Here is a 127060-nt window from a genome sequence, read left to right on the forward strand (position 1 = left end):
TGACTTGCCGGTCATCCAATACCATATTGTGCACTTGATCAATGATTTCTGTTGTTGTTACACTTTTTGGACGTCCTTCACGTGGATCATCTTCAATGGTCACATTTCAACTTGGCACTTTTTATATTTTGCACCCTTCTGAAATATACCAGTATGTGAATGGATATAAACAATGAAACATATGATTATGTAGAGTTGATGCTGAGAAGTAAGTGAGATAAGTATATTTCATTTTTTAATTGTTTGTTCACAGCTATTTTTGGGGGGGGGGCAAAGTTTCTGAGATGAAAAACACACTGATGCCTCTGTATGTGACTGGTTAACTCAATTTGGTTAAAAACACCTTTTATAAAATTGTTCATATATTTGATAGGATTTGAACTGGGATTGCCTGACTGTTGTAAAGGTACTGATGATAACAAATTAGGTGATTTTTTTTAGTAATTTAAGCAAGGATATAATGTTTGTGGAAAAATCAGGAAAACTTGAGAGTTATAAATGCAAACTACTCCTAATAAGATGCATGATAGCATAGATTAAAAAACAAAAAATCACAGCAGAGATAGCAGTCGATTTTGTATACAAAGTGCACATAAGAATTGTTATTCAAACAATAGGTACAGCAATGGCCAAGACAAATTATTATGTAAACTGAGAGGAGAGAGACTTTTTCAGACCAAAGGAACAAACTTAGAGAAGTTAGCATAGATTGACAAACTTAGTGATGAATTACTTTCATGCTAACAGAAATGTGAAAAATATGAAAATTCATTCTTCCCTATATGAATGTTTAATGTTAATTTATGATCAAAAACTTTCACACTTAGCATATAAAAATGAATGGCCTATGTAGCCTATTGCTACATACTTTCTATGGCAGGAAAAAAAAAAAAGGCTAATTCTATTCACAGACTAGAAAAACCTTTTCATGCTTTTTCTCCACCTAATTTCAGAGTCAGTCAATCTTTAGTACAATAAATAGGGTTCTGCTCACTCATGGTAAAGCTTCACGTGTGTTATCCAGGTTACTGTGTGAAATTACGACCCCACAATTCCACAAAATCAAATCAACTAGAGAACACACACATGAGCACATACAAATAGATATTAGTTTGGATTAGGAAACACCACGTTATAGAAATCCAGCCAACTTTTGCAAAAGTGAGAGATGGACACTGGCTATCTACCGACTTCAAAAAAGTTAGACTCAACAAATACTACCTGCTCCTTCTGAAGAATGAAAAACATTAAAATATTAAAATAAAAAAAAAATAAAAAAACAACAACTTATGTTGCAATGAGCTAGATCAGGCATGGCCAACTTCATTCTATCCAAGGGCCAATATATGATGAGTGGTAGCGTCACGGCCCACACACTTTTAGACAGAACTTAAATAAAAATAAATTCTGCATTTTTCAAGACAATAGTTATTGGTATTGAATTACTATATTTGTTAAATCATTTTACTACTGGGAGAACAATATAAAATACTTGATTGATTTAAACATAAGTTGTTAAATTAAATTTAATTACATATTTCTATATCTATCTATATCTATTGTTGGATTCTGAATGAAGAGAAATTTAAATTATTAATACTCTCCTCAGAATCCAACATAATCCACCATGGCAAAGGCTACATTTGTAAATATTATTTAATGTAAATCACTTGTTTATAATTTAATATTCATATAACTACCTTTAATTTTATCTAATATTTAATTATTTAATCAAGAACGTATGTATTAATAGTAGAAAAACTCTGTGATAAAATATTATTAAGCTATTTTAATTATTACTATGTTAATATTATAAGAACTTGTATTTGATAATTTAACTGCGCATTATTTGAAATGTAAATATTCTCTATTTATTCCTGTTTGTGAAAGTTTAACGTTATGTAATAGCTCAATTTTATTTATGTTTTGTTTTGTCATGGAGACGCACGTAAGTAAGCAAGCGCGAGAATTGGAACAGAACATGAAGAGGAGGTTTATTGAAAATGCTGAAAGTTTACTGGAAGTTAAAGAGATCTCGAGAAGAATTTAGGCAGGAAAAATGGATATAAAAAGGAGGAACGCTGGAAAAAAAAACATTAGGAGATTAGAGCACTAGAGATTTATTAGAGAGAGGATTGGCATTAGGTTGGAATCGGGCATTCGGCAATCACAGTGCGATAATAGTGAGTCGGCAAGTCACTCAAGCAACTAAATAAAGTCTACAAGTTGAGAAGCAGTTAGCTAATAAGTTTCTGAATAACAAATAAAGCAACGGAAGAGAGCTGAGTGACTACTGAATGACTAGCGATATTATAGTTGAGATTTATTTTCAGGGCCGACCTTTCAAGGACACACTGAAACGTGAAGCATAGTAAGAAGTAACTAGAGAATAAATAGAGGCAACAGGGTTGTGTTTAATGATAGCGGTGTTTAGAATTATAGTGCCTAAAGAATTATTTGACTGCTGGAGGAATGAACATCTGTACATATAAAACCCCAAGTTAAAGAATTATTGTGTATTGCCCTAATTCAAGAGTAATCAGTAGTTCTTCATACAAGAACATCTGATTATATGTATTGTGCCTGTAAATTAATTCAGTTAATGCTAGAAGATTTATTTTAATGAGTGCTGTTTATTGTTAAAAGTGTTTGTGTGTATGTTGATGAAGGAAGAAGATTAACTGTAAGATTATTCCAACTTTAATATTTCTGTTCAGAGAAGTATGTGAGTTTCATCTTAGAATTCCCTGATGTTAACAGTAACTATCGCGGAGAATTAAAAGAAGCTTAAAATTAAAAGTGTCTGTTTATGAAGAGGTATTACTGCAATTTTTATTGTATTTGGAACTTAAGGAACTATGAAAAGACTGTGATATAGAGATAACGGATTTATCTTGTCAGAGTTTGATTGTACTTATTGGAGAAGCTTAAGTGATTGTGATATCTTAATTACTGATATGAAGTTAAGTGGGGTGCTTAAGGGTCAAAACTGTATAACTGAGAGGAGACCTCCACATAGCCTTTAAAGGAATGTGGAGAACCGACCAGGGCTTCTGACCTAATGTCCAATTCTCACCTTCTCGTGGTGCACCCTGTTGGGTATCTACTTTGATACTGAACGAACGAGGATGGGCTGGCAATTTGAGATTTAGCCGACCAAATTGTATTCTTATTGGTTAAACCAAAATAAAAAATGATGGTACAACATGACAAAATTTCATGCCGGCTGGGGCGTCGCCTGGTTAAACAAGGCCCCGTTGTTTTCATCAGGGAACCAGGGCGAACAGCGAAAAGTCAGCTACTGGAACAAATCTGAAAACAAACCCAAACTCAACATCACCAGAGTTAAAGATCGGTACTATCAACGTAAGAAGCCTGTATGGCAAAGAAATGGAGCTAGCTGAGGAATTAGATAAGTACCAGATCGACATAATAGGGGTGACTGAAACAAAAAAGACCAAAACTGGTGAGATCTTTCTGAGCAATAAATACAAAATGTTATATTCAGGCAATGACAATCAAGGAAAAGAAGGAGTAGCCATAGTATTCAACACAAAATACGAGGCTAATCTTCTTGAATGGCAGTCGGTCTCAAGTAGAGTAATGTGGGCAAATATGAGAATAGGGAACTGGATAATGAGATTTATTTGTGCCTATGTTCCCACAGAAGGTTCTACTAATGTAGAAGTGGAGGAATTTTTTGAGGCTTTAGAAAAAGCAACTGACACAATGAAAAAGGAAAAGTTGGTCCTTGTTAGGGATCTAAATAGCAGAGTAGGAAATGATTGTGAGACATACAGAAATATTTTGGGAAAATTTGGAGAAAAGAGCAAAGCCAATAATAATGGCAAATATCTGTTGAATTTCTGCTCAGGACATGGACTGGTTATTACTAACACCATGTTCCAACATAAAAATGTGCACAAATTCACATGGAGAGAAGAGGCTAGGAATAAGAAAAGTCTCATTGACTATGTTATTGTTGATAGTGATGTTTTCTCCCTGGTGCAGGACACCAGAGTGTACAGAGGATTTGAAATTGGAAGTGATCACTATTTAGTCTTGAGCAGGATAAAATTGAATTTCATATTGAAAAGAATAACATGTAAGAAAGTTTTAAAGCGAATAAAAGTTGAGCAGCTCTCAGATGTAAACTGTAGACTAAAATACAGAAATATTATTGAAAAGAAAATGAAAGAGTTTGAGAACAGGAATCAAACCTTGGAGATTCAGTGGCAAACTCTGAAGGAAACATTGATTGATTCTGCCAGAGAGGCATGTGGTGAGGTTGTGTGCAAGGATAAAAAAATCAGAACTCCCTGTTGGACACAGGAAGTTAAAGAGGCAGTGAAGGAAAAGAAGAAAGCATATCAAAAGTTCCTGACAAATAAGTCAGCTTTTACCCTTACAGAATACAGAGACAAATGTAAGAAAGCTAAAGGTGACATGAAAACAGGAGAAAAAGATATCCTTGAAGTATGGAGTAATTACTTTGAAAAACTGCTAAATGAAACAAGCAGTGATGACAGCACCGTGATAAAAAACACTGACCAGGCATGCAGTCAGGAATACATATCCATACTTGAAGTAGAAAAAGCCATCAAAGGCTTGAAATGTGGAAAGGCAGCAGGAGTAGATGATATTCGACCAGAAATGCTGAAGTATGGTGGTATAAGAGTCTTACAGTGGCTGCACTGCATAGTTCAGAAAGCCTGGACAGAGGGACGAATTCCCGATGATTGGAGTAGAGCTCTCATAGTACCCATATATAAAAAGGGAAATAAAACTGAATATGAGAATTACAGAGGTATTTCCCTACTGAGTGTTCCTGGCAAGATCTATGCAAGTATACTTGAGAAACGGTTGAGAAGAATTGTGGAAGAAAAGCTTGGTGAAGAACAAGCTGGATTCAGGCCAAATAGAGGCTGTCAGGATCAGATCTTCACTTTACGACAAATAGTCGAGAAAGCATGGGAATATAACAAAGATCTGTATTTAAGTTTTGTCGATTTGGAAAAGGCATATGACAAGGTGCCAAGAGAGAAGCTACTCAATACGCTGCAGTTATATGGTGTCAATGGGGCATTATATCAAGCGATACTTAGTCTTTATTTGAGTTGTAAGCGAGCAGTTAGAATTGAAGGAAGTACAGGAAGATGGTTTAATGTTAAATCTGGTGTGAGACAAGGATGTGCATTATCTCCTCTGTTATTCATTATCTATATGGATCACATTATGAAGGAAAGTGGTATTAAACCTGATATCAAAATTGGAGATGTTAATGTCAGCTCTTTGCTTTATGCGGATGATGTTATACTTCTAAATAAATCTGCTACAAGTCTGCAAGATTCTCTGACTAAATTGAATAGCTGTTGTAATAGATATGGTATGAAGGTCAGCAATAAAAAGACAAAGACAATGAAAATAGGCAGAATCATTGAAAATGTCAACTGTGTTGTGAATGGAGAACCTGTGGAACAAGTAAAACATTTCAGTTACTTAGGCACGATTTTTACTGAAGATGGTAAATTAAATATAGAAATAGACAACAGAATCAGCAGAGCTGGTATGGTGGGAAGTCAATTGAATAAATTCATATGGAATAAGAGAGAAATTAGTCGGAACACTAAATTAGCTGTATACAAGACAGTGTTCAAACCAGTTTTAACTTATGGATCTGAGAGCTGGGTCAGAAGTAAAACACTTGACCAAAGACTAGAGACCGCAGATATGAGAGTCCTGAGAAAGATTAGAGGCGTCAACAGATGGCATCAATGGCAATATCATATTAAAAATGAGGATATTAGGAAAGAACTTGACATTGTTAGCATCCAGGAATATGTTAGCAGAGCTAATCTCAGGTGGTATGGTCACTTAAATAGAATGGGAGAGGAAAGATTAGCAAAACAAGTGTTCTCTGCCAGGTTGGCAGGAAAACGACCCAGAGGAAGACCAAGATATAGGTGGATTGATACGGTACAAAGTGCGTTAGACGATAGAAATATAAGATCTGATAATGTTGGAGTCTTGACAAGTAACAGACTGATTTGGAGGAAAATTGTAGATAGGAAGTTAGTAATGATGTAAATTTTTCATGTAGTACTGTCATATCCTGTACACCCCTTGAGGGTACATGGCAGGAATTTGATGATGATGATGATGAAGTTAAGTGTAAAATTTATGATTTTAAAATTAAATGTTTGTTTTTGTTAATGAAAAATTGTATTTTGCCTGAATCTCTTTTACTGCACCATTCATAAAATATTCGAACCAAAGCAGGAAAATTAAGTAAGTTAAATATACTAGGCCAGTATATATAATAACATCATATAAAAGAGGATAGTTGTGAGTTGATTTTTCTTCAATTCTTGAACTAATTCAGATATAGAGTGGCGCAGTCTATAAATATAAATTTTCTCTATATTGAATTAGAAATCAACTAGCAACTTATAATTTTGTTTAAGAACATCATAGTGACTAACATGTCGGATCCAAGGTGTAGTTTGATAAGAAGTAGGATCCAACACTATATCTATATATATACATATAAAGCAATTTTGATTCCGTGTTGAGAATATAAATTGTTTCCATCATCAGAAATAATGAATATAACTAGTATATCAATCAGAAAATCTGTGGTCGAAACTAATAGCTAAACTGATAATACATATAATTTAATATAGTTTTTATTCTGCCATGGGCCACACAAAATCACGTTATGGGCCGCATGCTGCCTGCTGTTGGCCACCTATGAGCTAGATGACTGATTTTTAGCTGAACTTATCAATATGTGAACATTGTTATACAGAAAAATACTTTGATCTATGACTAAGAGAAGATCAGAGTTGATTTCTCCTGTTAATTTTTTGGTGGCTCTGCTTGTATGGATAAGTGCTATCAAATGGTGGCATCATCTTTCTTCTAAGAGAATAAAGCCTAGAAATAGGCTTTATTATCTTAGAAGAAAGATGATGCCACCATTTGATAGCACTTATCCATTAAATTAGCACTCTTCTGAGGAATGCAAGCCTCACGTACCAGTGATTTGCATGGCCTTGTCCAAACATTCTTGAAAGGAATCACTATTAACCTGAATGAAACAAAACTATCCCCTTGGTGAAAGTTTGTTGAATTCAAGTTTCTTCAGAAGTTAGCTATGAGATAATAGAAAATTTCTGCAGTTAACAGCTGTACAAAAACTGATTACCACATATTTATGCTAATTAAAATATAACCAGAATTGAGTTTTTTTCTTTTTTGCACTACTCACTCACATAATGGATCCCCAAGAAAACTTTAGTATTTATATTTGTGAATTTCAAACCAGCTATTCGAAGAATCATCTCAACATCTCTTAAAACTTGAAATATGCAAAACTTTGTATGCTGGTGCAAAAGTATAAAAAAAAAAAAAAAAAAAAAAAAAAAAAAAAAAAAAAAAAAAAGCTAAGCAAGAAACAACAAAAATAAATAAATAATATAAAAAAAATAATGATGTCAGTAGATAGCTTTACATTGCCTATTTCTCACATAATTTTTAGTTTTGTATTTTGCTAATTTTAAAATTTTTACTTCTGCTAATTTCAATTTGCTACAGTTGATCTCTGAATGATATCCCAGAGATGGAAAGAGAGCTACAAAGAGACCAAAGAAATGGTTGGAGAATGAGATTAAAGAAATGGCTGGAACTCATTGGCACAGAAAGGTTCAAGATAGGACTGAAAGGAGGGCTTTGGGAAAGAAAATGGCTGAAGAAGAAGACAGTATCTCTAGGTAGGTATCAAAGTGACCATTATTTATCTCAATAAATTATCATCATCAACATAAAATTACTAATGAATCACTGAATGTTTTTTTTCCTTTAGAAATGCCAAAATATGTATATAAAATATTTCATGTGTGAACTCTATTAAACAGAAAATTAGATGTTTAATAGCTTTGTTTAAGTCTGCCATAACCTTAAACAAATACCATTTTGTTTCAGAGACAACTGATAGAAACTATACGTATATCACAAAGGCATGCTTAACAGAATCTTTGTCCTCCAATTAATACTATTCTTTCTATAAATAATACAATTTACTAATGAATAATTTTCTGTTTATTAATATTTTTAGACTAAATGCTTAAGTTACTCTTCATTTTTTTTTTTTTTTTCCAGTTCATATATTAAGAAGAACCTTGTTCAGCTCCACCCATGATTGAAGTAGGCTGGGTTAGAGAAAACAATGGGGATAAAACTAAAGGCTGAGTAGTAGAAATAACAGGAACTGATTGTCTGCTTGATATTGGACCACTCGTTGGTTGCATAGTTACAGAAGTCAGTGATGGATAAATAATATTGCTAAATTGCATCTCTTGAGAGGCTACTGAGTTATCAACAGTGGAAGCAACCCCTTGTACAGTTCCCAAAACAACTTGAGGAAAGGAGTTTTGTTGATGTGCAATAGTCCCACTTAGAGTGCCATCAGACATCACCTGAACACCTAAATTATTCAGAACATGCTGCACTCCATCTGTAGAGTTGTTTCTTCCTAAAAGCAATGCAAGATCACTACCAAATGGAGAAGCTTCTACAATTCTAGTCTGTGGCATAGTTGAGGCTGCTGTCCCGGGAGTGCCAATTTCAGTACTATTTGTTATCAGAGTATTATTTCCTGATGCTAATGGCATTCCACCAGTTACTTCTAACTGGACGGTTGAAGTTTCCTGAGGAGCTACTGGTGGTTGAAGAATGTATTGTACACCAGATTGCAGACCTGAAAGCTGAACCAAAGCAGAAGGAGGTTGCGACTGGTTGACAAGAGTAGCTGGTTGTGCAAAAGACACGCTCTGGGTTTCAACAGTACAATCACTCTTTTTAGGATCACTATTGGGTGTATTATTAGTTTTGGAAGTATTAAAAGGCACTAAAGAAATAGTAATAATGGACGGCCTGGGTTGGAAAGAATATAAAACATGAGGTGTGGTTTCAATAGGATTTTGTTGAACTGTAGCAGTAGCACTAACACAGCAGGCAGGTTTTGCAGATTGTCCTGCTGTTGCAACTTGAACAGGAGGAACCCAAGGTATAGTCTGATTTTGAGTTGGATTACTAGCAGGTAAAAGAGATGATATTGGCATGGTAACTAAATCTGGTGGTAATATATTGTTAACTGTGGCAGCATTCTGGGAGTCATTTTCTTTACTAACACTCATATGGTTTTGAATTCGAGCTAAAAGGGCTGCTGCTTCAGTTCGAGAGATGGAAGCTTCACTGTGCTCTGAATTAGAGGAAGAAATATCACTGGAAGATATAGAAGGTTTGGAAGATGCAATAGGTGTTGATATATTGCACTGGTCTTCCATTACATTTGTTACAGGTTGATTAAAACTAGCTGACTGACAAGAGTTTTTTCTGGCTGAAGAATCAAAACGTAAATTAGAGAGTGGCTCTGAAACAGATCTATCCAGAGAAAGAGTTGGATTCTTCTGACTGGCACTGCTCTCAGAGAAATTTGGCACATCTGACACAGTACTCACAGAGTTGGTCAGTGATGAACTTCTAATGCACACATTGTTGGAATCATTACAAATGTCTGAAGAATAAGATACAGATGTATTCATTTCTGACACCAAGGCATTATCAGTAGAACTTGAACTGGTTATTTTAGAATTTTTAGTAAAGCAAGACTGAAGGTGTTGAGCATTACTGGAAGAGGGAAGTGATTCCGATAATATTCTGTTTTCAGATTCTAAAGCATGTGGTATGTTATTTTCAGAAGTAACATTACATTCTATGTGGCTGTCAGAAGAAGAAAGATTAGCAGAAGATGAAACAGTAGTACTTTGGGAAGTAGAAGGATGAATCTCAACTGGTTCCTGAAGCTGAAGCATAGCAAGAGCAGCTGGTTCACATGTCTGTTTTAGATGGTGACGTATATGACTTCTCAAAGAATCTTCACGTACAAAAGAGTCATCACAAAGTGCACACTTATATGTTTTTTGACAGGCAGGTCTAATAGCTTTATTATTCTTTCTCTTTCTCTTTTCGTAAGTTTCTTTCTTCTCACAAACAGGATCATCTAGATCTTCTCCATCGTCATCTTTCTCAGAATTTTTCGTAGTTCTTTTTGATGTTTTTCTTGCTTTTTCTGGATGTTTTCTCTTCATATGAGTATAGAGGTTGCCTTAAGTAATACAAATAAAGAATTAAAATAAATATTTAATTAATAAAGAATAAATTAATATAAAATAAAGAAATTATAAAGAAATTACATTTTGCAAACTCTGCCACTGTTTACATTGAAAGGAAATTTTATTTATTTTATTTAAGCATAACTGTTATAGTTGATTTCAGTATAAATTTAATATCAAAATGTTCTGTAGTGTTTTATAAGTCATTGATTTAGTCACTAATTTATTTATTTTTTATTTTTGCTCTTTTTGGGGGGAAGAGGGGTCGTCACAGCCCAAGTTTAGAAACACTGCAAACTTATTATATATCTATATGGAAAGAATATTTATAAAATAATAAGGAACTTTGACAGTTAACACAAAATTGTGTCATGTTAATCAACAGGTGGGAATTTCTGAAATTGTTATTATAATGAGATTATCCCATACTGCAGTATGGTTAGGCAACACATAAAAGCAAAAAGAATGAGAAGGGATCATACACAGATTACAGAGTAATTTTTAGTTCTATACTGAACATCAAAAACATGACCTGAAATTAGAAAAACTTGGATTGCAATGCAATGACTAAAGAAACTTTATTATCATACAGGCATTCCCATAGAATCCAAAGATTCATCACAGAAAGCAAGATCTAGACAATTATGCACATAATACCTATCATGCTTCTCCTCGAACAAAGTAATCATGACCACCGTCAACAACCCATTCTGCTCATTCACCACTTCCCAAGTAAAAAATCTAGTCATTACACCCTTTCTTACAGACATGTAAGAAAGGGTGTTCCTTCTCCCCTCATCACATATTTAAAAGCTTTGATATGAACACATGTTTCTTCGTCTCTTTTTCTTCCTGTCAACCATTTGTAACCCAAAATACTTAAAAATGCTTCAGAGCATTCAAAAATCCTGGCATCCAAAACTGTGCACAGTAATTTACATATGTTCATATCATCATCATCATCATCATCTTCTTCCTTATACCCTCTTTTACCTTGCGGTGTCGAGGGTCCATTGATCATCGGACTTCACTCCATTTACAGGATAAGGTGGTCAGCCTTATGCACCGATGTATCCTATGGCTTGTAGTGTTGAGTTCTCAAGGCCAGTTTGCCTGCATTGCGGGATGAAAAACCCCAGAATAAACTGGGGAAAAAACCCTGCTGTCCACGCCCAAGACTGGCTAACTTGGCTATGGCTGAGGAAGATCCTTCAGCTCCTCACGTCGTCGACGGGAATCGAACCTAGGACACTCCTTCCCCAGGCATATGGTTGCGAAGCGCATAGCCACTAGGCTAACTGCGCGGAAGTAATTGGGACTAATGAATAAAGAATTTAATTAATAGAGATGAAAAATGCACTCCGTCCGCGTCACCATCTCACAGTCCGTTTGTTCTGAAAAGTAACTCTATGAACATTCAAATCTGTTTCATTTTACCTATTGATCATAAAAATTTTAGTGGGTCATGAAGATGAAGCATTAAAATAATATCAAAGCTTTAAAAATAAACTTCCTTATTTATACTTGTTAATATGTTTTTCAGCACCCAAGTGATCTGAGCTATTTTATCCACTTTTCCAATATATATTTTCTGAACTTCAAATTCCTGTCCACCATCATACTCAAATCCTAGGTCTCATCAATTTTAAACAAAAAGCAATGAAACAGAAGAAATAAGCAAACAAACAGAAAAAATAAAAGGAGACATATAGTCCAAAGTAAAATATTACATGAAAAGACCACATATAATGTGATAAGAACCACAAAAATAAGCACATGAGGAAATGAATCACATAAATGATAAAAGATGTGTTTTGCAAGAACATTCATGCACACTGATACTATTCTTTATCACAGACTGAACTTAGAAGCAGTTTTTTTTGGGCTTAGATGTTGCTGATTTATTGTGCATGTTTTATATCATTGTGAAATGTTTAGTCATTAAATTTTAATAGATCCTTTACACAGAATTTCATTAAATTCAGTATGGTCAAAGTGGTGCATGTTTTCCATGAAAACATGCACCACTGGGTCTGATCCCCACTGATGAGACCTCAATAAAAGTCAAAACTAGTCTGGGTAGTGAACCTACCTTAATGCATAACATTATGTACTTCTGAAAGGAATTATATTATTATTATTACATGACACCTCCAGGGAGTCCAAAGACTCATCGAGGGAGGGTACAACTCTCTGTCTCCACCACTCAAGCCACCAACTGGGAGACTAAGGCAACTGATGTGAAGTCATCAGCCTCTATATACAAGTGGCCTAGTTGTGAAGATACTTCACATACAAACTTTGTTTGCTTACACTTGAATAAAGGACTAAACAAGAACATAATTTCTTGGCAAGTATAATTTAGAGGATAATCTAATAAATAATGATTTATGTGTATATGATTTTTGTTGTTTTCATTCAAGACAAGCTCTAATAAAAATAACAGGTTCAAGAAATGTGAATGTGATAATTTTAATCAGTGGTTTGAAAAATGCAGGGAATAAGCACAAGGAAGAGGGGGAAAAATACAGTATTTAAATATCTGCATTTTCAATAAGCAATAAGGATAAGATAATTCACTATAGAAGTATGCTACATGTAGGTCTGGATCATTAACATCTATGCTACGCTAACAATAAGCTGGATAAACAGCAATTACACAACAAATAAAATGTCTTCAAGTACCATTTCTTTTTATGTAACTCAATAATTATAGAAATATGCATACTTATATATATACAGTTAAAGCTAATAATAATGGCAAATATCTGTTGGATTTCTGCTCAGGACATGGACTGGTTATTACTAACACTATGTTCCAACATAAAAATGTGCACAAATTCACATGGAGAGAAGAGGCTAGGAATAAGAAAAGTCTCATTGACTATGTTATTGTTGATAGTGATATTTTCTCCCTGGTGCAGGACACCAGAGTGTACAGATGATTTGAAATTGGAAGTGATCACTATTTAGTCTTGAGCAGGATAAAATTGAATTTCATATTGAAAAGAATAACATGTAAGAAAGTTTTAAAGCGAATAAAAATTGAGCAGCTCTCAGATGTGAACTGTAGACTAAAATACAGAAAGATTATTGAAAAGAAAATGAAAGAGTTTGAGAACAGGAATCAAACCTTGGAGATTCAGTGGCAAACTCTGAAGAAAACATTGATTGATTCTGCCAGAGAGGCATGTGGTGAGGTTGTGTGCAAGGATAAAAAAATCAGAACTCCCTGATGGACACAGGAAGTTAAAGAGGCAGTGAAGGAAAAGAAGAAAGCATATTAAAAGTTCCTGGCAAATAAGTCAGCTTTTACTCTTACAGAATACAGAGACAAATGTAAGAAAGCTAAACAGTGTGTAAAACTAGCTAAACAAAAGTCATGGGAGGACTTTGGCAAGAATATAGAAAATAAATATCAAGAAGGTGGCAAAATATTCTGGAGGTTGTTGAAGAAGCTTAGGAATGGAGGAAAGAGTGCTGTAAAAGGAATTAGAGATGATAAAGGTGACATGAAAACAGGAGAAAAAGATATCCTTGAAGTATGGAGTAATTACTTTGAAAAACTGCTAAATGAAACAAGCAGTGATGACAGCACCGTGATAAAAAACACTGACCAGGCATGCAGTCAGGAATACATATCCATACTTGAAGTAGAAAAAGCCATCAAAGGCTTGAAATGTGGAAAGGCAGCAGGAGTAGATGATATTCGACCAGAAATGCTGAAGTATGGTGGTATAAGAGTCTTACAGTGGCTGCACTGCATAGTTCAGAAAGCCTGGACAGAGGGACGAATTCCCGATGATTGGAGTAGAGCTCTCATAGTACCCATATATAAAAAGGGAAATAAAACTGAATGTGAAAATTACAGAGGTATTTCCCTACTGAGTGTTCCTGGCAAGATCTATGCAAGTATACTTGAGAAACGGTTGAGAAGAATTGTGGAAGAAAAGCTTGGTGAAGAACAAGCTGGATTCAGGCCAAATAGAGGCTGTCAGGATCAGATCTTCACTTTACGACAAATAGTCGAGAAAGCATGGGAATATAACAAAGATCTGTATTTAAGTTTTGTCGATTTGGAAAAGGCATATGACAAGGTGCCAAGAGAGAAGCTATTCAATATGCTGCAGTTATATGGTGTCAATGGGGCATTATATCAAGCGATACTTAGTCTTTATTTGAGTTGTAAGTCAGCAGTTAGAATTGAAGGAAGTACAGGAAGATGGTTTAATGTTAAATCTGGTGTGAGACAAGGATGTACATTATCCCCTCTGTTATTCATTATCTATATGGATCACATTACGAAGGAATGTGGTATTAAACCTGATATCAAAATTGGAGATGTTAATGTCAGCTCTTTTCTTTATGCGGATGATGTTATACTTCTAAATAAATCCGCTACAAGTCTGCAAGATTCTCTGACTAAATTGAATAGCTGTTGTAATAGATATGGTATGAAGGTCAGCAATAAAAAGACAAAGACAATGAAAATAGGCAGAATCATTGAAAATGTCAACTGTGTTGTGAATGGAGAACCTGTGGAACAAGTAAAACATTTCAGCTACTTAGGCATGATTTTCACTGAAGATGGTAAATTAAATATAGAAATAGACAACAGAATCGACAAAGCTTGTATGGTGGGAAGTCAATTGAATAAATTCATATGGAATAAGAGAGAAATTAGCCATAACACTAAATTAGCTGTATACAAGACAGTGTTCAAACCAGTTTTAACTTATGGATCTGAGAGCTGGGTCAGAAGTAAAACACTTGACCAAAGACTAGAGACCACAGATAAGAGAGTCCTGAGAAAGATTAGAGGCATGAACAGATGGCATCAATGGCAATATTATATTAAAAACGAGGATATTAGGAAAGAACTTGACATTGTCAGCATCCAGGAATGTGTTAGCAGAGCTAATCTCAGGTGGTATGGTCACTTAAATAGAACGGGAGAGGAAAGATTAGCAAAACAAGTGTTCTCTGCCAGGTTGGCAGGAAAACGATCCAGAGGAAGACCAAGATATAGGTGGAGTGATATGGTACAAAATGCCTTAGACGATAGAAATATAAGATCTGATAATGTTGGAGTCTTGACAAGTAACAGACTGATTTGGAGGAAAATTGTAGATAGGAAGTTAGTAATGATGTAATTTTTTCATGTAGTACTGTCATATCCTGTACACCCCTTGAGGGTACATGGCAGGAATTTGATGATGATATATACAGTTTTTATACTGTTTCCAGGTATATTTACTAAACAGATGGATAAGCATGAATAAAATTTCCTCCTGAAAAGCTGTGTGATATCAAATCAAATTAACATCAAATTTGAGATGACTAGTCCATTTATTTGTACATAATATATATACAAAAAAAACTTTATTTACTCCAGAATATACTCCATACATCCAGAACATTTATTTTCAGGTTTTTTTTTTTTTTTTTTTTTTTTATATCACTTGTATAATTTCTGGTTCCTTCTGGGGTACTTTTCCCTCCAAAGGTTTCTTAGCAGTCTCCAAAAACACTTTGTCCTCATTATAATTTCTACACTCTTCCAAATCTTCCCATGGCTTTTGTTTGGCTACTTTTACAAAGAACTAAGCTATCTTATTTTTTGTGTATATTCTTTAAGAGTACATGCTGACTGACCAGCAGGAACTTTGTGATTTTGTGATTTTTTTATTTTTGATATTACCTTAATTTCTTGAGTGCAGCAAAAAGTTCTGATTTTGCTATTCTTCAGACAACTTCACCACATGCTTCCCTGGCTAAGTTATTACAGATATTGCACGCTCCATCTCTAAATTTGGTTCTTGTTGCTGAAGTCTTTCACTTTCTCCAGTATTATTTATAGATGAATTTAAAGTTCAAATTTGAGAGTTGTTTGATTTTTGGTTCTTATTAAAACTTCAGTACACATTTTAATTTCAACATGATATTCATTTTTTCCTACATTCCCTAATGTGGAGAATGATTTCACTTAGCATTTCAAATTACTGAGCATTCTTGTATCTTGAATCTGCCTGAAGAAATTGCAAATCCTCTGCCTCAATCTATGCAGACTTTTATGATGGAATGAGGTGCCAGATGACTAGTTCATGTCCTGAGTAGAAATCCAGCAGGTAATTATCATAATTAACAATGCTGATGTCCCCCATTTTATTATTTTTTTTAACCCAAACATTTCTTTAAGATTAATTTTCTACTCTACTATTTTAGGTCTCAAACAAGAACAAGCCTGTTTTCTTTTCTTGATGGCAGAAGTCTATATTCCATAAACTTGGAATTTTATCTGCATGCTAGCTTCTACAGTTATCAGCAGTCCTTCATAATGACTAGAAAAATTCCTCTTCTTCTTGTCTAAGAGATCTTCCCATGAGACCAAAGCACATTTAAGTTTCAATGTCTAATTTTATAAACAATGAAATCTATACACATTACTCTGCTTGAAACTGACTCACATTCAAGAAGTTTATCTTCATGTTTAGCATTGAATTCTCTACCCTACTCCCTCCTTTTTCTGATTTCTAGTGCATGAATAAATAACGTCATGTTTATTATTATGATCATTTTTATGCAAATCCCACTTGGTCGTGAACTTACAGTACATTAGTACGATGGATGATTAAGGGTTAGATAATCCAGAAAAATTGGCAAATTTATATCACTTGTTTCAGTCTTTCTAGTATTGGTTTGCTAGATAGTCAGAATCTTCATCTTCATATATATAAATAATTATATCCATTATTTAGACGAATTAGATATCAGACTGAACTGGCTTAGAAAAGTTCTATGTCTGACCTCTAGAACAGAGTTTCTGGATTACCTAATCCTTAGCACACTACTAAAATGTGCTATAGGTTTCCAACCTTTCGTGGATATGATATGCATGGGGAAACAAAAAGTAACATCAGTTATGTCAACATGGAATTTCTATAATTCTTCTGCTAACTCAACTCTTTTCCATTCGTATCACCTATTTTCAATTCTTCTGAGGTTATTCTAGTAGCTGACTTTTGGATGATGAAAACATCACTAACTTATATAACACCTGTGGCAAGATATCCAAGGTGACATAACCTCTACTATGTTGTACCATAATAATAGTTTCAGCCCATACAGAATAGAACACAATTTATTTGACTAAGTTACAAATTTCCAGGTCATTCTAATTCATTCAGCATCTAAGCAGATACCTGGAAACAAGATATACTATAGGAAATGAGAGCTGAACACTGGGTCAGAAGCTCCAGTCAGTTCAGTTGTGTGCATTCCTTATAGGCTATATGAAATTTTAACTTCAATGCATGAGTGATTTCTATAACAACCTTTATATCAACCTTAAGCTAGCCTAGTTGACTGAGTATTTAACATACTTGCTCTCTAATCAGCAGGTTGCAGATTTGAATCCTGCCATGGGCATGGATGTTAGTGATTTTTTTAAGTGGGGGATGAATTTCATCATTTTGCTTATTAGAGGCTTAAAGTAATCTGAAAAAGTTCCACATCTGGTCTCTAGAGAAGGATTTTGAAATAATCTAAAAATAAAAAAAATAAATTATTAGTCCATCCGTGGTACTACCGTACTATAGGTTTACAACTTTTCATGGTTGGGAGTCACATAAAAAACATAAAAAATCTGAAAAATAAAATATGAGTTATCCTTTTTACTGTTTGCAGACTTATGGTAAGTACAATGTCATGGTATAATGTCCTTCTACTGTGGAATTTAGAAAAAAACAAACAAATTCTATTGTTTTGTTACACCAATATTCTATTTTTGATAAGAATATTGCATGAAAATTAAATCTAAAGTTAATTATGGCCTGTGTTTTGTTTCTGATATTATTTATTATGAGAACATCTACTTTTAAAAAATATGTACACCAAAATTTTAAAATATCTAGAAATGATCTCTCTAAATTTTCTCAATTAAAGGACAAAAATAACCTTAAATGTAGACATTACTGACAATTACAGAATTACCAAATTATAATTCTCTGTTTTTATAGCGCATGGAAATGATGATTTTCATTGTTTCACTGGCCTGGTTGGTCAAGTGGTTAGCATACCCAATAACTAACCAGATGGTCATAGATTCGAATCCCATTGTGGGCGTGGATGTTTGTGTCTTTAGGTGGAAGATGAAATTCATTGCCTGATGTGAGACCACTGCCCTGCTTATCGGAAGCTTGAAATGACTTCGAAAAAGTTCAATGTTTGGTCTCTAGAGTAAGGTTTCCAGATTATATAAATATAAATAACAAACAAAAAAAAAAAAATTTAGAACAAGAAAATTAAGCTTTGCATAGGACTCTGCTGGAGTCCTATGCGAAGTGCTGGAGCAATTCTTCTAAAGAATAAAACAAGAGTTTTTTTGTTTGTTTGTTTACTTATTTGTTTTAATTGTGGTATGATATGACACCTAAAGTAAACTTTCAGCAAAGAGTCTTTTGACACAGTGGGGATCCTATAATAATCAGGGCTTGAAAAATGTGCTCAACCCACAGCAAGCAGATTTTTCCAGCAGGAGAGTTGCTTAAACTGGACAAAACAGAATATTTTTTATTTATTAAAAATAACTTTCTAAACAAAATGTTCTCAACTTTAAGAAAACACAGATACAGCACCACTAATCACTTTATGGAACTCCTGCTGACTTACTGAATCACAGAGGTACATCATTAAAAAAAAAAACATGGGGGAGCATTTTTTTGTGTGGCAAACAGATTTTTGCATTGTCAAGCCCTAATAATAATACAAAGATTATGGCAAATGTCTATAAATTTCATGTTTTATAGCAGTTCTATTTTTTAAGACAAATAAATGCAATAAATCTGAAGGGGAGCTTACAACTCACTGTGCAGTATAAAAGATGAAAGATTAATATAAAATGGAGAAGATAAGACATGAAACCCATAATAAGTTGAAACCCATTGCTGCTAGTAGCCAGCTTTCCAATTGCAAAGGCTGGCTACTAGCAACAATCAAAATACAACATAGTTAAGTCAATTTCTTGTTGTTGTTCTTTATGGTTAAATTTTGCATATAACTGCCAACAGAAAGTTTGTGTGTGTGTGACATTAATGGTTGTTATCAACAAATTCCACATATTTCAAAAAAAGAAATAAAGAACAAACTTTTCACTCTGTAATGACTGGATCTGAATACTCACATGCTTGCCTTGAACTGAAACTGCAATCTGAACACTTAAATGGTTTCTCAGTATTGTGGATGCGTTGATGTGTCTTCAGATTGCTCTTAGAAGTTGTAGTATAAGTACACTGAGGGCACCTGACTGGCTTATTGCTATGGCTACGCACATGCTCCCTTAATTCCTTTCTTGAAGGAGTTTGGAAATCACACTTGGAACACTCCCACTGCTTTTCAATGGAATGATTAAGTTTTGTATGAATGGCAAGATTCACTGAAAAAATTTAGCATTTATTTAATGAACCACCTCACAGTTAACATGAGTATATATATATGTAGAAAGTATTTTACCTTGGGTATAATAAATGTTAAAAATTGCTTGGTATTTTTAACATATACATATATATATAAATATATATATATATATATTCATGTATATATATATATACATGAATAAATGTACTACTTTTAAGAGGATTTCAACATTTATCCGAAAACTGAACATGAACTGGATGTATAAAAATAATAATGTCGTATGAGGAATTAGCTACTGTGTGCTACAACAAACAGTTTGAACTTAAGGTCAACAGTAACAAATATAGTGAAAAGATGAAAGAGGGAACAATGAATCCAATGAGGGATTTTTTCACCCTCCTCAGAGATGATGCTACAAATTAGAGTTCACAGTTTCAGATATCAACAGGGGCATTATCTATAACTGCATCTAATCTTCAAGTAACAAAGTCCTACTTCTCAAGGTAAAAATACAACTTACAAATCCAACATAACAACAGAAAATAATTGACTATGGTGTGCTTCAAGAACTGGTATAATGAAAAACAGTCCCTATAATGAGATGCACCAATGTTCAGGGCTTAGAGTTGAGTGTGAATTTGGATATCATCTGGAGAACTACTTAGAGACATCCAGACTTGTCCTCTTGTAGATCTACCTGAGGAGCAAACTTTGAGTAGCTATTACAATAACCAGTGTACAACTTGATTCCAAACTATACTTTGATTGATTCCCTTACCACAAGAATAGCACTTAGCTTTTGTGCAATAATCTGATATTCCTTGATAGAGTAGAACCCACTCCTTTGACCTTTGCTAACTTAAGGTTTCCTCTTCCCATTCTGCAACATACAGCTGTCTTTACCACTCTGCTAATTTTTAAAATCAACTTCTTTCCTCATCTTCAACTTCTTATCCCTGAAACTTGACTTTTTGTAGTTTAATTATCCAAAAGTGACACCACTTTCCATGACCTCAACATCAACAAATCCAACTGATTTCACTCTATCTCTTGTATTCTTATGAAGTATTCACAGAAGACTACAATCTCTAGAATATATCAATATTCAAAAAGAATGTGAACGGATTCATTATCTGTCAACCTTTGTACATGAACAGCACTAATGTGCTACAGATTCTGCAACGTCTTGTGGATGAGAATGATATATGATATTAAAGCACTACTGCTATTGTCTCAACAATGAAATTCAAAGGAAATACAGAGGAACATGAATCTGTTCTGGACTGAATCACTGGTTATAATGTCAAACATTTTTAATGCTGTGCCATATACTGAAAAATAACATGGTACACAACTTAGATTAAAACAATTAAATCCCAGAGTTATAATCTAAGGTGGAGAGCAGGACTAAGAAAATAGTAGGACTGAGAAAATAGTAAACTTAAAAAAATACAGTTATGAATAGCCAACATATAAGCCATATCACTAGCCCTATTAAACTGAGAATGATTAGCGTGAACTTCTAATATAGTAGCTTCATTGCGAACTGGACAGAAGCATTCCATGAAGGATCACTGTCATCATTCAGGCTAAAGATGAGTCCATTACATTGATTTTTTAATAATGAAACCAATTTTCTTAAAGTGTTTACAAAGCCTTGTAGCCTTGTATTCACTTGCATGATGAAAGGCATAAGTTCAATTCTAGTCACTAACTAGACTAGCTTTTTTAGACTACCTCTTTTTTCACCCAAGCCAGTTCCCAAATTTGGCTATCACTGGCATGGGTAAGTAGAATTTTTAATCCCAGGAACATGAGATAGCAGCAATTGTCTGTCAGAGTCTTGTCACCAAATCAGAAACACACTCATCTCCAGTGATGGTAAGGTGGATTGATGGCCAATTGACATCCAAAAAATTAGGATTGAATGACTGCTACCCATTATATTTCAGGAATCAAAGATGTTAGAAGATTTATTATTTTCTTCAAAGTGATTAATATTCAAATACTTCTGAAATTACAGTGTGTAATTTAGTAAATATATATACATTTACTAAAAATATGACCTGTGCCCATAATGACTTAATAAGTAATAATAGATGTGTTTTAAACATATTAAGACAATGAATATTATAAATAAAATTATATTCAGCCCACAATTATGATTTAAAACAGTAATCATCCCCAACATATGATTAATATAACGTGACGTATAGGAACATAAGACAAATTAATAAGCAATGTAAAACAGATTTACCTTATGTATATATTTTTATTAGTATAAAATTTTTGCCCTAGTATCAAGCGCATCTTCAGTATGATTTTCAAATTAAACAACAAGAACAGAAACCGGTATATTCAACAATGATATGCATGAACTGCATATACATGATGTAGAGCATCATGGTCTAATTATATTTAAGGCTCTAGTAAAAATAATTTTAACAAGATTAAAAATATATAGAGAGAGATAAATTGATTTTATTATTATTATTATTTAACTTGATAAAATATACATTGGAAAATAGGTAACAAAAAGACTATTTACATTATTATTATTATTTAACTTGATAAAATATACGTTGGAAGATAGGTAACAAAAAGACTTTACATATTATAATATATTATAATATGTAAATAATTTTAGATATACAATAAAAAGGAGACAAAAGATACATGAGTGGCAGAGAGTATTTGTCTTTTTAGTAAAAGGGTCACCATTATAGTTCAGTTATAAGACCTTGGCTATTAGCTATTTTTCAGTTGGAGTGTATCATCATTGGCAGTCCAGAACAGGGTACCAGCTGGATTCCACTCCTACAGGTGTTGTTTCTTTGTGATAATCATATTCCATCGAAATCCTGCTTTGAAGTTTCCTATGTAAGTTTGACATGAGGGTTTGTTACGATTCAGTGATTGATGAAGAGGAAGTTGCATGTTCTATGACTGTTCTCTTCTGTATGGACTAAATATCAGTAGTCTTCTTGACTGTGTGTGTTACAGGTGTTAGAGGCAGTATTCAGGGCATAGATGATCACTGCTTTGTTTGCAGGACAGGTCAGATATGTGTGTTCCAAGGTACCTGGAACTTTGAAGAAGAGACGTAGATCCAATTCTCTAAGCTGAAATTTGTGGAGCTTAGTAGGAGTTACCCTCCACTGAATGTTGGAATCTGGTTTGACACACTTTTTTTTCTGTAATGGGAGGTCCCACTGAAACCCAAGTGGCATGTGCAAGTTTGTAGATGAGAGGGATACGGATGAATATGCAAAAGGCGAAGTTAGAGGAACTGACATGAGGAAGTGATATACTGTAGTTGGAAGGAAGAATTGGAAGTGAGGCTTCAGATGATACAAGATGAAAGGTGGGTCTCCACAGTTTTTAGAAGGAATTCGGATTTCCTGAGGCATAGCGATATCAGAAAGGCTTTTATAATAGCAGCTTGCATCTGTTTATATTGCTTTTTGGGTTTTTCAGTGAAAGGCATGCAAATGTTTTCCACTTTAATTAAATTTAAGTTAATTCTGGAATTTTTGAAGAACTACTTTCTAAGAGAGATAATTTAAATCCATAATTTCTATTTAGATTTGATAAATGCAGCAAGGTCTTACAACTCTATTTGTATAAATGTTCCAAGAGATTATTACTTTTATGGAGAACCTTAATTTTCTTCCAAAGAATTCGGTCTGGTGGTGATAGCATGCTCTGTAAGTCCCAAATGCTCTAGCTCATGGAACTTAACGTAGTCTAAATGTTCATCACAACGCACAGCTGTAGATCTACTACCTGTTTGGCCAAAAAGGGGACAATTGGATTGCTTTTTTAGATCTTCTATTACTTTGTCAACCAGATGGTAGCTTCACTTCTCAATATTTAGAAAGAAAACACATACTGGACTTTATATTCATCCTCTTTCACACCATCATAATTGTCAAAAATCTGATTTGAGTACATCAAGCACACTCACTTTGCTCCACTGAGTTGCTGCTCTCACAAAAAATAAATCTTCCTTATTAATGGTTTCACCAAATCATGTGTCGACAAGATAATAAATAATTATAGAGTTTCATTATCATCTGCCTCTCATCAAAATAGTGATACAGAGGTGGTCTGTCGTGTTACCATTCCCAATGTTAAAGGCTTCTCATCATGTATAGCCAAACTAGTTAGATCCATTGGCCTACAAGTGTCCTTCTGTCTGATCAACAAGAAATCTACTTTTCTAGACTCAGCTAAAGATAAGTCTTCCTTTAGACCACATGGAGTGTATCAAATCCTTGCCAGTGTATCGTATTTTGGCCAAACACGTAGATCTGCAGCAGTATGTCGTGATGAACGTTTAGACTATGTTAAGTTCCATGAGCCAGGGCAATCGGGACTCGCAGAGTGTGCTATCACCATCATACATCGAGTTCTTTGGAAGAAAATTAAGGTTCTCCATAAAAGTAATAATCTCTTGGAACATTTATACAAAAAAGTTGTGAGGCCCTGTTGCATCAACCGAATCTAAATGAAAACAATGGACTTAAATTATCCCTCATATGGAAACAGTTCTTCACAAATTCCAGGATTAACTTAAATTTAATTATCTATATATCTATATATTGATTTATATATTTTTCTTAATCTTGTTAAAGTTATTTATACCAGAACCTTAATATAATTAGACCAAAATGCTCTACATCATGTATGTGCAGTTCCTGTGTGTCATTGTTGAATATATGTGAGATTCTGTTCTTGTTGTTTAATTTGAAAGTCATACTGAAGATGCCCTTAATACTATCAATCTATCTCAATGGCTTTAACAGTCCTTTAAGGACCATAACCCTCCAAGCATGCTTGGATTTCGTAACCGAAATACGAGGATAGAATGGTCACCCCCTATGCCTCGAAGTATTCCTGGCTGTATCCCTGTGTGTGTTTGCAGGGCCGATTTGCCTGCTTGCCTGGATGAAAAACGCCAGATAAACTGGTGGAAAAAACCCTGCTGTCCACGCCCACGACTGGCTAACTTGGCTATGGCTGAGGAAGATCCTTCAGCTCCTCACGCTGTCGACAGGAATCGAACCTGCCCTTAATACTAGGGCGATAATTTTATACTAATATATAATATATATATTATTATTATTATTTGTATGCAGATTGACTCGGTTTATGAACATGTTCAATAATTTTAATGACTTAAACCCTGAGATAATTCAGAATAAAAGTTTAATATGGACACAACTAGTTTCGTTGATAAGTCAACTTTGTCAGGTGTCAAAGTACAAAGATATATACAAAAAAGACCGACAGAAACATTACACACTAACAACAACAGAGCTATCAAAAACTACAGTTAAGTTCAAATTGGAGTCCATGCTTCAGTTCTAGCTACATTTATATGCGTGTGTGTGTGCGCGTGATCTCGCGAGAATGCCAGCACTGAACAGCAGAGCTATGTGAATCTGGCAAATTGTAGCTAAGATTGTTATTCGTGTGGGTAGAATCAAGGGTGATTTCTTTTGACTCCAGGATACATCTTTCAAATTCATCGTAACATCTGTGAATATGAGAAGTTTGATTCCAGTCTATTTGTGTTGGCGGCCTTCATCTTACACATATATATATGTGTGTAAGGTAAATCCATTTTTATGTTACTTATTAATATCATTAACAAAACAAGTTAATATATCAGGAATTACTTTGAAATGCAATATGAAATCTATCATTTATAGAAACTGACAAATACACTTATTCCTAATTTTATGAAATTAAAATTAATACTACATATTTCATATCAAGTCACATATGCATCTTCCTCAATTATGTTATCAGTGAAGGCTGAACTTACTGATGTTGACTGAGACACACTTTCAAAAGTTTTGGCTACATCTACCTATATAAACAAACTTGCCATATAAATAAATTAGAACCAAGGGATAAATAATAGATATGTTTGAAGAAAAAAAAAATGAGGAGAAGAGAAAGAGATAAAAATAAAATGAAAATACCATAAATATAAGAAATAGCAACAGAAAAGAACACATCATCATCATAATTGGTGTTAGTGAAACAGACAAAAACAGGTACAATTCTTCTGAATAACAACTACAAAATGCTATGTTCATGCAATATAATAATCGGAGGAAAAGAAGCAGTAGCTATAGTCTCAACATCAAACATGAAAACAATCTTCTTGAATGTTAGAAGTTATTTTTATTTTCCCCCACTTGGTTAGACTATAATAAATTTAGTTTAATCCTTTATCCAAGTGTAAGCAAACAAAGTTTGCACCTGAAGTATCTTCAGGACTGAGGCAACTCGTGGTAAAGGCGGACCAAGCTCTCATCCCTCCTTGTCTTAGTATCTCCCATAATGCAAAGCACATCTCCTTGCAGACCAATAAAGGTCGAAACCGGTCTGGGTAGTGGCCCTTCCCTTAATGCATAGCATTATACATGTTCGCAAGGAGATGTGCTTTGCATTATGGGAGATACTAAGACAAGGAGGGATGAGAGCTTGGTCCACCTTTACCACGAGTTGCCTCAGTCCTGAAGATACTTCAGGTGCAAACTTTTTTTGCTTACACTTGGATAAAGGATTAAACTAAATTTATTATAATCTTCTTGAATGGCAGACATCAAGCAGAATGATGACAAATTTCAAAACAGGGAACTGGAAAATGACATTTGTATCTAACCACAGAAGGTTCTACTAAGGAAGAAGTAAAGGAATGTTTTGAGTCATTAGACTCAAAGGATAAATAATATCCTTTAAATAAGGCCAAAGGATAATAAAGGCCAACCGACATAAAGAAAAAGGAAAACATTGGTCCTTGCTGAAGATTTAAACAGCAGAACAGAAAATGAATACAAGACATAGAAATGCATTGGAAAATTTGGAGAAAGGAACAAAACTAATAATAATGGTAAAAAGTACCTGCCAGATTTCTGTTCACAACATGAACTAGTCATTATGAACACCATGTTCCAACATAAAGATGTGCACAAATTCACATAAAAAGAAATAAAAAAACCTCTCATTGAATATATTATTGTGGATAATGATATCTTCAGGACACAAGTACATACACAAAGAATTTGAAGCAGGAGGTGATCATCATTTAGTTTTCAGCAGGATAAAAGTGAATGTCATATTGAAAAAAAAAAAAAATACATATAAGTAAGAAAGCTTTAAAAAGAATCAAAGCTGAGCAGCTTTCACGAATGAACTGTAGACCTAAGTATACAAAATATTGGAGGAAAAAATAGAGTTTGAAAGCAGTATGCAAATCTTGAAAACTTACTGGCATATTTTGAAGAAAACATTGAGAGATTGAGAGAGAGAGAGAGAGAGAGAGTAAGAGGTATGAGGTGAAGTAATCTGCAAGAATTGAAAATACTGTAGGGTGGACTCAGGAGGTTTTTAGAGGCACTCATGGAAAAGAATGTCAAAATTCCTAAATGTCAGCACATGCTCTGAGAGAATGCAGAGAAAAAAGGAAGAAAGTAATGTGGTGTGTAACAGTAGCTAAACAAAGACTTTTGTAAAAATATAGAAGAGAAATATTAGGAAGGTTACAAAATGTACTGGAGGCTGTTGTAAAAGCTTAGAAATGAAGGAAAATTGATAAAGGTGACATGAAAACTGAAGACACAGATATCCTAGATGTTTGAAGACTGTTATATGAAACCAGAAATGACAGAAGGGTGATAGAAAATATTCCAAAAAAAATAGAAAAATGAATGAGGAGTGCCTATCAATGCCTGAGGCAGAAAAAGCCATCAAAATTCTGAAATGTGAGAAGCCAGCTGGAGCAGATGATATTTTTTTTACCAGAAATGATCAATTCTGGAAGTATAAAAGTTTTACAGCTGATATTACTGAGTTTTGATATTACTGCATAATTCAGAAGTAATGGCCAGAGGGTCTAATTCCAGATGACTGGAGCAAAGATAATAATAGTACACATCTATAAACATGGAAATAAAAAATTGAATACAAGAATTAGAGGGATTTCACTGCTGATTGTTCCAGGTTAAATGTATGCAAGCATATCTGAGAAAAGGCTAAAAAAATCATGGAAGGAAAACTTGGAGAAGAACAAGCTGAATTCAGGCCAAACAGGGATTGTCAGGATCAGATTTTCACTTTAAGAAGAAAATTGAGAAATCACAGGAATATAGCAAGAATCTGCATTTAAGTTATGTAGGTCTGGTAACAGACTATCCTCAGTGGCTTGACAGGAACAGTTTTTACAAAGTGGAATACAAACAATTGATCATTCCAAAGTAGAACGAACCACGTGATGTTACGTTGCTAAGCATTAAAGAGAGGTAAATTTCATCAGAGTGATGAATAAATTATAGGTATTAATTCACAATTTCATATAACAATCTTAATTTATAAATTCAATTAAAGATAATATTAGACTAATGTAAGAATTAAAGGTCTCAATTTAAAAAAAAAAAAAAAAACTTTTAGTGTGTTATCCGGATTAAACTTTCCCATATACAGTCATTTCGATTCAAGTTAGGGCGTTGAAGTAAGGCCTCAGCACTATCTTTGAATAGGTGTTCGAATCTATAGCGACATCTGTGAAGAAGAGTCTTGAACCAGAGAATGCTGTGGTTCAAGACTCTTGTTTGTCCAAAGTACGACAGATTGCAGTTACAAGGAACTTGATATACACCAGGCAGAGACATAGTTGAGCATTTATCTTTAGAAGAGGGATATAAGTGGCTGTTAAATCATATTTCTTCAGAATTCTTGAAATTGGTTCTGAAATGCCGGAAATACAGTAGAACTCAGTTATAACAATCACAGTTACAGCGAATTCACGTTTATAACAAATAATTTTGAAGGTATATTTGAATTACATTTGATTTAATGCATGTATTTCATGTTTATTACGAATTTGTTTCACGGGAATAACAAACGAATAACACGTTAGTCGTTCCTTTACTGACATTTCGTACGTACGCATTTTCTGGTTGTGGAAAAATGTCGGGAGTCAAACGGAAAATTTTATCGGTTTCCGAAAAAGTAGAAATTATACGGAAAGTGGAAAGTGACCAATCAAATCTGACAGTAGCAAAGAAGTATGGTTTGTCCCCATCTACAATATCAACAATTTGGAAGAATCGCGAGTTGACTCTGAAAGCTTTTGAAAACAATTTATCGAAGTGTAAAAACCTGAAAAATTGTAATAAAAGTGACGTTGACGAGGCACTTCTTTCGTGGTTTAAAGTGCAAAGAACCGCTGGCTTACCTATTAGCAGACCAATTTTGAAAGTTCAAGCCGAAAAATTTGCTGTTCAACTTGGTTATAGCGATTTTAAATGTAACAATGGGTGGATTGATCGCTTTAAGAACAGAAACAATATTGTCTACGCAAAAGTAAGTGGCGAGGCGTTATCCATTGACAAAAATGTTGTTTCTGACTGGATCAAGATGTATGGCCGGACATCAAACGAAGGTATGGATACAACAACATTTATAATGCAGACGAAGCAGGGTTTTTTTATAATTTAACGCCCGCTAAAACGTTTCAATTTAAAAACAAAAAGTGCATTGGCGGAAAACTTATCAAAAATAGACTCACAGTTTTAGTTTGTGTGAACATGACCGGTAGCGATAAAAGAAAGCTTCTTGTAATTGGAAAATCGGCAAAGCCTAGATGCTTTGAAAACATAAAGAAACTTCCTATTGATTATACAGCAAATAAGAACGTCTGGATGACATCTTCAATTTTCAAAAATGAAATTCGCAAGTGGGATAAAAATCTTCACAGTGAAAACTGGAAAATTTTGTTACTGATAGACAACTGTCCTGCCCATCCTGTAGTGGCTAATTGAACAAACATAAAACTTGTTTTTTTGCCACCGAATGTGACATCTGTCTTGCAACCACTTGATCAAGGCATAATTTTAAATCCCATTTTCGTCGTCTGTTAGTCTTGGAACTGATAGAAGGCAGAGAAAAATCCGCGGAAAATGCTTATGACTCGAAGATCAGTGTACCTCACGCAATATGTTTAATGAGTGATGCTTGGAATTTGGTATCATCGTCTATGATACAAAACTGTTTTAAGAAAGCCGGTCTTGCAGAATACGAGTGTGAATCTGAAGAAGATGAAGAGGATAGCTTACCGTTATCAGCGTGGTTAAAAGCGCAAAACTTGAACAATTTTGAAACGTGCGCAGAGATTGATAATTTTATAGACATTGATAATGGCCTTGCAACTTCGGGTATACCGACAGACGCTGACATCTTAAAACAAATCTCTCATACACCAGAAGAAGAGAATAGTAGTAGTGACTCCGAGGAAGAAAATAGCAATGATGAGAAAATAGTTACCTGGTGTGAAGCAGAAAGTGCTTTACATATTTTAACAAGATTTATGGAATCGCGATCTGTAAGTTCAGATGACACATTCAAGCATCTTAATGGTATAAGGAACAATTTCAAACATATGAAATATGCGTCTTGTGTAAAGCAAAGAATGCTTGATGATTTTTTATGTAAAAATGTGAAGTTTTAAAAATAAATTTTTGTTCTTTATATGTATGTATGCACATATGTATTTATGTTACCCAATATATACCTATGCTGAGAAAAATCTGAAAACATTTTTAATTCGCACAAATTATGACCTTCTTGGATATAACGAATAACGGTTATTATGAACAAATATATGTGGTCCCGTGGAATTCGTTATAACCGAGTTCTACTGTATATGGAATTGGAATTCGACGTATTGATTCTTTGTTGTTCTGAATTGGATTGTAGGAATCGAACAGATGTTGTGTAGTTTTTTTGGAGAAGCCATTTAATTTCATGTGCTGTTTGATAGTTGAAAGTTCTTTCTGTAATTCATGTGGAGTTGAGGAATTAGTTCTAGCTCATCAAATTAAACATTTTATGATTCCTGTTATTTTGATAAGGATGATGGGCAGATTGTTTGAGAATGTAATGTCCAGTAAAAGTGGGTTTTCTGTAAAATGTTGTTGTCAGAATACTTGAAGGTGAGCAGATGAGGAGGATGTCTAAAAAGGATAACTTGTTTTTTTTCAATCTCCATGGTAAACTTAATACAAGGATGTAAGGAATTGATTTTGGCTAAAAAGGAAGGTAAAGACAACATCTTTTCAGTGTGGCCTCACAACAGAAATTCCTTACCTTCCATTTTAGCCAAAACCAATTCCTTACATCCTCATATTAAGTTTACCATGGAGATTGAAAAAAAACAAGTTATCCTTTTTAGACATCCTCCTCATCCGCTCACCTTCAGGTATTCTGACCAGAACAGTTTGCAGAAAACCCACTTTTACTGGACATTACATTCTCAAACAATCTGCCCTATCAAAAAACAGGAATCATAAAATGTTTAATTCGATGAACTAGAACTAATTGCTCAACTCCCCATGAATTACAGAAAGAACTTTCAACTATCAAACAGCACATGAAATTAAATAACTTCTCCGAAAAAACTACACATCTGTTTGATTCCTACAATCCAATCCAGAACAACAAAGAATCAATACGTCGAGTTCCAATTCCATATATTTCTGGAATTTCAGAACCAATTTCAAGAATTCTGAAGAAATATGACTTAACAGCCACTTCGTCTGCATGGTTAGCCTAGTGGCTGTGCACTTCGCAACGATATGCGTGGGGAAAGGAGTGTCCTGGGTTCGATTCCCATCGGTGACGTGAGGAGCTGAAGGATCTTCCTCAGCCATAGCCAAGTTAGTTGGTCTTGGGCGTGGACATTAGGGTTTTTTCCTCAGTTTATCCTGGGGTTTTTCATCCCACAAAGCAGGCAATCGGCCTTGAGAACTCGACACTACAGGACAATAGGGTACACCGGGGCGTAGGACTGACCACCTTATCCTGTGAATGGCTTGAGCTCCGATGATTAATAAATCCTCGACACCACAAGGTAAAAGAGGGTAAAAGGAAGATGAGATTATATCCCTATTAATAAAATATCCAACTATTTCTCCTCTTCTAAAGATAAACGCTCAACTATGTCTCTGCCTGGTGTATATCAAGTTCCTTGTAACTGCAATCTGTCATATTTTGGACAAACAGGATGCTCGATAGGAAAGCGAATACAAGAACACCAATCGTACATTCTTCACAACAAAATCCGATAAGTCTGGATTGGCACAGCATGGGATAGAGACAAGCAACAACATCCTCTGGTCCAAGACTCGCCTTCTACATAGATGTCACTATAAATTCGAACGCCTATTCAAAGAGAGTGCTGAGGCCTTACTTCAATGCTGTAACTTGAATCGAAATGATTGTATATCCTTGTCAAAAATATGTGAAAGTTTAATCCGGATAACACACTAAAAGTTTTTTTTTTTTTTTTTTTTTTTTAAATTGAGACCTTTAATTCTTACATTAGTCTAATATTATCTTTAATTGAATTTATAAATTAAGATTGTTATATGAAATTGTGAAATACCTATAATTTAGTCAATCACCAATGAAATTTACCTCTCTTTAATGCTTAGCAATGTAACATCACGTGGCTCATTCTACTTTGGAATGATCAATTGTTTGTATCCCACCTTGTAAAAACTGTTCCTATCAAGCCACTGAGAATAGTCTGTTAGTTTCAGACTGAAATATTTGGCAAACATTAAAATATTCTTGTGTTAATATGTTTATAATTCTTAATTTTATGTCACAAGTGTCTCTCAAGAATAGAAAACAAGAAGATGGTTTGATGTAAAATCAGTTGTGAGACAAGGGTGCACATTATCTAGCACTTTTATTCAGCATCTATATAAATCACATTAAGAAGGAAAATTACATTAAATCTAATATTAAAATTGGAGATGCTACTGCAGATGATGTCATACTCTTTATTTCATGCAGACATTATACTCTTAAATAAATCCAGTATTTGCAGGATTCCTAAATTATGCTGAACAACTGCTGTAACAAATCTGGCATTAAACAGCAATAAAAAGGTCCAAAATTATGAAAATAACAAGAGACATGGAAAAAACTTGAATTGCATTCTGAATGGATATTAGAACAATTTTTAGTGAAGATGGTAAACTAAACATGGAAAGAGATAATAGAATAACCAAATCTGGTATGGGGAGTCGACTGAATAAATTTATATAGAATATGAGAGAAATCAGTCAAAACACTAACCAAGTGACCTAGCAGTATACAAAACAATATTCAAACCGATTTTAACTTATTGATTTGCGAACCCGATGGCATCAATGGCAGAATCATATTAAAAATGAAGATACTGAGAAGGAATTGACATTGTTAGCATTCAGAAATGTTTGAGAAGAGCTAATGATGTATGGTCACGTAAACAGAATGGAAGAGGAAAGATTAGCAAAGCAGGAGTCTGATGCCTAGATGGTATGAAAAAAGGAATTCCAAGATCTAGGTGGACTGATGCAGTAAGAGCTTTAGATTTCAAATCTGTGATTTGACAATACTAAAGTCCCGGTTGACAGAGTAATCTGAAGGAAACTTGTTCATAAAAATCAGTAATAAGAAACTTTTTAAGTAATGTAGCACTATCATAATATCCTGTACATCCCCTTGAGAATACATGGGAATTGGATGATGATGATGAATGTTTTCTTTTCATATTACATTCTTCAGCATATATTTAGCAAGCTAAAACAGAACAAATGGATGTGAAATTAAACTTTTGAGGTGTTGCATTCATCACAAATTCAAAAAAAAAAAGCGTATATATATATATATATATATATATACGCTTGATATACAGATGATGTCATACTCTTTATTTCATGCAGACATTATACTCTTAAATAAATCCAGTATTTGCAGGATTCCTAAATTATGCTGAACAACTGCTGTAACAAATCTGGCATTAAACAGCAATAAAAAGGTCCAAAATTATGAAAATAACAAGAGACATGGAAAAAACTTGAATTGCATTCTGAATGGATATTAGAACAATTTTTAGTGAAGATGGTAAACTATATATATATATATATATATATATACGTATACACACACAGTATATTTTCTCTAATTACAGGAATATAAACACAATAATAATAATCCGTGTAAATTAATTTCTCCAATCCACACCTCGTGGTGCACCCTGTTAGGTATCTACCTGGATACTGAACAAATGAGAATGGACTGGCAATTTGGGATTTAGCCGACCAAATTGTATTCTTATTGGCTTAAACCAATATACAAAATGATGGTACAACATGACAAAATTTCATGCAGGCTGGGGCGTCGCCTGGTTAAACAAGGCCCATGTTGTTCTTGCCAGGGAACCAGAGCAAATACTGAAAAGTCAGCTACTGGAACAAATCCTAAAACACATCCCAACTCAACATCACCAGAGTTCAAGATCGGTACTATCAACATAAGAAGCCTGAATGGCAAAGAAATGGAGTTAGCTGAGGAACTGGTTAAGTACCAGATCGAAATAATAAGGGTGACTGAAACAAAAAAGGCAAAACTGGTGAGATCTTTCTGAGCAATAAATACAAAATGTTATTACTTAAATTAAGGGGATATTAAATCCCACATAGTTTTAAAACCGAATAAGAAACTCAAAGATTGGAATCAGAGAGTTTCTTGCCGAATATAATAAACTATAAAGTATCGGCGACACTAGCATTAGCCAATGCAAGTGATCCTAGTACGTAGTACAATACCGGACGCTCGTTGCAAAGGTTGGGGAAGTTCAGATTGCTATTCTTAGGTATTTTCCATAATGTAAAAACACATTTCCTAGAAAATGTATGCTGTTATTACATTATGGAGGGAGGTCACTACCCAGACCGGTTTCAGCCTTTTTTGAGGCTTCATCAGTGAGTAGCTAGACCTAATACCTACTCACTGATGAAGCCTCAAAAAAGGCTGAAACTGGTCCGGGTAGTGACCTCCCTGCATAATGTAATAACGGCATACATTTCCTAGGAAATGTGTTTTTACATTATGGAAAATACCTAAGAATAGCGATCTGAACTTCCCCCACCTTTGCAACGAGTCGTCCGGTATTGTACTACGTACTAGGATCACTTGCATTGGCTAACGCTAGTGTCGCCGATACTTTATAGTTTACTATATTCGGCAAGAAACTCTCTGATTCCAATCTTTGAGTTTCTTATTCGGTTTTAAAACTATGTGGGATTTAATATCCCCTTAATTTAAGTAATGTTTTCATTGCCGAAATGAAGCTTATTAGCTCTTTATACTTAAGTAACAAAATGTTATATTCAGGCAATGACAATCAAGGAAAAGAAGGAGTAGCCATAGCATTCAACACTAAATACGAGGCTAATCTTCTGGAATAGCAGGCAATATCAAGTAGAGTGATGTGGGCAAATATAAGAATGGGGAACTGGACAATGAGGCTTATTTGTGCCTATGGCCCCACAAAAGGTTCCACTAAGGTAGAAGTGGAGGACTTTTTTTTGAGCCTTTAGAGAAAGCAACTGACACAATGAAATATGAAAAGTTGGTCCTTGTTCAGGATCTAAATAGCAGAGTAGGGAAAATTTGGAGAACAGAGCAAATTAATAATAATAAAAATACCTGTTGGATTTCTGATCAGGACATTGTCTGGTTATTACTAACACAATGTTCCAACATAAAAATGTGCACGAATTCACATGGAAAGAACAGGCAAGGAATAAGAAAAGAGTTTTCTTATTCCTCGACTTATTCTCATTGATTGGTGCAGAACACTAAAGTGTACAGAGGATTCGAAATTGGAAGTGATCACCATTTAGTCTTGAGCAGGATAAAACTGAATGTCATATTGAAAAGAAGAACATGTAATAAAGTTTTAAAGCTAATAAAAGTTGAGTAGCTTTCAGATGTGAACTGTAGACTAAAATACACAAACATTATTCAAGAAAAAAATGAAAGAGTTTGTGAACAGGAACCAAACCTTGGAGATTCAGCAGCAAGCTCTGAAGAAAACACTGATTGATTCAGCCAGAGGCATGTGGTGAGGTTGTCTGTAAGGATAGAAATATCAGAACTCCGTATCAAAAGTTCCTGGCAAATAAGTCAGCTCATGCTCTTAGAGAATACAGAGACAAATGTAAGAAAGCTAAACCCTGTGTAAAACTAGCTAAACAAAAGTCATGGGAAGACTTGGGTAAGAACATAGAAAAGAAATATCAAGAAATTGGCAAGATATTCTGGAGATTGTTGAAGAAGCTCAGAAATGGAGGAAAGAGTGTGGTAAAAGGAATTAGAGATGATAAAGGTGACATGAAAACCAGAGAAAAATATATCGTTGATGTATGGAGTAATTACTTCAAAAAATTGCTAAATGAAACAATCAGTGATAGCACAGTGGTAAAAAAACATTGATCAGACATGCAATCAGGAATACATATCCATTCTTGAAGTAGAAAAAGCCATCAAAAGCCTGAAATGTGGAAAGGCAGCTGGAGTAGATGATATTTGACCGGAAATGCTCAAGTACGGAGGTATAAAAGTCTTACAGTGACTGCAATGCATAGTTCAGAGGGCCTGGACAGAGGGACAAATTCCAGATGATTGGAGTAGAGCTCTCATTGTACCCATATATAAAAAAAAGAAATGAAACTGATTGTGAGAATTACAGAGGCATTTCTCTACTGAGTGTTCCTGGTAAGATATATGCAAGTGTACTTGAGAAACGGTTGAGAAGTATTGTGGAAAGGAAGCTTGGTGAAGAACAAGCTGGATTCAGGTCAAATAGTGGCTGTCAGGGTCAGATTTTCACTTTAAGACAAATTATTGAGAAATCATGGCAGCATAACAAAGATCAGTATTTAAGTTGTGTAGACCTGGAAAATGCATATGACAAGGTGCCAAGAGAGAAGCTATTCAAAATACTACAGCTGTATGGTCAGTGGGGCATTATATCAAGCAATAGCATATTGAGAGGGATTCGTAGTGTGTAGTGTTCGTGAAAGTTCCGGATAAGATAAGTATTATTTTCAGTTATCGTTGATAAATTTATTTAATATTGCGTAGTTTTGTTTGCCTTGCATCTCTTAGTGCATCTTTTTGTGTGTTTCTGGTGGGTTATAATTTATAATTTGATAAAATACGTTGCAAGTAAGTATGGCTCCAGTACAAAGGAAAATGGTGGCCAGTAATGATGGTTCGCCATCTTTATCAAAGAACGGTAGTATAAAAGAGATGATTCAGTGTACTAGCTGCGAAATGTATGCTTTGCGGAGTGCAGTCGGAGTGTGGTTAGATGATAATAAAGGAGTGAATGTGTGTAGAAAATGTATGGAGAATGAGAAATTGAAGAGTATTTCGGATCGTGAGTGTGATATTTTTGTCAAACTTCAGAATGAAGAAAATAGGGATATGACAAGGAACAGCGAGGTTGTACCAGAGAATTGTGAGAGTGTGAATGTAGAAAGTGTGAATGATAGTATTAATGGTTTTACTGAGAATAAAAAAGATGAGATAGATGCAATGAGTGAGATCGCGTTGTTGAATGGTGCGATACAAAGGGCAAAATAGCAGCTAGAGCGTATGAGCAAAAGTCGACTGAATGAACCAGCCAATAATAAAAAGTATGACAGGAAAAATAGACTTATGAGTGTGATCATGAACAAAATGAAGGATAGAGTGCTGTATGGAGACTCATTAGTACGAGGTGTGTTAGTAGAGGATTTGACAAAATCGTACCAACCTGGTGCGACCATAAAGGATGTAACTGAGTCTATTAGAGAGCAAAAGGAAAGGGTGAAAGAAATGATTGTTGTGGCAGGTACGAATGATTTGAAAGGAGACAAAATGGAGATGATAGAAGACCTGAATGAATTGTTTGAGGTAGCAAAAGAAAAGAGTGAGAGAGTTAGAATGATTAGTCTTTGGCCACGGTATGACAGTGAAATGTTTAAAAGGAGGGCCATAATTGCAAATGACTTTATGCGTGGGTTATGTATGACGAGTGGTGTGGAATCTGTGGACGTGTGGAGTGAGTTCGATGGGCGAAAGGATCTATATAAGATGGATGACTTGCATTTGAATGGTTATGGTGTAAGAAGACTTGAGAAAGTGTTGCTGAATGTGGTGGATGTGCAAATTCAGGGAAACTAGATTTATTAAGGGGGGGGGGGGTAGATATACAGTCCTTAGGGAGGCAGATGAATGTAAGAATGAATATAATATGTCCGAGCAAATAAGGACAACAAAACAAATCAGAGTGGGATAGTTAATATAAGGCATCAAGGTAGGGTTGGGGCTAATGGGGGTCTTAAATTCATGTACACTAATGCTAGGAGTATTAAGAACAAGAAGGAAGAGTTTTTGGCCATGGTTGGCACTTCCAGACCACAGGTTATTGGTATTAGTGAAACATGGCTGACTGTAGATGATATAGCTAGTGGAATTGAATGTAATAGGTATAGTGTGTTCAGGAATGACAGGGAGAATAAAATGGGGGGAGGAGTATTGTTGATGATAGCTGATGAGCTGCAGCCAAGGAGAATAGACGTTGAATTGCAGGATAGAGAAAAGAGCACATTTGAGGCCATTTGGTGTGAGATTGTGGCTAGCAGAACTAAATATACAATTGGGTGCTGCTATAGACCAGGTGATGGAAAAGATGGTGGTGACAGTATGCACAAGCAAATAGAAGAAATGAGTGGAAGGAGCGTGATTATTATGGGAGATTTCAACTATGGTCGCATTGATTGGAGTGAGGAGAGGACACACGGGAGGAAGGAATTGGATTTTATGCAGTTATTAAGGGATAACTATCTGCGACAGCATGTAATGGAAAATACTAGGGGTCAGAGAGTGCTTGACCTAGTAATTACATCTGAGGATTTGGCTGTAACAAATATGACCACATTGCCACCAATCGGTGAGAGTGATCATAGGGTCTTGACTTGGGAGGTGGCTAAAGGTGTAGAATTTTCAATTAAGACAGGGTACATGTGGAATTATCGGGCTGGAAAGTATGACAAGCTTAGGAGTTTGATTGGTTCAGTGCCATGGCATGTACAACTGCAAGGACTAGAAGTCGATAGTGCATGGGAGGTAGTTAAGAAGTGTTTGCATGAAGCAATGGCTGACTGTATACCTAGAGTCCTAATAATAAATCAACTAGGGGTTAAAAGGATGAATAACATCATTAAGCTTGAGCTGCTAAAAAAGAAACAACTATGGAGGGAATTGAAGGAGAAAGGTGACCGGCAGGCACACGAACGGTATAAAGCGCAGGCCAGAAGAGTAACAAGTGTGGTAAGAAAAGCAAAAAAGGATTACGAAAGAACATTGGCCATGAGGCTAAAGTTTTTCAGATATGTAGCAAGTAAAAGGAAAAATGTACATGGCAGAATGATTTTAAAGAATGCCGATGGTAGGGAGGTAACTGAATCAGATGATATAGTTGAGTTACTGAGTGAGCACTTTGCAAGAATATATCATCCAGGTGGTGACATTGCAGAAACGAATGTACCAGTAGATTATACGGGAATTATGGTGAATGAAGTGGAGGTGAGTAGTCTATTGCATAACCTCAATGTCAATACATCTGTGGGATTGGATGGTATACCAGCTCGTGTTGTACGAGAAGCAGCTAAAGAATTGTCAGTACCCTTGACCATTTTGTTTAATTTGAGTCTCGGGTCTGGGTTAGTTCTGAGGGGGTGGAAAGAGGGGAAAATAGTTCCACTGCATAAAGGTGGTTCCAAGACTGCTGTTGTAAAATTACTGACCGATTAGCATATCAGGAATCTTAGAGAAATTAGTCAAGAAAAGAATACAGGATTGGATAGATGAAAATGGGATATTGTATGGGGGACAGCATGGTTTTGTGAAGGGTAGATCATGCCTCAGTAACTTGCTCACGTTTTATAACACAGTGACGGCTGAACTGGATAGGAGTAATGGGTTTACAGTAATACTACTGGACCTTGCCAAGGCTTTTGATAGGATACCACATAGAACCCTAATCAGTAAACTGGAGCAGATGGGGATAGATATAGGGTTGGTGAGATGGATAGGAGGGTGGTTGAAGGAGAGATACCAGAGAGTGGTTTATTCAGAAGTGGAGTCTAAAAGACAGCTTATGACTAGTGGAGTGCCACAGGGCTCTGTTCTTGGACCACTGCTTTTTAATTTGTTCATCAATGATATAGGAAAGGATTTGAGAGGAAGTGTTCACTTGTTTGCTGATGATGCAAAGTTGGGTAGAGCAATTATGAGTGCACAGGATGTCAAAATTTTGCAGGATGATTTGGATAGTTTGGAGGACTGGGCTAGGAAAAATGGATGTCAATTTAATGTGGCAAAGTGTAAGGTTATGCACTTTGGGGTGAAAAGAATAGCAGCAGTATATCGCATTGGTGGAACCATACTCCAGGAGATTGATGAGGCCATGGATTTGGGAGTGTTGGTGGATAGGGAATTGAAGTTTAGTGGGCACATTGCAAAAGTGACTAAAACAGCTCACCAAATCACTTGGCTTCTGAAAAATACTTTAACATGCATAGACAAACAAGTTGTTGTTCCTCTGTATCGAGCCTTGATAAGACCCCATCTGGACTACTGTGCCCAGTTATGGGCACCAGGGTTTCTTCGTGATGGGAAGGAAGTGGAGAGGATCCAGAGACGAGTGACCAAGATGATAGCAGGTCTGTGGAATGAACCTTATGAAAATAGGTTGAAGATTAGTGGGTTACAGAAATTGGTCGATAGGCGAAGGAGGGGTGATATGATTGAGACATTCAAATTACTGAAGGGTTTCTATAAGATTGATCCAGAAGATATTTTTGAAAATATGACTGGTGGTGGGAGGACTAGGGGCATGAATGGAAGCTGGGCAAGAGCGTGGTTGACAAGGGTGTTAGAGCTAGGTTTTTTACTTGGAGAGTATCGAATGAGTGGAATAAGCTTCCAGAGTCTGTTGTGGGTGCTACGACCGTGAATGAGTTCAAGGCAAGGTATGATAGATACTGTGTGAATGTCAAATAGTTGTTCTTGATATGATGTTAGGGCCTCCCTCGATGAGTCTGTCGACTCCTTGGAGTTTCCTGGAACAACAACAATAATAATACTTAGTCTTCATTTGAATTTTAAGTCAGCAATTAGAATTGAAGGAAGTACAGGAAGATGGTTTAATGTTAAATCTGGTGTCAGACAAGAATGAAGAATGTACATTATCCCCTCTGTTATTCATTATCTATATGGATCACATTATAAAGGAAAGTGGTATTAAACCTAATATCAAAATTGGAGATGTCAGCTCTTTGCTTTATGCAATGATGCTATACCTCTAAATAAATCCACTACAAGTCAGCAAGATTCTCTGACTAAATTCAATAACTGTTGTAATAGATATGGTATGAAGGTCAGCAATAACAAGGCAAAGACAAGAAAATAGGCAGAATCATTGAAAATATCAACTGCATCATGAGTGGAGAGCTACTTAGGCATGATTTTTAGTGAAGATGGTAAATTAAATATGGAAATAGACAACAGAATCAACAAAGCTGGTATGGTAGGAAGTGAATAAATTTATATGGAATAAGAGAGAAATCAGTCAAAACACTAAAGTAGTTATATACAACAGTGTTCAAACCAATTTTAACTTATGGATCTGAGAGCTGGGTTAGAAATAAAACACTTGACCAAAGACTAGAGACCGCTGATATGAAAATCCTGAGAAAGATTAGGGGTGTGAACAGATGGCATCAATGACAATATCATATTAAAAATTAGGATATTAGGAAAGAACTTTACATTGTTAGCATCCAGGAATGTGTCAACAGAGCTAATCTCAGGTGGTATTGTCATTTTAACAGAATGGGTGAGGAAAGATTTGCAAAACAAGTGTTCTCTGCCAGGTTGGCAGTAAAAAGACCCATAGGAAGACCAAGATATAGGTAGATTGATACAGTAAAAAGTGCCTTAGAAGATAGAAATATAAGATCTGATAATGTTATAGTCTTTACAGGTAACAGATTGATTTGGAGGAAAATTGTAGATAGGAAGTTAGTAATGATGTAAATTTTTCATTTTTCATGTAGCACTATCATATCCTGTACACCCCTTGAAGATATATGTCAGGAATTTGGTGATGTTGATGTAAATTAATAGTAAACAAAATTAAGAAAAATGAATAACCAACTGTTCATGGACCTCTGCTATGCACAAAGCAAAAGAAATAAGAGGTCAACTATTGGTTCATCTTTAGATTTCAAATTTGTGCATTTTTCACTAAAAAGTTTCCAAAATACTCATACTATTGCAAATATGAAATATCACAGTATCATACTTCTTTCCTCATGACATGATATTAGTAGTTTTGACATCTTCATTATGCAAGTCTACAAATTCCTGATATATATATATATATATATATATATAATAGAGAGGTAAGGGACCTACTACCTTATATTAGCTTTTCTCAAATTCTTGAATGCTAACATTAAGTTCCTTTCTAATATCCTCATTTTTAATACGATTATATCATCAATGACATCTACCGTATTTTTCAGACGATAAGACGCACCCCAAATTTATGAGACGATTTTTAGAAAAAAATATTTTATTATATAAAGATATTTACAAATTCTTACTTAATTTTTATTTATTGTTACAATCATTTGTATTAACAATATTCAGTTCATCTTCACTCTCGGTATTTTCACTGGTCTCGTTAATGTCACCATTCGTATTAGTTTTGTCTGAACTATTGTTGTCACTCCCTTCAAAAAATGCGTCATCTTCGGCACCATCCATCGCATTACTTATCCCACATTTCTTAAATGACTTTATAATCGTCTCTTTTTTCACAGCTTCCCATGAATTTTTCACCCAGGTACATACTTCAGAAATTGTTGGCTGTTTCATACGTCCTGTTGCTGTAACATCGTGATTTGGCTTTGCCATCCATTTGTTCCACTCTTCCTGCATAAAATTTTTGAATGGTTTATTAATAGATCCATCCAAGGGTTGTAATTCACTTGTAAGACCTCCTATAATCGTCTCTTTTTTTCACAGCTTCCCATGAATTTTTCACCCAGGTACATACTTCAGAAATTGTTGGCTGTTTCATATGTCCTGTTGCTGTAACATCGTGATTTGGCTTTGCCATCCATTTGTTCCACTCTTCCTGCATAAAATTTTTGAATGGTTTATTAATAGATCCATCCAAGGGTTGTAATTGACTTGTAAGACTTCCAGGAATGACAGCTAATTCTGTATTAATTTCTTTTAGAAGCTTCTTTGTTGATTCTGTTTTATGTGCTCTGAATTGATCCCACACTAACATCGCAGGCTTTTTAAACAAAGCACCTGGATATTTTGCCCATATCTTTTGTATCCATAATTTCATTCTAGTTTCGTCCATCCAGTCTTTATCTTGAACGTGGATAATAATGCCACAAGGAATCTCATCTCTCAGTAACATTTTTCTCTTGAAGATTAACATGGGGGATAGTTTTGTTCCGTCCGCAAAACAAGCTAAAACTACAGTGTAGTGAGTTTTTTCATGACCTGTTGTTTTGATCACTATTGATTTGGTGCCATTTGAATCTACTGTCCGATTTGAAGGAACATCAAAAGTTAGAGGCACTTCATCCATGTTCGCAATTTGATTAAGCTCAAAGTTAAATTTCCTTCTCGCTGATATGACAAATCTATGGAATTCTATCATTTTGGCTTCATAGTCAGTCGGCATTTTTTGGGCCAGAGTGGTTTTTGTATGCATGCATAACCCATGTCTTTTCATAAATCTAAAGCACCAAGACGGTAAAATCTAAAATTCCAAATGGTGATCTGGTAAAATCTAAAATTCCATTAGCAGTTGCCCATCATTTTGCTTCAAAAATTATCATTTTCGTAGAAACAGATATTCCCATGTTTTGATGATTTGTTACCCAATTTTTCATTTGTACATCAATTCTGGCCATTTTTCTAGGTGCGAACGGAATGTTTTCTTGTGTTTACATAGCAGTTTTAATTGTTCCTCTTGTTTTCTCCACTCACGAATCATTTTTTTCTGTTGGTGGTGGACCAAACTGTCTTTCTGCTGCTCTGTTTCCATATTGTTTTGCATAATTTATCACATTTAATTTATAACTCACGTTATATGAAAGTCTTTTTTGTTTTACACTCATTTTTTCTAATTTTAAGATAAAAATTTTAACAACTTTTTTTTTAAAAAAAAAAAAGCATATGTTTACACACTAACGACTACTGACGCTCTAAATCGGTGATTCACCTACATGCAGCAAGATAACGTAGGTACCTACCTCCAGTGGCATACTTACTAATTTTATTAACATATTGCGCCAGTAATTGAACTTTGCTAACAGCTTCGGTACAGTGTAAAGATTTGTATTTTAATGTTACCTTCGGCCCATAAGAAGCACCCCAATTTTCAGTCGATTTTTCTATGTAAAAAGGTGCGTCTTATGGTCTGAAAAATACGGTATTTGATCCCACAATCTTTCTCCAAATATCAAATCAGATCCGTAAGTTAAAGGTGGTTTTAACACTGTCTTGTACATGCTAGTTTATAATTTACTTTTCTCTGTTATTATTCCATATAAATTTTTAAGCACCTCTGTAGCACAAGAAGAACAATGGAATACTGAGTCCTATTGGAAAAGATCCAAGTTTGATTCTCGTTGTGACAAGTGAAATCTTTATATGGGCTTTATCAATTGAAGGTGAATTAGCTAATCTCATATGAAGGCAATAGGGTGTTTTTTTCTCCTAGAAATTCGGCCATGAGAACACTCACAATTCACAGACGAAAATGTATCCCCCCCTCCCATAACTTTTGAAGCTTTTGAAAATACTTAAGGGATATAAATGAGTAATAGCAATAATAATATATTATAACAATGGTATTTAGTTCTAAAAAATTTAGGTATGTCAAATACATAAATGGATGAATTGCAAAAAAGTTTTACTGCTGGATTACAAAGTAAATTATAATTGACTAGAAATTATATTCTTGTTTTATTATTATTTTTTTTTATATATTAATAATATTTTATTTCAGGTGGTATCTCTGATGAATTCTTGTTTTAATCCTTCAAAACTAGTTGGTAGTGTCTCCTCCCATAATGTATTTGCATTATGGGATACTTGAGACATTTGATGTGAGTCAACAGTCTCTATATACAAGTAGACTAGTCATGAAAATACTTCATGTGTAAACTTTTCTTACATTTGGACAAAAAATTAAAACAATATAGTTTCTTGTCAAATATAATAACTTCATCAAATTCCTGATAGGTACCCTCAGTGGGTGTACATGAGATAATCATGCTAGTAGTACATGAAAAGGTTACACCATTATTAACTTCCAATCAACAATTTTTCTCCAAATTAATTTGTTATCTGTCAAGATTCCAACATTATTAGATCTTATATTTCTGTCTTTTAAGGCACTTTTTAGTGTATCAATCCATCTACATTTTGGTCTTTTTCCTGCCAACCTGGCAAAGAATACTTGTTTTGGTAATCTTTCCTCTCCCATTTTGTTTAAGTGACCATACCACCTGAGATTAGCTCTACCAACCCATTCCTGAATGCTAACAATATCAAGTTCTTTCCGAACATCCTCATTTTTAATATGATATTGCCACTGATGCCATTCATCAGTGGATGAGAAAGATTCACCCACTGATGAATCTCTCTCATCCAGTCTTTGATCTAGTGTTTTATTTCTACTCCAGCTCTCGGATTCACAGTTAAAATTGGTTTGAACAGTCTTGTATATAGCTAATTTAGTGTTTTGACTAATTTTTTTCTTATTCACCATACCAGCTTTTAATTCTGTTGTCCATTTCCAATATTTGCCATCTTCACTAAAAATTGCCTACATAGCTGAAATATTTTACTCATTCTATAGGTTCTCCATTCAGGATGCAGTTGATGTTTTCAATGTTTCTGCTTATTTTCATTATATTTGTCTTTTTATTGTTACAGCAGTTATTCAGTTCAGTTAGGAATCCTGAAGACTTGTCTGGATTTGTTTAGAAGTATAATATCATCTGCATAAAGCAAAGAACTGAGATTAACACCTCCTATTATGATATCAGGTTTAATATCACTTTCCTTCATAATGTAATCCATATAGATAATGAATAACCATGGAGATAATGTGCACCCCTATTGCACACCATCTTCCTATAACCCCCTCCTTCAATTCTAACTGCTGACTTACAGCTTAAATAGAGACTATGTATTGCTTGATATAATTTCTTGGCATCTTGTTATATGCCTTTTCCAGATAAACAAAACTTAAATACAAATCCTTTTTATATTCCCAAGATTTCTCAACTATTTGTCTTAAAATGAAAATCTGATCCTGACAACCACTATTTAGCCTGAATCCAGCTTGTTCTTCACCAAGCTTCCCTTCCACAATTGTTCTTAGCCATATCTCAAGTACACTTGCATAAATCTTACCAGGAACACTCAGTAGAGAAATACCTCTGTAATTCTCACAATCAGTTTTATTTCTCTTTTTAAAGATGGGTACAATGGGAGCTCTGCTCCAATCATCCAGAATTTGATATTCTGACCAAGCCTTCTGAATTATCCAATGCAGCCACTGTAACACTTTTATATCTCCATATTTGAGAGTCTGGTCGAATTTCATCTACTCCAGCTGCCTTTCACACAGTTCAGGTTTTTGATGACTTTTTCTACTTCAAGTATGGATGCATATTTCTGACTGCATTCCTGTTGGGAGTTTTCTACCACCATGTAGACATTGCTTGTTTCATTTCACAGTCTTTCACCTCCATATTGGAATTTCTGGTCGATTTTCATCTACTCCAGCTGCCTTTCCATATTTCAGGTTTTTGAAGACTTTTTCTACTTCAAGTATGGATATGTATTTTGGACTGCATTCCTGTTGGGAGTTTTCTACCACCGTGCTGACACTGCTTGTTTCGTTTAGCAGTCTTTGAAAGTAATTACTCTAAATATCTAGAATATCTTTATCTTCAGTTTTCATGTCACCTTTATCATCTCTGATTCCTTTCACAGCACTTTTTCTTCCATTTCTGAGCTTTTTCAATAACCTCCAGAGTATTTTGACACCTCCCTGATATTTATTTTCTGTGTTCTTACCAAAGTCTTCCTATGACTTTTGTTTAGCGATTTTTACACAGTGATCCACTTTCTTACATTTTTCTCTGTATTCTCTAACTTGCCAGGAACTTTCCATGTGCTTTCTTATTTTCCTTGACTGCCTCTTAACTTCCTGAGTCCACCATGGAGTTTTGGTTTTTCTATTCTTACAGACAACCACACTGCATGCCTCTCTGGCCGAATCAACCAATGTTTTCTTCAGGGTATGTATGTCAATGAAAAGAAGAACCAAACTTTGAGATTCAAATTCTTTCATTTTTTTTTTTTTTTCCAATTATATTTGTGTATTTGAGTCTACAGTTCACCTCTGAAAGCTGCTCAACTTTAATTTATTTTAAAACTTTCTTACACACTCTTCTTTTCAATATAAAATTCAATTTTATCCTGCTCAAAACCAGATAATGATCACTTCCTATTTCAAATCCTCTGTATACTCTTGTGTCCTGAACCAGCAGGAAAACATCACTATCAATTATAACATAGTCAATGAGACTTTGCTTATTTCTTGCATCTTCTCTCCATGTGAATTTGTGCATATTTTTATGTTGGAATATTGGTGTTAATAATAACTAATCCATGTCCTGAACGGAAATCCAGCAGGCATTTACCATTATTATTAGCTTTGAAATTTTTCCCCAAACATTTGTATATATAATCATTTCCTACTCTGCTGTTTAGATCTCCAACAAGGATCAATTTTTCCTTTTTCAGTGTGCCAGCCACCTTCTCTATTGCCTCAAAAAATTCCTCCATTTCTTTCTTAGTGGCGCGTTCTGATATTCAAGAAGATTAGCATCATATTTAGTGTTGAATACTATAGAAAATCCCTCTTTCTCCTGATTGTTATTGCCTGAATATAACATTCTGTAACTGCTGCTTAGAAAGATGTCACCTGTTTTTGTCTTCTTTGTTTCAGTCATGCCCATTATGTCGATCTGGTATTTATCCATTTCTTCTGCTAGTTCCATTTCATTTTTCATTGATGCTTCTTATATTGATGGTACCAATCTTGAGCTCTGCAGATGTTAAATTGGGATGTATTCCAGGATTTGTTCTAGTTGCTGACTTACTCTGGTTTCCTGAAAACGACGAAAACAAAGGGGCCTTGCTTAACCAGGCGACGCCCAGCTGGCATGAAATTCTGTCATGTTGTGACATGACAGAATTTCATGCCAATTAAGCCAACAAGAATACAATTTGGTCGGTTAAATCCCAAACTGCCAGGCCATCCTCATTCGTTCAGTAGCTAACAGGGTACACCACAAGAAAGTGAGGATATTAGGTGTCCTCTAAACTTCAGTCTATTGTCAACCATCACTGTCAAATCTAAACCATTTTCTGCAGTACAGCATCATCAATACAGACTTATATTTCTGTACTCCAAAATGCAACACCTTGCACTTATTAAGGTGAGGATATTGGACATTAGGTCAGAAGCCCTGGTCAGTTCTATGCATTCCATAGAACTGACCAGGGTTTGATCCCTCCACAGGTTTGATCTTTAAGCACTCCAAGTATAATATAAAATATGAATTTTTGTGCAGCACCACTTGTTCATTGACTATGCATTTTTGTGCAACACCACTCACTGAATAGTAAAAGCATTCCATTAATTGGCGCTCAGGTGGAAAGATCTTTACAGCGTGCAATTGTATAGTATGCCTACAGTTTGTAGATCTCTGCTTGGCGACTTGCCAAGAATAGTCGATTCATGCTGAAGGGGAGAAAGAAATGAAGGACGTACTAATTGGTCGCCAACACACAAAATCACGTGCTTTATAGGTAAAATTTTCCAACTGTTATACAAGCAACATTGTTAACTACAATGATCATAAAAGAGAAGTTAATTTTCCGATGTGTAATAATAAACAACTCATCCCACAATATGGACTGATTACCCTATTATCTGAATGGATTCTCTTTCTATTGACATGTGCAGAAGTGTCGAAGGGTCTCGAATCTGTGGGCGTACTATAATCACCTCTCACAATGCACCTACATAGAAAAAATATTGCTTCTCTCAGTGAGTTAAAAGATACTGATGCTGATAACCAGCTTAATCAACTGGCAATAGTGGCTCTAAAACTTTTTTAACTGATGGGATTCGCAATAAAAATTTTCTTGTGACTTAACAATCTCCCTCCATGAAATCAACAGACTCATCATGGAAGGTTCATTCAATTGACAGCATATTTATGATATTGAATCTTAAAATCCTTAACACTACTTGTTAACAACATATTCTGGTAATGCATTCCATTCACTGACAATTCTCCATGTAAAAAATCTACTCCTCACATCCCCCTCTTCACCACACTATTACATAACTTCCAGGGATGACCTCTGATTCTTCCCCCTCTAGCCCTCTACTTTTTTTATAATCTCATCCGGATTAATCCAATAAAATCCTCTCATTAAATTAAACATCTCTATCATATCACCTCTTTTTCTCCTATCCACCAAACTCTGAAATCCACATCTCTTCAACCTCTCTCCATAACCAGCATTCCAAAGTCCTGATATTGTCCTAGTCACTTGTCTCTGGACCCCTCTCTAATGTTTCAACGTCACACTAAAAACCATGTGACCAAATCTGAGCACAATAGTCCAAGTGTGGTCTGACCAGTGCTTTATATAGTGGCACAACCACTTCCTTATCCCTACATGTTAATGGGAGAGTATCATAGCAGCCCTATAATGTGTAGTCTTTGCAACACTTGCAATATGTACTCTAAACTTCAGTCTATTGTCAACCATCACTGTCAAATCTAAACCATTTTCTGCAGTATGGCATCATCAATACAGCCTTATATTTCTATACTCCAAAATGCAACACCTTGCACTTATTAATATTAAAACTACAACCCCACTCCTTTGTCCAAGTCAATATTCAAATCTTCCTGAAGGGAATTAGCAGACTCATCATGGAAGGTTCATTCAACTGACAACATATTTATCATACTGAATGTTAAAATCCTTAACAGTACTTGTTTACAACATATTCTGGTTGTTGTTGTTGGAGACTGTTCTAGTCAGAAACTGGAAAAATTGTTGTTGAATAAAGTGAAAGTGGATGTGCAGAATCAGGGAAACTAGAGCTTTTATGGGGGGGGGCTGTTGAGTGGGTATGCAAATCAGTAAGGCAGGTGGGTGTAAAAATGTGTATAATATGCCTGAGTTAGTACTAATGGTATCAAACCAGAATGGGATAGTTAGTATAAGGCATCAAGATAGGGGTGGGCCTAGGGGGCTTTTGCACTTTATGTACACTAATGCCAGGATCATTACGAACAAGCAGGAGGAATTTTTGGCCTTTGGCTCATCCCAGCCAAAGGTTATTGGCATTAATGAGACATGGCTAACAGAAAGTGATAGAGTTAGTGGGATAGAATGTGAAGGGTACAGAGTGCTCAGGAAGGATAGAGAGAAAAGAATGGGAGGAGAAGTGTTATTGATGATGGCCAATGAACTACAGCCAAAGAGAATAGAAGTTCGACTGCAGGACAGTGAAAATAGCACATTTGAGACTATCTGGTGTGAGACTGAGGCCAGCAGAACAAAATGTACAGTTGCGTGCTGCTATAGACCCGGGGATGGAATAGATGATTGAGATAATATGCATTGGCAAATAGACTCAACGAGTGGAAGACAGATAATTATTATGGGAGATTTCAACTATGGTAACATTGATTGGAAGGCGAGGACACATGGGAGAAAGGAAATGGATTTTATGCAGTTACTAAGGGATAATTATCTGAGTCACCATGTAATGGAATATACTAGTGGTTTGAGAGTGCTCAATCTAGTAATTGCATCTGAGAATTTGTCTTTAAATTTGACCACATTGCCACTTGGTGAGAGTGATCATATGGTCTTGACCTGGGAGGTGGCTAAATGTATGGAATTGTCAGTTAAGACAGGGTATATGTGGAATTACCAGGCTGGTAAGTATGACAAGCTTAGGAGATTGCTTGGATCAGTGACATGGCATAAAACCACCACTTCCCATGGACTATCTTGATAGTCCATGGGAAGTGGTGAAGGAGTGTTTGAGTGAGGTAACGGCTGACTGCATACCTAGAGTCAGAAGAGTAAATCAAATAGTAGTTAAATGGATAAATAACATCATTAAGCTGGAGCTACAAAAAAAAAAAAAAAGAAACAATTGTGGAGGGAATTTAAGGATAAAGGTGACCTGCAGGCACATGAACAGTACAAGTCACAGGCCAGAAGGGTAACTAGCGTAGTAAGAAAAGCAAAAGCAGATTATGAAAGGAAAATAGCAATGCAGACTAAAAATCCCAAAGAGTTCTTTCAATATGCTGAAAGTAACAGAAAAAATATATATAGTAGAATGATTTTAAGGAATGCCGATGGTAGGAAGGTAACGGACTCAGTCGAAATAGTAGAATTACTAAGTGAACACTTTGCAAGAGTACATCATGCAAAGTGTTCACTTAGTAATTCTACTATTTCTGCAATATCACTGCCAGGAATGAGGGATCCAATGGCTTATAGAAGAACTGAGGTGAATGAAAATGGAGGTGAATAGCATATTACAGAAGAACCTTAATGTGAATATATCTGTGGGATTGGATGGTATACCAGCTTGAGTCTTACATGAAGCAGCAAAGGAATTGTCAGTGCCCTTGACCATATTGTTCAATCTAAGTCTCAGCTCTGGGTTAGTCCCAAGGTAGTAGAAAGAGGGGGAAATAGTTCCATTGCATAAAGGAGGCTCCAAGACTGATGTTGCAAATCACCAACTGATCAGCATATCACGAGTTGTTGTCAAAGTATTGGAGAAGTTGGTCAAGAGCAAAATACAGGAATGAATAGATAGAAATGGGATACTGTATGGAGGGCAGCATAGTTTTGTGAAGGGTAGATCATACCTCTGTAACTTGCTCATGTTTTATAATACAGTGACAGCTGAATTGGATAAGGATAATAGGTTTACAGTGATATTACTGGACTTTGCAAAGGCCTTTGACAGGATATCACATGGAATTCTAATCAGTAAACTGCAGCACATGGGGATGGATATAGGGTTGTTGAGATGGATAGGAGGGTGGTTGATGGAGAGCTAGAGTAGTTTATTCAGGAGTAGAGTCCAAATGATGCAAAGTTGGATAGAGCAATAGTGAATATACATGATGTCAAAATTTTGCAGGATGATTTGGATAGATTGGCAGACTGGGCTAAGGAGAATGGATGTCAGTTTAATGTGGCAAAGTGTTAGGTTATGCATTTTGGGATGAAAAGATTATCAGCAGTATACTACATTGGTGGAAGTGTACTCCAGGAAATTGATGAAGCCAGAGACTTGGGAGTGTTAGTGGATAGGGAGTTAAAGTTTACGGGAGAACATAGCAAAAGTGACTAAAGCAGCTCATCAGATCACTTGGTTACTGAAGAATACTGTGATGAGCAGAGACAAGCAGGTTATTGTTCCTTTTTATCGAGCCTTGATAAGACCCCATCTTGACTACTGTGCACAGATCTGGGTGCCAGGGTGTTTTTTGGTGATGGGTTGGAGGTAGAGAGGATCCAGAGGCAAATGACCAAGATGGTAGCTGGTCTATGGAATAAACCTTACAAGAACAGGTTGAAGATTTGTAGGTTACAGAAACTGGTTGATAGGTGGAAAATGGTGATATGATTGAGACATTCAAATTACTGAGGGGTTTTTACAAGATTAATTCAGAGGAAATTTTTCAGAACAGGTGTGGTGGTGGGAGAACTAGAGGCCATCCATGGAAATTGAGCAAGAGTGCAGTTATCAAGGGTGTTAGAACTAGGTTTTTTACTTGGAGAGTGGTGAATGAGTGGAATAAGCTGCCAGAGTCTGTTGTGGATGCTATGACTGTGAATGAGTTCAAAGCAAAGTATGCCAGATACTGTGCAAATGCTGAATAGGTTTTGACATGATATTTAGGGCCTGCCTAGATGAGTCTAAGGACTCCTTGGAGTTGCCCATAATAATAATAATTATCAGCAGTGCTGCTTATAATTCTCCCCAACTTTTGCATCATCAGCAAACAACTGGAGATCCTCAGTCAGACCACATGATATATCATTTACAAACAAGTTAAACAGCAGGGGGGCCCAAGAAGAGAACCCTGGGGCATGGAATTAGTTTCCTTTTTTGAGACATTGCTCTTTCATACACAACTTGTTGGTATCATTCAGAGAGCAGGTCTCCGAATCAATAGACTATCTATTCCCATCCTCTGCAGCTTGTACACCAACCTATCATGTGGTAATCTATCAAACGCTTTTGCAAAGCCCAAGAATATCACTGTATATGATTTTCCCTTATCTAATACACTCATTACCTTATCATAAAATGCAAGTAAATTGCTAAAACAAAAGCCTATCCTTTACAAATCCATGCTGACCATAATAAAGAATGCTATCCATCAACCCAATTCTGTATTCTATGCCTAAACAATCTCTCCAACACCTTGACTACAGCTGCAGTTATACAGACTGGTCTATAAATAGAAACTTCTCTCCTAGAACCATGCTTGTGGAGTGGGGTACTATTTTGCTTTCTTTCCACTCCTTAGAAACCCTACCCACTGTAAGACTTTCATTAAACAACCAGGTCAAGGGCATAGCTAACTGTTGTGCACATTCCTTAAGAATACATGGTGATATGTCATCCATTCCCACAGCCTTATTAGCATCTAACTCAATCAACACCTAATATACCTCTGATTCTTTCACTTCCAATTCTCCTAATATTTGCCTTGCTTCTATATATTGCACCACATCATTTACACCGGTATGATATACATGGATAAAGTGCTCATTCAATAATTTCACTATAACCTTTGCAACTGTCATTCTGCTACCATGACTATCAACCAGTGTCAACTTGCCATAATCATTCTTTCTCTTCCTTGCCATATAGCAGAAAAATTCTCTTGAGTTAACCTTGCCTGACCAGTCAATCTCCTCTCATACTACACCTTTTCTTTCTTGTTTCTTTCTAGCCTGCACTTTATACTCTTCATGGATCCAATCACCGCTAACTGTTTTGTAACTCCTCTGTAGCATTTTCTTTTCCAACACAGCATGCTTGATTTCACTGCTCATTCATTCCTACTTTATTTTCTCATTTAATATTGGTATGTACAGTTACACCCCGAGTTACATAAGTAATGTGTTCTGTAAACCTTTAAATAACTCAAATTTGTAAATTACATACATACAATAACATACAATAAAATGTTCAATGGCTACTCGCACCGCTGTCTTACATTATTTTTTTTTTGCCATTAATCAGATATTTTCCATTTTTATTATTTTTCACGAATGTTTCTTGAATCGTTCGAACCATTCAGCAATAGCTTTAAATGCACTCTCCATGTCAGTGATGCTGGCCTGCTCTAAAAATCCTTATATAACGACATAGCCTTCTCCTGGATAACCAGTAAACTAAACTTAACTGTATCCGCTTCTGTGTCAGATCATTGATCCAGTGAGATGACAATTTCTCCATCTCTGATATCAGGTCCAGCCTCTTTGTTGGTAATAATTGTGCCCTTCAATGCTACCACGCCTTTTGTGCTTTCTACATTGCAAACTTTATCCTTCACTATTGTATTCACTGTCGATATAGGTCGATTTATTTCCCGAGCTATTATTGATAGAATTTTCCCGCCTTCACTAATATGAATTATTTTCAACTTTTCTTCTCAAGTAATTGCAGACCTTTGTTTTTAGATTTATTACCAGCACATTTGGTTTTACGTTTGCATTCCATTTTAAGGGTAAAAAATAAGGAAACTAACAGTGATAACAAGTGACTGAGCAACCGTGCAAGGCATCTACACTGCAATAAGGCTGTCAAAGACGCACCTGCACAAAGCAGTAAACATGTTCATATGCACTAGTAAATTTATTACGTAACTGCGGATTTATGTAAGTCGCATGTTATATAACTTGGGGTGTAACTGTAGTTATACATTGCTTATGTTAGATACTGCCTTGTGAATTTCCATTCACTGTCAACATCTTTTCTGTTCAGCTCATCTACCCAACGTACTGATGCTGACTACAGAACTTTCTATAATCACCCGCTTTATACTTCCACATGTATCCATTTTTGGCAGTAATCTTTTCTTGTTTCACCACTTCCCAAACAAGTACCTCATGATCACTCTCACCAACCAGGAACTACATCTTGTGAAGTTATCACCAAATCCAAAACATTAAAGCCTCTAGTTGCTTTAGATGTTTTATCACTCAGAAATTCAACAAACTCACTCTCCTTGTTTCCATACATTATCTCCTCCTTCCATTCTATACTCCTGTAATTAAAGTTTCCCATCAAGATCACCTTCTTTTTACATGCCCAACCAATTTGCCTAAACATGTCAATCAGTATTCACTAAATTCCCTAGCCTATAACAGCATCCTATCAGATATACTAGCCTATTAATTTCAACTTCACACCACACAAATTCAAAATCTGTTCATGTGCTATCAACTTCCATATTTTGCAGAAACAATTTCTCTGCAATCACTAACAACACTCCCACTCCTCTTTTCACATTCCTATCCTTCCAGAAAATTATATATCCCTCTATTTCTATTCCCAGCATCATATCCTCCTCAGACAACCAAGTTTCACTTATTCAAATTATCTTTGAGCATACTGACTCAATCAATGCAACAAACCTAACTCTTGTTTCGAATACTCCTTGCATTTGTGTACAAACATAACAATCCTTGTGTCTTTGAGGCCATTCTACCCACCAACATGCTCTATTCTAGGTGCTATATTACACCTTTCTGACCACTTCTGTTTCCCTGATCCTGATTCCCATTCCTACCTGTCTCATCCTCAACTTTATGCATTCCATCACCATGTGCTGCTGCAACCACATCTTCAACCTTGTATCCATCTTCCTCCTGTCAAGCATTATGTTTAGCTGTGCTATCCTGCTTCACAAGTAGACTCTGATTATTTACTACATTAACTTCTTGACTCTGTGCCTTCTCAGAAAATAATAGCCTTTCTAAATGCCCAACACCAAACTCATTCAAATGCAATCCATCAACTTTAAACCATTCCAACTCTCCTTTAAATTCATTCCATAGATTTACAAACTGAAATCCCTTTGCCTCACACAACTCAGACATCTTACTATTCATTATCTTGCTCTCCTTCTCAATTCACTATTGTCATATCTGGGCAGCATGCTAACAACTTTTCCAATAATACTATTAACCTTTACCTGCTGCAACAACTTCCTCAAGTCTCTATCAATATTATTTTTTTCCCTAACTAAGTCATCTGTGTCCATAACTACCACTAATTTTGATGCCCACTCTTTCCTTTTCTGCAACACATCAGTTATTTGTTTCATTATTCCACCGGAAAAGCACGTTTTGTGCACTTTATTAGTCATAACACCTCTAATGATTGAGTCCCCATATAATGTTATACAATTATCCTCATCATCTTCTTCCTTATACCCTCTATTACCTTGTGGTGTCAAGGGTCCATTGATCATTGGACCTCACTCCGTCTACAATTATCCTTTGACTCTTTATTCATAATATGAACTTCCTCCTTCTCATTAGCAAATCTCTTCTTTAGATGTTTCATTTCACTTTTCATTTTCGCTAACTCTTGCTTAAGCACATCTACTATGGTCCTGACTCTTGCTCCAATTTCTAATCATTCAAATCTATCAACACACTTTTCACATTGCTTCCCTTCTTTTTGTTTACACTAACAGTCCACAAATCTTTCACATTTTTCGGTGCATACATGAAGCAATTTTCTCAATGCATCCACTGGGAAAAATCCATGGCAGAACTTGATCTTTGCACTGAAGCTTTCCATTCCACTGACATGTGCTTCTTTAAGGATGCCATTTTCAGAAGCAGAAGCAAATGAGTACGAGCAAACAAGTAGTAAAACACAATATAAAAAAACAAAAATTCCAACAACAAAAATACTACTGAAGAATATTTGTATCCAGACTGAAAAAATGCACACAATTTATGATAAAAAGCCAAACTATACACTATTTAAAAACACTTTTTTTTTTAGCACAGCTCAAATCTACTGCTATGTTCACTCACAACACTAGTGCTGCTCCTCTTAATATTAAGCTAGAATGTTCATAGTCAAGCAAAGTGGCATCACATAAACGTAATTAACACTATGATATGGAGTGGTTTTACACTATCTATTGTTGTCTGGGAGAGTCTGTTTATCTCTGTGTGGAAATGCAAAAACTGCCACCTCTGTACAAAACTGGCCAAATCATCACCTTCCGTTGTAAAGGACTTATATAGTTCATCATGTTCTAAACAGAATTTGAATTCAGGTCTTCCAACAAAAAGGCATTATCACTATTCACTGAGCTATGGAGAATCTAATAATAATATATTAAAAAAATATATCTCTTAAAATTTGTTTCATTAATGTAAACACAAACACTAGAAACTGAACATGAGCTTATTAGAATACTTCTACTTATGTCACACAGATCAGAAATGTATGAATGGACTGCTAGGCATAGAGTAATTTAAGAAACCCAATTTTCATTGATAATATGAATCATTCCATTTATGTACAATAATATGTATGACACCATTTGCACCCAATGTAACAGAGAAATAAAACTCAGACATGTGATTAAGAATGTAAGAGAACCTTAACAAGTTTGCTTCTCAGTAAATACTATATACAAAAATTTGTTACACAGGAATGGCATTATTTAGATATTAGACAAGCAATAAAGCATACTTTTAGTCTGGTTTATAATATTCTGCTGAGCATAAAGGAAACAAACAATGCTCAAGGTAAAAACATCACTGTCAGTTAATCCAAGCTATCAAGAGAAATTTCTTTCATCCTGTAAATTACAAAACATTCTGTTGCTACTGAATAATACTAAATAATATCAGTAAATAATACTAAATAATAACTACACTAAATAATATCAGTTAATAAGTTATATTTCCTTCCTCCCTCTTCAATGAATTTTCTTGCTGGGATCTAACATTTTCTATCACTGAATATGTTGTTATATCTGGTATCATTATAAAGAATTTTTTTTGTACCATAAAAGGTATTAATCTTATTTTTATAAGAAATTTTCCACATGTACATCAAAACTGTGGTACTTAGATTGAAATACAAATTACACCTTCAAATAATTTGAAAGGTATCTTCATTTTGCAATCATTTTCCAAGAATGTGCCACCTTTCAAATAAAATGAGAGATGGATATATAACAATCAAACTGAAGTCAACAAACATCTGTACTGAATGAAATGAAAGAGAACAAACCTTTAACTGAACATCGATAATTACACATAGTGCATTTGTATGGTTTCTCTCCTGTATGTAAGCGCATATGCCTTTTCAGATCAGAATTTATTTTAAATTTAGCTGTGCAAACTGAACAGTGGAATGGAGAGTCTCCAGTATGAGTCCTTAAGTGTACCACCAGTTGACTGGAATTACGACTTGCGTATGGACATATCTGGCATCTGAAAACCAGAGAAATAAAATTAATTCTTTACATAAGCTAAAGTAATTCCAGAAAAATTTCCAAAGATGAAAAGGTAATGAGATAATTATTTATAATTAAATATTGTCTAATAAACTAATGAAAATTACCAAATAATTATAGCTAAAAAAAAAAACTTTTTCTGTGATGTTGAAATAGGATGTTATTCCCCACCCTCCTCTCTCTGTCTCTCTGGGGTTCCTAGTATCTAATAAATTAAATATTCATGATAATAAATTGTAAAAGAATGTAACTGTAGAATTTCATTGAATAAATATCAACCTTAACTTCTACCTGAAGTGAAAGTTCGATATTCTAACATATGCAGTTGATTTCTTGATGACAAGTTGTTAGCAAACAGAGGAATGATTGATTTCTGAGCAAAAGAGCCTCATCCTTTCATGAAGCACCACTCAAGTAACTTTATATACTACACATATTGGCCACTGAATTAGAAACCTTTATGCAGATATATATAAACATCACTTATGCAATGTATAATGAAAAATACTTGGTCACGTGTATCACCATTGCTTGTCTAAGAGACATAACTGTGGTCCTAAGACAGTCTTGTCAGGAATTGAGATTGCCATTGTCTGAGAAGATTTGTGTGGGCAAACAGAACTTCCTTATATAGCATTTAACTGAAGGCTGTTCCCAACCCATATCTCACCAAACTATGTGCAGGAAACTGCAGAGAACTAGTATTGCAGTTGCATGCCTATACGAAAACAATGATTTCTGCAAAGAACCAGAAATTGGTTCTTTTGCGAGCCAAAAGAATCCTTCACATCTACTATAGGATGAGATTTCTTTATGGATAATAAGTAAAACACATATGCTTTAAGATCCACTCAGATGGTGAGATAATGTAAGCATCAAATAAAGTCTTTGGCAAAATAGTATGTTTAATGATTGAAACATGGTGTAATAGATAATGGAATGCTGTATCTAACGAATGGTACATTCGTTAGATACAGCATTCCATTATCTATCAACATGTGCGACTCTTTCTTCATTATATTGTTTTATGTTCAGATGTCCTCCTATTTACAGAACTTTCTGTGTGAAGCAATTGACCAAAGCACTTAATGAAGGCTATTCCTGACCTATATCTCACTGAACTATGAGCAGAGAATTGAAGAGGATCGTTATTCACAGTTGCATACCTATAAGTAAAATGAAAGTTTCTAATTTAGTGACTGGTATGTGTATAATGATGGCCCAATTGTGATTAGTAAACTGAATATTGATTCAACACACTTCAACTCAACAAAGCTAATTTAAAGTGACATTTTTCAATAAGTTTTATCCCACTATACTACTGAAGCACTTAGTTGTCCAATCGGTTTCTGAGTAAAGAATGAAAAAGCAAGAAATTCCATATGAACATCCCAAACTCTCTGACCTAGTCCAAGCGAGATCTTATCAAAGCCTTGTAAAGAGGCAAAATGACATCCTTATCTTTACATGCGAAAGTTTGTTTCAGCATTGCAATTATCCTTTGAGTTGTATTTGCAATCTTTGCCACATGGTCCCCAAACTTCAACTTCTTCTCTACTAACACTCCAAGATCCCTAGCCTCATCAGTTTCTTCTAGCATAATTCCACCAATATAATATGACATTGGATATCTAATCATGCCAAAGTGAATGACTTTACATTCACTGATATTGAACTGACATCCAATTTCCCATGCCCACAATTCCAGCCTATTCAAATCATTTTGCAAGTACTGCATATCAGCAGCATTCCTGATTACCCTACCTATCTCTGCATCATCAGTAAATAGCTGTATGTTGCTTGTCAAATCCTTACTAATATCATTAATGTACAGACTGAATAATAGTGGACCAAGCACCGATCCTTGTGGTACACCACTGGTTACTTTGAATCTTGCAGACTCACATTCCCTGTATACTTCCTTTTGATATATATCAGTCAGCAATCCTCTTATCCACGCTAATATTCTATAACCCAAACCCATATTCTCCAATTTATGCAACAGCCTACTATGCTGAATTTTGTCAAAAGCCTTAGCAAAATCCAAAAGTATCATGGTGTATCCATTCCCCTTGTCTAGTTCAATGGTAACATTGTTATAGAATGCGAACAAGTCGCTAAGACATGAGCTTCCCTTAGTAAATCCATGATGTTCATTGCAAAGAGTGTCAACCCATTTCTGAATGCGAGCGCTAACAAATTTTTCCAATTCTCTCAGAGCTCACCCTGCCTCGCCTTTTTGGCAGTTTAAAACTACCAGAGCGCTAAGAATTTGACCCGCTGTACCATCTATACATCTTTTCAAAGGGCTCAAAGATGTATGTATTTTGAAACACGCACCTGGGCTATTAATGCGAACATGATGCAATGTTTATGCTTCAAATCTCTTCATTAAGCATTAGTATATTGTGTTTAATGTTAGGAATCACACGAAGCTAGGACACAATTAAGGGAGTTTATTCCTGTTAAAGACAACAAAATATAATGGCGATATTGCTATTCAGAGGATAAGTACCACACACCTAGAATATTCGCCCCGGGTGAATATACACCTGGTCGTCGACTTACGATCGTCTGCACTTACAACCACAAAAAAAAAAAAAAAAAAAGAATAAATTAATAATAAATCAGGCAGCTGCACGTACGATAACTATGGGATACGATTTTAACCATATGGGATACAATTTTAACCAAACAACGACAGGGACCCATCCATGAAATGGAGAAATTGTTGTTTATGTGGATGGAAGATTTAATACAGAAAAATTCACCCATGAGCCTTTGCGCGGTGCAAGCGAAGGCTTGAAGTCTGTTTCAGAGTTTAAAATCACGCACCGGAGACGATTACGCAGAAGATTTTCAGGCTAGTACTGGATGGTTTAAGCATTTTAAAAAAAGATTTGCTTTGCATAATGTACGTGTCACAGGAGAAGCAGGAAGTGCAGATGAAGCCCAAAAATTCGTTGATAGTTTTGACTCTTTAATCAAAGAAGAAGGTTATCTACCGGAACAAATATTTAACGTAGATGAAACCAGCTTGCAATGGAAATGCATGCCTAATCATACGTATGTACACCTAGAAGCAAAAAGGATGCCAGGATTCAAAGCTTTTAAGGATCGGTTGACTTTGTTGCTTGGTGGGAATGCCGCGGGTTTTAAGCTGAAGCCTTTTCTCATTTATCGTTCAGAAAACCTTTGTGCATTTAAGTACATCAACAAGCACACACTGCCTGTTTACTACCGTTCAAACCCTAAAGCTTGGATGACTCAAGCACTGTTCGAAGACTGGTTCATGAACTGCTTTAATATTGTGTAGACAGAGGTATCCCTTTCAAGATTTTATTGATTATGGACAATGCCCCTAACCACCCTCCTCATCTGGACGACCTTCAATATAATGTTAGAGTGGTTTTTATGCCACCTAACACAACCACTCTCATTCAACTCATGGATCAGGTTACTATTTCAGCATTCAAGGCTCACTACCTCAGAACAACATTCGCACAAGCCATCGAAGTGATAGATTCTGATGCTGATTTATCTTTGCGAGACTTTTGGAAGCAGTACAACATTCTTCAGTGTATCAAGAATATTTTGAACGCATGGGAAAGTGTAACAAAGAATTGTATGTTGTCAGGAATTTGGAAAAAGTGTCTAAAATGTTATGCGAATACATTTGAAGGATTTGAAAAAGGAGAGGAACTGGAAGTGATTACAGAAAAAATAGCTAAACTTGCAAAAAATCTTAAATTAGAATGTAAAATAGCAGACATAGAGGAGTTGCTAGATTGTGAAATAAAAGAACTTTCGGATGAAGAGCTGACTGAATTGGAAGCACAGAGAGTGTCAGAAGAGAAAGAAGAAGAGGAGCTAGAAAAGAAATTCACTGCCAAGAGTTTATCAGATTCTTTTTCGCAACTGAATAAAGCTCTTGCCAGTTTCAAAGCAAATGGACCCTAATGTTGAATGATTCACAAAGGTTGAACATATCATTCAAGATGTTGTGCGTTGTTATCGTGAGATATATGAAGAAAAAAAAAAGAAACAAACTGTTCAAACAAAGCTCAGCATGTTCCTCATCAAGAGAACATCTCCTACCTCAACCCAAGAACATGACCCTGATGATCCACAACCCAGCACAAGCAGAGATTAAAAAATTGATTTTGTAAATTTCATTTGTATTAATTTTTACATTAATTTTAGATTGTATTTTTGTGTTTACAATAATACTGTACAGTATGTACAGTATTATTTTTCACATTATGTACAATATACATAATTATAAATTTAAAAGATTATAAAAATAAATTATAAAGATGATAAAAAGATTAGAAAGGTTAAAGAATACTGTTAATAAATATATGGCCAACATACGACCAGTCAGTCAGAACGGAAGTCGGTCGTAAGTCAACGACCAAGTGTATTTGTATTATGCTTAAAGCACACCACTTATATTGATGTAAAACTGAAACTAAAACTACAAATTAACTTATTTAATAAGTATAAATTAATTAGCAAGTTAAATGAATTAATTCAACAGCACAGGAAAAAAAAATCAAAGATTATTTCATTACTTTAAAAAATCATGTATAATACATTCAGAAAGAAACTGTTTAATGACCAGTTTTGTACATCATATCACATACATCCTTTTAAATTACATTAGAAAAATGTAATTTAAAAGGATGTATTAGCAGGGAGATTTCTAAATTAAAAATTGCTATGCATTGAACTTAACTGGATGTTGAACATAACATTGAGATGTCAGATGCATGGCTCATTGGTGCAATGTGCTGCATAATTTCTGATATAGCCTAATTCATATCTATCAGGTTTCTGATATGTGCAGTCCAAAGCTAAATATGAGATAAATACGAGACCTTAGTTTTTGTTACATTTGTTACATTCAGTACCTATATATGCAGACTTAAAGAAGCTGCTGGACATCATAGCATTTCAGCAGCTTTTTTAAGTCTGCATAGGTAGGTACTGAATTCAATGAATGGCATTCTTGTTAGCTGTCAAAGTACTCAATGTTTCTCTCTGGGTGTATAAAAAGTCAATCCAGATTTATGTGCTCACTTTGTCACTATGTCTTTATTATGTTCTTTGAGATGGATTTCTCCAGATTATTTTGTCTATTCAACATTGCAGATGTTCAAGCACAGAAAATTTCACCTAGCATTTGAGAGAAACCATGACTGTTGAGTGATTGTAGCATCATGGACACCTTTTTTGCAGCACTCAGGAAGACCTTCAACAAGCTCAACCCCCAAAAATATCGAAACCATTCGCCAACTTGTGCATGAGGATCGTCGGAGAACACTCCACAACATTGCTGCCATTGTCGGTGTGTCATATGGAACAGTCCAGGTAATCCTCATGTGTGATTTGAACATGTGCCATGTTGCTGCCAAGTTCATCCCCAGGCTGCTGACCCAGGAGCAGAAGGAACACCGGGTCGAAGTCTGGGAAGAACTCTGTCAGCGTGCCACGGAGTACCCATCCTTCATGTCGAGGATCATTACCGGTGACGAAACTTGGGTGTATGGGTACGACCCTGAGATGAAGCAACAGTCTTCACAGTGGAATAGCCCATCATCTCCACGACCGAAAAAGGCGAGGCAGATCCACAGCTCAACCATACTCATTGTCTTTTTCGACATTCGCAGCACTGTGCATCGAGAATTCATCCTCAGGAGCCAGGCCGTCAATAGCAAGTTCTACTGCCAGGTTTTAAAGGCGTCTGGGGGAGGATATTCGGCGAAAGCGACCAGATCTGTGGTGCGCGAAAAACTGGTTCACAACGATAATGCACCCTGTCACCAAGCTCTCCTCACACATGAGTTTCTCGCCAGAAACAACATGATCTCACTTCTGCACCCACACTACTCGCCAGATTTGGCTCCTGCAGACTTCGCCCTCTTCCCAAAGATGAAGATACAGCTCAAAGGTCACTGTTTTCACACCATTGCAGAGATCCAGCACGAATCGCAGAAGGTGCTTGACATGCTTCGAAAAGAAGACTTCCAGGACACATTCCAGAAGTGGTAAGAATGCTGGGAGCGCAGTATTGATATGCAAGGTGATAGTATGTAAACGTAGATAAATAAAGTAATTTCTCATTAACAGAGCTAGTCTCGAAACTTTTTGATACCACCTCGTATGTTCAACATCTGGTTTAAGTTCATTTGACTTACAGTGTTAATTTAGAAATCTTCCTGTTAATACCTTTTTCTAATTTTGTAATTTAATCTGATGAATGTATACAATATGACACATGAAACCAGTCATGTAATAATGTACAATTCACACTGTAGAAACCTCAATTCAAAGATTATTTCACGTTTTGAATTGACACACACACATATATATATATATATATATATAATTACAATTCATTTTACTCGGTGGGAAATATTATTAAAAAGTTTTAATGACTGATACCAAGAGATAAAGAGATGGCATGGTATATTTGAAAAGATACTACTAGTTTACTAGTTTCGTTGAATTGATCAACATCTTCAGGTTTATGAAGTGGGTTTTCTGTATATAGAGATTTTAAATCTATCAGAGTATCATGTAAGAATTACACGTTCCTGGATGTAATTCTCTGATAGATTTAAAATCTCTATATACAGAAAACCACTCACACTAATAGATATCTGCACTGTCAATCTCACCACTTCCAACCACAAAAGCTCGGAACTATCTCCACCTTAGGACAAAGCGCACGCTCTCTTTTAAATGAACCAGATGAGCTTCAAAAAGAAATTAATCACCTTTCTCTGATCTTTAAACAAAATGGATATTCTGAAAAAGCAATTAAGAAGTTTCTTCTGGATCCTACTAGGCAGTGTACTATGGAAACTACTAATTTTAAAGGTAGCATCTCCATCCCATACATTACTTCAGTCTCCAATAAATTGACTAAAGTCCTTAAAAAAATACAACACAGGACGTTTTTCACTACACTACCTAAAATCCGTTCTCTTATAAGCCATCCGAAGCCTATTCATCACAACCTAAAATATCCAGGTGCATACAAATTATGGTGTGATATACCTTTGTATATCACACCATAATTGTAATATTCCTTACTTTGGACAGACTAACAAATCTATTGAACCACGTATAGAAGAACATAAGAGAGAGACATCTCCTATAAAAGATCACATGCATCAGTGCTATCCAGTCATGTTCTTTTCTCAAACAATCCTCATGATGATCTACAAAGTCACTCAGTTTGCTGGGATAAATCCGAAAACATTTTTCGCTGCAGTGATGAGTTTGAAAGGAAAATCGTCGAATCCAGGGAAATCCTCCTTAATCCTGAACATTTGAACAGCAATTTAAGTTACAACATCCCTGATAGCCATACTGCAGTTGTTCAATACTGGCGTTCTCGAGAACTTACAAGCAATCACGCAACAGACAATGGCACGTTGGATAGAACAACTTGAAAAATACAACATTTTTTATGTCAATTATGTATTGCATTTTTGCCTGTAATTCTCAGTTTTTTGTAACTTCAATTTTTATTATTGTGTTCTACCTTTAGTGGATACCTGATGAGGGCTGTAAAAGGCTGAAACTAGTTGTATCATTCTCATTAAAACAATATTTTATCTCAGTTTAAAGTCATTAAATATCTATTTTTAAAATGTACCATAACAACCGAGTAGAAGCTCAGGAATACATATATACATATATATATATATGTATGTAACTAAAAAATTTTTGCCAGCGTAAGTCTGGTAGAATAAGAAATGATATATAATATATGCATGTTATTTTAGAAAGCCAATGAACAATGTTATAACACTCTTCATAGACAATTTCAAAATACATAAATTCATGTAAAAGCAATAAACAGCAAGACAATTTTTTAATGCAAATTCCATCCATAAAAGGCTGTAAATGTATTGTATATTAGTACCACGGGTGGGCTAAAGGTTAGATAATCTAAAACCTTGCTCTATCAAACATGGAAGTTTTCTGAATCACTTCAGGATTGCAGTGAGCAAAATGGTGATTTCACATAAGGTTATAAAAGTCATCTACCATGTAAGAATACCTTCACAAAAGCATCCATTCCTGCAGTAGAATATGAACCCATAACCTATTGGAGAGTGGAAGCACTATCGACTCTGCCAATCAGATTGGAAAGGAAACACATTTATTGATTGTTCCACTGTAAAATAGAAGAGGTTGTTTGACCAGCAATGTAAATGTATATAAGTTATACCTCCAACAGTTTCCTGCCAATAACTTTTTCTAAAGGTTGATGGAAAAACTAGCTTTAAAATAAAACTTTACTTAACAGTAAAATGATGGAGTTAAAAAGTTAACATCTATAAATATATCACCACCAACATAATTTGCTACAAAAACTTACTTGAAGGGTCTTTCATCTGTGTGAATGCGCATATGCTTTTTCAGACTACTCGGATCACAGGCTGCATATGGACCTATATCAATAAAATATATTTTTTCATATTTCCCTTAATTACAAATATAATTTAAACTATTGATGAAATTTTAAGGTCAAATGAAAGAAGCATGCCCCATGTCACAATACTTTTTAGAAGAGTGTGTTGCTTCTATTTGAAATTATGTGTATATCCTGGTGTGTGTGTACTTTAAATTACACTTCAAAGTGAAGAAGAGCACATTACAAAGGTGTTGAATCCAAAGTAAAGACACATTGATCTGTCTTAAAAGAGTCAAATATTTCTCCTTAAAACAAAAATGCTCTGTAAACATCATTTTCTTCATGCTCAATAATGAAGGGAAGTTGTAAAGTACTGCTGCTGATTTTAGTCCTGTCTAAAAAAACTACAACAGAAACCTATAATCAGAAATATATTAGTAGGTAATCCCCCCAACACACACCAAAAATCCACTACAGTTCATGCTGTATATGGCACTGGCATCATTAATGCAACATGAAAAAATGAGTTTAAAAATAACCAGATGTCCTAAATCGATGTACACAGAAGTTCCATTTAACCACATCTCAGCATGTAGATATCTGCCCATAATTGACAGATATAAGACTTTAAGCAGATAGGGCACACATTTAAACTCTCTACATACATATTAAAAACATCGTGCATGGATATCTGAGATACCAGTGAGGTGATTTCTAAACTTTGTACAATAATGTCCCCCCCCATAGCTTAGGAACATTTTATCGCACCCCCCCTCCCCCATTCACAGAAACATATGCACTGTACTCTGCTTTATTTTCATTAAACAATTTTCACAAATATTAATCCAAAGTTCATAAATAATAAATTTTTTAGGATTAGGTTTTAAAGATATACAAATGACTAATGCATAAACAAACCCTAACTTATGTAACAGTTCTTCTTCTTCTTTATCATCCATCAGATGATGAGTTGAATCTCTTATGAGTAAGAAATCTTTGCCATCTTGCTCTACCTCTGGCCATTTCTGTCATCTCTTGGAAGCTTGATAATTGTGACCTTTCCTTCAAACACTATAGCCAAGTTCTTTTTAGTCTGCCTCTTGACCATCTTCCTCCAATGATTCCATTCAAGACTATTTGGTAATCTCTGAGAGGACATTCTCTGGAAGCATCCAAATCATCTTAATTGCTGGGAAGAGTTTTATCTATGATATTTTCTGTACAGTTTAATTCATGTTTGACTTGCTCATTTGTTTTGCATTCTGACCAGTGAGTCTTATTTTTTCTTAAGCATTTCATTTTAAATATGCTGTCCCGTATTTCTTTCTGATTGTTTTGGCTCCATATGTTGTAATCAGGTATAATAATGACTTTATAGAGTTTTAGTTTGAGATTTTTTGAAATGTAACAGTTATGTTGTACAAAATCCTTTATAAAATATGTAGGTTGATTAAATGTAACCTCCCCAACCTCAATTAATCACACCCTATTACTCACTTGTTTACAATATGTGTATACAGTAACATATTTACACTATAAACATAAGCAATACATGTACAATATAATTAATATAATGTACATGTATACAGTACATTAAATATTTTCAAAGTTATTTAGGTTAGTTTCATTCACAGGATGCACACAGATACTAGATTTCAATGTGCAATTATTAATGCAAGCATAATACACTATATTTTTATACTTTGAAATTAAAAAAAAAAATTTATTTAATTTGGCTGTTTGATCATGCATAATAATAAAAGAATTTTTCAATACTATAAACAATATCAGCAACCTTTTTTGTTATTACAGTTGAATTTAAAGAGGCAGATTTTCACACATTCCTTTATCCACTTCTTTTCCTTTTTCCAGTATTCTACCACATGCACATCCAAACACTAAAAATTATTAAAGTGTATGAATGAGCTGCATGGAATGTCTGCCTATTGAAGACTGCTGTTGTGTGATGTATGTAATATAGGTATCTTAAGTAAAATTTTTAACTGGAAATTTTTCTCATAGTCCTTTCAGGATAATCTGAAAAGTCCAAATTGAGGAATATCAGGATGTCCATATTTGGAATAATATTTGTAATTGTAAAATGAATTAGATATGTACTAATATTTAATGTGATGAATGCTACATTAAATATTTCAGCACTAAGTATTTTATGTCAAAGTGCGCATAACTTGGAAATTCCCACATACTTTCAACACTGTAATGAGCTGCAGATATAATTGAAATTGTTATAATGATAGTTTTAAAAAATAGTTTAACATGTGTAAAGGAAATTAGAATTTATTTACAACTCCTTGTGTTCTTTTTTACGAATAGAGATTGTACGTCCAGTTTCCCCAATATAAGGTAAGTACAACCCCTATCTGTAAAAAAGAACACAAATGACACATTAATAAAATAATTTTGGTGAAGCAGGCCTCTCAGATCATGCTCTTAACACCCTACATCGAATTGATTGGAAAAGCACTTGTTCTTTGCATCGTACAAAAACTTGGCATGAACAGAAATTTAAAGAAGCCTGTGAAATTTTGATTAACCACCCTAATCTTAATAATAATGGGGGCTTAAAAATTCCAAGAATTTGGATGGCACACATTCAGCCCACTTAGTTTTCAGCAAACCCTGACTTTAGGACTTTAAGTAATTTTCGTTTTTTAATGGCCACTATCCATACCAGTTGCAATTTATATGTATACTTATATAAGTAATTTTATTTTCTGTTTATTTATTTATCTATTATTTTCTGTATGAACATGTTACTCTCCAGCTTAATTAACTTTGTAACCTAATAGATAATAATAATAACAGGACTCTAGCTTTGATGTAGTGAGGTTTTTTTTTTTCCCTTTAACACCAGAGGTCAGGGCAAATAGTTTTAACAGTTGATCAGTAACTTTAGCATGCCATGTAGATTGTAGTGCAGTTGTTTCCTTGCATATATATGTCCTTAAGAAGATGACCTTAATGTGAAGGTCGAAACATCGATTGTATATTTTGGTTTATATTAACCTAAAGTTTTACTCTAACACAGTAGTTGTCCATAATTTTCATAATGTATTCTGATCACCGTGTAAGCATGAAAGAAAGGACTCCTTCATAGTAGTGTGTATACATCCCAACCATAGCTCTCATACAGGTATAAAAATGAAGCAGAGTCTTGCAATCTTTATAGACAAACATTAACAGTAAAATGGGACATACTGAAGAGCTCTGCAGCTTTTGAAGTGACAATATCATAGGATAACACCTTTGCAACAACTCAGGTTTGGGAAATTTCTACCCTACTGTAGCTGCACTGATCAATTGTAAATGATGTTATTGTGAAAATGAAAACACTTAGAAGCAATGACATAGTTTGAGAAATTTCTACCTGCCATAGCTAACCCGATCAATTGTATGTGATGTTATGCTTGCATCTATTTATGATGTTATTGGCAGTAGGATGGATGAGTCTGGGTTTGGTGGATGCTAGGAGAACACCACATGACCAAATATGTTGTGCCAAGTTTGGTGGAGGCAGCATCATGGTCTAGGACTGTTTTTCATGGTTTCAGGCTGGGCCTCCCAGTTACAGTGATGGGTAAATCTTAACACTGCAGCCTATAATGACATCCAAGACAACTGTGTGCTTCAGACTTTGTGGCAAGAGTTTGGTGAAGGCTCTTTTCTGGATCAAGATGAAAATGTCTGTTATTATTATTATTCAGGCCTCCATGGAGTCAAAAGACTCATCGTGGAAGGTCCTTCCTAAGAAGCACAAAGTCTATCAAGACTCATCGAGGGGAAGTCCCCCCCCCTCAGAAACACAAAGTCTATCATACCACTGCTTAAACTCATTGACCGTTCTTGCTCTCATCACTCCATCAGGCAATGCATTCCATGGTTCAACCACCCTCCATGCAAAGAAACCATTCCTCACCCTCTTGCTCACAGTTTCCTTTCGTAACTTCCAGGGATGGCCTCTTGTCATCACTCCTTCCTGCTGTTCAACCAAGCAAAAGAACTCCCCAGTGTCAACCCTGTAACCACCTCTCAACAGTTTAAAAGTCTCAATCATATCACCTCTCCTTCTTCTATCCACCAAACTCTGCAGTCCACATTCCTTCAGCTGATCCTCATAACTATCATTGTACAGTCCTGAAACCATCTTTTTTATCCACCTTTGTACCATTTCTACAGTTAATTTATCCCCTTCAAATCCTGGGGACCAAATCTGAAAGCAATAGTCCAAGTGTGGTCTGATCAAGGTCTTATATAACGGAATGATAACTGTTTTATCTCTGCAGGTCAGCGTCCTTCTCATTATTGCAGCAATCCTATGTGTTACCTTCACCACCTTTGCAATATGTCCCCTAAATTTCAGTTTTCTATCAATCATCAACCCCAGATCTCTTATCTCCCCTACTTCCTCCAGTATAACTCGTCCCATAGAGTATGCAGTGTCCCATTGATGTTTCCCAAACCTCAAGAACTTACATTTTGCTGCATTAAACTAACATCCCCATTCATTTGCCCATCTATCTAGCTTATTCGAATTCTCTTGCAGGGCTGCCACATCTGCACTATTATGAATAATCCTTGCAATCCACTGACAATGTCATAGATATAAAGGTTAACCAATATAGGTCCCAGTACTGAGCCCTGTGGGACCCCACTTGTAACCCTCTGCTTCCTTGAAACTGCCCCCACCATACACAACTCTCTGATACCTATCGGACAGCCAATCCTGAATCCAGTTGACTAATCTGACATCCAGACCCATGTGCTGCAACTTAAATATCAGCTTATCATGTGGCACCCTGTCAAATGCCTTTGCTAAGTCTAAGAAAATGGCAGTATGTGCCTTTCCCTCACCTGATGCGCTTGTAACTTTATCATAAAAGGCTAGCATATTACTAAAACAAGAGTGCCCCTTCACAAATCCATGTTGACTCTCACAGATAACATTACCCTCATCTGCCCAATGCTGTATATGGTCCTTCACTACTTTCTCCAAGATCTTACTAACTACTGATGACACACAAACTGGGCTATAATTAGACACTTCCAGTCTGCTACTGCCCTTATGCAATGGCACTATCTTACCTTCCTTCCATTCCATTCCATTGGATGTTGAAGAATTTGACTGGCCTGCACAGAGCCCTAATCTCAACCCCATCACTTGCTTGTGGGATAAATTTGAACACCGAATGCAAGCCAGGCCGAATTGCCCGTCAGTGACTGACCTCACTAATGCTCTCTTGGAAGAATGGAAGGAAATTACCATAGTAACATACAAAAATCTAGTGGAAAGCCTTCCTAAAAGATTGAAGACTGTTATAGGAGCAAAAGGGTGGATTAACTCCATATTAATGCTTTTATTTTCAAGTGAAAGTTGGGAGAAGCAGGTAACCAGATAATAAGACAGTGTATATTAAGCCCAGAGGCAGTCCTTCCTTATCATGGGGATTGCTAACCTTCTCTCCTTTCATGCAAGTTCTGCATTTGATGTTTATTTTTTCCCACCCTAGCATCCAATCATTCCAGTCTCATGAGATAGGCCTAGCCTAGAGGTGGTCATGAAATTAACACAGTCTGATTCAGAACTAGCTGTTTTGAATACTGTTTTTAAAGCTTTAATGTGAAAATTAATTTTTAATGCATTTTTTTATTTTTTTAATGCATTTTAATGCACTTTATATATCTTGTACAGATATGTAAATCTACATATCTGCACAAGATATGTGGCTTTACATACATGTCATGAAATAAACCATTTGCAGTTATATTTTTCTAACTGAACACAATTTTTTTTTTTCAAATCCTAGAAAAACATTTCCATTATCTCTCACCTTATCAAAGGAAAGATAAATGACTGAAAATTAGCAAGAGATAACCAAAATAAAAGATTCCAAAACACTTTCAGTCTTTTATTCTACTAGCGAAACTAGAAATATAAATATATGATGCAACTTCCAAGCCACACTTGACCAGTGGTCCTATATAGTACTGCTTTTTTGGAGGGAAGAGAGATAGAGAACTATATTAGCATGACAGTGATACTGAGCTTGTGACTGCCATACCTAATTAAAATTATACAAATTCTATTAAATTAACCACCAAAGAAACAATGGTTACTATAATTATCATTAGCTTAACCACTTAATACTTAAAATCAACTTACATATAGTGCATTTATATGACTTTATTCCTGAATGCCATCTTTCATGTGCTCTCATCTTATCAATGCGACTAAAAGCTTTACCACATTTTTGACAAACAAATGGTCGTTCTCCAGTATGAATGCGAAAATGTCTTTCCAAATCTTTCATATATACAGATGTATAATTACAGGATTCATATTCACATTTATATCTTTTCACTCCATCTGTATGTACTTGAAAAATAAAAAATAATAAATTAAATACAGATATGCAGCTTACATTATTTATTACTACAAATGGTTTCTTAACTGCTACATGCAATATTCATTAAACGTTACACTTAAATGTGTCAAAGTACTTTGATTATATTATTTAACTGATAGTATATAGGAATAAATAAATTAGTGATTTATGAATCAGATCATTAGACTTAAGCACCAGAATTAAACCATTAATAAAGGAAGAAAGAGATATCTTACCAGAGACTGGATGTTTTATAATAGCTGACAAACTACCCAGTCTCAAATAAGACAACTCTATCCCTTTCTGTACTCCTTTTATTAATGATTTATATTTTATTCTAGTGTTTGGGCCTGGTACTATGGGATATAATCACTATTAACTTTCAAATACAATACTCATACATGCAATTAAGTTCATATCTACTTAGATAATTATATTCCCTATTTTTCAGTTAATATTCATATTAAATTACATTATTTCAGATATAACCTAAAATATTTACAGTGCACTGAAACCTAAAACAGAATTATATTTTAAAATAAGATCTAACTAAATATGGACAGCTTTTAAAGATATTTTGAAGAGATATTTGAAGGCAAAAAAAGCATTAGGAGAAAAAAACAGATCAAAGATGGACACATCATAATAAAAGAAAAGCAAACCACATTTCACACATATCTACAAGATAAATCAAATACAGTGTATGAAGACTATAAAACTATACAAAACAAAGTAAATAGTGAGATAAGGAAAATTTAAAAAAAAATACTGGAATAACTACTCCAAATGATTAGAACATCATTTTCATGGTACTCAAAAGAGATTCTGGATACTGAACTGGAAAGATTATTTTCAAAATCTATACACAGGTAAGGATAAAGCTAAATATAACCAAAGATGATGTTTATGAAGAGAACAACATAACTTTTGAAATAACAGAACAAGATATTAAAAAAAAAAAAAAAAAAAACCTGCAAACTAGAAAATCATGTGGAACGGATAGGAGACAGAATGAACTATGAATTATGAAAGGAAACAACTATCAAAATAATTATTTGATAATCTGAATACAGTATTTAAAGAAAGAAAAATACAAATGGCTGGGGGGGGGGCCATTATTTGGAAATTTGACTGAATTCTCTCTCTTTCTATAAGTAACAAGGATTTTGAAAAATAGATCATCTATAGATGCAATATTCATATATGCAAATAACTGAGAAATCATTAGAATATAATAATCTCTTTTCATATATTTTATTGATGTAGCTATGCATCCAATAAGAATACAGTTAAAAGATATAATAACCATATTGAAAATAAGAAAATACCAAAAAAGTTTTAGAATTACTTGAGAATATTTACACTGATAGAAGGTCCATAATAAAAACAGTACAAGGACTACAAGGTTACATTAATTACTACAATCTGACAGATTGTAGAAATTAATATAACCGAAGGAATTAGAAAAGATGTTTCATTAAGTTCCACTTTACTTAATTCAGTGATGAATGAAATAATAAAAAGTAAATGAAATGGAAAAGTGTGGAATACAAATTAAAAATTCAAAGAATAACTGGATATGTTTATCATATAATCTTATTAGCAGAAAGTCCGCGCGGTTAGCCTAGTGGCTTTGCGCTTCGCAACCATATGCCTGGGGAAGGAGTGTCCTAGGTTCGATTCCCGTCCACGACGTGAGGAGCTTAAGGATCTTTCTCAGCCATAGCCAAGTTAGCCGGTCTTGGGCGTGGGCCGCAGGGTTTTTTCCGCCAGTTTATCTGAGGTTTTTCATCCCGCAAGCAGGCAAACCGGCCCCGTGAACACACAGGTTACAGTCATAAATACTTACGGCAAGGAAGGCAACGGGAAACCACCTTGCTCATGGCAGATGGGAACCAGAAGAAGAGAATTAGCAGAAAATTATGATTCATAAAGATAAATAAATACATTGAATAATGCAGTAGAAAAGAAAAATATGAACAAAAAGAAACAAAAGCCATGAACAGTTGCTAGAGAACCCATAAGATGTAAATTAGAACCCAATCTAAAAATAAATGAACAAGTTACTAAGACAAAATATTTAGAAATAGAACTATGGAATCATACAAAATGAAGTACAAGAACACAATAAAAACTAGTAGAATATCTGGAACAGCTTCGTCTGGAAGAATAAGAATTTATAAAGGAACTGTCGGATCAGAACTAACAATACATACAGAAGAAATATGCAGAAATGCAAAAATTAAATGAAAGAAACCACTGATAGCAAAATATTAAGAACAATTCTGTGAAAAGCTTTCAGTATTGAGACCACATTTTAAGGTAAATAAACAGTTTAATAAAAATAAGTAATTATAACCCTACAAGTTTTGTAAGTCATCAGACTTACTTCATCAGGGGTAGTAGTAAGAGATATACACATATTAGATATTATCATAACTTCACAATTGGTACATACAAATAAGTAACCGAACAAAAAACATTCAATTCATTACTGTATGCATGTTGGAACCCCACTAGTTGTTGCTGTCACATTCTGTGGCATCACACGTGTTGCATCCTAGGTCTGTGGCAGGTAGATTTTTAATGAAATTAAAAATCTACCTGCCATGGACCTAGATCATAGATGGCAAACCTATGGCATGCGTGCCAGATTTAAATTTTGTTTTACATGAAGACGCACTGGCCTGGTTGGCCGAGTGGTTAGTGTATCTGCTCTCCAGCCAAAAGGCTGCAGGTTTGAATCCCTCCATGGATATTTGTGATTGTCTGTAAAAATACTAGTAGTGGTGGTGAATGATAGATGGCATTGGTGCAGCTACAGTTCATGGTGGTTGGTGGATTGAGTTGTGGAGACAGAGTTGTAGAATAGGTGCCTTCCCTCGATAAATCTTAGGACTCCCTGGAGGTGTCAAGTAATAGTAATATGATCAGTGCGGTATTAACAAAAGATCATGCGACTCAAAGAGAAAGGTAACCGACAATTGTGAGTTGAAATGCTTATTCTATTCAACTGAATTCCATAACATCTGAAACAGTCATAACAACATTCACTATATATTTCTTAGTTTTAACACATTCACAACGGGGTGTCGCTTATCGTTCCGATGGAACTTCTCATTACCAGCGAGCTCAACTCATACAAAGTTTCAACCCTTGGTTGAATTTTATTGCTGATTGTTTGCATTTGAGCTGGCAGGCAAACTCATACATGCATTATATGGCATGTTTCGATTCGTAATAGAATTTATTTGAAGTTAGCCTTTGTGATCAGTCATAATGACATTGAGAATTTCAAAGGCGATAAAACAAACACTTATTTTAGGTATTGAAAAATTGGACATTTTTTAGATATATACTATGTTTCCGGTGCAACATATGGTTTTGCTTCAGTCAATACAGCATAGTTTCTATGAGAGGGGACATGTGATTCATTAGTTAGTGCTGTTTTTATTCCAGCTGTCTGTAATTGAACTATTTGTTGAGAAATATATTACACAGACTGCAAAAAAGCTCTTGTACCTTATTCAAAGATACAATAAAACTACTTGTTTTTCTTGCATCTGCAGTATAATGTCTGTTGGGGAAGGCATGTTGTTAACCACAGGGAGTGAGTTACTATCGCCTCGATGTGGGCATGTTTAAACATTTTTCGTGTGCGAGGTATATGCAAAGCTTTTTAATGTCTTTTTTCGTAAGGTAAAATCAGTGGTGCAAGTTATACACAAGGGCAAGTTATATTCGAGTAAATACGGCAATCGTTTTGCTGACAAGTCGACATCCTTCTGTTTCCCCTGCTCAGCTGACTGCTATGGTGAGTTGTATAATGCATACCATTATACACATATGAAAAGGTATGCACTTTGCATTATCGGATACTAAAGCACCTGATGTAAAGTTATTAGTTTCTATATACAAGTAGTCTAGTCATCATGAAGATACTTTACATGCAAAATTCATTTTTTTACACTTGGATCAAGGATTAAACAAGAATACAATTTGTTGAAAGTTTAATTTAACATGTTGACTACCATAAGCCTAATGTGCAAACTTGCCACAAGTGTCCTGAAGTTGTTAATATTTTCTCTTTAAAATTCATTGGTAAGGGACTTTGTCCCTTAACTATGAATTTTTTTTTTTTTTTGTTTCAGTAAAACAGTCTTCAGAGCTTGGATTACGTTGAAAGATTCTACTCCTAATGATTGGTAATATGCTGGTTGAAAGCCAACCAGCATATTACCTAACATTTTTACTTTGGGAAAAAACATTGAAGGTGGATGTAAAGTTAGCAAGTTTCAAAGTATTAAAGATTATATTATATGCATACAATGTTTATTATGATATGACAACATTTTCAGTAAACACCAGTCACAAATCACAACTATAAATATGCACAAATATTAATTACTGTGATATGCATCAAAAGTAAAGATGCCAAGAAATTATATTCTTGGTTTAATCCTATATCCAAGTGTAAACAAACAAAGTTTGCACCTTAAGAACTTCAGGACTGGGCAACTTGTATCTAGAGGCCAATGACTTCACATCACTTGCCTTAATATCCCATAATACAAAGCACATATCCTTATGGACATGTATAAATGCTATGCATTATGGGGAAGGGTCACTACACAGACCAGTTTCAACCTTTTTTTGCTTACATGGATAAAGGATTAAACCAAGAATATAACTTCTTGGCAATTTTAATGTATAGTATAACCAAGTGGAAAAATTTCCAACATCTATCTCTAATCCAGAGTATTTTAGTAATAAGATGTAACACCTTTTGGCTACTCATATATGGAAATATGACTTCTGCATTACTTCAACCTTGATATTACGAAAAAATGGCGGCCCGTGTGTTAGTGTTTTGTGTCGTGTATTATTGATGATAGAATTATGAGTCATTGTGTCGTTAATTAGTGGTGATAGTTTTTGAATGATAAATGATATATATACAGAGGTAAGTTTTCTTCATTTTCTGAGGTTTTTTAAGGTGAAATATTTGCTACCGATGCTGGTAGATCGATTTGATCTACGGGATATATATACATAGAGTAACATTTTATTGCTGGTAGACACCTAAGAGTGTCTACAGGATTTGCAAGTGGACCCTCAAAAGTCCACAGGATTATCTTTGCCTGCTCGGGGCACCTGAGGGATCTCTACTCTTTATCCATCTGTGTCTCAACACATTTTAATTCTTGAAATGGAAAAACTTCTGAATGAGACCAAATTCGAAGAAGTTTACAGGGAATTCCTCAGACTGGGAAAGCTACTGAGTGATAATTGGCCGGGAAAAGTTAAACTGTATGACACGTTTCCCCCCGAATGTGTCTCAGATGCTGTCGCTGAAGATCATTTAGAGTCGATGCCTTCTACTCCTTCAGACTTTGTAGAAGTGCGTGCTCGCAAAGTTGTCGCTGAAGATCATTTATAGTCGATGCCTTCTACTCCTTCAGACTTTGTAGAAGTGCATGCTCGCAAAAAGCGAAGAACAACAGAAGAACCGCACAATGACAATACTGTAATGGAACAGGATTCTCAGGGTTCGGACGACGCTACTTCTCCCAAAGAAAAGGTGCCTCCGGTCATCCTTAGAGAAAAACAAAAGTGGGCAGCTTTACGATCCACAATGTCCAATCTGCATATTGGCTTCATTAAGGCCAAAAACATGGATGAAGGCATAAAGATTCAGCCAGCAACAGTGACAGACTATAGAAGGTTGACCAAGGAACTGGACAACAGAGGCATTCAGTATCATACCTTTGCGCTCAGTTCGGAAAAAAATTTAAAAGTAGTCCTTCATGGTGTCTGTGAAGACATTGACACAGCAGAAATCGCTGCTGACCTAAATTCTCAGGATCTGCCACCAGTCAAAGTGAGCAGAATGTACAAAGCAGACAAAACTCCCCATGCCATTAGTCCTTGTTGAGATTCACAAAATATATAAGGATATCTACAACTTAAAATCAGTCTGTGGTCTCATCGTCACACCGGAACCACTCCGTAAAAGATCATCTTCTGGGCAGTGCCACAGGTGCCAAAAGTTTGGCCATGCCCAGAATCTATGCAGAGCAGAATACAGATGTTTAAAATGTGGAGACACTCACCCAACCAATACCTGCACTAAGCCAAGGACCACCTCGGCCAAATGTGCCAACTGCAGTGGCCCTCATCCGGCGAATTACAAAGGATGTACTCAACACCCAAAGAACAGACGGATGGAGGCAATCAGTCAGCCCTCCTCCTACAGTACAAGAACACCAGTGGCCCAGACATCAAAACCGGAGACTCAGCGACCACAGTCGGAGACCTCCAACCAAAAGCAAACAAGAAGTTATGCCGATGTGACCCGTACAATTAGGCCAATTCCAGAACAAAATCAATCAAGAGCACCTAAAAACCTAACAGCTATTATCACAGCCTCACTAGCAAACATGCTACAAAATTTTAGCCTATCAAACCCTACTGAAATCTCCACTAAAAGATTTCTTCGTGAAACACAGGTCATCCTCACAGCTCTCATAAATGAATAGTAACAAACTCATTCCAGCATCTCTTCAAATAGTTGCTTGGAACGCAAATGGCCTCAAAAACAAAATCCTGGAACTCCGTGCCTTCACATCTAGGTATCAGCCAGATGTTATTCTAATCAGCGAAACTCATCTAAGACCCTCAGACAATCCTACAATAAGGGGCTATCACCTATACAGAAATGATAGACTACTCTACAGAGGCGGTGGCACTGCCATCTTCATTAAAAACTACATTAAGCACCACTCTGTGAGCATTCCTTCAACCACTAACCTTGAGATCACAGGAGTGGAAGTAGTCACCAGCTCCACTGGCAAACTGAACTATTCAGCTTACAACCCTCCCCAAAAATCTCTACTTCACTCAGATCTAAATGCCATCTTAGGCATCAGAGGGCCCACCATTATTGCTGGGGATCTGAATTCCAAGCATCCTGCGTGGAATTGTTCAACCACAAACAAGAATGGTTGCATCCTTTTCAATTACTTAGGATCAAGCAACGCTGTTGTGGCAGGCCCCACCGAACCAACTCATCTCAGTACATTCGGCACTGCTGACATCCTGGATATAGCTATCCTGCAGGATATTAAACTTCAGTACAGTATCATATCTATGGATGAACTATCATCCGATCACAATCCAATTCTACTGCAGCTAGGAAATCAGGAATTCCTGTGTCCTCCTTCTCACTCCTACATTGTATGGGAAAGACTGTCAGCAGCACTCAAGGATTATATTGGACCTGTTCCTCACATACGCACAAAAGAAGAAGTAGAAACTGCAGTTACAAATCTCACACAACAAATTAATTCTGCTATAAAGGTAGCTTCCTCCTACAAATCTGCCCACAAGCCAGATCGCTTGCCTGAAGACATCATGAACTTAATCAGAGATAAAAACAGAGCTCGAAAAAGATTCCGTAACACGTGTGCACCACAAGACAAAACAAATCTAAATAGACTAAATGGGGCAGTAAGAGATGCACTGAAAGCTCACAGAGACTATGTACGGGATGAAAAGTTATTCTCCATTTCACCTAGTGATCACTCCATCTGGGGACTACTGAAAAATACCAAAAACAAAGGCAGATCCCTTCCCCCAATATTAACTGATCAGGGCCTTGCTCACACAGATGTGGACAAAGCAGAGGTTATAGCGCACAGCTTGGAAGAGCAATGCAAGCCTTCGTATGGAAACCTTGACTTTGACCACATACATAAGATTCACAGCAAGGTCAGACACTCACTCAAACTTCCTATCACCAGCACTGACCATATTGCATCAACATCACCTGCTGAGATATATAACATTATTAAAAATCTAAAGAACAAAAAAGCTCCTGGACCAGACGGAATTACTAATCGTGTGATTAAACTTCTGCCCCGGAGGACAGTAGTGTACCTGACCAGTATAATAAATGCAATTTTAAGATTTCACTATTTTCCTTCCACCTGGAAACTGGCTGACATAATTCCCATACATAAGCCAGGCAAAGACTCACACCTACCCCAAAATTATCGTCCAATCAGTCTCATCTCAAATCTGGGTAAGGTTGCAGAGAAGGTCATCCTCTCACGACTTCAGACCTCAATAAATGACCTAAACATCCTTCTAAAAGAACAGTTTGGTTTTAGGCAACACCATAGTACTACCCAGCAAATCCACAGAATTGTTGAATACATCACAACCAGCTACAACTGGTGCCAGTGCACAGGTGCTGTTTTCCTAGACTTATCCAAAGCATTTGACAAAATCTGGCATTTTGGACTCCTGCACAAGCTTATCTCAGCCGGCATCTCACCTAAAATGGTTCATTTAATCCACTCATATCTTCAAAATAGATCAATGCAAGTAAAAATCAACGGTTCTACATCCTCCCAGCGCCACATCTTTGCTGGAGTGCCGCAGGGATCTCTACTGGCTCCACTGCTGTTCTCTGTATACATGTCAGACATCCCCACAATCCGATGACGTCCATTTTGGCCCTATATGCGGACGATACAGCAATACTGTCCAGATCTCTCAGACCCCTTTTCATTACCAGAAAGCTTCAAGAAAACATTCTAAAGCTGGAGGGTTGGTTCTCTAAGTGGAGATTGGAAGTCAACCCCCAGAAAAGCTCAGCCGTTCTTTTCTCAAAAAGGCCAATGTTTCCTGTAGGAGATTTGTTACTATTCAATACTAAAATTCCCTGGAAGTCAGAAACAAATTACCTGGGTGTAATTCTCAACAAAAAGCTATCTTTCAATCAACACACCAAGTCTGCATGCACAAAGGCATCTAAAGCCATAGCACAGATCTATCCGCTAATTAATAGAAATAGCAAGCTCAGCAACAGAATCAAATTGCAGCTATACCAGTTGACGATTCGTCCTATAATCACCTATGCCTCTCTGGCCTGGAGCCACACCTCTAATGCTAACATCATCAAAATACAGCGAGTGCAGAACAAGTGCCTGAGAATGATTTTGAACGCCCCATGGTATGTTAGAAACACTCAACTCCACAGAGACACAAATATTCCCTATATTTTCTCTTTTCTACGATCCTTAGCAACCAAGTTTTTCCTAAAGACGTCCACACATCCCAACGATTTGGTTCAACAAGCTACAGCATACGATCCAACGGACATATTCAAATATAGAAGACCAAAAGCTATATTGGCCCCCTTTAGTGATGCATAATCTCCATGCCCAATCAGGGCGAGCATTCTGCTCATAAATTTTACCTTCACTGCAACCACAACAGATAGCGGGGAATATGAAAAGCATCTTGCTTCACCCCTAAAGACATAAATGTCAATTGTCAATTGTCTTGATATTACTTCAGGATTTGGTTCCCACAGATGAGACCTCAATAAAGGTTGAAACATTTCTGGGTAGTGACCCTTCCCATAATGCATAGCATTATACATGTCCATAAGGATATGTGCTTTGCATTATGGGATACTAAGGAAAATGATGTAAAGCCATTAGCCTCTATATAAGAGCTGAAGTTACTTCAGATGCAAACTTTGCTTACACTTGGATAAAGGATTAAACCAAAAATATAATTTCTTGGCATCTTTAATTTATAGTATAGCCAAGTGAAAAAAACTCCCAACATGTGATATGCAGAAATTCCAGTATTTATATATATATATATGTGTGTGTGTGTGTGTGTGCTCTGAAGCATAATGAATACCAAAATAATAATTAAATAACAAATGACATTACTTAAGACTCAATCTTGCATCAACAGATAACTAGATCTAACAGAGTATAACCACTATATGTACACATAAAACATAGGAGGCTCACCAGTTAATCAGTGATTAACAGTATGGATTCCACAAACCCAAATTCACGGTGATCTATTGGCCTACGTCACCCACCAATGGACATGTACCATGGAAAAGTTGGGAGAAACATGCATTGCTAACCATTGACATTTCTAGGGCTTTTGATCATGTTTGGCATTGAAACCTGCTTGGCAAACTACCTTCCTTCAGTCCACCCTCTATAATTTGATAAGCAGATTGTCACTGCAGTCATTCACTGCAAGTCATGGTTGAGAGAACCCTCCCTGAGTTTCATAACCAAGGCAGGAGTGCCTCAGGGCTCTGTTCTACACTCTTTCTCCTATAAATAAATGACCTACTTTCAATTGCCACTAAGATTATTCACAGCTTTGCTAACAATAGTATACTCCAATCACCCTACTCTTTCAACAAACCATGTAGTTCTCTGATATCTCAAGCTTCAAGATCACTGCAACCAACACCTTAAACACTGAACTCCATTCCATCCTTTAGCAGGGAAAGAATAATCTGGCCACCTCCACTGCTACCAAATTGCAGTCCTACCTTTTTCTATTTCAAAAGGAATCTTAGCTCACTTTCCCTTCTGTGAGTTGTATCCAGGTCTGCAAGGCCAGATTGATCATAGTCATGACTGCAGATATATTTTTTATGTTCTTCCATTCAGATGGTAGCTGATCTTCCAGTCTATCCAACTTGCAAGAACAAGGAATTCTACATACACCTGGAACTGAGAGGAGAGGAAATTTGTCTTTACTGGAGCAGATAAGGGTAGCTAGTTTCAAGTAGTGCAATGATTGTATTTTTTTAAGATTCTGGATATTTTTTCTGATGTGCCTCGGACCTAGGGATGGTGATAGCATTACTAAAATCTTTCTGAAGAGAAGGTCATGCATTGGGGAATAATTATTTTTTGACATTGTGGGAAATGTAACCATTAGATAAAAAAAAAGTGAAGTGTATATGATTGAGTTCTGTTGCAAAAGAGGTCTCATTGGAACAAAGGTTATAAGCTCTATAGGTAAGTGCTTTTATGACACATTGGGGGGGGGGGGATGATAGGAAAGTGTGTGAATGTACCCAACTGTGTGAGTGGGTTTCCTATATACTGAAGAGGACAGGTTACCATTAGGTAAGCGGGTGACCAAGGTGTCTAGAAAGGCCAGACTATTATTAGTTTGCTTTTCCATAGTAAATTGGATTCTAGGGTGAATGCTAGTGGGATTACAGAAAAGTATCTAATATGTCTGGGCCACGAGACCAAATAGGAAACACATAATCTACATATCTCAACCAGATAGAAGCTTTTAGAGGGGGTTGAGTCAAGGAGCTTGTTTTTCAAAATCTTCTATAAAAAAAATTGGCAAGGGGATAGGGATTGAGAAGGGGAGACCCCATAGAGGCGCCTTCTATTTGTTCATAATTTTGTTCTTCCAAGAGAAATAACCAGAATGGATAGCAAAGGAAAAGAGGTCAATGATATCAAGGGGAAATTTTCTTTTAACAGAAATAAGGTGTCATTTAAGGGAATGTTAGTGAATAATGAGGTGATGTCAAAACTCACTAAGATATCACTATCATTAATAATTATATTTTCAATGGAGCTTTTAAAATGGGAAGAATTTTTTATGTATGATGTAGTATGACCAGTAAAGGAAGCAAAAACCACAACATTGGAACTTGGAATGTTAGAAGTATGAACCAAGGTACGTTGGAAATAATAAAGATGGAAATGGAGAACAAAAAGCTGGATATATTGGGAATAAGTGAACTTAGATGCACAGAAATGGGCATTTTCAATCAAGGGACCATATGGTGTATTACTCAGGACATGAGATCATAAAAATGGAGTATCTTTCTTACTCAGGAAAAAGATGGCTAGGTAGGTATTAGGTTATAATCCAGTGAGTGACAGAATCATTTCTCTCAGTCAGTGGAAATCCAATGAATATGACCATCATACAGGTTTATGCACCCACTACAGAGGCACCAAAAGAAGACATAGACGAATTTTATGGCAAGTTACAAGAAGTGATAGATGCAACACCAAAGCAAGATTTATGGCTACTAATCGGAGATTGGAATGCAAAAATGGGAGAAACCATGGAACAGGATCATTTTGGTTTAGGTATTCGAAACACTGCAGGGAAGAGACTAGTTGAGTTTTATGCAAAAAATTCTTTGTCTAACACCTGCTTTAAACAGCACAAAAGAAGATTGTACACATGGATATCACCAGATGGACAATACAAAAATCAAATTGACTTGGACAAAGAAGATGGAGAGGTGCAGTTCTGTCTGTCTGTCAAGAATTTTCCAAGTGCAGACTGTGGAACAGACCATGAATTATTAGTGGCAATGATAAATGTGAAATTACGGAAACTGAAAACAACACAAATGTCGATCAGATATGATTTTGGAAACATACCGGCTGAATACAATATTAGTATACAGAACTGATTCAACTCACTCAATTTGTGTCAAAGAGAACCAGATGAACTATGGGAAGAGATTAGATATAATTAAAACAGAAGCAAAGAAGAATATTCCAACAGTTTGTAAGAAGTTTAAATGGCTGTCAGAAGATGTCATCAAAACTGCTCAGGAAAGGAGGAAAATTGAAAATACCACAGGAAATTTGCAGGAAGTACGGCATTTGAATGCAGAGTTTCAATGACAAGCCAGAAGAGACAAGGAAAAATACTTTAAACAGGAATGCCAACAAATAGAAGACCAAAACAAGAAAGGAGAAACAAGAGATCTTTTCAAAAAGATCAGGGAACTGACAAAAGAAGTTTAGTTCAAAGACAATACTGAAAAGTAAACACAAAAGATATCTTACAGAAGCTGCAGACATCAAAGAAAGATGGAAAGAGTACATAGAAGCGCTTTACAGAAAGGATTCCAAAATTTCTGAGAAATTTGAAGAGCAGGATTATACACAGGAGCCAGTACCACTGGAGAGTGAGTGAGGTGAGCACTGCAACAGCTATCCAGTAAGAAAGCACCGGGGGGGGGGGGATAGAATACCTATCGAGCTTTCTTATTTTAATTTTAATTCTAATTTTAATTTTAATCCCCCTCTTCTCCCAGGGGGGATTCTCTTCTCTCCAAGGCAATGCAAGGGAGTGCGAAAATTACAGAACTATAGCACTGATTTCTCATACAAGTCTTACTAAAGATCATTCAGAAAAGACTGAAACCACTCCTGAAGAGAGAGAAATGCCAGGTGAAAGCAGGATTTCAAAAAGGCAGAGGAAGAAGAAATCAAATCACCAATGTGAGATGGATAATAGAAAGAGCACAGGAATATCAAAAGAATGTCTACCTTTGTTTCCTTGACTATAGCAAGGCTTCTGACTCTGTAGATCATGTGAAACTGTGGAATGTGTTAAGAACAATGGCAGTCCCAGAGCATTTCATTATCCTTCTGAGAAATCTTTATTATGAAAAAGAAGCTACAGTCCGAGCAGATCTTTGAGTATTTCACTATAGGTAAAGGGATGTATTTTATCTCCGTACTTGTTTAACTTGTACAGCGAATACATTTTAAGAATGGCAGGGCTCGAGGAGTCTTCAGTTGGAATTAAAATTGGTGGAAGAATTCTTAATAATTTGAGGTACGCAAAAGATACTACCTTGCTAGCAGAATGCAAAGAAGATTTGGAGGAACCTATTATGAAAGTTAAAGAAGAAAGTGCTAAATATGACCTTAAACCTAACCTCAAAAAGACAAAAGTTACGGCAACATATGAACTTAATGATTTTGAAGTAGATGGGGAGAAAAAGGAAGTAGTTAACAATTTTGTGCTCCTAGGATCCCGAATTGATAAAGATGGTTATTGTACTGAAGAAGTTAGAAGATTATTACTCGGAATGAAAGCAATGACAAATTTAAGCAAAATCTTTAAAGATATTAGCCTCACAACAAAATCAGAATCGTGAAAGAAATGGTATTCCCTGTGATACTGTATGGATGTGAAAGTTGGACCCTGAGAAAGAGTGAAAGAAGGAAGATAGATGCATTTGAATTATGAGTTTGGAGATACTTACTAAGAATACCATGGAATGCAAAGCAAACCAATAAATCAGTGATAGACAGAATAAAGCCAGATTGCTCCCTCGAAGCCATGATCATCAAGCAAAAATTGTCATACTTCGAACATATTATGTGAGCAAATGACAGTCTGGAGAAGATGATGATGCTTGCTAAAGTTGATGGAAGCAGGAGAAGAGGAAGACCAAGAATTAGATGTGTGGATGGAGTTAAAGAAGCATCTGGAATGCACCTGGAAATTCTGAAAGATATGGCCAGGGACAGATCTGAATGGAGAGTGTATGTTAATGGAATCACCAGGAGTCAAAATCGACTCAATGGAACTTAACACACACGATAATTTCATTAATTATTTCATTTAAAAGAGAGATGCAGTCAAAAACACATTCTGATCCAAGGGTGCTACATAAAAATAAAGCTTTGCTCATCTCTTTATATCTTAAGATTAAAGAAGGAGCTACATGAAATGAACCAAAAGGTTCAGAGAGAAGTCTTCACACTAATAAAATGTTTTCAATCCACTTCAACCCTCTAATAAGCAGAGTGGTAGTCTCACACCAGCAATGAAAGTTAACAAATTGCATTGACATTAGTAGTCAAGCAGGGTAAAAATTAGTCACAGCATTATCAAAAGCTTATAAACCATCCAGGCCAACACCTGACTATATGCCATTGTTCAATTTAAATGAAGAAAATATATATTACAATAAATATTTGCACTGATTATTTTATGAAGAGGAATGTTGAAATTTTTCATTACAAAAGAAAAACTTTTAAATAAGGTTTAAATAAAGGTAATAATAGGAATTTTTATAACAATTATCAAAGCTTTTAAAAGTTTTAGGCTCCCTACCTCAAGAAGAAATCTGTCATAACATTCCTCATCCCTATGCTGAAGGAATATTCAACTACTCCTTTAACATAGGGAAGTTAAGATTCCTTTAACATTGCCTGAGGCCCATCAACGTCAATTGTGCCCCTTCATCCTGAAAGGAAAAATTTCCACTTTCCTTTCTCCACCTAAGAACTAGCTTCCTCCACTTAGCTTTCCAGGTATGTACCAGATTCATTGTTCTTGTGGCATGTCTGATTTTGGCCAATCTGGTAGATCTATTACTATCTATTATGCAGAACATAAATCTTACATCAAGTTATTATAAACCTGAATAATACGGCATGGTTGTAAATGCTATCTAGGCACAGTCTTGTGGAAGAAAACAAACATCTGACACTGAAACAGATTCCTTATAATAAATTTAGTTTAATCCTTTATCCAAGTGTAAACAAACAAAGTTTGCACCTTAAGTATCTTCAGGACTGAGGCAACTCATGGTAAAGGTGGACCAAGCTCTCATCACTCCTTGTCTTAATATCTCCCATAATGCAAAGCACATCTCCTTGCAAACATGTATAATGCTATGCATTAAAGGAAGGGCCACTACCCAGACCAGTTTCGACCTTTATTGAGGTCTCATCAGTGGGAACCAGACCCAGAGGTAGTGATACCAAGGGGGAAGAAATGATGAAGTTATCTTTACCTATATGAGTTGCCAAAAGGTAACATATAGGTAAAGATGGGTAAAGTATAGGTAAAGATGACTTCTCCATTTCTTTCCCCTTGGTATCACCACCTCTGGATCTGGCTCCCAATGACGAGACCTCAATAAAGATTGAAACCAGTCCGAGTAGTGGCCCTTCCCTTAATGCATAGTATTATACATGTCTGCAAGGAGATGTGCTTTGCATTATGGGAGATACTAAAACAAGGAGTGATGAGAGCTTGGTCCACCTTTACCACAAGTTGCCTCAGTCCTGAAGATGCTTCAGGTGCAAACTTTGTTTGCTTACACTTGGATAAAGGATTAAACTAAATTTATTATAGTCTAACCAGGTGGGAAAAAACTTTCAAAAAAAAAAAGATTCCTTATAGAATATCTTAGTAAGGGAAGTTGCAAAACCTTATTACATTTACTCTAACTTGTCCCTATGCAAGCTATTATTATTGCTTCCCTCTTCTAATAAATCCTAATTCTCTTTATATATAAAGTATATAAACAGGGCTTGAAAAATTTTATGCTGGCTCACCAGTCAGAAAACATATATCACTTATTAGATCTTAACCTAAGTGAACTCTACAACAGTCATCTATTATTACATTGTTAACATGTTACATGTTAACTGGATATCGTCAATTTATAAGCTTTTTAATGCCATGTTACTTTTTATCCAGTATAACTACTAGTGCTGAAACAAATGTGTTTATTAGTCTGTGAAGAAAAAATTCATGCATTGTAAGTGATATAATAATTATTATTTATTATGATTATTATTTTATTAACAATATCTTATTTATTAATAATAGCTTCGCTTCTAACACTTATTTCTTGAATTGCTTTTATAAAAAAAAAGCAAACGATTTCTTCTCTACCATAAATAAATGTTGAAAACATTCATTATCATAAAAACTCGATAAAATAAAATCCTTAGGTACATTAGTACATTTCTGAATACCGATTGGCTTTGAAATGTTGTCAAATGGACAGGGCCAATAATGTCATGACACAAACAGCAACTTAGAATAATCAAAAAATATTTAGACAAGACCAATGTTAGGTTATATACTCCCCCTGAATTCAAGAAAATATGCAAAATAAAAAAAGAAGTGTTTTTATGCTGAAATACAATTTTGCTAGTTTTTACCACCCTCCAAATTTGCCACATGCATTCATTGCCTTAGCTGCTTAATAGATTACAATGACCCTGTATTTAGGTTAGAATCAATATAATGATATATTTTGAGAAAATAAATACTTTTTTCTCATCTTTCCATTCCCTATTAATGGACAAATTCTGCACTCTCCATTGCTAGATAAGAAATAAACGAATTACCGCTGTTTGCAGTATATCTTAGGTTGTCGTGCTCAACCTAAGATATACTCAACCTGGTAATCTCGCAGTCTGCATGATGCATTCTCTAAATATAAAATGATGCATGCATATCCTATCTTCTCATTGGGCATATTCCATCATCATCATCATCATCATCATCAAATTCCTGCCATGTACCCTCAAGGGGTGTACAGGATATGACAGTACTACATGAAAAAACTACATCATTACTAATTTCCTATCTACAATTTTCCTCCAAATCAGTCTGTTACTTGTCAAGACTCCAACATTATCAGATCTTATATTTCTATCGTCTAAGGCACTTTGTACTGTATCAATCCACCTATATCTTGGTCTTCCTCTGGGTCGTTTTCCTGCCAACCTTGCAGAGAACACTTGTTTTGCTATTCTTTCCTCTCCCATTCTATTTAAGTGACCATACCATTTGAGATTAGCTCTGCTAACGCATTCCTGGATGCTGACAATGTCAAGTTCTTTCCTAATATCCTCATTTTTAATATGATATTGCCATTGATGCCATCTGTTGACGCCTCTAATCTTTCTCAGGACTCTCATATCTGCGGTCTCTAGTCTTTGGTCAAGTGTTTTACTTCTGACCCAGCTCTCAGATCCATAAGTTAAAATTGGTTTGAACACAGTCTTGTATACAGCTAATTTAGTGTTCCGACTAATTTCTTTCTTATTCCATATGAATTTATTCAATTGACTTCCCACCATACCAGCTTTGCTGATTCTGTTGTCTATTTCTATATTTAGTTTACCATCTTCAGTAAAAATTGTGCCTAAGTAGCTGAAATGTTTTACTTGTTCCACAGGTTCTCCATTCACAACACAGTTGACATTTTCAATGATTCTGCCTATTTTCATTGTCTTTGTCTTTTTATTGCTGACCTTCATACCATATCTATTACAACAGCTATTCAATTTAGTCAGAGAATCTTGCAGACTTGTAGCGGATTTATTTAGAAGTATAACATCATCCGCATAAAGCAAAGAGCTGACATTAACATCTCCAATTTTGATATCAGGTTTAATACCACATTCCTTCATAATGTGATACATATAGATAATGAATAACAGAGGGGATAATGTACATCCTTGTCTCACACCAGATTTAACATTAAACCATCTTCCTGTACTTCCTTCAATTCTAACTGCTGACTCACAACTCAAATAAAGACTAAGTATTGCTTGATATAATGCCCCATTGACACCATATAACTGCAGCGTATTGAATAGCTTCTCTCTTGGCACCTTGTCATATGCCTTTTCCAAATCGACAAAACTTAAATACAGATCTTTGTTATATTCCCATGCTTTCTCGACTATTTGTCGTAAAGTGAAGATCTGATCCTGACAGCCTCTATTTGGCCTGAATCCAGCTTGTTCTTCACCAAGCTTTTCTTCCACAATTCTTCTCAACCGTTTCTCAAGTATACTTGCATAGATCTTGCAAGGAACACTCAGTAGGGAAATACCTCTGTAATTCTCACATTCAGTTTTATTTCCCTTTTTATATATGGGTACTATGAGAGCTCTACTCCAATCATCGGGAATTCGTCCCTCTGTCCAGGCTTTCTGAACTATGCAGTGCAGCCACTGTAAGACTCTTATACCACCATACTTCAGCATTTCTGGTCGAATATCATCTACTCCTGCTGCCTTTCCACATTTCAAGCCTTTGATGGCTTTTTCTACTTCAAGTATGGATATGTATTCCTGACTGCATGCCTGGTCAGTGTTTTTTATCACTGTGCTGTCATCACTGCTTGTTTCATTTAGCAGTTTTTCAAAGTAATTCCTCCATACTTCAAGGATATCTTTTTCTCCTGTTTTCATTTCACCTTTATCATCTCTAATTCCTTTTACAGCACTCTTTCCTCCGTTCCTAAGCTTCAACAACCTCCAGAATATTTTGCCACCTTCTTGATATTTATTTTCTATATTCTTGCCAAAGTCCTCCCATGACTTTTGTTTAGCTAGTTTTACACACTGTTTAGCTTTCTTACATTTGTCTCTGTATTCTGTAAGAGTAAAAGCTGCCTTATTTGCCAGGAACTTTTGATATGCTTTCTTCTTTTCCTTCACTGCCTCTTTAACTTCCTGTGTCCACCAGGGAGTTCTGATTTTTTTATCTTTGCACACAACCTCACCACATGCCTCTCTGGCAGAATCAATCAATGTTTCCTTCAGAGTTTGCCACTGAATCTCCAAGGTTTGATTCCTGTTCTCAAACTCTTTCATTTTCTTTTCAATAATATTTCTGTATTTTAGTCTACAGTTTACATCTGAGAGCTGCTCAACTTTTATTCGCTTTAAAACTTTCTTACATGTCATTCTTTTCAATATGAAATTCAATTTTATCTGCTCAAAACTAAATAGTGATCACTTCCAATTTCAAATCCTCTGTACACTCTGGTGTCCTGCACTAGGGAGAAAACATCACCATCAACAATAACATAGTCCATGAGACTTTTCTTATTCCTTGCCTCTTTTCTCCATGTAAATTTGTGGAAATTTTTATGTTGGAACGTGGTGTTAGTAATAACCAGTCCATGTCCTGAGCAGAAATCCAACAGATATTTGCCATTATTATTAGCTTTGCTCTTTTCTCCAAATTTTCCCAAAATATTTTTGTATGTCTCACAATCATTTCCTACTCTACTATTTAGATCCCCAACAAGGACCAACTTTTCCTTTTTCATTGTGTCAGTTGCTTTTTCTAAAGCCTCAAAAAATTCCTCCACTTCTATCTTAGTAGAACCTTCTGTGGGACCATAGGCACAAATAAGTCTCATTGTCCAGTTCCCCATTCTCATATTTGCCCACATTACTCTACTTGAGACTGACTGCCATTCAAGAAGATTAGCCTCGTATTTTGTGTTGAATACTATGGCTACTCCTTCTTTTCCTTGATTGTTATTGCCTGAATATAACATTTTGTATTTATTGCTCAGAAAGATCTCACCAGTTTTGGTCTTTTTTGTTTCAGTCACCCCTATTATGTCGATCTGGTACTTATCTAATTCCTCAGCTAGCTCCATTTCTTTGCCATTCAGGCTTCTTACGTTGATAGTACCGATCTTTAACTCTGGTGATGTTGAGTTGGGGTTTGTTTTCAGATTTGTTCCAGTAGCTGACTTTTCGCTGTTCGCCCTGGTTCCCTGGCGAAAACAACGGGGGCCTTGTTTAACCGGGCGACGCACCAGCCGGCATGAAATTTTGTCATGTTGTACCATCATTTTTTATTTTGGTTTAACCAATAAGAATACAATTTGGTCGGCTAAATCCCAAATTGCCAGCCCATCCTCGTTCGTTCAGTATCAAAGTAGATACCCAACAGGGTGCACCACGAGAAGGTGAGGATTGGACATTAGGTCAGAAGCCCTGGTCGGTTCTCCGCATTCCTTTAAAGGCTATGTGGAGGTCTCCTCTCAGTTATACAGCTTTGACCCTTAAGCACCCCCGGGCATATTCCATTATGACAAAATTAGTGTTAATCAACAAAACAGGTATTTATAATAACCAGCATTCCCCAACAGATACGATAAGTAAGATAAATCTACAAAAATAATGACATAAAACAGAAGTAGCATCATGTAAATAAAACAATCAATTAAACAGAAACCTCTCTTCTGTTTTTTTTTTTACTTGTCAACTACCAACTGTCACTTGTCAAGGGCAAGCAAACAAGCACGTTTTTAAGTCCTGTGTGTGTGTGTGTGTGTGTGTGTGTGTGTGTGTGTGTGTGTGTGTGTGTGTGTGTGTGTGTGTGTGTGTGTGTGTGTGTGTGTGTGTGTGTTCTATTTTTAATTAGGAATACTATTACTATTCAATAATGTACTAGAGCTGCAGTGGTATTTTTAAAATTATTCCGTTACTTGTATTTTATTGCATTCCATTATTCAATTATTTGTATTTTACTATCTTCCATTCTTCAGCTGTATTGAAGTCATCTTTGATACTAAAGTGAAAATTTTATATCAAATATTTTATCCATGTTTAATCATCCCTCCGATTTTTGAAACTAAATAAATTTTGGATACCAATGCTAGAGACCAAAGATTCAAAATGAAATAAAGTTATGTCAAATTCAACTCCTGCTACAGACAAAAGTAACCTGCATTTATGATCATATTTATATATAATTATTTTAATAATATAATATATTTTAGCAGTGCAATAGTAGTATACATAGGCAAGTGAAAAATGTACTTACATATACGATATTTGATTTTCGGTTTTGGCCTGTCAATTTCATTAACCATCTCAACTGTTAATCCTGGAGAGTTGGCATCTCTCTCCTCCAAAGGAGGGTCATTGGTTGCCACAGTAACATTTAATTCATTAGTAACAAAAAAGTCTGGAGAGTCTGTGGTTGGAGTAAAAATGTTGCCTGTTTGAGATGAGAGCGAAGATGACGGTGTGGCTAATTGTCCTTGTGTTACTGTGACTAGAGAAGTAGGTGGTTCACTAGATGGAAGAGATGAAACATTATGACAATGATTAGTAATTATGTTATTATTTGTATGTGAAATATCAGAACTCTGTTGGTTGGATTGAATATTGAAATTCAGTGTGGGGAGAGTACTGGGAGTTGCAACACTCTGGCAATGGTTTGGGCCAGTTGATGGCTGCAGATGGTTTGGATCTGCTATGACTTGGGGAAGAGTAGTAGGTATATCACTGCTCTGAAGAGGTAATGTTGCAACAGTTGTATTAATCAAGTTAGAATTATCTGATGATGTAGATGAAGATGATGATGACAAAGACACAGTGTGACTTGGTGAAAGCACTGGAACTGTTATTGATACAGGTGGAGGTAAAAGAATATTTGTTTGTGAATTTGGATCTAACGATGATAAAGTACTGGTATTATTTTGTTGTTGAATGTTTGTTGTGAAAAATGTAGAATTAGTCTGAACAGGTTGGAGATTGCCATTTCCTGATGGAAGAATTACATAAGCAAGTCGGCCATGGCTAGTTGACAACTGTGGATTAAGATTAGATTGATTTATGCAAGATCTATCTACTGATACAGGAACAGAAGATGGTGCTGGAAGTTGCTGCTGATTACTCCGATGTTGCTGAGGATGAACAGTAGCAACACGTCGAATTACTTTTCCTGGTGAAATTTTCTTGGCCACATTTAAAGACCTATTACATGAATTTATTCCTGTTAGAAATATTTATTCCTGTTAATATACTCTTTAGATAATATAATAAAAGCATTTTTCAAAATCCTTATATTCACACTTCTTAAAATTTCACAAATTAAAATCAAAATTCAATGAAGAATTATTCAAAAAGATACCAATGCAACAAAATATATTAATAGAAAATAAAAACTCTCCCTATCTGTGCACACACACACACTGTTTGAAAAGAAGTCAACGGGCAATCCCATAGGCAATGATGTATTGTGCCATGTAATGAGTCACTTGTTTGTAGCCAGTATAAATTGGAAAAACATGATGCTCCCAAGTCAGTGAAACTGTGTCCAGGTGATATAGCTGTGAGAAGGAAACTGATGGGGTTTGAAAGAGGCATTGTGATAGGATGTTACGTTGCAGGCTTATCTGTTCAGCAAATTGTTGACAAATTGGGCTATCCCAAGTCAACAATCAGTGATACCATACTGAGACGAAAGTGTAAGGAGTCAACTGCAAATGCTACCTGCAATGAAAGATCCACCACACTCACCAAACATGACCATAGGGTGCTACAAAAGGTAATACATAAAAACTGCCATTTGTCCGCTGACATATTAAATGCAGAGTTCCAAGCATCAACTGGAACACAAATCTGCACAAAAACATTCAAAGTCGAGGCTCACAACATCGGTTTCCATGGCAGAACTGCAATATGCAAGCCCCAAATTACCCAAACCAATATGCAGCATCGTTTTCAGTGGTGCAAAGAGCATATACAGCAGGATGTGGAAGCTTGGAAAGCTGTGTTATGGAGCAACGAATCATGCTACACCTCTACTGAGCAGATGGATGGGTGTAAATGTAGCAGATACTCAGTGAATATGTCTTATGGGAGTGCATAACCCACCAACTATGAAATTTGAAGGTGGTGGTGTGATGATATGGTCCTGTTTTTACCTTGGACTTCTGTTTGTGGTGCCATGCACAGTGAACTCCGAGAGATATCTGAACATTCTGAACAATGAAATGCTTCCTACTTTGTGGCATTTCTAGTAACTGTGCATTGTCTCTAAAGAGTGACAATCAGATAGGTTATAGCTAAGGTTAGTATTAACCTTATATAAGATGAGCCAGATTAAGGCCAATTTCTGGTGATTCCACAATTCTTAAAGCAGGAGAGTAAGAGTTAGATAATCCAGTCCTCCCACTTTAGAGACCACTAAGTCTGCTCTGAAGGCCAAACATGGAACTCTTACAAGCCAATTCAAGCCTCCAAATAAGTGGTCTCACACTAGGCAATGAAATTCATCTTCCACCTAAATTTATATAAAAGAAATTATGCAAGTTTTTCTAGTATTCTTTTAATTTCAACCATTCACCAACTAGCCTCAATGCCAGTGATGCATACTGGTTTCTGCCTATATTTATCATCCTAAGTTAACAACCAAGTTTTGTTTATGACTTATTCTTTGGCTCACTGACTCAGTTCCACCAACTCAGCATCCTTATTTCTGATACTCCTTTTATTAACGTACAAAGATTACCAGTCCATGTGAAGTTCTAAAATTCATGCCCATGTCATAATTCTGTTATGCTGCCTAAGAAAAGAATCTTTAGTTTTTCAGACTTAGTTTATTAGAAAGATAATATAGAGTACCATATAAAATATGTGATTCATCAGCCTTATTTACATAAGAGTGACTGCCTTGAACTTTCATTTTGGGGAAGTAGGCCTTCTAAATACTGCTCATCATTGTCATTATTATTATTTTTTTTATACATTTTGTTAGATCTGTTTTAGATTCTAATGGTATATTGACTAAGTTATCATGTATGTAATATTTTGTAACACATGTTTTCTTGTTTTTTCATTGTTATTTGGTTCTCTTTTTAACCTTAAAGCTGTACTGAAAATTCTAATTATATAAAAGAAATTATGCAAGATTTTGTCCAAGTATTAGTTATGGCAATTATTCTCAGATCCACATCCACAACAATATCCTATTAGGTATACTGTTCTTTTAATTTTAAATTCACCAAATAGCCTCAATGACAACGATGTATATTGGCTTTTTCCACCTCTACAACAAGTAGGTACAGTTCCTTTGCTATAATTAATGATATTTTTCATACTTTCCTCCAATTTTTTCCTTACTATCTTCTGAAAAACTCTACATCTCTCCATTTCTATTCCTTTTTTTTTTTTTTTGTGGCTCTCACCCATTTAAGGTTTATTAGTAAACCTATGATACATTCATACCTAGGCTAAGGATTTTTTTTTCTATTTAGAGACCAAACATGGTACTATTTCAAGCCATTTCAGGCCTGCAATAAAAAAGGTGGTGATCTCACTGCACAATGAAAATGTCTACCACCTAATGCATAAGGATATATAGTATGCAAATCAATATTCATTATTATAACAAATTTCCAATAATTCTACGCTTTTTTTTTTTATGTAACTCTCACCATGAAAAGTTTTTAAACCTGTAGTATATCAGTACTCATTCCATTCATGTGTCATCTCCTATCTAGGATATTAGTACCATGGGTAGGCTAAGAATTTTTTATATTTTTACCTTTCTTGCATTTTTATTATATTTTTGCACAGTTCAGAATCACAATCCCTGCTCTAGAGACTAAGCAAGGAACTTTTTCAAGCCACCAATGAACTTCAACTATCACCAAAAGATAATCACAAACATCCATGCCTATAGCAGAATTTGTACCTCTGGTTAGAGAAAAGATATGTTAACCACTAAGTCAACCAGGTCAAAAAATTGTTAAATATTATGAATGTACAATGTATATTCATATAAATATAGAAATAGATAACAGAATCAGCAAAATTGGTATGGTAGGAAGTCAATTGAATAAATTCATATGGAATAAGAGAGAAATTAGTCGGAACACTAAATTAGCTGTATACAAGACAGTGTTCAAACCAGTTTTAACTTATGGATCTGAGAGCTGGGTCAGAAGTAAAACACTTGACCAAAGACTAGAGACTGCAGATATGAGAGTCCTGAGAAAGATTATAGGCGTGAACAGATGGCATCAATGGCAATATCATATTAAAAACGAGAATATTAGGAAAGAACTTGACATTGTCAACATCCAGGAATGCATTAGCAGAGCTAATCCAGGTGGTATGGTCACTTAAACAGAATGGGCGAAGAAAGATTAGCAAAACAAGTGTTCTCTGCTAGGTTGGCAGCAAAACGACCCAGAGGAAGACCAAGATATAGGTAGATTGATACGGTACAAAGTGCTTTAGACGATAGAAATATAAGATCTGATAATGTTGGAGTCTTGACAAGTAACAGACTGATTTGGAGAAAAATTGTAGATAGGAAGTTAGTAATGATGTAATTTTTTTCATGTAGTACTATCATATCCTGTACACCCCTTGAGGGTACATGGCAGGAATTTGATGATGATGATGTACAATAAGCATATTTCATTATATTTCAATTATATATCATATTATATAATTAGCATTTTAAAGATCAAGATTGTTAGCTATCAAGGAATTTAATAGTTAGTGCTATTTAATTATTATTCTTATTATCAGAAATCTCCACAGAGTCAAGGACTCATCAAGAGAGGCCATAGATCATCCACACCAGATGTCATACCTTCTCTTAAACTCATTCACACTGGATGCAATCACTACTTCAACAGGCAAATTGTTCTACTCACTCACTGCTCTATGAGAGAAAAATCTAGCTCTCACCCTTTTCTTAACTGCACACAAAGGTAACTTCCACAGATGTCCCCCCCCTTGCCCTCTCCCTTCCTTCCATATACTGAAAAATTTCAACAATTGATAATCTATAGATTCCTTTCATAAGTTTGTAGACCTCTATCACATCATCTCTTTTTCTCCAGTTGGCCAGTGTCTACATACTCTTAATTAGTCAGTGTGATCTACATACCATAATTCCAATATCATCTTTGTTATCCTTTCTTTGCACCCTTTCCACAGCTTCTTTATCTCCTCCAAACCCAGGAAATCAAATCTGTGCATGGTAGGCCAGTTGGGATAGTATCAAAGCCTTATAAAGAGACAAAATGACTTTCTTATCCTTACAGGTCATTGTTCATTTCAACACTGCAATTATCTGCAGAGTTGTATTTGCAAGTTTTGCAATGTGACGTTTGAACTTCATTATTATCCATCATAATTCCAAGATCCCTAGTCTCATCAATTTCTTTTAACATAATCCCACCAATATAACATGTTGGAAATCCCATCATGCCAAAATGCACAACTTTACACTTGCTAACAATGAACTGATAGCCATTATTATTTGTCCACCATTCCAGGTTATTCAAATCATTTTGTAAGTGCTGTATATCAGTAGCACCCTTGATTGCCATGCCTATATTTGCATCACCAGCAGAGAATCTAACATCTCCAGTCAGGTCCCACCCAATATCATTAAAATACAAATTGAACAGCAATGGTCCAAGAACTGATCCCTGGGGCACCTTAAATCTGGTAGATTCACACCCACCATATACTACTTTCTGATACCTACCTGTCAGCCAGTGACTTATTCAAATCAACAGTTGATATTCCAATCCCATATTCTCCAGTTATGCAACAGCCTTTCATGTGATATCCTATCAAATGCCTTAGTAAAGTCTAACAGTAATCCGTTCCCTTTATCCAACTCATAACATTATTATAAAATATGAGCAAACTGCTAAAACACGATGTCCCTTTAGTAAACCCATGCTGTTCTTTAAAATCTTCACCACCACTCCAGAGATAATGATAGGTCAGTAGTTACACATCAGTTTTTGCACCATCCTTGTACAATGGAACAATCAAACATTCTTTCAATTCCTGTCGGGTCTTTCCTGAGGTGAATTCAGTTATACAAACATATCAAGGGCCAAGCCATTTCAGCTGACCATTCCTTTAGGGTAATGGTCAGCTGATATTCTGTCTGGCTCTATTGCTGAATTGATATTCAAATTATGCAACAGCTGTTGAACCTCATTTTTATGCACTGTCTCTTCACCCATTATGGTGTTGCATATACCTGGTTGATAGATCTTAATGAAGCAAAAAATAAGAATGATAAGGGATTGACTGTTCAGAAGAGTACAAGTTAAAAAAATGCTGCTGTAAAATAGTGGATGAAAAACGGAAGATAAAAATGTAATGCTTTGCATGCTGGGAAACAAACCCAGGCCTTTGAGTAAAAGCCAAGTATACTAGCCACTATATGGCTAGTATACATGGGAGACTATGTGATATATTATTTCATATAATCAGCATTCAATTACAATGAGATTTTCTTGTGGACTGAATGGTCCTCATTTGATTTGTCCATCAAGAGTTAACATTTACAGATACAGCTGATGGAAAAATTATCGGATTTTGTGGTCATCGAGAATAATGAATCTCAGAAAAAGGGACAAAATATTTATATCATCATATATTATTCATTATAATAGAGTAATCATAATAGGAGATATAAATAATTAATTTCTGTCCTTATTTGGACACACTTTAGACCTAAAATGTTTCAGCATTTTTCATTATATTGAAAAAATAAATTCAATATATGTACCTATTTTTACATTTCAATAATATACCTTGTATTTGTTTGTGAATGAGCAACTAATTCTAAATGACTTGTATTAATATCATCTGCGCCACCACCACCACCATCTCTGGAGGAATGTTCAAACGTAGATGATACAGTATTCAATAGTGAAGTGTCAGTTTGTTCTGCATTTCTCTGACTTGTACAATCTTGCCTATTATATGAATTTGGAGTAGAATCGGAAGCAAGCACAACAGGGACATCATTGCGAGAGGGTTGAACAGAAGTAGTGCTCCTTAGTCTTACAGAGGGACATATCTGTTTGTGAAGAACAAATGCCTGGATATCAGAAAACTGAGAAAGGCAAGCTCCACAAATGTGAATATCATCAGGAAACTTTTCACGATCACCTTTAAAAAGACAAAGATACAAATTCATTATATTAAATAAATTTGATATTAAATAAAATCAAAACTCACACACAGATTAAATTTATACTGTATAATCAAAAAATATCATTATTTCAATTACTGAAACACTCCAAATGCATTAGTATTTTATTAATTTCTTTATTATTATCATCATCATTATTATCACAGGAGTCAAAAGACTGTGCAGATCTGATCTATGAGTAAATTGCACTTTAAGAGGGCAATTAGCCTCATATTTTCTTGGAACAAACACACATTCACTGTAATAGTGTAAACAAAGTTCGGGACTCAAGGCTCACCAATTATTACACTCAGCACATTATTAATATAGCTTCATTAGCTACCAACCATTCAGTAACGGTGATAATTTTCAGGTCTCTAGGGACTTTTGAAACAGTAAAGTTAAATGACATCCAGTCTTCTGGGGAGCTGTCTGAAATAAATGAATGTCAGTATGGAAGAGAGTAATATTCAATTTATTAAGAAAAGGAAAGCCTTATAAACTCAAGGAGTTATACAAGCTCAACCAGAGCAGCTTTTACATGCATCCATGCCCACAATGGAATTTGAACCCACAACCTGTTGGTTGGAGAGCAGGTGTGTTATCCACTCGGCCAACCAGGCCAAAGTAGTAAGTCACTGATTAATTGTTCAATGTTGAAATAATCAATAAAACTGTAAATAAGACAGTGGAATGATTATCCTTCAGATTTTGTTTTCTAAGTTAGTTAGAGTCCAATGTTCAGATAATTGATGAAATTAAAAATAATGACGCCACAATGACCAAATTTTGTACACTGGATTAAAGTTTAAAAAGGTCAGCAAACCGAAAGGTCAGATGTAACTCACTGTAATTCTCTTAATGTTCATTAACCTGGACTATCATCATTTTTAGGTGGGGTGTACCAGATATAATGACAATTTAATACAACTAAGTTTCTGTGCAGTGGCAGCTTGTACATAAGCACTGCGAAACTGCAGCACCCCCAAGGAAAAAATGAAAAAATTAAATTTTGTTTGTTTATAAATAATAACAATGCTTACAGCATTATATAAATAACTGCAATACAACATGTTAAAGGTTACAGCTTATGTTTCGACATTGATTGAATAGTTAATAATTGGAATTGTCTAATTAACGCTTTAGATTATGAAACAAATGCAGTGTTGGAATTATCATGTTCAGCCAATTGCAGCTCAACTCGCCAATATTCGTTTGTGCTTGTCATTGCGCATAACAAGTGAATCCGACACTGCTTATTTGAGCAGTGTTGGATTCACTGATACATTGTATGCTTGCACGCAATATTACTGTTAGATAGAAAACTTTTATTATTGGTGCGTATTCGTGGTGAGAGTGAACTATTTTTTGTAAATCTTATTTTATTCTGTTAAAATAACATAATTATTTATTTATTACAGATACAAGGCTGAATTATGATGAGTGTCACTGTTGAAAATATGAAAAGAATTATATTTTTTCAATTATCGTTACATGAAACAAATGCACTGCGATCTAACGCAGTGTCGGAATTATCGCGTTCAGCCAATTGCAGCTAGACTCACCATTATTCGTTTGCACGTTTCATTGCACGTAACAAGTGAATCTGACATTGCTCGTTTGAGCAGTGTCGCTACAGATAAATTGTATGCATGCGCACGTTATTTCTGTGAGATACGAAACTTTTATAATATTATTGGTGTGTGTTTGTGGTGAGGGTGAAATATTTTTAATAAAACAATTTTTTAATATGTAAATTTATTTTATAATAAATTGGTTACTGATTAGGAAAAAAATAAATTTTTTAATTTTGTATATACAGCACCCCCACTTAAAATTTTCACTGCCCACCACTGTTTCTGTGACAAGTTTTGTAATTAAACTTTCTTTCAGAATGATCTATGATTTGTCATATCTTATTTAATCAGTTCTTACATTTCAATCTACCTATATCTTGATCTTACTTATGGTCATTTTCCTGCCATTTTTGCTTCCAATGTGAATCATTCATATCCCATTCTGTTTAAGTGATCATACCATCTCAGATAAACTCTGCTCACACATTTTTCAGTATTTATAATCATTCTTCTATATCAAGGTCTTTTCTAATATCTTGAATTTTAATATAATGCTGACATTGACTGCCATCTGTTCACTTCTTTAATTTTCATCAGAACAATTCACATCTGTAACTGCCTCTCCACTCCACTCTTAAGTCAATGTTTTATTTCTAATAAAGCTCTCTAATCCATTTGATAAAATTGGTTTGGTGGCAGATTTCTTTCTTGTGTCATGTTAAAACTAAGCTTAAAATATCCCATTTGAAGATCAGATTTACTGCCATTTTCTTAATAATGTGATTCATATAATCATACGTGGCCAACAGCAGGCCCGTGGGCGGCATGCGGCCTGCAATGTGATTTTGTGCGGCCTGCGGCACGATAAAAACTATATTAAATTATATGTATTATCAATTTAGCTATTAGTTTCGACCACAGATTTTCTGATTGATATACTAGTTATATTCATTATTTTTGATGACGTAAACAATTTATATTCTCAACATGAAATCAAAATTGCTTTAAAAAGATTACTCAATTTATAAAATCTACTGCTTCTCTGTGCGAGTTGTAGTAGTGGGAGAGGTAGATTTCTATGCACTCCAGAGTAACGCATCATTGAAAGTCACTTGCTCTGCTCTGGTTACAGTGTTCAGTTTCAGAGACTCAGTTTCACAGTTAACAGTGTTATTGTTGCAGTTTGTGTCCCTTGGTCAGTTACTTCAGCCTTTTTGTACTATGAGTAAGAAACGTAAGATCTGTGAAGAAAGCAGGTCATTTCAGGAGAAATGGGAAAATGAATTTCTTTCTGTTTATAAACAATAACAACAACAAACCACAGTGCCTTGTGTGTTTGCAAGTATTGTCTGTGCACAAGGAATATAACCTCAAACACCACTACATGCCGCTAAATACCAAGAATACATTGGACAAGTACGTACTAAAATTGTACATAATTTGAAGAGAAAGGTTAGTGCTCAGAAATCTATTTTTACTAAATCAACATCAATACAAAAAAACTCGCTCTTGGCATCGTTTGTTGTAAGCGCAGACATAGCAAAAGCAAAAAAATCATTATCTGATGCTGAATTTATAAAACACTGTTCTGTGAAAATGGCCCGTGCATTTGGGGAAGATAAAATTGCCAGTGAGTTTGAAAGCAAACTCACTGGCAATTCAAACTGTAACAGAAAGAGTCGTGGAAATAGGTTCTCACATATTAAATAAATTAAAAAATGTTATTACAGATTCAGCTTACTTCTCATTGGCTCTGGATAAATCAACTGACATAACAGATACAGCTCAACTTCTAATTTTCATTCGAACTGTTTTCAAAGACTTTGTTATTAATGAAGAGCTTCTAGAATTAGAGTCATTGCATAACACAGCCAAAGGTCAAGACATTTATGATGCAGAAAAGGTTGTAAATGGTACTGGTGACATCAACAATCTCACAGCTATTCTGACAGATGGTGCCAAATCCAAAATGTATTGCACTGCATTATACATCGGGAGGCTCTGTGTGGTAAAATTCTGGAGATAGAGGATGTTATGAAACTGTAATGAAGTGTGTGAATCTAATTAAGGGCAGAAATCGGGCCTTGACACACTGCAAGTTTCTTTCTTTTCTAACAGAAATGGAGGCAGTATATGACGATTTAGTGTTGTACACAAAAGTACGTTGGCTAAGCAGGGAACTGTTTAAAACAGTTTTTTTGCTTTGAGAAAGGAAATAAAACAGTTTTTAGAGGAACACGAGAAGACAAACAAAAAACTAATCACAAAACTATGTGATTCTCATTTTACAGCTTACTCGCCTTTCTAACAGGCATCACACACCACATGAATAAACTCAACATGAAGTTACAGGGACGTAACCAATCTCAGATTTAGTTGGACACCTAGATGGGTTCATAAGTCGACTGAAGGTTTTTAAATTTACCCTAGTCAGAGGAAACTTGGTATATTTCCCTTCCTGCAGGGAGTTGATGGAGGAGAGCCATGACATTGACTTCAAGTTTTCTGTGCCAATGTTAGACCAACTTTTAGAGCAATTCAGTAAGCTATTTTCTGACTTCAGTGACATGCGACCAGAACTGACATTATTTAACAACCCAATGAACGACATTTCAGAGCAGCATGACACTATTCAATTGGAGTTGTGTGACCTTCAAAGTGACCCCTTTTTCCAGTCAAGGGTGGAGACAGGCATTGACTTTTGGAAACTGGTACCAAGGAAAAAATATCCTGCATTGAGTGATTTCAGCTTGAGAATTGCATCTATGTTTGGAAGCACATACATATGAGGGCGGTTAAATCGTCACAAAGAAGCCGACTGACTGATGACCACCTTCAGGATTTGCTACGAATATCGTCATTGTCATTGAAAATCGACTTTGATGAACTTGTTGCTGCACATGAACGGCCACAGTGTTCTCATTAAGTTGTGTTACATGTAAAAAAAACAAATATGTAATTAAATTTAATTTAACAACTTATATTTAAATCAATCAAGTATTTTATATTGTTCTCCCAGTAGTAAAATGATTTAACAAATATAGTAATTCAATACATATAACTATTGCTATGAAAAAATGCAGTTTATTTTTATTTAAGTTCTGTCTAAAAGTGTGCAGCCCATGACGCTACCACTCATCATATATTGGCCCTCATATAGAATGAAGTTGGCCACGCCTGATATAGATTATAAATAACAATGAAGATTTTTTTTTTATTTTAAAATCAACAAAGCTTAAATAGAGATCCTTATTATTATGTTTAATGTTGATCCCATACAAGAGACCCACAAGCACATCAGTGCTATGTGTGGAGTGCAGCTGAGGACTGAGATAGAAGTTTATTCATGTTTTTTTTTTGAAGAGCTGCAGGTTGTTATATTTCATGAGGAAGGCTGTTCCAGAGGACAATAACAGAGGAAGATGAGAAGCACATACAAGGATGCTGGGCAATTGCTGCTCTTCTATTAACAGGTGCGACAAAAGTGGAGGAGTGACAGTTGTCAATTCACTGGAGCAGTAACCAGAAGTACCTGTAGAATAGACAGTGCTGAAACAATGCACCTGTTAGACAGAGGCTGAAGTGAATCTGTAATCAATGAGCTTAACTACTTGCCTTTGGACAGCGTTATGGATTTTAAGGGAAGTTTTAGGTGCACCACCCCAAACATTTGAGCAGTATTCTGCACATGGGAAGATTTGCATACAGTGAAGAGTTGGTTGTGTGTAAAATAGCTTCTTGAAAGAAAGAGAATGCCTTGTTTTTTGGATGAGGAGGAGGCTATTGATGTGTTATGTTTATGCCAGGAGAGAGTGAAGGTAAACGTTAGTCTAAGAAGAGATCTGATCTTGTCTGGTGATTTGTGTATTACTGAGGGTAAGGGTATGCGAACTGAAATTTCTTTTGCAAGAGAAAAGGCAAGACTGTCTTTTAGTTTTGAACATGACAAGGTTGTCTTTGCCCCACTGAAGATAAATATGAAGATCAATGTTTAAGGCACTGTTTGTAGATGATCTTGTAACCTGGGATGCAGAGTACTGCATGGTTTGTCAAATGAGTAGGATGAGGAGAGAGTACTATTGTCTGCAAAATTGTAGATAGGATTAGTGGTGATTGTAAGTAGGTCATTTGTGAAAACAAGAGAAAGAAAGTAGGTGATAGTACAGAGCCTTCCAAGTGAAGCTCAAAGAGAGGGGAGCCATCTACAATGACTCACAGAGAAAGACCAGCGAGAAAGCTGGCCCAATTACAGAGAGTGACAGGGAGACCAAAGGATGGCAATTTGTTTAGTAGGCCTCGATGCTGCACACAGTCAAAAGCTTTGGAAATGTCAAGGAAACAGTACAAGTTTCTCTGAAACTTTCTATGGCATGTGTCCACTGGACATGTGCCATGGAAAGATGAAAGCTGATAAGTTTATTGATTTTTTTTTTTTTTTGAAAAGGTGAAAGTTTTAGGTGTTTGCAGTTGCACAATAAAGGGATGCTGGGCAGCTGCAGCTCTTGTATTAACAGGTGCAACAAAAAGTGGAGGAATGATGGTTGCCAATTCACTGGAGCAGTGACCATGGAAGTACCTTTAGAAGAGAGACAGTGCTGAAACATTGCACCTGTGAGACAGAGACTGGAGTGAGTCTGTAAAAGAGGGATTATATATATATCAGTCTAACTCTGTCAAGGATTTTAAGGACAGTTTTTTGGTGCAATACCCCAAACACGTGAGCAGCATTCTGCACATGGGCAGATTGTATATAGTGAAGAGTTGGTTGGGTGTAAAATAGGCTCTTGAACGAAGAGAATGCCAAGTTTCTTGGATGTTGAGAAGGTTATTGGTGTGGCATGTTTATGCCAGGAGAGACTAGAAGTAAACATTAGTCCAAGCAGAGAGATCTGATCTTGTCTGATGATCGTGTATTACTGAGGGTAAGGTTATGTGAGCTAAGATCTCTTTTGTGTGAGAAAATACAAGTGTGTGTTTTGGTGGCATTGAACATAACAAGGTTGAGCTTCTTCCACTGACAGATAGTATGTACATCAATGTTTAAGGCACTAGTTGTAATGATCTTGCAGCCTGGGAAGTCAGAGTATTGCATGGAGTAGGATGAGTAGAGAATACTACCATCTTCAAAGCTGTGGATAAGGCTAGTGGTTATTGTGAGTAGGTCATTTATGTATAGGAAAAAAGAGAGTAGGTGATATGACAGAGACTTGAGACACTCTAGCATTCACGGCGAAGCTCAAAGAGAGGGAAACATCTATCATTACTCGCAGAGAAAGACCAGAGAGAAAGCTGGCTACCCAATTACGGAGAGTGGCAGGGAGACAAAGGATGGTAATTTGTTTAGTAAGTTTGATGCTACACATCAAAATTGAAAGCTTTGGAAATGTCAAGGCAATAATACAAGTTTCTCTAAACCTTTCCATAGCATGTGTCCAGTGGTGCTAGATGTAAGCTACAAAGTCAGTTGTGGATCTTGACAGGTGGAATCCGTATTGGTGGTCACTGATTAATTGGTGGGCCTCTAAGTAGTGAAGTTGGCTATTGATGATTTGCTCTATTATTTTGGAGAGAACAGAAGTGATGGTAATCAGTCGGTAGTTTGATGGCAGAATTCTATCAAGCTTTTTTGGAATAGGATAGATATGCGATTGTTTCCATGAATTGGGATAAGTATCTGATATGTATAATAAATTATAGAGAAGTAGTGGTGAACATCATTTATGTTTGTATTAATGCCATGGATGTTAATAAAGTGGATGCAAAAGTGAGTTTTTAGCGAAGAGATTCTGACTTGGTTTGTATGTTGTGTCTATTTGTGATGTGACTTTTTGATGGAATTGGTTTACAAGGGAAGATCCATTTTTGTGACAGTGTTGCTGTCATTGTTTGTAGGAGCCTTCATAAGTTTAATTATGATTAGCTGGAAAGATATGTGGAGATACAACAATGAGAGAAGACAGACTCTTGGACATAACATTCATACAGTGAGAAATCAGCCTCAGCACCATGACGTGGCTTCAACAGTTCCTCCAAAACTCCTGCTCCAGAGTATGTGGCAGTGAGATTATGTGCCAGTGCACCAGGAAGCCTCCTGAATCATTAGTGACAGGTTTGGAGATGTACATCAACTAGCGACCAGCCAACGGCACCACAGTTTTAACTGATATACCCTCAAAATGGAGGAGGTTATGCATCTTTAAGTATGCTTGTCATGGCCTTGAAGGGTATCACTCATACTGCATGGAGAAAAAAGGTTGGGAGGGGGACAGAATATTCTCACAATTTTGCAACTATTTAGTGTAAGGTAAACTTTGGTCTTGACAACTCCTATTTAGCCTAAATTCAGTTTGTTTCTATAATATAGCTCTATAATTCTCACTAGTTTTATTTTCCTTTTTATTAATTGATATAACAAGAGTTCTAATCCAATAATCTGGAATTCTAAATGATTCTAGGAATGCATGCCTTCTAACCAAGCATTCTGAATTATGCAGTGTAGCTGTTTATAAAACATTTATACCTTCATATATGTCAGGTCAAATATCACTGATGCCACTTACCTTCCTATCTAGTGTTTCTCATGGTTAACTTGACTGCATTCCCTACTGGAAATGCATTCAATTCTTTTATTATTCTAACATTTGTCATCCTATTTAATGGGATGAGTTGTATAAGTAGTATACCCAACAGCTTATCATTATTATCATCCCATTAGAGTCAAGTAATTATTCTAGACATCCAAAATATCCTTGTTGTTTCCTTCACAGTTATCATCTTTATATTCTTTTTGTGGTACTCTTTCTTCCATTTCCAAGTTTTTTTAAGTAACCTCTATAACATTTTGCCACTTTTAATGTATTTTCTTTATTCTTTCCAAAATCTTCCCATGACTTCTGTTGAGCTACTTTTGCTAAGCTTTTCTACATTTGTCTTTTATTCTTAAAGAGCATATGCTGACTTACTAGTAAAGAAAGTTTTATGATTTCTTTTGATGGAGAATTTCTTGAAATTACTGTGTCCTGCATGGAATTCTTACTGTTTCAATCTTTGCATAACTTCACCATATGCCTGCCTAGTTGAGAAAAAAAATGCATCCTTCAGAATTTTACATTGTCTTATTTTCAAATTCCTTCACTTTTTCCCAAATAATTCTTGTATATTGTGGTCTTCAATTCACATGCAAAAACTGCTGAACTTTTGATTCTTTTCAAACTCTTAGTACATACACATTTTTCTTGGGGGTTACTTTCAAAATCACTTTGAAAATTTTATTTTCAAATACTCCACATGCTTACAGTATCTTAGATATCACTATCAGCAATAATATAATCAATATATTTCTTGTCTTGTGTGTATTTTCTCTCTCTGTGTTCTCTCTCCACCTGAGTTTACTATAACAGCCTCCATAAACACTCATTGTAGAAGGTTGCACCCAACTTCGCTTAACATCATCTATCATATTTAAGGTGAAATGCAATACATTTAACCTTAAATACAATTAAATGTGAATGAGTTTAAGGTTAAACACTAATTAACAACACACTCAACGATGCCTCCCACTTACCCGCCACTGTTTATGCAAATAATCTACTCCTTACTCTCCTTCTCCTCATACCTTTAAGGAATAGCCTCTTGTTCTTCCCCTCCTTGCAATTCACTATATGTTGAAAGTATTATTTATTTATTTTTTATTTTTTTGCCTGATTACTAAGTATGGGTCATAATGTGTAGTATGAATCTTCTTCTAGTCAAGTCAATCCCATTTTCTCAAGGTGCAACTTGGCACAGGCAAGTATTCCTGCTGTACAAGGATACCTTCCTAGCTGGTATCAAGTAGGAAGGTATCCTTATATAGCAACTAAATGGCAACTAGACCTAGTACATGGCAGATGACTTTCATCACCCAGTGAAATACCACCACCTTGCTTATTGGGGACCTGAAGTGGCTATTCCCATGTTTGGTTTCCAGAGCAGGGAGTTCTGGTAACTGTCCACCCTCGTCAGTAGGAAAGGAACCTGGAATACATGACTTCTGCATTAATTCAACCTTGATGTCTTTCTGGGTATGGTTCCCACTGATGAGATCTCAGACATCAATAACCAGTCTAGGTAAAAAAAAAAAAATGTCCAGGATCTTTATAGTTTTAATATTTTCCATCCAATTTAATAATAAGTAGTATGAGAATCTCCTATACCACTTACGAAACCAATAAAAATGTCCAAAAACTGATTGATTCAATAGTTGGGAGAAAAAGGGAAAATATTCTGACAGTCATCAGAAGAAGACAGATGAAATGGTTCGGACATGTGGAGAGGGCTAATGGCATTCCAAAGCAAGCACTAGACGGAATCGTTCTGGGACCAAGGGTTAGGAGCCGACCTCGATTAAAATGGACTGATAACATCAAAAAATGGACAAATTCCTCCCTTTCTCAACTGACATCACAAAGAAGAGACAGAGATGACTGGAGGAGGCTAACCAAGACTATCATCTATCAGCCATGAATGACCCAACGGTCCATTTAAGACTATGGGAGAAGAAGAAGAAGTATACCCAACAGCTTATCATTATTATTATCCCAAGACCCCTCCCCACCTCATGGAGACAAACTCATCATAAGAGGCCTCTTTGTCATACACAGCTCATCATACCATGTCTTGAATACATTCAAATTGTTTGTAAACACTACACTCTCAAGCAATGCATTCCGATCATTCACAACTCCCCATGCTAAAAACCTGCTTCTCACTCTCCTTATACAACTTCCACAGGGATGACCTCTTCTTGATGGGAACAAGTGGAACAAGAGGAGCAAGCTACCAACTACTGTTGGTAGCTTGCTCCACCTTTGCTACGAGTTGTCCTGGTGTTGCACTACTTACCCAGGTAAGATAGTACAACACTATATTCAGTCCTGAAGATATTTTCAGGCGCAAACTTTGTTTGCTCTCACTGGGATAAAGGATTAAACTAAATTTATTATAGTCTAACCTAGTGAAAAATAAACTTTCAACATCTTTCTCTAAATCCAGAGTAATTTTAAAAAAAGGTGGCAAACTTTTTGGCAACTCCTATAGGTAAAGATGACCTTGCTACTGCTTCTGCCTGGTATCTCCAACTCTGGGCCTGGCTCCCACTGAAGAGACTCAAAGACTGCTCTTCTCAAAGTTGCCAAAGCAGAAAGCATTTACGGGCTTACCCCTTACGGGGGGAGAGAGAAGATTCCAAATAGTAACGAACAATATAGAGACAAGGGAAACGCTCCTTAAAGGCATAGAAAGTGAAGGAAGAAAATACCTACCCTTCCTAGTTGGGAGTATTTTAAAATCCATAAAAATTGACAGGTTTCCACTCGAATATCTAGAGAAAGGGGAGGAAAGCATTAAAACCATTTTCTCAAAGTGGGGGACTGTCCGAAACGTATCAATCGGACAAGACACGGATATCCCAGAGTGGAAATCAGGGGAAGTGAGCATTTCAATTGAAATGAAAACAGAAATCCCCAACATGATTTTTTTAGGCTCAGCAAGAGTAATAATTAATTACCCAGGCATAAGAAAACAATGTTTTCGGTGCACCGCTTTGGGCCACCTTAGCGCTCACTGCCCGAAAAACAACAAATGCCGCAACTGCTTATCAACAGAACACATATTGGATAAATGTGAGTCACCGTGCCGCAAATGTGGGAACACTTCTCATAGAATAGACATTTGTCCTAACAGGACACTTGCAGAAAGAGCAGGAGGCTCCATAACACCTGCAGCAGTAGCCATTCCAGTAATCAGTCCTAAACTCACATCACAGAACTCGCGAACTACCGGCCAAATAGTAAACGAACCACAAACAACGGAATCAGAAGACTTTCCAGCCCTCCAACCACCAGCTATCACAACGACTACATTAGGAAATCAGGCAATAACTGGGAGGAACGCAGAAGGGAAATTAGGAAGAAAAAGAAACGGAACACTAAGAAATCTTACACCATTGAATCGGAAGGCAACAATGACAGCACAGAAACAGAGGAAATGGAAATCAATACCAGTACAACAAAACGACCCATCACACCAGAAGAAGAAGGAGAAATGAAACGAAATAAACAGGACACTGAAAGCCAAATAGAAGCCTCAAGTTCAGATGAGGATGAGGAGGGAAATGAGATAATAACGCGAAACAACACAGAAAATGAAGAAGAAACCTCATCAGAAGAAGAAGATAGAGAGCAAGGAAACAATCCGGAAACAAAGGAAGAAACAGACTTTGTTAAAAGCAATACCCCAAACGGCTGTGTCATTTTGAAGAACTTTAAGGGATCTCTTAAAACGGCAGAAAAACTATTTCAGATAATGGCCACAAAAGGAGAGCCAACTTTCTTGTTCTTTAAGAGGAGCAAATAGACTCATATGGGGAGAACTCTATGTAAAGGATATAACCAAGGTCGAGCCCCATCAACTGGACGGTCACCTGGACTTAATAGAGGAAGAAAAACAACACTTATGTGACACATTGAAGTCGCTGACACGAGTAGATTTGGAAAAGAGATACCCATGGATAATGAAGGAATTTGAAAAAAGAACTTGACCAGTAGATACAAACACCGGTTCTTCTCACCCCATTACAAAACCGGTAAAAGGAAAAGAACCCCTATATGAGAACTCGAATGTAACAAAACGAATCCTATTCTATCTTAGTAATAAACCTGAGATAAGAAACAAAGTCCACACAGCTCTACAGGAAAAAGGAGACGCTGCTTTGCAATGGGAAGGTGAGCTAGAGAGTCTTAGAATATGGCTTAAGTTTGGGAACGTCAGTTACCACCGAGCAAAATGGAATGAAAGCTTGAAGAGAATATGGAAACTAAATGATGAAGAGTCAGTACACGTACTCACAGTGATGGAAAACGTGGTAAAAGACTATGAGGTAGTGATAAAAAATAGCAGGGCAAATATGATCTAAAAAAAAAAAGCCCCTTCTAAGTTTCTTAGTTCTGTTTCTGTATGTTCACAATTAATCCACATAGGAGGGGGCAGACCTGAGAACCTGAGCAGCAAAGGCTTACAGTGAGGCGGTGCAGCTCCTTGCAGGCTGCATCACTCGGGCCAGGCTCTTCCCCCCTTTCTTGCAGTACTTTTCTGTTAATTCACCGACTTTTGTTGTTCTGTTTATGCGTGTTCTAGCTCCTTTGTTGTTTCTGTTCATGTGTGTCTTAGTCTTTTGCCTTTCAATTTATGTGTGTCTTCCTGCATTTATTTTTCACTTCTTTCATCAGCCAGACATCTGAAGAGGTGGCTGGCCGGGGAACACGGGAAAGAACGGATGGAGGGAGATAATATCGGAGATCTGCTTGGTGCTGGCATTTAAGTCAGGCCAAGTAGATCGACTGAGGCCTCTTTTAACTATCTACTACTATCCACTCTATCTTTCTCCTCCTCTCTCACTATCAAGCTGACTCTCAGCACAACTTTTTTTGACTCGAAAGAGGCCAATGAAGAAGAGATATGAACTCCCATTCTACCTCAATAAAGGTAGAAACTGGTCTGGGTAGTGGCCAATCCCTTAATGCATAACATCTCCAACTCCGGGCCTGCCTGGCTCCCACTGAAGAGACCTCAATAACGGTAGAAACTAGTCTGGGTAGTGGCCAATCTCTTAATGCATAACAGTATACATATCCACAAGAAGATGTGTTTTGCATTATGGGAGATACTGGGATAGGAGTGTTGGTAGCTTGCTCCACCTTTGTTACGAGTTGCCCTGGTGTTGAAATACTTACCCAGGTAAGATAGTACAACACTATATTCAGTCCTGAAGTCCACAAGGAGATGTGTTTTGCATTATGGGAGATACTGGGATAGGAGTGTTGGTATCTTGCTCCACCTTTGCTACGAGTTGCCCTGATGTTGCACTACTTACCCAGGTAAGATAGTACAACACTATATTCAGTCCTGAAGATATTTTCAGGTGCAAACTTTGTTTGCTCTCACTGGGATAAAGGATTAAACTAAATTTATTATAGTCTAACCTAGTGAAAAATAAACTTTCAACATCCTTCTCTAAATCCAGAGTAATTTAATAAAAAAAGGTGGTAAACCTTTTGGCAACTTCTATAGGTAAAGGTGACCTTGCTACTACTTCTGCCTGGTATCTCCAACTCTGGGCCTGGCTCCCACTGAAGAGACCTCAATAAAGGTCGAAACTAGTCTGGGGAGTGGCCAATCCCTTAATGCATAACAGTATACATATACATATCCACAAGGAGATGTGTTTTGCATTATGGGAGATACTGGGATAGGAGTGTTGGTAACTTGCTCCACCTTTGCTACGAGTGCCCTGGTGTTGCACTACTTGCCCTGGTGTTGCACTACTTACCCAGGTAAGATAGTACAACACTATATTCAGTCCTGAAGATATTTTCAGGTGCAAACTTTGTTTGCTCTCACTGGGATAAAGGATTAAACTAAAAACCTAGTGAAAAATAAACTTTCAACATCTGTTTCTATTATGTATGCTTCTATAGTTTTTTTTGTATAATTTTATCTTTCAGTTTTGTTATATTGATAGGATTAGAGTCTTTGGCTTGCTATTTTCAAATTTCAATTGAGTTTTGCAGCTAGCAGGTTCATGATCAGAATCAAAATCTGGTTTCTATTCTTGCATTATGGATTGAGGATTTCCAGTTATTTTTGATCAAAATGTAATCACTACAGGTATTATTTCTGGGAAAATTCCCATGTTACTCCTCTAAAATAAGCTATTATTTTAATGAAGAATTCTTCATATATTAGTTTTATAATATTTCAGTAATGCCCTAAGATTTGGGTAAAGAGCAAATAACATTGTAACAAAAAGGGGCACTCCTAAACGAAAGTGGGCTATATTAGCCATTAAAATAATAGTTTATTTTAGAGGAATAACATGGGAATTTTCCAAGTAATAATACCTGTATTGATTACATTTTGATCAAAAATAAAGACATTGTAAAAAAAGGGGCACTCCTAAATAAAAGTAGGCTATATTAGCCATTAAAATAATAGTAATCAATACAGTTTTTAATCATTCCATCTGGAGATACCATGAGTATTATGGTTATAGTCTATAGAAAAACTTTGTGTCTGAGATGAATAGATAATTATGTTTACAACATTCCAAGTCCATTCCAAATTTACCCATCATGTCTTTCATGTCTAGTGTAAATCTCCTAATCATGGAATTTATTATTTTATTTATTTATTATTAGTATTATTTTATTTATTGATTGATTGATTATTATTCTTATTTTGAAAAGGCATTTGATTCAATCTTGACATCAGTTATTTCAGAAACCTTAAAAAAAATCAAGGAATTGAGAAAACTTATGCTGATATATTATTATTATCATTATTACTTGACACCTCCAGGGAGTCTAAAGACTCATCGAGGGAGAGCATCTACTCTACAACTCTATCTCCACCACCTACAATCCACCAACTACAATACTGAGTCATATATATAAAAATTCAACTGCCTGTATAAAATTAGAAACTAATATTACCTATAAAAAAAAAAAGAGATAGGGAGATGTCAATTCATCTAAATATTTACAACAACAACCCTAGAAGAAGTTTTTAAAAATCTAGAATGGAATACCATGAGTAGGCACACTAAGAATAAAATACAAGAAGAAAAAACTCATGGAAAATAGTGCAAGATACATCAAGAATGTCGTGTTTCGTTTTCAATTGTTGATTAGTAGACATCCTAACATAGAAAAAAATACAGACATTTCTTTTACAGGCTGATACAGTATTTATGCCGAAATAAGTTCTTAATTTATAATGATCAGTTTCATTTTTATTATCGAAATCTTCAAGTGTATAAATTGCTATTCCATTTATGTACTACAGATGACTGTGAAACATGGCCAAAAAATTTTACAAATAAACATTTGTACAATTTTCCATGAGTTTTCCATTCTTATATTTTATTCTTAACCGAGGAAGATGGAATGAAGGAAGATGAATCAGTTTAATATATTTTGAGTTGAATGGCATATGGATACTGACCAGTGGCTACTCATGTTCATCATTAAAGAAAATCAAAGGAATGGTAATAGCAGTTCAGTAGAGTAATTCCTATGGAAAAAAAAAAAACTATAAAAAAGCATATGCAAAAACTGAATACCTATGAGAAAGTGACTAATGAGAGTCTTTTAGAGAAGGATCATCTATTAGTATGGATTAGAGATGCCAAGAAAATTATATTCTTGACTGTTTGCTTACACTTGGATAAAGGATGAAACCATGAATATAATTTTCTTGGCATCTTTAATTTATAGTATAACCAAGTGAAAAAACTTTCAACATCTAAAGGTGTGACACCTTTTGACTACTTGTATATGGAAATATGATTTTATATTACTTCAACCTTGGTATCACTTCTGGGTCTGGCTCCGACTAATGAGACCTCAATAAAGGTTGAAACCAGTCTGGGTAATGGCCTTTCCCATAATGCACAGCATTATACCTGTAAGGATGTGTGTCTCATTATGGGATACTAAGGCAATTGATGTGACGTCATTAGCTTCTATATACAAGTAGCCCAGTCATAAAGTTACTTCATGCACAAATTTTGCTTACACTTGGATAAAGGATGAAACCAAGAATATAATTTTCTTATCATCTTTAATTTATAGTATAACCAAGTGAAAAAACTTTCAATAATCATCTCTTAGATAGAATACCTTCTTCTGCATACAATCAAGAATTAATAAATATAATACATTGGCATCATAGTGTTACTTGCTCTGGTCACAATTCAACAACCCAATCAAACCTCTGTTAGTGTGAATTCTCCATGCTTGCTGTACAAGCTCATTACTTGAGAAAGAAGTACATAAATTTCTAAATATATTATTATTATTATTATTATTATTATTCCTGACACCTCCAAGGAGTCCGAAGACTCATCGCGGGAGGACACCTACAATTGTCTCAACCACTACACCGAACCTCTACCACGAATCACCCCCATCAACGCCATCCACCACCCACCTCCACCAGTATTTTTTGTCTGTAAATTGCGTGTGTTCTGAAGGGCCGATTTGTCTAATTTTAAATAGTCAATAATTCATTATTCTGCTAATCAGACTTGAATCACACCTCTCACTCCCTGAATGATAACAAGAGCAAGCATGAATTTCAAGCCCAGCATTCGCCCCTGCTGTTAGTCAATGTTTTCTGCACCACTGCAAATAACAATAACTAGCAATCAATCCTCTGGACTGTCTCCACTGCCTCTGCAATGTCTTCCCTAAATTTTAATTCCCATCATCACTTAATTTTTTTTATATGAGAATTTTACTATCACTTCCATTTTAGTAAATGTAAAGTAGGAACTAATATATATTTCATTATTCATTTTGGCTTTACTCAACAGCAAAAACTACTTAAACTAATTAATTTCATGTATGCTCAGTATATATAAAATGATATCTACAGATATCATTTGCTTTGGAAAGGGGGGGGGGTTGACTCATTGAAAATAATCATAAACATTGATATCTTTCTTCTTCTTTTTTTTTTTTTTAAACTTGCTCTGGTCATTTTGAATCAGAAGGCATAATATTTTTGCCTTCTGAGTAATAATAGTATTATTATTAAACAAAACTAATGATAAAAATATTACAATAAATTTACAAAATATCACTACTTTTCAGTAAACCAAAGTAGAGGATTTAATTGTATGTACACAAAGTTCGTAGAGTAAAGCAGAGTTGGCATTATTTTACAGGTCTACACACAACTTCACGTGGCGATGACAAAGTTTCATAGCATTATGACTATAATTATAGTTATATATATTCAACATTTTTTAATGGTAATTCCATATACGAGAGTTTGTTCTGTATTTTGGTAGTGGTACCGCTGAACTCTTAAAAATATACTGTGCATACACACATGCACATATTTAGTTATTACAAATTCAAGCATGCCTTAATGAATGACTGTTAATGGAATCAATATTGCGAAGCTGTAATGTTACTGAAAGAAATAGCAAAACTTAAAAAAAGACTGTTAAAACAAGTGAATAAGCTTTCATACAAAACTTTACTTTTCATCTATTTATTGTTTAAAAAGCAAAACTGGGACGTTTCGTCAATTCGGTTCAAATATTATTATTATTGTACTGCTTTGATATTTTAATATATGGTAGAAAATGGAACTAGAAAACTTATCATTTTGAAAAGTTTACCATTTTTAAGAATGCCGGTACTTAAATTTACTTACCTACTGCTGGCATTTGCATTGTGATAAAGTAATGATCTCTAGTTTTTAAACATCCATGATGCTGTTATTTCTTTCATTCAAAGAATATTCTGTTGGTTCTTTAATCCTATATTAGCATTTCAAATATAAATATGTAGTTATTTTAAATTTCTCTTGTAGCTCAAACACTTCCTCGTTTCCTTCCATTTTGATTATCTTTTTTCTTCCTCATGTGTACTGGATTACAACCTATTAGACATGAAAACTGAAATAAATATATTATGAAGAGTGCAGTTAGCTTCATTTACTAAATTTAGCATTTGATGTTCTTCAACATCATTATACAAAAATTCAGCAATTTGTGTAATTACTCGCTAACACTAAAATTTACTAACGTTCGATCGTGTGCGCGTACTGCTTCCGCTGGAAGTGTCAATAGCGAGATGTTAACTCTCCACTATTAGGATCCATACAAGAACAGTCGCAAAATTTTATAATTTAAAATGGCAAAATAACAGTTTAATTAACAATATAGCGTCAATTATAACTAGACCATTCTATAATGTTTTTCTTTTTTCCATCGATATTTAATTTCGATTCCTCTTCTATCACAATAGAATCTGTACATTTACCAAGCCGCAACTTTTACAAAAATTCCGCGATATCATACATGTTGATGAAAGTGGTAATTTAGGGATAAGTTTTGCAAATAGCAATAAAATTCAGATTTTTATGGAGTTTAGTAATATTAATTTTAAAAGCATTATGACAATGCGTATCACTTTATTTTAATAAATTATTGAACCATGTAATAAAATTAGTATAAATTAAATTAAAATAAAATAAATTAGAAGTAATAAAATTATTGTAACAAAAATAAGGAACTAGGTGTTTCACTAAGCAGAAATTTCAATAGCCGTTTTCAGGTAATTCAAATAAGCTTAATTCTATCTATACTTATGACACGTCAACTCATCTCCCATTTTTTATGCGTTTTGAACAGTATAAAATGTATTGGATGTAAGCTTGTTCAATGTTAGCTATGAAAATGATATGGTACAAGACAGAAGAGTTACAACTGTTGTACAGAAAGCAAAGACTGAGTATGAAAAGAAATCGGCGCCGCAAGCTAAGATAATTCAAAATAATTCTATCATCATGCTACAAGAACACGAAAGAATAACTCTACTGAATGCAATGGCATGCGAGTGACTGATAGCGAGATTGTTCAAGTAATGAGTGCACATTTTGCTAAAAGCTATCAACCTGGTGTATGGAACGTCGAGCTCACCGTTACCTCTTCACAAGACAAAGAAACACAGGTGTTTGAGGACGAGGCACCAGAGCTGTTGCACAAACTGAATAAGAATTCGGCAATAGGGACTAATGGAGTATCAGCATGGATGGCAAAAGAGTAATTATTTGAACTAGCTGTTCCTTTGACTATACTATATAAATTGACTTTAAGAACAAGGAAGAGTCCATAGGAGTGGAAACAATGTGTAAGTAACCCCATAGCATAAGGACATTGCAAAGATTGATGTATCCGACTACTGACTATCAGTAGCTCTGGAAGGGTGATGAAGAATTTTGAAAAGTTGGTCAGGGCTTTGCATGCAGAAAATGTTTGACAGAGAAACTATACTGTGCAATGAAGAGTATGGATTTACCAAGGAAAAGTCATATGACAGAAACTTGCTCACATTCTATAATAAAGTTACGATTGAGTTAGATAAAAGAAGAATGGATACACTACGATGCTTTTCGACTTTCTTAAACCGTTTCACAGAATACAGCAAGAAAGCCTTTAGCATAAATTAAGGAATATGAGATTGGATTAAAAAAAATTATTAGCATGGATAAGAGGATTGCTGACTGACAGATATCAAAAATTAGTATATGGGAGGATGCAAGTCAGTAAGATTTAGGGTAACCAGTAGTACGATATCACAAGAATCAGTCCTAGATCCGTATTGTTCATTCATTACATTAATGGCATTGGGAAGAATTTGGCAGGAGATACAACTATATTGGCAGTTGATGGAAAGATAGGCTAGGAATGCGAATAATATGAAGTATTTGAAGAATGATTTAAAAAGGCTAGAATTGTAAGCATGTAAAAATGGCTATCAGTTCAATGTTAGTAAATCTAAAATCATGCAGTTTAGTGTGATGATATAGCTGGGGGGGGGGAGTGGTCCGTCCCGGGCTGTATTTTGTGTTTAAAAAATCTTGCCATACTGTCTACAGAACAGCAACTGAGTGATGAAATAGACTTCAACAATGTCATCGACGATTTTGCTAACGGAAAAGGGAAAAATAACATTTTAGAATGTTGGAATTAAAGTTTTACTTTAGAAATAAAAGAAATAAATAAAAAAATCAGTTAAAAAAAATCAGCTAACGCCTTTTTATTCCCGTATACGGGGAGTAGGCGAGGCCATTTAGCCCTATCTAACTTTGGGAGACTGAGTGGGCAGTTCAATCTCCACTGGTACCAATCAGAGATAGATGGCCCAAGGCTATCACTAATTAAGCGGTACACAGTGAAGAGAGACGGCTCAAATGTGCCGCCATCTCGTGGTCCCTAACCATAACACAATATATTTAATGTCTGAAATAATGTGGGTTCTACGGTCGATTTTCTTGAGTTTACAGGACGAAAAACCCGAGTTTCCGGGAGGAAAAAACCTACTTGCCTGTTCCAGAGATCGACTAACTCGGGAACCGGTCGAAAAAAGGGTTAGAAAAATTTCCTCTAGTCGACGACTAGACTCGAAACCAAGTCTTCTTTCGTGCGGCCAAGCGCCGTGGTATGCAAACGCCACATCCACTGAGTTACACAGGCTATTTCAGAAATAAACATAGTATTTTAATTTATTTCCCTATACGTCGATTTGAATTTTTGTAATATTTTTGGTGTATATTGAGAGGGGCGGCAACAAAAGCTCTGGCTATGCTACTGATCCAATGTCATATTACACTGTTTGGAAAGAAATTGCGACTCCTCCCCCCTCAATTGGCAGTGTGCATCGTGACATCTCTAGCTAATCAGGTGTTTGCAGTGCAGCCAGTATAAATTAGAGGAATATGATGTTCCCAAGTCAGTGGAACTGTGACTGGGTGAAAAGTCAGCTAGAGGGGAAACCGATGGAGTTTGAAAGAGACGTTGTGATAGCATGTCATGTTGCAGGCCTATCTCTTCAGCAAATTGTTCACTGGGCCATGCCAGGTCAAAAGTCAGTGACACCATCAATGGCGTCTTAACAAATTTGAGCGCCCCTGGGCTAAAAAAATTTGGTGCCTTAATCATATTGGATTGAGCAATAATTAAATAATACATATATGGATCAATGGCGGCCCTGGGCTATAGCTCATTTAATCCAATGGATATGAAGGCCCTGGACACCACACCGAGATGGAAGCGCAGGAAGTCAATTGCAAGTGCTAACCCACAGTGGAAGGCCCACCACACTCATCGAATATGACGTAGGGTGCTACAAAGAGTAAAATGTAAAAACTGCTATATATCGGCTGACACACTAAATGTAGAGTTCCAGGCATCAACTGGAACGCGAATCTGCACAAAAGAATTCAGAACCGAGGATCCCAACCTGGGTTTACATGGCGGGACCCACATTATCCAGGCCAATATGCAGTGTCATCTTCAGTAATGCAAAGAGTGTGTGCAGTGCAACGTACAAGCTTAGAATGCTGTGTTATGGAACGACGAACGAATCGTGCTACACCCTCTACCGAGTGGATATGTGTGAGTCTGACAGATGCCGGGTGAACGTGTCTTAAAAGATTCCAAAATCCCAACTATAAAATTCGGAGGTAGCGGTGTGATGATATGGTCCCTTTTTTTTTCTGGTTTCGCGACGGATTCTGTTTGTATTGCCACAAACACTGGACTCCGAGAGGTATATGAACGTTCTGGACAATGCAATGTTTACTTTCTGGCTTTTATATGGAACTGATCATTTTCGTTTTCAGCAAAACAATTCCCCATGTCATAAGGCTGCAGTAACTGCGTTGTTTGCAGACATGAACTTCGCCGCACTTGACTGGCCTTTACAAAGCCCTGATCTCAACCCTAGTGAAGATATATGGACTGAAGCAGAACATCAGATGAGGTCAAGGGCATCTGACACACGGCAATCCAGGACCTCATTACATGCCTACAGGAGAAAGGTTCAAAATTCCCATTGACCACTATCGTACGCTAGTGGAAATTATGCCCGTCAAAAGAAGGTCTTGCAACTTAAGGTGGGCGCCAAGGCTGTTTGTTTCTTACATTATGATGTCAATTGACTTCTTTCCAAGCAGTGTATATTTCAAACAGGCATAGACGAATAGGTTATTAAGGCATAAATGGAAGCTTTAAGGAATATTTATCTCAAAGGATGTCAAATCCTAAAGGAAAGCATGCATTCTTAAACATAAATAAAAGTATTCTTGAATAAAAATGCAAATCTCATAACTTCCATGAATATTAAACCTCATGCCATGAAAAATCAAGTATAATTTGGCCAGCTAATGTCATAAATTAACAAACCATCAGTCTTTAAAACTTAGGGCTAAAATAGCCCTAAGTTTTAAGTTTAATATTTCAAATGTCCGTTAATTTGCGCTGTTAGTCAGTTAATTGGAGTTACCATAGCAAATTACGAATAAATTCCTTTGGGAATCAGTGGAAAGCTGTCTCCATTCTCAACTGCTCACCGGCAGCTGTGCCTATGACTACTGAGGATTTTAATAACTGTATGGAATACAACTCCAGATATCTGGTTATCGTAAACCTTTAAAAGTACATTACTGTAAGAAATACTGTGAGTTGAATGGTTTTTTTTTTTTTTTTTTTTTTTTGAGAAGTAGAATTAAACAGTTAATTGAACACAATACTACTCCTCGATTGCAGCTTTACTGCTAAGAAAAAATATTGCTTTTGAAATTGCTTTGTTTGTCATATTGAAACTGCATTCGTCACCAGCTTCCTCATACAGAGTTTCCTTTCTGGCATAGCGTGTTTAATCTACTAAATAAACATACTTCATAACCAAGTGAAAAAAAGCTTCTACAACTGTTATATACAGTGATAAATTTGAGAGAGATGGTCTATATCGAAAAAGTGTTCTTGATGGCTTATTTACAAATGAATTTCTTAAAACAAATACGATGTCTCCCTGGCCGCCTACAACTTCTATCGAGGTAGATCTGCAGAAAAAATATTTTATTATTATTATTACTGTGTGACACCTCCAGGGAGTCCATGGACTCATCGTTGTAGGGCAAACTACTCTATTTCGCTAAATACATCTGATCCTCTCCACTACTACTACTTAATTCTCCAACTATGACACTACTACCCATTAACACCAACAACAGTATTTTTTGTCTGTAAATTGCGTGTGGTCCGAATGCCGATTTGTCTGTACAGGGAGAAAAAAACCATGCTACCATCGTATGAGATCGGATAACTCACCTTCAACTAAAAAAGTCCATAGAAGGATTCCTCTCGTCACGACGAGAATCGAACTCAGGTCTTTTCCAATCGAAGAAATTTCCTTTTCCAATCCAAAAGAAACATTTATAGGTTCCCTTCTAGTCTCAGAGTAGAGGAAAACACTTACTTAAACCATTTTCTAGCTGATGTCAGGTTAGTCACTCAAGTGGAGCCTTTTCTTCGTCTTTTTTTTTTTTTTTTTACTTTTTCTTGGGAGAAAGAGGCTCTTTTTTTTAATATACTTCAACAAAATCGGCCGAAAAAAACTAACATTCGAGTTAAAAACAACTTTTTAAAAAAAGATAATAAACTTCCTCTCAATAGTCACTAAGGAAACATTACCTGTAGCCATTACTCTTAAACAACTAAAGTAATGATGTCAGCATATTATATCTGTTAATTTTATATATGATTTGAAGGTTTAATGCTATTGTAACTCGCCTGGTAGCTCAGTGGAAGTGACATCTGCCTTCCACGGCGCTAGTTTGCCCAAAGAGAGAGAGCATCATAAATTTAATTCTAGTCGTCGATTACAGGAACTTTTACTAAGCCTTTTTTCGACCGGTTCCGGAATTAGTCGATCTCTGCCACGTGCAATCGGGATTTTTCTCCAGAAAACTCGGATTTTTTGTCCCGTAAACTCAACAAAATTGACCCAGACAGAAAACATAATTAGTTAGTAAACATAGTTAGGATTAAGGACCACGAGATGTCAAAACTTGTCTGTCGCCTATCTTCACCGGACGCCATATATAATTAGTAGTAGTCTGGGAGGGCTATCTCTGATTGGCTACTGGTGGAGATTGAACTTCTCCCTCAGTCTCAGTATGCCGGCCTGGTTGGCTGGGTGGTTAGCGAATGCGCTCTCCAGCCAAAAGGCTGTTGGTTCGAATCCCGCCGTGGTCATGGATGTTTGTGATTGTCTGTAAATATACTAGTGCTGGTGGTCGGCAATGGCCTTGGTGTAGATGAAGAAGGAAGTTTCAGTTGGTGGAGTTGTAGAGTAGGCACTCTCCCTCGATGAATCTTCGAACTCTCTGGAGGTGTTATGTAATAATAATAATAACGGCCTCGCTTACTTCCTAAACGAGAATAAAAGGCGTTAGCTTTTATTTTTCTCATTATGAATGCTATTGTAGAATGTAAAATCCTAGTTTTCAGAAATCAAAGTAAAGCATGAGAAGTTTTAGGAAACTTCTAATGGTGGGAAGGGATATCAGAAAGAAACCAAAGAGACCACCTAACTCATTCTTTCTCTCACTATTAAAATATTTTCAAGCGTATTCTCATCGTAGACGAGATTTGAACCTTGCCTCAAGCTTATATTCAACCCTTAACATAAAAATAAAGTTCCTCGAATAGATTTCAAATGGGGCATTGGGCAATGAGCCAGGTTAGTTCCTTTGCTCCTACAAAAAGTACTGAAGAAAGAGCAGACTTTTTTTTGAGTCATCATAGAGGCTCACTGACAAAAGTGAAAAGAAAAAACTTTTGTTTGTTGAATATGTACACAACTCACTAAGATGTACATAAACTTCCGAAGAGAGAGAGAGAGAGCGAATAATGAAAATAAGAAAAATTGTATTATCTTACGATGTTGTTATTGAGAGCAACATTGAGCAACTCAATGTTGCTCGCATTGAGCTGAGTAATTATTATGAAAATCTTTGTACGGGGACAACGACTGAAGGCAGGAAAGGGAATATCGCAAGATAGATGGGAAATTAATGTTACTGAGGGATAATAACCTTAACTAGCATGTCATGAATGGGACTAGGAGAGGAACGAGGGAATGGAATAGATATGCAGAAGGTTGCATGCATAGTGGGGTGGCTGACAGGCAGATTCTAGAGAGTAGTATATGATGGAGTGGATTCTAGGAGTATTGAGTGTAAGAGGTACCTCAAGGTTCTGTAGTAGGACCCCTGATCTTAATTTGTATATTTTGATATGTAGGAAAGGTTTGAGTGAGAATATTTAATTTTTTGCTATTGATGCAAAACTGGGGAGAACAATAATTTATGAAGATGATGTTATTACCTTGCAGGATGATTTAAATTAATTGGCAATAGAGAAAGTATAATTATTATCAATTTAATGTTGCAAAATGCAAGGTTACACACTTCGGGTTGAAGGGCTACATATTATGTATTAAACACATCGGACAAATAATTATGGAATGCAAACTGTATTCCTCAATATGGAGTATATCGGTACCTACTTTAATTACAGATTCAATTTTTTTGGCCTGCTGTCAATATGACTCATCATTACATGTGCATCAAGTTTATTCCATTCCATTCCATGCTTAAAAGATCCCTTAATTCTTCCAAATATGAAGCATCTTGATGTTTACTTCTTACAGCTCTTTCTAACATGTCCCAGATTTTTTCAATAACATCCTATTCTGGTGAATTAGCTGGCCAATTCAGATGCGGAACAACTTTCACATCTTCTGCAAACCAATCCATAACAATTTCAGCGCGATAGACAGAAGAGTTATCATCTTGAAACTTAGGATCCACTACGTGTTCTTCTTATTCCAAAAATTGCACAGATGGCAATATTTTGTTTTTTAAAAGTCTCAGATAATTCATGGATTTCATGCGATTTAATACCTCAACGAATGGGCCAACATCAGCACTTGAAATACAGCCTTCCACATGACCCTGGAGGGGATAATGGTGGAATAGA

The 127060-nt window shown here is 35.7% G+C and overlaps 1 protein-coding gene and 1 pseudogene across 2 annotated transcripts; both read right to left on the bottom strand.

The window, feature by feature from the left end:
- Positions 1 to 7762: 7762 nt before the first annotated feature.
- LOC150096883 (uncharacterized) lies at positions 7763 to 119210 on the bottom strand. Of its 2 annotated transcripts, none has more exons than XM_090408135.1 (8): positions 118882 to 119210; positions 100659 to 101019; positions 94112 to 94365; positions 72868 to 73080; positions 66651 to 66723; positions 58027 to 58229; positions 19357 to 19608; positions 7763 to 10168 (listed from the first exon to the last, which is right to left on the bottom strand). In XM_090408135.1, exons 1-8 carry the CDS (start codon positions 118898 to 118900, stop codon positions 8169 to 8171), a joined length of 3375 nt encoding a protein of 1124 aa, XP_090264261.1. In that variant the 5' UTR covers positions 118901 to 119210; the 3' UTR covers positions 7763 to 8168. The 2 variants fall into 2 exon arrangements, with proteins under 2 accessions (XP_090264261.1, XP_090264260.1); XM_090408134.1 differs by having other exon boundaries at positions 94112 to 95049.
- LOC150096884 (U6atac minor spliceosomal RNA) lies at positions 72103 to 72182 on the bottom strand (annotated as a pseudogene).
- Positions 119211 to 127060: the final 7850 nt, after the last annotated feature.

The sequence above is a fragment of the Typopeltis vanoorti genome, chromosome 18 (genome assembly GCF_054136105.1).
Source record: "Typopeltis vanoorti isolate ZY-2024b chromosome 18, IOZ_Tvanoo_1.0, whole genome shotgun sequence".
NCBI lineage: Eukaryota > Metazoa > Arthropoda > Arachnida > Uropygi > Thelyphonidae > Typopeltis > Typopeltis vanoorti.

Bases quoted from the DNA above. Each gene is read 5' to 3' on its own strand.
- LOC150096883 (XM_090408134.1), bottom strand. The intron at 73,081-94,111 runs GTAAGTACATTT...TTATTTTTCAAG, and splicing joins GAAAATCAAATATCGTATAT to TACATACAGATGGAGTGAAA. The intron at 10,169-19,356 runs GTGAGTATTCAG...GTATTACTTAAG, and splicing joins TTTCAGTTCAAGGCAAGCAT to GCAACCTCTATACTCATATG.